The 143809-nt window shown below is 43.7% G+C and overlaps 1 protein-coding gene and 4 long non-coding RNA genes across 12 annotated transcripts; 3 read left to right on the top strand and 2 right to left on the bottom strand.

Annotated features, from left to right (window-relative positions):
- The first annotated feature begins 12712 nt into the window (after positions 1-12712).
- On the top strand, positions 12713-44435 carry FAM204A (family with sequence similarity 204 member A). Of its 3 annotated transcripts, none has more exons than XM_047073507.1 (8): positions 12713-12781; positions 17562-17803; positions 18349-18436; positions 18577-18607; positions 18769-18868; positions 29443-29532; positions 43805-43911; positions 44207-44435. In XM_047073507.1, exons 1-8 carry the CDS (start codon positions 12721-12723, stop codon positions 44256-44258), a joined length of 771 nt encoding a protein of 256 aa, XP_046929463.1. In that variant the 5' UTR covers positions 12713-12720; the 3' UTR covers positions 44259-44435. The 3 variants fall into 3 exon arrangements, with proteins under 3 accessions (XP_046929463.1, XP_046929464.1, XP_046929465.1); XM_047073508.1 differs by lacking the exon at positions 12713-12781 and adding an exon at positions 13210-13302; XM_047073509.1 differs by lacking the exons at positions 12713-12781; positions 43805-43911; positions 44207-44435 and adding an exon at positions 35817-36377.
- A 23663-nt stretch (positions 44436-68098) lies between these two features.
- On the top strand, positions 68099-76156 carry LOC124507172 (uncharacterized). Of its 2 annotated transcripts, XR_006960951.1 has the most exons (4): positions 68099-70799; positions 73102-73373; positions 73734-73846; positions 75519-76156. It is a non-coding gene; the product is annotated as an uncharacterized LOC124507172 (long non-coding RNA). The 2 variants fall into 2 exon arrangements; XR_006960950.1 differs by lacking the exon at positions 75519-76156 and having other exon boundaries at positions 73734-73973.
- Positions 76157-77695: 1539 nt separating this feature from the next.
- Positions 77696-94452, top strand: LOC124507171 (uncharacterized). 2 transcript variants are annotated; one of them, XR_006960949.1, is made up of 7 exons: positions 77696-78729; positions 79209-81628; positions 82324-83618; positions 84560-84708; positions 84947-85455; positions 90493-90574; positions 93952-94452. It is a non-coding gene; the product is annotated as an uncharacterized LOC124507171 (long non-coding RNA). The 2 variants fall into 2 exon arrangements; XR_006960948.1 differs by having other exon boundaries at positions 84560-85455.
- Positions 94453-107427: 12975 nt separating this feature from the next.
- Positions 107428-108661, bottom strand: LOC124507170 (uncharacterized). Its single transcript, XR_006960947.1, has 2 exons — positions 108466-108661; positions 107428-108047 (listed from the first exon to the last, which is right to left on the bottom strand). It is a non-coding gene; the product is annotated as an uncharacterized LOC124507170 (long non-coding RNA).
- Positions 108662-109557: 896 nt separating this feature from the next.
- Positions 109558-138955, bottom strand: LOC124507169 (uncharacterized). Of its 4 annotated transcripts, none has more exons than XR_006960946.1 (3): positions 116605-118447; positions 112218-115768; positions 109558-111848 (listed from the first exon to the last, which is right to left on the bottom strand). It is a non-coding gene; the product is annotated as an uncharacterized LOC124507169 (long non-coding RNA). The 4 variants fall into 4 exon arrangements; XR_006960943.1 differs by lacking the exon at positions 109558-111848 and adding an exon at positions 138385-138955 and having other exon boundaries at positions 111855-115768; positions 116605-116722; XR_006960944.1 differs by lacking the exon at positions 109558-111848 and having other exon boundaries at positions 111855-112317; positions 113295-115768.
- Between the last annotated feature and the right edge of the window lie 4854 nt (positions 138956-143809).

The following is a 143809-nucleotide window of genomic DNA, read 5'->3' as shown; positions in this document are numbered from 1 at the left end:
ATGTAGGCAAAACAGAACCGAAAGCATAAACCAAACTCACATAATAACTGTCCTCTACAATCTGGTTCTAGCTGTTTCTATGAAACTCCTTGGGTTTCACTTCTTCCTTTCTTACATAAAATCTGGGGCCAAATCCTGTATGTTTATAACCTCTTTTTCTATTTTTCTGGAGTCTATAGCTGAAACAGAAAACACAGTTTTTTGTTTGTTTGTTTTCACATCTAGTGCTATTGCAAGTACTTGTCACATAGGTCACTGTGCAGCCTGGTCACCCGCGTCCCTGTGCCAGCCTGCTCAGTTCCATCAACCCGTCTTTAAGGCCCTCCACGGTTTGATCGCCTAACTTTCCCATTTTTTTCTGATGATGAAACTGAGGTTCAGGTTTAGGAAGTTAGGAAGTTGAACATAGTCACGTGTATCCTTGTGACTGCAAAGTCCAAAGTCTTACAGTTAAACCATATTACTCTTTCCTAAGCGTGACCTAAATTTCCCAAATTTCCCTAAAATGAATTTCCCTACCAGATATACCTATTAAGTTCTTTATACCCTCCCAAGGCCAGCCTATAGCCTTCCTTTAACAAGAAACTGTCCTGCAGTCCCTATGTGATTTCGTTGCCTCCTACTTATTGTACTCAAAACACTTTGTTCTAATCTCAAAATAGCACTTACCATTGTCTGCTTCGTATTAAGGTTATTTACATCTGTCCGTCTCCCCACTAGCTTTGGGATTCTTGGATGGCAGGGACCATGTCTTATCTGTCTTATGCAATTATCCTTCCCTTTCATCCTAAAACAGTCAGTATTTCCCACAGTGCTTTGCATCTAACAGATATTAAATCAGTGTTGGATAAATTAAATTAAAACTCCAGTTTAAAATAGAAGAAAGTGGGGCTCTGTGTTTTTGAAAGAAATTTCAGCATTTTTTTTCAGTTCCAAAGGCAATTTTCCAAAGGCAAATTGTAAAATAGCAATTATTAACTGAATGTTCCTGTGTGGAATAATTTTTCTCAACAAGAATATATTTTGTATACATTCTGAATGTATTCTGTATAGGTAAGGGAAAATGTATGCTATGTTTACTCATTATTCATCATTTAAATGTTTATGAAGGGCCCACTGTATACCACCTTAGGGCAATGCAAGGGCCTGTTGAGGCCGTGCCAAGTAAAAAGTATCAGCCCTTGATCTTAACGAGTATAACCTAAAATGAATAAAGTCTAACAACAGTAAGATTCCACGGAAAAACAAGGATGTTTAAGAACATATGTACCTATCTGAATTAGAAACGCTTCCACTCCCAGTCATAGCCAAGCAAGCTCTGTCTGACCAATCTTTCCACTGATAATACCTCTAGACTCTGGAAGAAGCAAGATAACTTCTTGAAGGCCCTAGAGAGTGAATGAAAGCAGTCAGATACTGGAGAGGTTGGTTACTTGGCAGAAAAACATTTCAAGGGATGAGTTTAGCATTGTCTTACTGCTCTGATTCTGAGGAAAGGCCATAGTTAGCACAGCGTAGAAAAGGGAGATATTGGACAGAAATCTGGTCTTACTGGGGAAACGGTTTAGGTCAATCATAGCTGCTAGAAAACAAAAGGGAATCTTGAAAACAAGAGTGATAGAGAGGGTGAGCCTAAATTCTACATTTAAACTATGCCCAAATCTCTGGATGACCCTTGAACTGTTCAGGTGAAGGACAGACTCCAAGCAGCCCAAGGCTAAAATAACTGAGCTTATATTTGGGCTTCCACCTACCTTGGGGAGACAGAGCTTGTACTCTGGGCTCAGCCAATTAACTGCCTGCTTTAAGAAAACGGTGTTCTTTGGGGGCACAGAATAGGATCTGGAGTTTCTACAACATATCATTCACAATTTCCAGGATGAAATCCAAAATTTCTTATATAGAGAAACAGGAAAGCACGAGCCATTTCAAGAGCAAGGAAACTCAGTGGAAACTAATCCTGAGATGACCCATGTTGGAATAAAGAAATAAGAATTTTAAAATAGTTATACTTAAGGGCTGAAAGGAAAATACAGCAAATGAAAACATGGGATACATCAGTCAGGAGATACAAACTCTAAAAAAGAACTAAATAAAAATTTTGGAACTGTAAAATAAAATACATAAAATAAAAATTTTGCTGCATGGCTTAACAACACCATGGGTATGACTTAAAAGAACATCAGACAACCTAAAGATACACCATTAAAAATGATATAATCTGAAGAATAGAGGGAAAAAATTATAGTAAATGATCAGAGCCTCAGGGTCCTGCAGAACAATAACAAAATGAGGAGTGGAATGAGAGGATGGGTGATAAAAAAGTATTTGAAGAAATAATGGCTAAAAACTCTCCAAATTTGATTAAAGACACGATTTTTCTAGTTCAAGAAGTTCAGCCAGCTCCAAGCAAAATATGCAAAATATAAACTGCACATTTAGAAACATTAATGTCAAACTGTTGAAAACTAAAGATAAAGAGGCAATCTTTCAAGCAGCTGAGAAAAGTGACACATTTCATACTGGGGAACAATAATTTGATGGACCTCTAACATCTCATCAGAAACAACAGAAACTAAAAGCAGCAGAGGCACAGCTTTAAAATGATGAAAGAAAAAATCTAGCAAAAAATATCCTTTAAAAATGAAAGTGGATTCTACTTCCACCCAGATTGCAGCAACTGGAAAGAACATCGTTTCTACTCTAAAAAATAAGAAAGTGCTCTGAAGACTAAGTTTTCAGGCAAACAAGTAGCTGGAAGTCGAAGGAATGACAGAGCCATTAGGGAGACATGAAATGGAATCACGGGCTTGCCTGAATAAAGAACAGAGAAAAGCACAGAAGGAACAAAGAAAATGTGGAACAAAGAGAACATAACTAGAAAGATAGCAGGTTTACATCTGACCATGTGACTATTACATTAAATGTAAACATTCCAATTATGATTAAAAGACAGAGATTGATAGGATAAAGAAGAAAAGACCCAAGTATAGATTGTCTATAAGAAACACACTTTAAATGTAAATGCATCAGTGTTTTAAGAATAAAATAATGGTAAAAGATGCCATGAGAATACTACTATAAAAAAAAACTAGAGTGGCTAAATAAATGTCAAGCAAAGTGGACTTTATGATGAAGAGTTTTGCTGAGAATAAAGATAGCTGTTACATAATGACAAAGAGGTCATAAAGAAGTCTTAAAAACTCAGATATATATGCACCTAAAACTAGCTTCAAATACCGGAAGCAAACTGGTATAAATGAAAGGAAAAATAGACATATCCACAATAACAGTTGGAGATTTCAGCTTTCCTCTTCAATAATTAATTGAACAAGTAGAAAATCAATAAGGAAGTAGAAAACGTAAACGGTATCCACCGACTTGATTTAATTGACACTTATGGGACACTTCACACAACAGAAAAATCCACATTCTTCTCAAGTGTGTGATCAAAATTTAAAAAATTGTTTTTAATGTTTATTTATTTTTAAGAGAGATAGAGAGTGACATAGAGTGTGAGTGGGGGAGGGACAGAGAGAGAGGGAGACAGAGAATCTGAAGTAGTCTCTGGGCTCTGAACTGTCAGCACAGAGCCTGAGGCAGGACTTGAACTCATCAACTGTGAGATCATGACCTGAGCCAAAGTCAGACGCTTACCTGACTAACCCACCCAGGCACCCTGCGTGATCAAAATTTTTAAACTGCATTTCTGTTTAATAGAAATGAACAGTTGGAAATTGAAATTGGAAACAGTCCCATGTACAATATAGCAGAAAAACCATGAAATACTTGGGCAAAATCTATAATATGTACATGACTTACAGGCTGAAAACCACAAAATATTCATGAGAGAAGTTAAAGAAAACCTAAATAAATCAGGAGATAAATTGCTCACAGGTTCGAAGACTCAATAACATTAGGGAGTCCGTTCCTTCCAACCTGATCTATGGATTCAATGCATTCTCAATCAAATCCTCAGCAGTATATACATATATCTCATAGAAGTTAAAAAACTAATTCTAAAATTTGTATGAAAAAGTGAACAACTAGATAGCCAAAACAATTTTGGGGAAAAAAAAGAATATGGTTGGGAGACTTGCATTACCCAGTTACAAAACTCACTGTAAAGCCACTGTTATTAAGACAGTGTGTTATTAGAGAAAGTATATATGTGTAGACCAATGGGACAGAATTGAGTACAGTACATAAATACGATCAATTTGATTTTCAGAAAAAGTGCAGAGGCAATTCAGTGGATGAAATAGTTTCAACAAATTGCCAAAATATTAACCTTGATTTATATTTTGGACCATATGCATAATTAACTTAAACTGGATCACAGATCTAAAGTCTAAAACTGTAAACGTATCTAGAATAGAATAGAATAGAGGAAAATATCTTTGCGACCTTGGGTAAGGCAAATATTTCTTAGACACAACACAAAAAAAGCACAAGCTTTTTGTTTTTAAAGAAACGTAATTCCTTTATGTAATCAATGAAGTAAACTATATTAAAATGGAAAACTTTTGCTCTTTAAAAGACACTGTTAAGAAAATCAAAAGACAAGTCACAGACATCACTAGTCATTAGGAAAATTAAAATTAATACCGCAATGAGATATCACTATACACCTGTTAGAGTGGCTACATGTTTTTATTGTCCCTGACAAGAATGTGGAGCAATTGGGACTTCCATACATTGCTGATGGGAATGAACAATGGCATAACCACTTTGGAAAACAATTGGCAGTTTCTTATGTATGTAGTTAAACTTACCATGCAACCCAGCAATCCCCCTCCTCACAGTATGGGCTCAAGAAAAATGAAACTCTTTCTTCACACAGGAACCTACATGAGAGTATTTTTAGCATCTTTGTTTATAATTTATAATTGCTAAATACGGAAAATAATCAAAGAACCCCCAACGGGTGAATGAATAAACTGTTATAGCTCCTAAATGGAATACTACCCAACAATGAAAAGGAACAAACTGGGGGCGCCTAGGTGGCTCAGTTGGTTAAGCTCCTGACTCTTGATTTCAGCTCAGGTCATGATCTCATGGCTTGTGAGCTCGAGCCCTGCATTCGGCTCTGCCCTATCAGTGGGATATTCTCTCTCTCTCTCTCTCTCTCCCCCCGCCCCTCCCCCACTTGCGCAGACACACACACTCTCTCTCAGAATAAATAAGCAAACATTAAAAGCAAAAAGGAACAAACTGCTGATACATTCAAAATGAATGATCCTCAAATGCGTGATGGTATGTGAAATGGGCCATGCTCAAAGGGCTACATGCTATTTGATTTCACTTGCGTGGCTTCGCTCTGGAAAAGGCCAAACTGTGAGGACAGAAAACATCTCAGTGTTTTTCAGGACTGCGAGTGGGAGGATGGTCCACTGCAAAGGGGCATAGAGGAACTTGGGTGATGGCAGTATTCTGTATATTGACTGTGGCAGATTATATGCATCTTAGGTAATCTTATATATTGTGCACCGTATGGGTGAATCTTATTGTAGGTAAATGCGACTTCAATGAACCTGACCTGGAAAAAAAGAATGAAGGCAAAACAAAGTTATTTTCAGATAAAAGAAAACTAATAAAATCCAGTGCCAGCAAAACTGTACTACAAGGCATATTGAAGGAAATTCTTTAGAATAAAGGCAAACGAAACTGGATTAAACTCAGGTCCACAGAATGAGATGAAGAACACTGGAAACAGTAAATATGTGAAGACCATTCTTTCCCTCTTTATTCCCTTAAAATACATACATGCTTTAAAGCAAAACACAACACTGTATTTGGGATTTATAATATATGTAGATTTAATGCATATGACAACATCAAAGATGGGTCAAGAACAGTATATGGGCATGTATGGTTTCCAGGTTTCTACATGTTATAAGAACTGTTAAAATATCAACCTTAAGTAGTCTGTGAAATATTAAAGATGCAAATGGTAATCCTCATAGTGATCACTAAAATATCAGACAAAGAGGTAAATGTAAAAAGCCAATATGTAAATTAAAATGACATTCTAGAAGGGATGTAGGAAGTGAGCTTGGGGGGAGGGAAGACATTGCTCTAGGGACAGGCAAGGCTGGGAGGGCAGTGTGACAAGGTCTGTGTGGCTGAGTACTAGATGCACTCGGACCCACTGAGAACATGTCTACAATTCAAGACCACAGAGTGGAATGTGCTTTTCTTAACTCAAATAAAATAGGTAACTTAGCCAAAGTTTAAAAATAGAAAGCAACTCAAGACAATTTCCAAGACAGAACCTTGCAAGGGTAAGATTGTAAGGGGCAGATCATTCAGGATGTCCTCAGTTTAGCAAATACACTGTTTCAAGTATTTACTTCCAAAGAGTTGCAGGAAATTCAGAATCATTTCACCGGAGACAGTATCCTAAATGCCGATTAGATTCCCAGGCCATAGAAGATAATGCCACATTGCAATAAAATAAGACAAAATAATTAAATAATAATACTGAATAAGAAATGACTCCCCCCGACTCTAATTGGTGGAAGCTTTGGAAGACATTCTAAAGAGTTCTTCTGGACACATTCAGGTGAGATGCCAAGTTCTTTAATTAGTTATTTCACTTCAAAGTTAACAGCTTTCTTTTTCTTTGCAAGCGCATCATCATCTTGTGCTTGGCAGTCGGGATTAGTGTGGCGGGTAGTGGTGTTTTATAGGTCACAAAAAAAGATGAGGGAAAACAAGACACCGAAGGTACTAGGCTAAAACTGGAAAGAGGTTTCTAGGTGGTGTACCTGTATCTGTGAGGAAGAGGTTAGCTGATGTGAAATTTCAATACTCTAAACTGTTCAGAATCAAAGGAGAAGCAGAGAGCACTTTTTATGTTCTTTCTGCACCAAGAGGAAAATGTGTTGGGTCATTCTGGAAGCAGACCAGGAGGAGACTACCTATCACCAGTACTCTCCTGGAAGAGCTTTGTTATTCTTCGGAGTCAATGGAGGATATGTGGCGCTGAAGGTGGAAAGGAGGCGAGGTGGCATGACAGCCTACTTGTGTGTGTGTGTGGGGGGGGGGGGGTTGGTATTTGAAAGACAGATTTAACTGAAAATGTTTTATGGGAGTTCAGAGTTCATGGCAAAGGAAGCACCCCTGAAGGTTGGGTTGAATTTATAAAGCTGGAATGCAAAATATGAATTGATGGAAGCAGGGAGCAAAAATAAGTCAAAGGCATGCAAGCAAGAATGAAAGGAAATGAATGAATGAATGAATGAATGAGGAAAATATTAGATTTGCTGCTCGATTTGCCTCCATCCTCCATGACCACTGCTTTTGTCCAGATGCTGACCACTCATGCCATCATGGTCTGCCAGCCATGTGCTTTTCATGTTGGCTCAACTACCTCCATATCCATCTTTCATATTCACAAGACTGTAACATTAATTTCCCTTGAAAATCTGCGTCATCGCTCCCTTGATCAGAATTCTCTAATTCCCTCACTGAATCCAGGCGGAACTTGTCTATTTGCCTGAGGAAAGGATCCCATAGTCTGACCCAATGTTTTTTCTTACATTTCAACCTAAACCACAGCATTCTTGCCTCTCTGCGATTGTTCACGTGATGTTCTGTGTCACCTTCCCCTTTTCTCTTCATTCCATGCATTGACATCTTCTCTTTTGTCATTCATCCATTCTCTCCACAAACATTTGCTGAACACTATATGGCAAGGACTGTGCCTTCAAATGGGTTCACAATCTATTCAGGTAGACTGACCTATGACAACTAATTGTTTCTCAATGGAATAAAGCCCTAGTTGTGCTATTTTTCAAGTATTATGAAGGCCTAGGACTATGGAGGCATGAACTGCATAAGTCAGAGAAGGTTTAACTTAGAAGGCAATATTTGACCTAGGTTTTGAAGGATGAAAAGAAGGTCAGCAGGTATAAAAGAGAAAGGTATTTGAGGCAAAGGAAATAGCATGTGCCTAATTACACCTCACTTACTTTTCTGTTCTTAGAACTTCTATAGTTTCTACTTACATCATGGACCTCACAATTTCAGTACTTATGGTGTAAAATGATTAATTTTCAAAAAATGTCTTAATGTTCTTATTTATTTTGAGACAGAGCATGAGCAGGGGAGGGGCACAGAGAAAGGGAGACCCAGAATCCAAAGCAGGCTCCAGGCTCTGAGGTGTCAGCACAGAGCCCGATGCGGGGCTCGAACTCACGGACCGTGAGATCATGACCTGAGCTGAAGTTGGATGCTTAACTGACTGAGCCACCCAGGCGCCCCTAAAATTATAAGCACATTAGCCATCTCAACAAACTTCTTGACAAGCCAGTTCATATGCTCCGTTTGTATTCTCCTTAAACCTTAGCAAAGTGCTGATCATTGGGCACATAGTTAGGACGACAGAGATGTTGACAGATTAATCCAATAATCTGTCAGTGTTTGTGTACTCATTTGTTCGTGCCTGTGTCCCAACAGAACTTTATTTAGGACACTAAAATTTGGATTTCATAAACTTTTCACAAGTAATGAATTATTGTTCTTCTTTTGATATTTCAAAGACTTAATATTTTAGAGCAGTTTTAGGTACACAGCAAAATCGAGGGGAAAGTACAGAGAATATTCCACATATTCATTGTCCCCGCACATGCATAGCCTCCCCTACAATCCATTTTCCCCACTGAGTGGTACATTTGTTACAATTGCTAAACCCACATTGACACATCATAATCACTTAAAGTCTGCATTTTACATTAGAGCTCACTCTTGGTGTTGTATACTCTGTGAGTTTGGGCAAATGTATAGTGACATGTGTCTATTATTATGCATCATATAGCATATTTTCATTGCCCTAAAAATCCCCTGTGTTCTGCCTGTCCAGTCCTCCTCCCTCCAACACACACACACACACACACACACACACACACACCCCTTAGTTTTTATGTATAAGGGAAGGAAGCTAATGCTTACTGACCACTGACTGCATGCTAGGTTCTGTGTTAAAAGATTTACACGTGTTCCTTCTTGTAGAGAGATTAACCAGGCAGTGGGCTATTTTGGAGGATGAAGGACTTAAGAAAAGGGAGACTAATATAGACTTCAATGTAGCAAACCCAGAATGATCGAAGAAGATGCCTCTAATGGCATTTAATCAGTCACTATGTACCAAGGGGAATGGAAAGAGAAGACACATTTCGCTCCTGAAGCCCCTCTTTTCATAAGCTCCCACCAGGTACACTTTTCATAAGCTCCCATGAAAAGGATGGGAGCTTCCCATCCCACCTGGTAGCAGTGATGTCTATGATTTGCTACTGACTGTACTAAGCTGGAATTCTTCAGGGACTTCACCTTAAAAGGGGGAGTGTGTGACAATGAAGAAAGCATGAGCTTCAGAGTCCAGTGAAACCCTGGTTTTCCATGTTACTAGCTGTGTCACATTAAGGAAGTTTCTTAAACTCTTGAAGCCTTAATTTCCTTGTCTGTAAAATGGATTCAATAGGAACTACCTCATAAAATTGTGTATTAGTTGCATAATATCTAGCATACAGAAATGCTCTGTAAGCCTTCCTCTCCTGCCATCCCTCCCTTCCTATGTACAATCTATTGGAACTGAAGAGTTTGAAAGTACCAGACATGACCAATAAAGCAAAAGTGCTTTTCTTTGGCAACATTCTTTATTACAGACATTTTGCTCCCTCAAATGTCGACTCTTGCTGATGTCATGGTGTTAGCTGGTCGACATATTCTTGGAAGGCTAACCTTGTTTATGGATGCTTCAGTTTGCCAACAAATCCACATAGAGAAATTGTCACACATTTCCTAGAATTCAGAACTCCCTTGTTTCTATTTTTTTGCATAAGTCACTAGACTACTTTTTCTTCGGTGCAGAAAATGAAGCATTTTGTACAGACGGAAATTAACTATTCTCTTTCTCAGTTTCAGCAAGAAGGACATTTATTCTATGTTCAACAAAGTCATATTCAGTTTTCCAAACTGAGAAATATTTAAGGGATTTCATTATATTTGGGGAAATTTTCATCAATCAGAGATTTAACAGCTACCAAAAAAGACCTCCACAATTAATCTTTTATAACATGAGTGTGACTTGTAATCTCCACACTAAGAAAAAAAATAACTAAATATAGGGGAAACCCTTCATAAACTATAATATTTCTTGGCAAAGAAAAACTGCTTTATGATTTTAAAGATATGTTTGAGAATTTAAATGAAACGTACATGTTTGAAATTAGTGCCAGATGCAGCCCAATTCAAGCCCAATTCACTGGCTGCATCACATCACTATGATTTAGTAAAAGGTATTCAACGATTCTATGTTTCATAGAAATCTCACAAATACAAGTATTTCATTCACAAAATGCATGGTTTGGCAGGTTTCCAGGGCAGGAATTTTCTGGAGGCAAGGTAAATTTATTGATTAAAATAAATCAAATGACTGACATTTCCCCCAGAAAACTGGCAAAACAATGATATTCATAGACTGGAAGTCTTACAGCCAGAGCCAGAAGAAAAGTCTGAGCTATTTACATTTATTATAGGAATCCAATAATGTGATAAACAGATGATTGAGAATTCTCAAATTTTAAATTTTAAAATACATTTTTTTGGAGTAGGACTCTCTGAGTCTTTTTTTGTTTTAATGTTTATTTATTTTTGAGAGAGACAGAGAGACAGAGCACGAGTGGGGGAGGGGCAGAGAGGGAGACACACACAGAGAATCCAAAGCAGGCTCCAGGCTCTGAGCTGTCAGCACAGAGCCCGACGCGGGGCTCGAACTCACGGACTGCGAGATCACGACCCGAGCCAAAGTTGGATGCTTAACTGACTGAGCCACCCAGGTGCTCCAACTGTCTAAATATTTTCATATGAGGTCTGCTGTTTGTAGGCCTTTAGAATAATTATATTCCTCCTCTACCCTTTGCACATTTATATGCACTGAATAATGAGGACTCTTTGATGGAATATATATAGAAGCAATCCAGATAGTTCTTGAACAGGTCAACATCACTTGCCGCCTACCCTGTGTCTCAGTTCTTCGCCCTCTGTGCTCTCTTTCTCCATGCTGGTCACATTTCCACCAACAGCATTGGCTATGAACTGAATGTTTATGTACCTGCAAATTCCTGTGTTAAAACTCTAACCCCCAGGGTGGCTACGTTTGGACATGGGGCCCTCAAAGGAATTAAGGTTAAATGAGGTCATAAGGGCGACGCCCTGATCCCCTAGGATTAGTGTCCTTGAAAGAAGACACACCAGATAGCTTTTACCTGCGCACACGTGTTCTTTCTCTCTACAAACACCAAACGAAGAGATACCGTGAGCACGCCGCAAGATGGCCGCTGCCCACAAGCCAAGAGAAGAGGCTTCCAAATGAAATCTGCCTGCCGGCACCTTGATCGTATACTTCCCAGCCCTTATGAGAAATTAATTTTTGTTGTTTAAGCCCCCACCACCTCGTGGTATTTTGTTATGGTAGCCTGAGCAGACTAAGACCCACCATTAAGAGGCTCAAATGCAACAGCTACAGCAACGTTTTCATACATAACAGTTCTTTGCCTGACTTGTTAAAGATTTGGATTGGGGGGAAATGCTATTGGGAAGCTGGGCACAATTGACCAGGAGAGTTTCACACAGATCCTGAAATCACTCAGACCTGCTTCCGTTCTAGATTCAGAGGTCAGCATGAGAAAGGACTTTAGGGACCTGAGCTTGTCAATTCAGGTTTTACTATGATTCTGGGGTTACAGAAAACTCCATAAACCTGGCATATCCTTCTGGGACCTGAGGGTGAGGTAATGGGTAGCTAACTAATAAGCTTAAACATCTGTTTATACTAAATCATGATATATTAGAGTGCGATGAAAAATTCTTACACATTTTTAGAATGTTTCAAAGAAAAGCTTTATTGATCATGTTACCAACAGTGACAACAGGTAGCTAAGACTTAATATTACTGTGGGCCAGGCAATGTGTTATGGACTATGCGTATTTTCTTTTATCGTCCTCACGACACTGGAAAATAGGAAAATATTCTTAGTCTTATTACAGAACACTATTTCAAAAAATGGAAGCATTTCTAAAATATCGCGCACTCCCATCACTATCACATTATACTGCTTTATATCCTTCATAGCGCTTTTTTGGGTTTCTTTTTTCTTAGGTTCTACGCTACCCCAAGCCCCTCCCTGGGGCCCGAACCAGTGGCGGTCACGGAAAAGGGGCTCAAGGTTTTAGCCAATGTCACACATCTGGTCAGTGAAGCAGATGGTAAGCACCAGGAGAGCAGGAGTCGGGACTGTTTTCCGCTAAACAAGGCTGGCACGGTGCCTGCTCAATAAATACGTACAGAAGGAAAAAAAAAAAAAAAAGGAAGGCAGGGAAGAAAGAGGGAGCGAGGGGTAAAAGGATGAATGAATGGAAACGTTCCCAGGAGAGCCTAGAGAGCACCTCCCTCCTTGGGGAATGAACTCAGTTCAAAGTCTAAGCCAATACTTTCCTCACCCCCAACACCAGTGAGCAGCAGGGAATGGGGAAGAAAAAAAAACAAAGCCTTTAAAAACGTTTAGAAGAAAGGGGGGAAACGGTAAGAGAAAAGAAGTAGAAAGAGACGAATCCATTGCTGCAAATAGATTTCGAAACGGAGCTAAACGCGGCCGGTTGCCATGACGACCCCGAGGCCAGAACGGCCCCAGCCCATTGGCCGAGATGCCGGAGCCAATGAGAAGGCGCGGTGTTGGCGGGGTCATAAGATGGCTGCCGGGCGGCCGGCTCCTGACGGGTGAGTACCGCTGATCTCCGGGCCGCCTTTCCGCCGGCCGGGGCTCCGACGAGACGGGTCCGGGAGGGCCGCGTGCGGGGAGCGGGCGAGCCAGTATGGGCGGCCTCACAGCCTCACGGCCGAGCCAGCAAAGCCCCCGCCGGGGCCCACGGGAGCGTTGGTGGGGCTGGCCTCTGCTTTGCTCGGAAGGGGCGTCGCAGCGCCTTCCCGAGCTTGTTGGTGGCAGAGGGGTTCTCCGTCCCACCCCAAAGTGAGGGGGCGGGGGGGGGAAAGAGGCTTTCCTTCGGGGAAGCAGGCTCCTGTTTACAACTGCTGTATCCCGGGGAAAGAGCTGCTGTTAGTGCCAGTGTCAGCAGGCTAGACGTCCTGCCCCCGATTGTGCGGCGCTTAGTTCTGTGCCCGGGATGGGATTCTTCCCGTTTGGGGATCCGAGCGTGGCCCTGCCGCCGGAGAGCCTGCCGAGCTCAGGGTGGTGCCGCCCTGCAGGAAGAGGTGTACCTTTCTAGAGCCACCCTCTTGCAGTAAGTATTCTCACGGCGGCATCCGACTTAAAAACGAGCCGCCAAATGTTATTGGTTAACTGTCAGTCTTTTCCATGCAGGGTCTTGGGACGTGTTTTCCAGGCCTGGATTAAACAAATAACCGCCTCGCATTGAAACATACGCATACGTACAAAGTCCTGCTAAATAGTTTGGGTAATCGGATTGGGACCTTAAATTGGAAGTCAGGCCTCTGATTCAGTTGAACCTGAATGTTGATGCATACTTAAAAGTGTTGTTGTTAAGTAACTAATTCCAAGTCACAGAAACCGATTATCGTGCAAATTGTTTTAACATTGATGGTGGATGGTGGTTTATGAGTGTTACACAAAAGTCAAGATTAGATTCAGATCAGACAAAATTCAGATTTCTGTGGTTATGTCTAATTGAATATAAAATACGGGAAATAAGACAGCTTCATATAGTGGCAGTGGAATTGAAATTCTGGAATATCAGAGACGGGAGACCTTTACCCATTAAACTGCTCAGATTGGGTTTTGGTGACAGGCAATTGCCTGATCTTCCAGAAAATTTGACATTATTACCCACACCTCTGACTGTGAGTTTTATGTATACAAGTTAGTATAGCATCTTAGATAACTTTCTGCACTTAAAGAGTGAGAAAAAATTTTTTCTTGATCAAATGATAACAGAATTACAGGCTAAGGTCATTCTTCATATCCACTCTCAAATCTTTGTCTCCAAGAATATATTACTGCTCAAACTCTGCCCCCTAAAAGCTTTTGAGTTGAAGCCATCCAGTTCTGTTTTTCTAAAACAAACAGGTCACAATGCATCAGGCAAGTCAGTTACTTCACCTTAAAAGGGATTTAGATAGTAATTCCTAGTGGAACGGTTGCTGTAGGGATTAACGGGAAAAGAGTTTCTGTCACATTGTTTATGTGCCATATATAGCATTGACTTGATTTGTTTTTCTTTCTAGTTGTTTCTTGTGTTGTAACTGGAGTCCCTTTTGCTTTCTCCAGAGCATCTTTTAGGTGTTTTGTCTGACATGCAGTCTTACTGAAAACTAGAAATCTTGGCTATGGTGGCTGGGTTGAAGAGAGAAACCTTATCTACTGGGGTATTGGGGTTTAATCGGTATTGCCTCTGACTCGTATATCACGTCTCTTGAGAATGGCTGAGTAGATTTCACATTGAAAGGGTAATTTGGAATGACTTGCTTTAAAATAAGGCACGGGGTGAGGGACGCTTCAACGAACTAGAGAGTCACTTTTCGGAGCAGCCAAAACAGGGGTAACAGGAGGCCGAACGTGGTACAATTGGAAGCGTGTGAATGACATATAGATACTACGAGTTTAAAGACTGTTTTCAAACGTGAACCCAAAGCAAGTCGCAAAGCAGCCCCTTCATATTGGCTGATTTACACTTCGGCTGCTGCTCAGGTGGACAGCTCAACCTTGCAGGCTCCTCAGTGACTTATCTGTGCTTGTCGGTGGTCGGTGGTCGTCGAGTTGCCTTTGTCTGTCCCTCTATCTATTTTTTTTTTTTTTTTTTTTTTATGTTTTAAACAGTCACAGGAGAATGGCACAGGCACATCCCTTTAAAGATGTTCGGGAATCGAGTTCAGAAACGTGCGTTATTTGAATTTTGTCTCATTTTATGGATTTGGATGTCGAATCTGGTATTTAAAGTTTATTTTGATTTTTCTTTTTTCTCTGTGGGCACACACAAGGAATTATCACACCAGCCAGTGTCCTCCTGAAGACAACCCTTAATGCCACATCAACAAGCGCTAAAAACAGATGATTGTGAGGAAGCCTAAAAGTGATCAAAAAATGCTGGAGAGCCGGCGGGGAAAGGCAACTCCAGGGCAACTGACAGTGCTCCCCAGCGTGAGGCACGTTTGGATGCCCAAGGCATAGACCCACCCTGTAGGGACACCGAAGTAGTGCTCTAGTGGGAAAACTGTGCCCGTCAGAGAGGCACCTGCCTTTCCTTAGCAGCCACAGCTGACGGCGTGGGCCAAGTCGTACTTGGCTGCTGACGGACAGAGTCTTGCTGTGTGTGTAGAGTGTCGGCTCCACGAAGTTAGGTATTTTTGCCCGTTTTGTACACTGCTGTCCCCGTGTGTTAAAGAGTGCCCGGCACACAGTGGCCATGCACAAGACGCTGTGGACAGGGGAGAGAAACAGTGGCTTCAAACATAGAGCCCCAGTTGTGCTAAGAAAGCTAAATCTGAAATTTGTTACTGTCCTTAAGTTCTGAAATGGATAATGAGCCTAAAGGTATATTATAGGTCAGCGGCAAAGTCATGTTGGTCCTTTTTATCATTCCCCCCCTCCGTCTGCTCCTCAGAACGCTAGAAATATTTTTGTTGATAGCATAACGTCCATTTTTCAATAGTGGCATATTTCACGTGACGTCTTTTGTGCTACCAAAGCATCTATTACCCATTCCAAGTATTAAAACCCCCAGGTCAGGTTTAGGATGGATCCAGGCCTTACGGGGCTTGGAGCTTATGTAATTTTGGGTCTCCTCCTTAAGAAAAGGAATACAGATTCTAAATAGAAAATTAGGTATAATGCTTTGGAACGAACGACCTGTGCAAAAGAGGAGCCTTGAAACCTGGGTTCCATTATCTTCCTGCTTCTGATTTTATTGTTCCATTCAGGAAACCAGACACCAGTATTTTTTATAGAAATTTCTGTTAGATCGTGGAAATCCGGGAAGTAAATGACTTGTATCAATGCAGCGAATGCACCTCCACCTTAGAAACCTCAAAACTACCTACCTTGTGAATGTCGCCACCCACAATAGAAATTATGAAAATGTAATGTGTGGTCACAGGAATACTAATAGCAAGAAGAGCTTAGCATTGATCCAGCCCCTAGAACCTCCCAAACTGTGGTGAGCGTTTTCATAGCTTATCTCATTTAATTCTCAGAATAACCCTGTACCCAATATAATTATCCTCGTATCACAGAAGAAAAAAACTGCGGGTCAAAGGTGGTGAAAATGATTTGCTGGTATGTGGTGGGGTGAGGATTACAATTGGAGCAGTTAGCTATCAGAGCCCTTCTTAAAAAGCCCAAAGAGTATTTTGGTGAGGCTATTTCAGAGGGCTAACAACTGATGAGGCTGCACCCAAACTGCCAGAAATAAGATCTGATTCTTTTGACCTGGGAGGAGGTCCTTAAAGGTTATCAAGAATCCGTTATTCAGATTAATGCGAAATCCGTAATGCTTTTTTTTGTCTCAGAGACAATGGTGATGGTTTTCTCATTAGGTTGATCACAATAGGAGGCAGAAAACTCAGCAAAAAATATTTCGATCCTTGCATTTTATTTATTCCTTGAAGTTGATAGTAAACCATGAGCAGTACAACCAACTTCTCTTTTTTAAGGCATCTTTTGAACCAAGTGGCTTTGACTGAATATGTATGCTAGAATAGACTGTGCCAGGAGATTAGTAGTGAAAATGTACTCAATTATCATAATTTTAGCAAATGCTTGTAACTCCAATTTTTAAAAATCACTTTTGATAAACTTAACAGCGGTTAATATTCTCTCTACAATGGGCCATAGAGCTAATGATAAATATTATCCTGAACTTTCACCCTAGTTTCCTAAATACAGTATTTTTATTCAAAAAAGCTATATGTTTTTATTAAATGGTTAGGATTATACTCCATTTGGTATTATTTTAGCAAACAGTGTAAAAATAAAAACTAGGACATTCTTTTTACCACCATGCTTTCCTCAAACTACCTGCACAGCCTAAAAATTTTCCTTTGAAAATTGTTCTTCTACTCCTTAGACAATAAGTCCCCTGAAAGTTCCAATTTCAAATACTGGTGAAAATCTGACTTTAGTTTCTCTCTTTAATTGTGTTAGCTTGAAATACAATATTATAAATCTTAAATTGTGTGAGTGTATGTTTTTAGACCCTTAACATTCTTGAACAATGAATGCTTTTACTGAATTTATTTTTTTTTAGACAAAATTATCCATATATTAGAGATCCAGGTCCTATTTTCTTTAAGTCATTCATCTGTAGGTGTGTCTTATAACAGATTTAAACAAGACAAAAAAAAATTTATCCAAGCAAAGATTTCAATTATTTTAATACGGAAGGTGCATCCCATCCCATTTTAGATTAAAAGAAGGAAAGCATATGTGGACTGTTCCCAAACCATTGGGATAATTGCTAGACTCTTGGGGTTTTAAATTTCTTTCCATTTCTACTTTGTACGTCTACATTCATCTTTTTCCCTTTAGAAGAAAAGATGTGGAGTGGGCTGCTACCTCCTGGCCTAAATGAAAGTGATATTGAGTTGAATTCTGAAGATGAAGCCCCATTAAAGAACTCTGGACTTAACTCACAGGAAGATAACGAAGATGGGGCCATTACAAAAACAGAGATCTCAGATTTCCCTGCAGATGGACCAAAACCCGACGTGGAGGCAAATGTAAATACCTATGAAGAGTGCCCCTCTGGAGTTCCCTTCAATATGTGGAATGTAGGTTCTCTGTGATGTGTTCTTATTGAAGCCAGTGCCTGTGTGTTTGTGTGTGCTCCTGTGTGTGTTTCTGCCGTGGTCAGAACGCCTGTGTTCTGGGGAGATGAGAGATAGGGAAGATTGACTCAGAGTACTCTGTGGGTCTGCGGTCAACCCGTTGGCCACTCAGGTACTTGCTTTCATTTTTATTTTGTTTTTTATAAAAAGAGGAAGAAAAAAACTGGTAGGATTAGCTACTTTGCCTAACATAATACATGAGTTTCTATCCTAATTTGATCTCTTTGTCATCTGTATGAGTCATTGAATTTTACTCTCAGATAATCAGATTGACTTAGGTAGAAATAGATGAAGATAAAAACTCAGATTGTGAAGGAGTCTTAGAGAATAGAGTATCTCAAGAAGAACTGAACTACTTTTGTTAAATTTGTATTTTTATAAATGCTAGAATATATTTTTAATCCGTAACATGTTTGTAATTTTTTGAATATGTGCCTTGCCTCAAAATGTATTTGTTTCTTGTTTTTCTTTTTTTAACTTTTATATAGAAATTTCAAGAATTGCATAAAAAACATTCTGAACAGAAAAGCTCAGCATCAGGATTCAGAAGAAGGAAAAGAAAACGCTCCAGGAAAGGTGCTTTGTTTTAATTCAAGTTAGTTGTCAGTAGTGCTAATGTTAAGTTGTGACTAATTGAGCTCAGCAATTTTTAATAAACATAATTTTGAAATAACAAATGAATACTCAGGTATTGACACTTTGTGAATTCTTTTCAGGTAAATTGAAGAATGAAGAAGAGTCTCAAAGGTGGGTAGAATTTAAAATGTTCGCCTATTCTGGACAGTATTGTGAAACTTATAGCAATAGTTGAACTACTTACCTCTGAAACATAGGAACTAGTTTCTGTAGTTCGTAACTGTGGTGACCAATTAAAAACACTAAAAATGAGTTCTTGTCTCTTCTTTCAGTGCCCAGACCTCAAGTGAAGCCCAGTGGAAGGAGCTTACTCAGTATTTTGGAATCAATGATAGGTTTGACCCCCCTGTTAAAAAGAAAAAAATTGACAAGGTAAGATATCTTTTTATGGCCTCTTACATTAGTCAGTAGAAAATGTTTGAAAATTGTAATGCTTGTAATTTGAAAATGTTTGTAATGAATTCAGTGAAAAAGTTAAAACACTTCCTGTGTGCCAACCAAGATGCTAGGTAAACATGTAAATATGTAGTTATAAATAATTTAAAAAAAAAAAAAGGCTGTTAAGAAGGAAGTAAACAGGATTGTTGTAAAGAAATTTAAAATGGATACCCCACTTTAGGTGGTCAGGGAGGGCGTTTCTTGGAAGATGCCATTCCATTGAGACCCGAAGGATAGGAAGGAACCATCCATGCACAGAATGCTCGTGAAGAAGTAATAACCTGCGTAAAGGTCCTGGGGAAGAAAGAGTCATCATGGGACATTTGAGTAACTGTAAGAAGGTCAGCCTGGCTGGAATGGAGTCAGTGAGAGGAGAGTGGCCCAGGATAGGATTGGAGAGGGAGGCAGCCAGGAACCAAAGCATGAAGCACCTTAAGGGCCCTGGTAAGGAATTGGGTTTCAGTTACAGTGCAGTTGAGAGTCATTCAAGGGTTTTAAGTTAAGAGACTGATATGATCGAAGTTGTGTTTAAAAAGATTGCTCTTGTGTGGAGAATAGACTGTGGATCAGCAAAAGTAGGCAAGAAGAGAACAGGTAAGAGTCTCTTCTAGGCGCAAGAGGACGGTGACTTGAACAAGAATGGTGCTACAGAAGATGGAGAAGAGTGGACAGATTTGAGGTCTACTGTAGAAGGAGAGTTGGCAGTATTTGTTATTTGCCTCTGATGCTTGTGAAGTGATAGAGAGGATTTGGGGCGTGAGGAGGGAAAGAGAGCCATTCAAGTGTTACCTTCAGCAGCGGTATGAACAGTGATGCTAGTTACGAATGTGGGAAGGCTGGGGAGGGGAGAAGATTTAGGGTGGCCTCTGTCCAAAGTTCAGTTCAGGGCATGGGTGGTGTGAGCAGGCAGGAATAGAGAGACGGTTGGTAAAATGAGGCAAGAACTCAGGACAATCTGAGCTGGAGATACACAGTTGAACGTCCTCAGTCTATAGATGATGTGAATCCTTAGTAGAGTCTTGAATGAGTGAGTAACTTACATATTCACATCCTGGACTCCAGGAGCATGAAAACTGAGCACTGAATGGTAGGGCTAGAGGCTCAGGGGCCTGCCTGGTTGAAGCCCAGGTATATTGTATCCTGCCTGTGTAGACAGATTCCTCCTTCGTGAATCATTTCTGTAGATCACTGTGTGTACACAGAGACCATTACCATTTACTGACTAATCAATATTTCTTGTCAAATAGACCTCAGACTGTAAACCCATCGTTGGGGGGTATTGCATCATTGAGGGCACGTGCATTAAGGAACTGACAGCAGAACTTTGCATGTAAACCTTTTGATTCCAGCTTTGCTAAGAATTCTTGTCGTCAAGTTCTAGAGCACTGGGGACTTGAAACTAGGATCACTTTCTCCTACATCATTGCTGCTTCTGAGCAATCTCTTTTTCACAAATGTTCAAGCAGGTGCAGAAGTGCTTAAATGCCTACAAAGAAAGATCACATGAAAACCCAGGCTTTATGACCCCATCCTCAGTCCTCTGGCTTCACCGCAGAAGCGCTGGTCGGCACTTTAAAGTGTCGTTGTCCTGTTCTGGACCCCTGTGATTGTGGTGGGCCGGGAGGACTGGTTTTGTGAGAAGGATGCTCGCGATTGCATAAGCTTGTTCTACAGCACGAGGGAGGAGGGTCATGCTGTGGTGGTGGGCCGGGCTCTGGCCGACCTGCAGAGTCCCCACCGCTGGTTGTTCTTTCGAGGGAAGGAATGGTTCAGTATTGCTTCTCATAGGAAATTGTTTTGAAGTTTTACTCCTGAATTAGGTGGTCTTTGATCTTCAATTAATTATAGCACTTGTTATGTTTTTTCATAACTGTTGACTTTAGAGTGTCTAAACGAGTTTCATAGTTGAAGTTAGGGCTCTGAAGTTAAATTTTAAATTTAAATTTTTAACTGTTCTGAAGAGTAGAAAATTTGAGAGATTTTTTTTTAAAAGTCTCTCTGTATCAGATTGTTATTATTACCCTATATACGAAATTGTCCCTTCTCGATATGGGCCAGATACGGCTGTCATTCATTGTGAAAAATTTGAGGTTTGTGTAGAGGAGCCTTATGAATACTAGGATTCCTTGTGCAAAATCTTTTAAACGACTCAGTTTTATGAACTAGTCTTCTCTTTCACATTATACATTAGATGTGTTCTAGGAAAAGAAGTTTTAAGTCAAGCATCATTTTAAAAACAGTGATCTATTTTATGAGTTTGGGTTTTGTTAATGGAATACACCCTCTATATGAGTGACATCTGACTAAGAAAGTTATGGCGTTTTTCTAAACAAGGAAACCGGTGCTGGCCAGACTTGCATCTGGCCAGGATTTTGCCAGCACTCAATATTCTATAAATAAATGTAAGCCTAAAAGGAAAAGATTTAGTGAGGCCAGATTTCGTATTCTCTTGGTAGTTTAGCATCATTGCACACCAGCAGGTTTGCACTTCGGTTTGGGATCCTGTTTCACTGTTTTACATGCACCCCTTTTGCTCATGCTTAAGTCTACTGTGAATCCAACAGAAGAAATAGACATTGAAGAAATGTCCACGCTGGAGGTGCCAAGATAAAAGCTAAGAAGAAATGTAAGGCTAGAAATCTAGAGAGGCTCATGAAAATCTGTGATGCAGTTTGGAGAAAACTAGCATGAATTTCTAGTCCATTATTTTATTTCTCTGGAGCAAAGGCTGATCTTTTGCCATATGTGAGAGAGCCCTTTTATTCTGTATTCGGTCCATCCTCAAGAATGTAAAACAGAACAGACTTCTTAATCTTGTGTCTACTGTGCAGTCCTTCTCCGTACCCGCCCCCCCCCCACAACCAACCCCCAGTTTTCTCTCTTTCTCCTCCTCCCTTCCTACCTTCTTTTTTCGAACACTGTCAAGCTAAAGCTGTGGCTCAACCGATTATATGTATTTATGACACTGCCATCACCTGTTTTCTTAACATTGCAGAAAGGGTTGTATTTTTAAAATGTAGTATTCCCAATATCCAAAGCTGTTTTAAAATGTAGTTTGTATTAAATGCAGCTATAATTGTGTTTCTGGAAGTAGTTCTGGGACTTACTAACCATTCTGTAATCAGAACGTAATTATTTTGAATCTATATAGAAATTTCTTTAGAGCAAATTTCACTCATTAATTGCATTATAAAAATCTCAAATATTCCTTAGTTGAATCAATTTGATGAGTCACCAGTCATTATTGAAGTAGTTTTATATGTATTTCATGGATACTTTTTGGCATGAAAAATCCGTTAAATTTTAATAATTTTAAGAATAATTGCACAATGTCTGATTTTTTTTTTTTAGTTGTTTATGAGAGGAAACAGTTCCTGTATAGTGTATCTTTTTTCAAATTTATTTATTTATTTATTTTTAGCAGAATGCTTTTCCCAATCAGAATCGTACATGGAACTCCAATACACAAATCATATAAAAAGCCAGCTTCCCTGAGGGAGTGGGAGGGAGGGAGGAAGAAGGGTAGTGGTGCGGAGGGGGCAGAAGTGGTAGCAGTGGAGGGGAGAGGTGTAGAGGCGCCACGCGCGACTGTTCCACTGGCATTAATTACAGAGCATTATCTTTTGATCCCCAGGTGATCCCTGTGGGGGTGTGTAGGTGGGGCCAGTATTCTCATAATGTAGATTGACTAAAGCCTAGCACGATTTTCTGTAAGAAAACAAACAGCAGGTAAGACGTGAAATGAGACTTTAACCAAAGTCATTTGGTCTCAAATCTAGATGTTTCCTAAGTAATAGCCCAACTTTGTTTTTATTTATCTGATTTAAATAATTTAAGTAGGTATGATTTATACATAAAGGTAATACCACTAATTCTTAGTTCTGCCTTAACCCCCCCCCCCCCACTTCTTTTTGGAGAGATCACCTATTTTTTTTCCCTTAGATATTTGGGTCTAATTAGAGTACAGCAAACTGTAGCAGACAATTCATTTATATTCAGCTTTAAAAATTAAATATATTATCTAAATAAATGAATATTTAACAGTAACATTTCTATAGAAATATATTGTGCAGTTTGACTGAAGGAGCCTTAATCACATGTTAAAGAGATTGTGCATATGCACATATGGAGGATTGGTCCTTAATGTTAAACCTAGTACCCAGAAGTTTCTTTGATGTTTGTCATCCTGCCTTCTTGGCATCAGCAGCAAAACTGTTAGTTAGAGGTGACTTATTGCCTCGTTGGGGACCTGTTAGATACCGGCCTTCGATGATTTTCCATCTGTGGCCAAATTGGCACCCTAACTGGTCTGTACTGAGGTATAGATAGCTTCAGCTAAATTCTGATTCCCGCCGGAAGGCATCTTAGAAGCACACCTAGGCCCTGCTGAGTCATCAGTGCTTCTGTGCCTCCTCGCACTTCTGTGGTGTGAGAGACATCATGGACGATTCCAGGAAAGGTACTCTCGGGTCCAACTTAAGACTGTAAAAGCCTTAATACTCAAATCTTACTTCATGAGACTACCTACTGACTCTACGTTGAATTCTTGGGTCTTATGCTTGGGGCTGAGCCCTTGATGATTTGTGATGAGGTCTGTAGCCATACAGAGCTAAGCCTTATCTTGGTTTTAATAATGGTACCCTGATTTAGATAAAATAATATGACCAACTTCTTTATCGAATGATGCTACATTCTAAATTTTTGCTAGGTATTTTACATATATTTCCTTTGACCCTTACCATAAACTTGTGGCGACTCCGGTATCACGTTTTTTGTGAGGGTGAGGTGACTGTAACCTGTAGAGGTTTAGGAATCACCCAGAGTTTCTTGGCTGTAAGTAGAGGAGCTCAAATTTGAACTCTGGGTCTGACCTCACCAGCCATGTTCTTTGTAAACCATTATTAACTTATGGTCTTAACATAGTGGAAATATTTTACCTTAGGATGCTTTTCCACAAGTGAAGCATTTCGAGTGTATTTGGAATGTTAATGTCTTCTTATAGAAGCAGAAAGTTTGGGTGTGCATACAGAATCAGAGATTTTTCAGAGCCAAATGGCACTATTATATTTTATTTAAATAAACTGTCAAAAAGAAAAGAAAGAAAAAGGAAAAAAGAAAAGGGAGGAAAAAATCCCAGTTCTGTCTAGTGAAATATGTTGAATAAAAAAAAAAACAAAACCTTAAAAGAGCTAAAAACAAAGTTGAACATGTAAGTGGAATTTTATTTCTAGGAGAGAATTTGGGTTATCAAGCCAGTCGTCTCTTTTTCTTTAAGGAAACCAAGGCTTTGCCCTTCCTTTAGGGAAATCTCATTTGCCCGGAGCCGTGGCCACCTCTCCTGGTTTCTGTTCCAGTCTGTGTCTACTGTATTACACCAGTGCTGGGAATGGCTGGGGAAATGGGAGTGGGTTGATGGCGAAGTGATAGATTTGTAATTTTAGCTGACTTATTTTTAAGTGAAAATTATACTTACAAGCTCAGCAGTTGATGTAAGTTTCTAGAGGAGGGGAATATCCTTGTTTTCTGCCCTTGTGATGTTAACTGGAAATGGTGGTTCTGTAAAAACCAAAAGGACGTAAGTTAGCAAGTTGATGCAGCGAAATGACTTGACAAGCAGATCATTGGTTTATTCAAGGTATTGGTGGTAAGAAGTAGAATGGATTCCTTTTTATTCACAGATGTATGGTTACTCAGGTTCTGGAGGAAAAGAGTGCAGCAGCCAGGACTTACCTAATCTTAGGAAGCCTACGGAATCGGAGGGAAATACATAGAGCTAATAAGTGGAATAAGCCAGACAGGCCCAAGAATGGATGCTATTAGTGACCAGGTTGTTGAAATAAAAGGTTGAGATTACTGGCTCCCCCAGAATTTGTGGAACAGGGAAAACTGGAGTTTGCTGTTAGTATTTTCTTTTCTTACTTGTTTGAGGAGATACTTAATATTCTGTTCAGGAAGGAGTCCCCATTAGGCCATTGTGTTAGCATTTCTTAAATAAAATGCTTTACTTATACTGTAAAAATAGTAAACAAAAAGGTCCAGAGGCAGGTACTGTGCTAAGCTCTGGGAGTCCAAGATGGAGAAGGTATTCTCCACGCCCTAAAGGAACGAATATTCTAGTAATGGAAAGATTTATATATAAATAAGTACAATAAAATATGGCTCTTTTTTAAACCATTGGGGTATTAATACCCCAATATTACTGTTGTGGAATTTTCTTGTCCAAGTGGTGGATAAATGTTCCTCCTTTGGGTGGGCGTCCTTTCAGTATTAATGCAACCGTGGATTATTGCACTGTGATCACTAACCCAGTAACATGTAAGAAGACCAGGCCGGGTGCTGGGACACACCACGCCAGTGACACACATGTCTGTCCTTAGTCAGCCTGGAACCCAGCTGGGGAGACAGACCCACAACTCACTGTAGTGTGTTGGACCCACAAGTGCTGAAGAGAGTGGCGAGAGCAGTGTGGAAGGCAGTTAGGTACTGGGCACGGGGCAGAGTGAAGCAGAATCGGTGGGTGTGTACTGGTGAGGGAACCTGCAAAGGTGGAGACGATAACATTCGCCATGAGCTGTACAAGGACGGTTAAGATTTTTCCAGTAGAAACACATCAGAGGCACAGGGGACATATAAGAATAGTAAATGTGACCAGAGATTGGGAAGTATAGCATTGCCCGAGATGGGGTTAAGAAAGCATTTGGGGACCCTATTGTGAAGGGATTTCAGTGCAATAAAGAGGAATAAAGAAGTTATCATGTTTTCAAGCTGACTAATGACATGGTATCTCTACTTTAGAAAAATAGAAGACTAGATTGGAGAGGGTTCTCATCTTCCAAACGGGAGATGACGAGGCCCTGAAGAAGCCCAGGAAGGTGGCATGAGATACCCTACAAGAAGAGTTAAGAGAAGGATTGGAGGCACTGAAGACTAGCGAGGATTCTAGTAGGGGTGACTCAGTGGGTGGTCATCTCTAAGGGGGAAGCAGGGAAGGAAGTGATGAACTTGGTTTTAGGCATAACAAAAAGTTGGAGACCCTACCTTTGCAAGGCTTCAATATGAAGGTAACTAGGAAGTAGCTGGAGGTGTAGATCTTGGTATAGCTGAGAGCTCAGATGGTTTGAGTTACATAGAGATACAGAGAGCAGCTTATAAGATGTAATTGAAGCCCTGGGACTGAGTACGTTACTGAGAAGAGGGAAGAGTAAGAAGAAAAGGGGGCCAATCACAGAACCTTGAGGACCGTTATAATTAGAGTTATAATTCAACAAGAGAAGATGAAGGGCCTCCAAGGAAATTGAAGGTCGGTATTTGGGGAGATATTTTAAGAATAAGGATATAGTTGACATAGTAGATGATCAAATAGGAGGAGGACAAAGTGCCATTTGTGACTGTAGAGGGAGCAAGTTTCAGGGAAGGATGTGGACCAGACGAATGGAGGATGGAATTTGGGGGAGGGGGTGACAGGAGGCAACCGATACATTGTTTTACAAGAGAGAAATGAAGTACCAGCCTAAGAAGAAATCAGTTTAAGGAAAGCAAGCTGTGTCATGCCATCCACCCCCAGGTCCAGAATGGGGTGGACAGGTGTGTTTGTAGGGTGAGAAAGATGAACAAAAGAGAGAGGAGAACATTTAAACACAGGCTTCTGAATGACAGGTAAGCAGGTAGGACTGTGATGAGCGCAGGTGGTGGGGTTAGTTTTGGAAAGAGATGATTCTTTCTTAGAGGCCGTAGGGGCAGAGGGACAGTGCGGGTGAAGATTCACCTTGTGAGGTTGGATGAGGGGAAGGTTGTAGAAAGGACACAGAACATCCAGTACCTTTGGTTCTTCTCTTCCCCTTCTCTCCTTGCCTCAGCCTCCCATGAAGTAGAGGGTGGGGTTGTAATCTGAGAAGGAAGGAGGTAGGGTTGAGGGGATTTGAAAAAATAAGAAAAGTAACAATTTCTTAGAGGAATGTGGGAATTCTCAAGGGCAGAATTCAGCGCCCACTCAGCTAAGTTTGAAAAACAACTTTTAGGGGCGCCTGGGTGGCGCAGTCGGTTAAGCGTCCGACTTCAGCCAGGTCACGATCTCGCGGTCCGTGAGTTCGAGCCCCGCGTCGGGCTCTGGGCTGATGGCTCAGAGCCTGGAGCCTGTTTCCGATTCTGTGTCTCCCTCTCTCTCTGCCCCTCCCCCGTTCATGCTCTGTCTCTCTCTGTCTCAAAAATAAATAAAACGTTAAAAAAAAAAAAAAAAAAAAAGAAAAACAACTTTTAGTAGAAGCCAGTGAATTGAGTTACTGGGTTTTCTCTGCCACTGCTGAGACACCTAGGTGTTAAAGTGGTAGAAACAAGTGCTTGGGAATGGCCAAAACAAAGTAAGATGTTGGAGGAAATTAAAAATATTGCTTAGGTCGGTGGTTCTCAAACTTGGGCCTAGTTAGCATCAGTGGACTTCTGGGTCCCGATCCCAGTTTCTGATTCAGAGCATTTGTATTTCTAACAGGTTCCTGGGTAATACTGATGCTGTTGGTCCAGACTTAGACTTTGACAACCGCTGGCTTAGAGTTTGAAAAGGTTAATCATGGGTTGTAGGTCAGAGAGGGAGGATAGGAGAATCCAGAAAGGGGCTGGAGGACGGCCGGAATAAATACAGTGGTGCCAGGATTAGGGTTACAAACGAAGACAAGGCAGGTTCACTGGCTGCAAAGACTTGGGATAAGTGGAAGGACAGAATCTTGAGTTCAGAGAGAATTCCAGATTGTAAAGCTTTGGAACTGGAGCTTTCAGATGATGTGTAGTACGTGGCCCAGAGCAAACCTATTCAGAGTATTGGTCTTCCAGGAGATACAGAGCTTGTGTCTGAATATAACTCCGTGTACTGCTTTCTTTTTTGAGAAAGTCCTGCTGTCCTCCTCCCTTACCCCTTTCCCCTAAAAAAAAAAAAAAAAAAAAAAAAAGTCAGAACTGTGTAGGCATGTAGTTGATTTGCACCTGGCACAAGCTCAGTTCATGGCCTGGCACCATTCACAGACCTGAACTGGTGCACAGACCACACTTGAAGTGTCCCCGGCCTAGAGTATGGACTCTGGGGTGGACATTAGTTAGAGGTCCCTGAGGATGAAGGACGTTGGAAAAGTGAGTCCAGCATGTTTTTTGGACTATGAGGAGAAGGACTATGGGAGACTATTTCTGCAGAAATACAAAAAAGAGTAGTTGGCGACCGATCAGTGATCGTAGGACCCGCATGGGAAAAGGACAGGAGAGCCACCTGGCCTGGGTTCAGGGACTAGGGCTATTGAATGATGGTCTCGAGCTGCAGTTGGGAGCAAGGAAGAGAAAAGGCTGTCATCCTCTCAGGTCCTTCCTTAGGTGGGATGAGGGATTGTGTGGAAGAACGATCCTCACCCTGCAGGGACCCTGGTGATAACCTCCCGGTCTGTGTTCTGTAATCTTTTTACGCAGATTATGTGTGGGCATTTTTAATTTTTGTTTCAGCAGAGGCTGCCCAGGAACGAAATTTCTCCTCGTTGATGGGTATAATCAAGCAGTTGGCTGACGGGAGGAGGCATTCCTGGGTCCCCTTTACGAGATGAGGGAGAAGTCGGGAACTGAAAATGTGGAAGACACATGCGCTAAGCCATTGTTAGGGCAAAACGTTCTTGTGAGAAACGTCTTAGACCATTTAAAAATTTTTTAATTTTCCGTAGTAACTATTTCCACGAGCTAAAACTCAATTATGTCAGTCTAAGCGTCTTTCCATAAATGTGTGATGAATCCTACCTCGTCTGTTTGGTAATCCCATGAAAATTTTAATTATCGTTTCCTAAAGCATCTTCAGCTGGTAAATAAATACGTTTCCATAGGAAAGTAAAATCATTCTGGTATGTAACTTTCCTCCTGTATTTAATATCCAGCTTAATCCCTCTAGTCAGAGACTAGATGGGCTGTTGAAGGAGGGCCTTAGGCTACAGGAGGGGGCAGTAGAGAAAAGAGGCAGAGGAAAGGGGTGGTTGAGAACACAGGCTCTGGGCACACCCAGGTTCAAGTGATAGCCTTACTACTTACAGACTCTGTGACCTTGGCCTACTTAGTCTGAGGCCTCTCTGTTTCCTCGTGTTCAAAACAGGATAGCAGTGTTGTTTTGTGGAGTTGTTATGAGGGTAAATGAGCTTTCTTATAGTACTAAGCCAGTAATAATAATAAGCATGCCATCGATTTAACCATTATTATCATTAACATTGTATGGTTAGTAAGGGAAAGCGTAGTCCTTGAAGTCACAGAAGTCTGGATTGGCATCTCCTCTTTCTTAGTTCAAGAAGTTATCGGACCTCGAAAAAGCCCTATGATCTCTCTGCGTGGCCTTCTCCTCAGTAAATGGGAGTGGTACAGACTGCCACAGGGCTCATTGTGAAAATTAAATGACCTAAGTATGCAACGTGTTCGGCGTAGTCCTGTGACATAGTCTTTGCTGGCAAATGTTTGCCTTTCATTCCTGCCTTTAAGTTTTAGGTTTCTTTACTTTCTAGTCCGGCCTTGAAAAGAGCATCGACCAGGCTGTGGAAGAGTGGGACATCGAGAAGGCGGAGGAACTCAGCAACCAGCTGGCCACGCGAGAGGTGAGTCAAACTGGTATTTGCAGATTTTCTAAAATAAATGTGCATTCTTTTTGTGATCATGAGTAAGTTCAGTATTCAAATATTTGATCTTAGATTTTCTTTTCCGCCCATTTTCTTCCCTCTTATTCTGCCACTTATGCTGAAATGCTGGGTTTTACTTTTGTCTTTAATGTTTTTAAATCATTCTGGTTTGAAACTTGTGGTGGAAATAATCCATGATTGATATTCAACCCTAGATTTCACCTAGGTTTCAGAGAGCTTTTTGCCAGTTATGATGAAAAGACTGGCTTTCTTTTTCCATTTGCATCTTTAATTCAGTTTAACTCTCCCTGAGGGCAGCTGTGCGCCACATCTCTCAACGTTCTCCTGGCCCTCGCTCCCCCACACGCTTTCTTACTGCATATTCTGAACTTCTCCCTCAGCCCTAAATAATTTTCAGCTTTTTAAAACTTATAGTCTATAGTATAAAACTAGTAGATATATCGCATATTCTTTTTCCAAGTACACAAGGCTTCCAGAAGATTCCGGCCTGCACCTTTTGGGGGGAATATTTCTCCAATTGGGAATTGCTGTCAGGTGTCACTAAGCAAGAGCTAAGAGCTCATACTGGCGTATGTTTTATTGTTGTTAGTGTTGTTTTGTGGTTCTTTTTTGTCCTCTTTGGGAAAAAAGATCGACCATAGCTTTCCCATTTTGGGTAAGCTGCCTACTTACTTCACCTCATTCTTTTTTGTTTTTGTTTTTCTTTGCTTTTGCCTTTTTTTTTTTTTTTTTTAGGGTTTATTTATTTTGAGAGAGCGAGCGCATGAGCAGGGGAGGGGAAGAGGGAGAGAGAGACTCTCAAGTAGGTTCGACGCTCAGCACAGAACCCGACTCAGGGCTCGATCAGACGAACCATGAGATCACGACCTGAGCTGAAATCAAGAATTGGATACTTAGCTGACTGAGTTGCCCAGGCGTCCCAACTTCACCTTATTCTTAAACTCTACTCCCTGGTGTTTAATTACATAGGCAGCATCATAGGTCATCTGTGTAAACTGTTGGCCACATGTGCTATTCTTTCTTACTTGCCTGCAGGTGAACATTTGTTCTACACTGAGATTAACGATGGAATTACTATTTCGGTAAATTCTTCTATGGAAACACCATCTCACCCTTCTGTCTTCCAGTGTCAGACAATCTGTTGATGGCTGTTTGCTGGTTTGTTTTCTGTTCTTGGCTACAGGCCATAAGTATCTGGGTTTTTTATGTAGGGAAATGAACAAGTTCAGAAGTGAGGCTTAGGGATTCAGAAGTTACCTTTTTTTCTCATAGGCCTTTAAAATCAGTTGTCACGTTAAATACTTCTGTTTATAATGTGTCTGTGTATTTATTTATTAACGGCTAATCTAAAGGAAATTATGAAGTTCTGAGCTTGAGTTTGGGACATAGGTAAGAAGCAGCATAAATGGCAGTTATGCAGCCTTTCAAAAAGTGACATTTTGGGGCATCTGGGTGGCTCAGTCGATTGAATGGCCAGCTTTGGCCCAGGTCCTGATCTCAAAAATAAACAAACATTAAAAAAAGAAAGGAAGGAAGGAAGGAAGGAAGGAAGGAAGGAAGGAAGGAAGGAAAGAAAAGAAAGAAAGAGAAAGAAAGAAAGAAAGAAAGAAAGAAAGAAAGAAAGAAAGAAAGAAAGAAAGAAGAAAAACTTTAGGGAAAAAAAAGCGACATTTAAAAAAAATCAGTTTCCTTTTTTTCTGTTAAAATTCATTCTTCCCTTCCCAGCTTATATTTCTTGTGCTGTAAGTTTGACATTTGCTCTCTTTCATCTTTAGAGTAGCCGTGTTTTGATTTTATTGATTATAGCCTTCATTGGATAGAATAGCATTTTATCACTCTGTTTTCAAATAGAAAGATTCAGGGATAACCTTTTAACGAAATGAATTTGATAGTGTGTTGAATGGTCCTGCAACCTCAGTTGGACTTAAGTGTTAGCTGGCAGTTAGTAGAGTGGCTTCTTCAATTTGATAGGTACTTGGCACTTATCTGTACAATCAGCTGTGTGTCAAAAGACCATCTTTAAAATTCTGTTCAGCAGTAGAGCACTTAGTGTTTGTTGGTTCTGTTTTGGCACTTGGCACTTAGTTTTCCATAGAGCTGTTGTCAGAGGTAGTAGGTAAGTGTCTTGGGTAGCCTGCGAATATAGACAATGTAGCAAATTATATCAGTAGTTTATATCATCTCCAAATTTGGGGGAGTCCACCGTGAAATGTCAGAGGAGGGTGGGGAGGGACATGCTTATGGGGCTGGAAGAGAGTAAAGTAGTATGACTGTAAGGGTAGGGAGGGGTGGACAGAGTAGGAGGTAGGGACACATGATGGAGGTAGGGAGGAGTGGCTGAAGACATAAGTGGCAGAGACTTTCAGAGACTGAAGGTGTTTAGGGCGGCAACACCAATCACTGGTCTTGGTCACCTGTAAATAGGTAGGTGTGGAAGCTTTTGGCAGCTTTTTCTGAATCTCTCATTTGGGTCAGAAGCAAGGCTCCCTAGAGAACCGGTACTTAACATATACCACTAAAGTGCATTTTGTGACACGTGCTTGAGCACGTGTCTCTTGAAGCCCTTTAAAAATTGTGGGTGTTTGTTCCTGTTTGCTCTCCAGCGAATGCTATACCATCAGCGTGTGGCTGATCTCCGAGATGACTGTATAGTTCCAGTAAAGCCAAGGATAGAAGCCTAATAAAAACAAGCAGGGCCTTAGGGTGTGGCTTCCTGATTGTTCTCAGAAACGCTGCAGACTTCTTTATCTTTACCTCTGTCCCAAAGATCATGGGACGGACTGGTGTACCCTGGTTGGTGCTTGTCCATTCTTCCTTTCGGAAGACCCAGGAGTTGTTTATTTTGTGATCTCTACCAAATAACAAGTTGGCTGTGACTCATCCAGTGGCCCCAGGTCAGTAGGTTTTCTCAGGTCCTTGCTTATTAACAGAAGAAAGAAGAATGCAAGGCCTCGTCTACAGCATTAAAATGTGGGCTCCACGTGACCCATCTGTGGCTGGCTGTTTTTCTGGTTTTTGGCTTTTTCAGTTCATTAGCACCCCCACCTGAGGCAAGGGTGATTCGGAGAGAAGCATTCACTTTACTGCAGGCTCTATGTTTTTCATAGGTAAAGTTAGTAATGCTAAAATTTTAAGAGTTGAATACATTTGATTTTTTTTAAAAAAAAGTTTTATTTTGAAATAATTTTAGACTTTCAGAAAGTTGCGAAGTTTATGAAAAGATTTTCTATTTACCTTCACCCAGATACCCAAGATGTTAACGTTTAACATTTGCTTTGCCATTCATTCTAATTTATATACCTCATTTAGATTTGCCAAATGTCTCACAGATTTCCTTTATAGCTAAAAGAACAGTTTCTTTTTCCTGGTCTAGGACATTGCATTTTGTTGTCATGTCTCTTTATTCTTCTTTAATCTGGAAAGTTCCTCAGTCTGTATTTCTTGGGACATTAGCATTTTTGAGGAGTAGAGGCCAGTTATTTTCTAGGATGTCCTTCAATTTTGGTTTGTCTGATGTTTCCTCATGCATTTTTGGCAGGGGTGTTGCAGAAATGATTCTGTGTTCTTCTCAATGCAAGATATCAGGAGGCACATGATATCTGTCTGTCCCAATTTTTGATGTCACTTTGAGTTTTTGGTTAAGGTGGTGTCACCAGGTTTCTCCACATTATTGTAACGTGACTGTTGTCCCTTATGTAATTAATACATATCTCATGGAGAGATGGGAGAGAACTCGAGACTATGTAAATATTCTATTTCTCATTATACTTTACCCAGTAGGTTTAGCATCTACTGCTAATTCTTTTCATCTTTGGGACGGTTATTATTATGGTGGTTGCCAAACCAGATCTTTAAAACATTATGGGATTGAACTTTTCATCTTTACCTGGCAAACTAAACCCAAAATTTGTCTTGAATGAGATAGTGGATTATGTAATCTTCTATGTATACGTTAAATCTCGCAGAAAAACCTGGACAGTCGAGAATTGGATATAGTTTTTTTAAATGACGCACTTGGGAGGGATGCCTTCCCCGCTAGCAGTGATCGCTTGTGAGCTTCCCTTTCTCTGCCGTTTGAAGGCGCATGTCAGAAAGCACGGAAGATGTGCCTTCCCAGCTGCAGAGACGTGTGTTTTCTTTGAGGATATTAGGTTTCTTTTTTTTTGTGCTTTGTTTTGTTATGCTGCTGTTTTAGAAATGGGAATTGCATGGCACTGACTAGGTATTTTCCATTTTAAGGGTGTGATTTCCTATTACCTTTATGACAAGTGAGATTGCTTCAGAAATACAGGATATTTTCATCACTTGTAAAGATGAAATGTTTTCCTCAAGTGTTTTTTTTTCTTTTCTTGCTTCCATATAAATATAATGCCTTGTTTTAGTAAAATAAATTAACTTATTTAGTGTGGTGTTACAGAATTCTGATTACAAGAAAAAATAAAATTCTCTTCTTTTCCTTGTATAAGTGAGTGGCAAAACATCTGGAAAGTGTTTGCTGTTCAGGCACAGACATTGGAAAGATACTGATGTCGTGTTAATTAAACACCCGTGAAGAATGACTAAAGTAATCAAGATGGAATTCTTGAATAAATAGTTTAGTTTGAGATTTAATTTTTCATATTTATCCCCTTGGTGCTAATCACCATGGATATGAGAGATGGGATTTTGAGAAATAAGTAATTGTGAGTTTGGGGCAGAAACCCTTTATGAATTAAATGTATACGTGCATGGTAGGTGTCCTTTTGGAAATCAGGTATATTGGTTTTTAATCAGTCCCGTTTTCTTTTTTCAAGAAGCAGTGACTGGGACCTACTGATAAAGCCTTTGCTCAGAGGCACAGACCCCAGAGTTCTTAAAGCCTTTCCCAACCATAATAAGTGAAACTAATTTTTGATGTTTAACATTTATAAGCCTGTGAAACTAATAGGGCAGCATGAGTATTGAAAAAAAAAAAATGAAGCCCAAAGTAGAACCATGCCTGCGAATGGGCCTTGAACACAGTTCCCCAACAACAAAACGAAACAACGGTCTGCCAGTTGTCCGTGCGCTGTCCTTGTGACAAAGCAAATGCATACTTTTCCCAGAATCACATTCCCTTAAATTTATGATGACATCAAAGATATATATTATCTGGTTTTAGGGGAAGGCTCAAATTCACGTGTTTGAAGTCTTGACTGTGCTAACATCTTTGGTTTTGCCATGTTGTAATGTAGTTGCTTTGGGACTGTCCCTCCTGTTGATTAAATACTTGTTTTTCATTAACAATCTTGGAGGGGATAGAGAGGAGAAATATACTTGGGTTTGTGTCATACTGATGAAACTGTTCTAATTTGAAAAAAAAAAGTTTTTTTTTTACAAAAAGTATCATTTACACATACACACAAAGTATTTGAGCATATTTGTGACTTGTTAACCTCAGGCCTGAATTGGAAGTACATTCCATTCATTCATCGATAGTGATCCTGAACAAATTCCATCTTTTGGTACTGGTCTTTTCTGACACGTTATCTTTTTTACAATCCAAATGATACCAAATTTTATAGAAATCAGTAGAAACAAACAGGCTAAGATTAAATGCTAAAGCCTCGGTTTACTTAGGCAGTGCTTAGGTTGGATGTCACATTTTGGAAAGGGGATTTTTCTCTAGGCATCTTCCTGTTAGCCTGACACGGATAAATAAAAGCCCCTTGGTTTGGCACCAGTGGGTTCCTACCAGGGAACGAATGACATCTGCATGAACTGGATACATAGCTCAGGTTGGTTTCAGTTACAAGCGTGCAGTGTCCGAGTAGGAATGAATGGGGAGTAGAGGTTGCCTGTGAATTTCGTTTGAACTTTGTATAGCTTACGCTCTGAAAGAATACTTTTTCTGTAAATGACTCCCAATAGGATGGCCTTTGACAGCAACAACTAAACTCAATTCTTTGAAAACGTCAGTGCTTCGTGTTGTAAGATTGTAATTATTTTGTGTAACCTAGAAAGCGTATTACATTGGCAGTATGAATTAAACTGAGAATTAAATTTTAACTTTGTTAAATTAAGGCTACTTAAAGTTTTGGATTCCAAAACATAGGTAAAGTTAATAATGCTGAAATATAGATAGTTTGTTAATAAATAAAGGTAGGAATGGCCTTTTGAAAAACCTGATGTTTGAATTGATGGGGTTGTGTTCTTTCCTAGTTAAATAAATGCTCTCTTAATTTGGGGAGATTATTAATTTGTCGCCTATGCTTTATTTCTAGAGCAATTTCCTCAAAACTCTGGAGGCATTCTCATTGAAGAAGGGTATATATGCATTTGAGATAGTTTCTGCATTTTATGTTCACATCTAAGACGTCCTTTCTCAGAAATGCTCGGGTGCTACGGCGCTTGCTCCGGCATTCAGAATTTTTCCGGTGCACTTCATCGTTAGGCTTTGGTTTCTCTGAGGGGACTCTGGCTACAATTCAGTCTCTTCATTTTGGTTTTTAGTTGTCTGTTGACGTACATGCACTGTCATCTTAATGGAATAAGAGCTTCAGTGACCCCACCCTCCCCAGATAATACAATTTTGTCAGATTTACCTATCAGAATACCTGGAACATTATCTTCTATAGAGTTCAGAATTGAAATATTTGTTTAAATTTTTGAAATAGAGATTCTGTCAAACTTGGGAAGCTTCAAGTTACTCTTCAGCAGTGCTGTTTTCAAAGCCAATGTGTTTGCATTACATACCAAAAAATAAATAAATAAAAGCTGAATTGAAAGACCTATTACAGTGAAGCAAATCTTGTCGTTCTAAGCTCGTTTATTTTATAATCTGGAGGGCAAAATTATTTTCTTTTCATTTTTGTGGATACTTTTCTTGGGTAGAAATATCTTAACAACCGTGTTTCCAAAGGTAAAACGGTTCCTTCAGATACGAGGCTGAATGTATTTTCCCTTTAGCCGTTACAAGAATTCACCACTGGGATATGTGACCCTAAGAAGGATGGCAGGTACTTTGTATTTTCTTAATTACAGTGATCTCTTGCCACTGAAGATCGGGTAAACAAAGTAAAGTGCATTAAGTATTACAAATATATAGACTCTAAAATATCTTCATTTCAACATTTCATTTTTACAGCAGAGTTATTATTTTTGTTGCTAGGACCAGGAGGTGTGTATGAAGGATACGTTATTACATACAAGTCATCTAATGCCTGCGAACTCTCTGGCAAAGTGTGTTTTATGTCTGTCTTTGAAATTTTACTGCTCTGCTTTCTGTCCCTTATTTTTTCTTCCTTCTTTTTTGTTTTTTTTATTTTTATTTTTTATTTTTTCCTCTTTCCTGTCAGGAGAGTTTAGGACCATTTTCTTTGTGGTATATTTCTCTGATTGGCAGTGGAAAGGAACCTAGGACACTGGGGAGGGAAAAGCCCTCCCAGGGCAGCCTACTGCTGTCACAGCGTGCTCAGCCACCTGAGGAGGTTGGGTGTTCTCTGCTGTGGCGGGGCGACGTGTGTCTGCTAAGGCTCATCTAGAACTGACTTACTTTCATTAACTTTGGTCATTTCTCAGTGGTTTTGTAATTTAAATGTTCTTCTGTGTGTCATTTTGTAGTCTGAACGTAGTCCAGGGGACTTTTAAATGGTGATTTTAATTCTTTGAAGCCTTGTTCTCCTCAGTCCTTAGAAGTAATTTCAGTAGTCTCATACAGATGAACAGTTAGCACAATGTATGGAAAATAAGCCCTGCCTGTCCAGGTAAGGGAGGGTCCAGCTGTTCGAATTCCTTTACATTGAGGCTAAAGATCTATTCATCCCCATAAAAATTGTGTATAGGCTTGAAGTCGGAGCATTTTAATATGGGAAAAATAAAAATGGTACTGAGTGATGGGTTTTTCTCTCCGGTTTTTAGGGGTGCTTACTCATATCTCCTTGCATTGAGGATATTTTCTTTTAACCTTTGGGGTATGATTGGGTGATCACCTAGAATGGTGTTCTTATGCTCTCTTTTAATTATGTTTATCTGTGCTTTTAACAAACCTTAAGAAAAGATTTCAGATGTTACAAGTCTAATTAAAGAGACAGACAAAGCACAGTTTATACTGTAGATTTTTTCTGCAGTTCAATTAATCAGCATGTTTTCTCTTTTAATTAAAACCATTTTAGTAAATTAAAGCCCACAGCAAAACACATATATAATTTGTTTGTAATTAGCTCTTAATTGGTGGTAGTTGAAGCTTAGCACCCTTGGTTTCTTTCTTCATGATTGCCATTTTATTAGCAGCCAGTCATTAATTAATCTTTTTCTAATTAGCTTATAAAACTGTTGATGGCACATTATTGTAAATGTGATTTTAAGTTCAAAGCTTGTTAATAAGCTTTCTTACTTAGAAGAACAGAGATAAAGAAATTGCTGAAAACAGTACTACAGTTCTTTAAAAAAAAAACTGTCTTTCTTATGGGGACTGTGTAAAGCATCTAACAGCTTATGGTTAATTTTTTAATGCTTTTTTTCCCTTATGAATGGGATAAGTTGCTTGAATATAAATCATCTATATCCAGGAGTAATTTCAACAGTATAACGTCTTTTCACCCTCCTTTGGAATACAGTAATCTACATATAATTTGAAGCCTTAATAGTCATCATTAAAACAGGTGTTATATAAACTATTTCACTATGAAATCAAAGTTGAGTATATGAATCAAAGTATATCTTCTTACACTTTATAGACCGAATACATACTATTTTTATAAATTGCAGGGTGAATAATATATACGTATATATATGTATATGTATATACACACACATACACGCGCATGTGTATGTATATATATATATATATATATTTATATATACACATACGTGTTTTTTAAAACAGAACTTGTTGGGTTATGCTTTGAAAGTAAAAACTACTTGGCTTTAACTGATAGGCAGTCGTAGGTATAAAATAAATGATAGGTGCTTGTACCATCACACAGATGTGTAAGTGTGTGCGTGTGCTTTTGGAGATGACAGTGAGTGAGGTTAGGCCGTTTACTGTAACAGAGAGAGGACGACTGGAAGTCAGGTCGGAGTTTAAATGATTGGGCGGAGCATAGCCTGTTTGCAGCCGTCACAGCCTTGGCATCTCAGGTGGGGCCGCGGAGAGGTACCGGTCCAAACCCAGACACCCCAAGTGTACTTTATAGCACACACCACACTGAATTGTGGTTTGAGTGAAACACATTAGCCACATCATACTCTGTATCGAAATATGCTACAGATTCCACGAAACTCCTGAACTGCACGGTGTCCTGAGCTATTTATCCATATTAGTGCAAAGTTCTGAAAGTTGTAGAAAACACAAAGCATTATCAGTTCCTGGAAGAGCTTTTTCTTATTTGCTTTTTGAACTTCCCATGTTATTTCAACTTTGGCTATTTCTTTGCTTGTTTTTAAGAAGGCGTTTTATGATGCCATGCAAGAGACACTAGAAGGGGATAGCTGACGAGGAAAAAATTAAAAATTGGATAAAAAGTAAATGAATAATGTCATATTACCAAAAAGATGAGAGGCTAATTTGTGCCGACTTTTTGCTAATTTTGTTCAAGCCTCAAAATGAGGAGCTGTCACCCGTTCTGTGTAGCACTGATGACAGTGCCAATGATCCATGAAATAAGCTGCCGCTGGCTTTGTTCTGATAAGAATGAACAAATCTGCACAATGTTCGGCTCCCAGAATCTCATTTTCATACTTGCATGCAGGCTAAAAGAAATAAGCTGTTTGCAGGCTTGATTAATCAGACATTGGAGGGGTTTTTGTCTCTTTGATCTCTTTCGTCTCCTAGGTAACTCGCTTGACATTAATGTTGAGCTTGAGTAAAGACAATCAGGAATTGTCGACCAAACTGATATAAAAATTAAAGACCTTAACACTTTAAGTACTCCAGTAATGGTTCCGCTTTACTTCAGAAAACATCTGTTTTCATTTAATTAAAGAACAAAAGAGAATGGCATAAATATTTTTCATAGAGACCTATTATTCCATAAAAAGTTAAAGTATGATAATTGGTATTTTTAAATAAGTGCCTTGAAAGTGTTCAAAAGGGAGGAAAACTTCATAAATCTGCTACAAGCTAGTAATTTTGAGATGAGTAAAATATTTTATGAAATGGATAAGAAGTTTACAGTTATGCTAGATTAAGCTGTTTGAATCAGATGCTTCAGATGATTATCAGCAAACTTCAGAATGGCAAAGGCTTAGCAAGAAAAACCAACTTTATTTTGAAAGTTTGTCTTTTAAAAATCTCTACTGTGTTACAAGATGCGCCATTATATCTCTTTTACAACCCAATATGATTTACACATGCGAAACCTGTAAAATTGAAAGGAATTAAAAAAATGTCGCCGTGCATTTGCTTGAGGTTATGCAGACGCTTTTACAAATCTTCCAAGTGTCTGTAAAGATGAATGCCCCAAGGGTCCAGCCAGGGCCCTGCTTTTCCAACCAGCTAAAGCCCTTATCTTAAATCCAAGCAAAGTACCATTAATCTTTTTGAAAGACCTTTTATGGCTTTTAATATATCCCAAATTAGAACATTTTACACCCTTGGTTCCTGAAATATGGTGATAAAAAGCCTTTAGAGCTTAATTTTCCTTACCGCTTGCTCTGACCAATTTGCAGTTCTTTGTGATAATGTTTAGACACCTTAATTAAAATGCAGCAAAATATTGGATGTTCTATATGGAAAATGCTGATACTTTGGCTACACATACAAGAAATTCTGTATATATTTTTATTCATTTAAAAATTTTTCTTGCCACATTGTGTTGCTATAGTTATCTGATGACCCAAAACATTTTTCTTTTTTTTTTAAATATAAAAACCATCGGCCAAGCTTTTGTGATGTTTACTTTGGGCATGAGGATGCATTTTTCTTCTTACAGGAGTGAAAGGATTCTCGTTGGCCTGTGTTATTTGTAATACTGAAACATAGCACGATATTCTTTTATCTCCGGGAACTTGGCTTCGTCATCTCGCCTGGGAAAATGAGTTTCTTCTCAACTGTCTCTTCCATAGAAGATCTTATTATCCTTTCATATTTCCAAATACTTCCGTTCTTTTTTTCTTTCCCCACAGGAATAAGTGAGACACATTTTAAGCGTGTGAAGGACACAAAATTGATATGACTTTTCATCATCATTACAAGCTAAAAGATTCTTTCTGTAAATACATAGACCAGGCTTGTTGAATGTTTATCAGTCGAAGAACATTCCATTTAACCTAACCCAAGGCAAAATACAGTTAGAAAATACACTTTGTACCCGAAGAGGTCTGTTTGAAAGTATTGCCTACGTACCCAGTCATTTATTATATGTACTTAGTCCACAGAAATGCTGGAGCCCTCTCATGTAAATACATGTTTCATGCACTTTAATGAATTACTGCTAACAGATTCATACCATGTCTTGTGGAATGTATGCTCTAAATCCTTACTGTGGTGCTGAGTGCGCTGGCTTGGCCTGAACGTTGCCGGAAAATGAAAAGCGTTTACGTTCTTAGAGCGCATGACCGCGTTGAGATGAAGAGTCCCATTTAAGTCGAACACGCTGAGATACTCTTTGGTTTATCAATCCCCAATCCAGAAAACCCACGTTGGAAAATCTCAGTAAGTTAGGCATGTAAGCTACCTCTTAATTTACAACGGTTTTAGGGAATAATGTTTTCACGTGGTTGACGGTACATGGTGGATATGGTTCGGACCATTTTTGTTTTATCCTCCTTGCACAGGCTCGGTTTCAGTAGGAGATGAACTAGGCGACTGGGACTTCTGTTGGGAGGTGGGCTTGGCAAAACTCTCCCGTACCAAGTTGGCATTTGATACGTAACACATAGGAATATGGTGAAGTAGAAAACGCAGAGTTCCACGTTTTACCTTTTGGAGGGTGAGGGGCAGGGAAGATACTGAATGTTCTACGTGAATGTGGAGAGACCTAGCACACGTATCAGCACAGGTAGCCAGCTGGGTTTTACGACAGTAGGCCGTTCACTAGGTGCACTCGCTGCTCCCCTGCTCGCCCGCAGCACCCCACGTCCCCGGCTGCCCGGCTTCAGGGGGAACTGCGTGGGTAGTCGCGACCAGAGGGCAGTGCGCAGACATGACGTGTGTCACTTCCGTGCCAAAGCGTTTGAGAGCCAGTGTGAGACCCTCTGGCCGCCCCCATCCTCTGCCGCCGCGAACCCGAAAGTCACACGCTGAGAGGCCGGCACCACGAGACGGAGGAGAGCCCAGCCATGCCACAGCCGACCAGAAGCGGAACAAAAAGTCCAAGGGCAGCCAGTGGGATTCGGGGATTTGTCTGATAAGTGTAGTTGCGGCTGGCCTCACTCGACAGGTGCTGACCTGATTTTCACGTTTATGGCAGATGGGAAGGTTTTCAGGGAAATCCATCTTACTGATAAATAGGCCACACGGCGCCCTTCCCGTTTCATTTTCCCTGGAGATGATGATGCTGTAGCCCTTTGATTCTTAGCCCTTTCTTAGCTGACGTATCTGAACTTTTCTGTGATGAACAACCGGAAACAAAAAGACAACCAAGAGAAGGCCAGTTTTGAAGCAGCGCAACTGGCGACCCCTTCTTCCCAGCCCCCAGTGTGAAAAGAAGCCTGGTTTTGTTCAGTGCTGTGTCTCCGGTGCCTAGAACAGTGCCTGGCAAAGCCATGCGTTTGCGCCCTCCTGATATTTGTTGAGTGAATACTGTCCTGTGAAAAAAGATAAGTGCTGCTCGCGTTGGTACGAATTTTGAGACTCTGAGGTTGGTCTGCCTCCCCAGGTGGGCCCTCGAGTCACAGCTGATCATTCTTTCATCGGTGCCTGTGCTGTTGGTGTTGACCAGTTCAGCCCTCTGGCTTGATTGTTGGGTTGCTTCCATTCTTGGTGCGTATTCTTACCTGGACTGGAAACTCAAACCACTCTATGCTCTCATTTATAAGCCCCGAGCAGTGCTTGATTCCTGCATGTTCGTTTCATCCTAAAGGAAACTCTTCTCCGAAACGAGCTGAAAGAAATGTCAAGCATGTGAAACCTCATTTTCCTAAATCAACTTCTCATGCGTGTGGTCTTAGCCACCCATGATGCCTCACCGTTGGCCAGCAGATCCCTAAAACTCGGGCTTTAACACATTGATTTGACAGCGGCTTCCAGGTCCTTCCTTCTCTTCCGCAAGTCTGTTGTCCGGTAACGTTCATTAGGGTGAGTCCAGGGAAAGAAAGGGAAAGAGACCCCAGAAGGAGATGTATATTTAGCCTTTGCTGTTCAACCTGGGTTCTTCACAGATATCTCTGAGCTGTTCATATAGGCAGGTATTTTTAACATCAGAGCCGCCAGAACTAGAAGATGACCATCCTGTCCTGGAGATACTCTCTGAGGAACAGTTCTGCAGCCAGAGAGCCGTGTGTAGGCCTGTGTGTGGGAACCGAAGATGATGGCGTAGAGGCTGAAGGGCCGGAGAAATACAGACACAGAGACTGTTTTAGGTTGGCTTAGAGAAAACTTAGGAGGTAGAGGTGGGGTGGGGTGGGTAGGAGGCTTGGTTTTCATTGACCTTACTGGCCCGGGGCAGATAGGTGTCAGGTGGAGCAGGAGTAGAGGGGCCTGCAGAGGAAGCACTTAGGTACCGTGGTCCGCGTGCCCAGCCTTTTCACCTCTTAGCACCCCTTATATTCTCTTCTCTCTCGGTGAATTAAAAGCTGTTGCCCATCATGCAAAGTGCGTTTATGAAGCAGTAATTAGCTTTCCCATGTTTTATTAATCACATCTATGACTGCCAATCAGAGCTTCTGATCAGCAGGAGATAGCTGATGTGACCATACTGAGTTGCTGTAATTCTAGCCCAGAGCAAAGAAACTTGATGTCTCTGTCAGTCTGCACAGCCTTATCAGGGGTAAATTCCTGTTTGGCCTACTGAAATGCTGGAATAGCTTGAAGATCTTCATCATATCCTTGTGGACCCTCGAGGGGCTCTGTTTGGGAAGGATTTCCATCCAGGAGACTGGCACAACCGGGGTCTAGGGCCTGTGGGAGGTGAGGGAAGTATGGGCCACACGGAGTGCATTTGTTTACTTTGCTTGTTCACGGGGGCCTGAGCATAAGAATTTCTGATTTGCAGGTATGGCTGGCTTAGCCGCAAGTTCTCAAGTGTTTGTATTACTGTAATTCTTGTATCAGCTGGAATATTTATTTTCACCTTTTTGTTTGTTTGGTTTTCTCCTTTGTAATTCTTAGCTTGGTGTGAAAATTGCTAAAGCGGTTGCCTGCCACAACTTTGTAAAAGCCAAAAGGGACGCTGAAAATTCACAGGTTGCTCGAAAAAAGAAGAAGCTTGCCTGGGGGTGAGTTTAAGATTTTTACTAGTAATTCTAATAACTTCATAGGAATTACAGAAATCCTGGGATCCGTTGTGTGAATCCAGTTTGTGTGTGATTGTTCACTCATTTTAGTCCTTGTGTCTTTGCTGCACGTTTATCAGATTATAAACACGGGGGCATTTCTTCATCCCTTTTCATATTTAGTTTGTCATCAGTGGAGTATGTGAAAATGTTTCGGTTTATTTTACTTTGGCACCGAGTAAGCGTGTTTAGGAAAGTGTTTAGAAATAAATTGAGATTTTTATGTTTTCTATTTTAGGTTTGAAGCAAAGAAGAGATGGGAAACCAAGAGCAACATGGGATATATGTAGCTTGCCAGCGTTCCTCAAGGCATTTGAGTCTTCACTTGGGCTTTTCTTTGAGTCTTCAGCTGCTCAATTGGCTGAGAAGATACTCCTGCCGATGTTAACTGTGTCAGGGAACTGCCAGAAGCCAGAAACATAAGCGTAAAATGTGGGGTTTGGTTATTAAACCTTTTTAGTCTTTTTCTAGAGAGTTCATTCTGTTGACACGAATGAAGTGGAGCGTTCTGTTATTTGTGCACGAAATCGAAGTATACGTACCAGGAAGAAAGATAGGATTTTGTTAATTATTTATTTATGTAACCCTCCAGCATAAAGTCAGTTTTACTTTTCGACTGTTTGGTGTAGCATAGTCAGTGAGCTCCTCATACTTCCTTATCTGTCCCCAGCGTACCTGTACTTCGTCTGCAGTTGTGTTTGTAAGATTGGCGTTTGTTTACGAAGGATTAGTCGTAAGTGCGAGAACGTCTCAACCGATACTTTTACAGATGACTTGAATTATCTTAATATCCTAAAAGTAATTATTGGTTCTTTATTGGAGGGAATAGAGTTGATATTTCCCAATCAAATGATGAAGGCAATTGATTAATTTTTGTATACCTTGAGATAAAATACCATAATTTTAAGAAGGGCAGAAAGTAGTATTTGGAGGAGGATTTAACTTTAGCTCGGCCTGGAAATGTCTTCCTAAATATCTCTCTCAGCCTTGTTGTTCCTTAAATTGTGATACGGCTCTTAGGAGGGAAAATGGCACAACCGTACTAGCCAGTTACAACTACCTCCAGACAGTATAACTTGGAACCTTCCAGGAACATAGTTTGATTATTTTTACTCCTCTTCCCCATTGCTTCTTAAAAGGTTCAATGTGTTAATGAGGGTGAGGTGGATCGGTGCCTGGGGAAGTAGTTGTTCTTAGATGTGTGTTTCATAGGCCTTCCTAGAGGGGCTTTGAGAAATCCCGTAAGAAGCTGGCAAATAGGCCTGGACGTTGGCTGGTGTGGCCCCTCCCTGCCCAGCGCTTAGAAGAGGGAAGAATTGCCCATCACACCTTTCGGCCGTTCACCTGCCTTCCTCAGCCTCCGCCAGAGGGTTTCTAGCTGTCTGGTGTAAACTTCCTCGGGGTTGAGAATATAAATTCAGGAACACAGAAAATGAGTCATGATGATCGTTTCATTATTATTACTTTGTTATTTTTAGACTTACAGTAGCAACAAAATTTTCATAACTTATGGTAGCGTGTTTAATGTTTTTTCTGTGTTCTGAAATAAGTCAATAACCAGTTGGTATTTAAGAGAATAAAAATCCTATCTTGCTTCCGCTTCGGTGAGAAAAGCCAGTATAGAAAAAGCAAGATTTTAGGAGGTTGTGTTTCTGCTTACAGAATTCATCACGAAAAGGTGTCCAGGCCAAATACTGGAAAATCTCATGTTTTATGATTTAATATCTCCTGTTGCGTTTACCCACGACATTACATTTCAAACTCCTAATAGGTGAATACAGACTGACGGTATGGGAATCTTTTCCCTAAAAAAATGCATCGTGGGGGACGTGCCGTGACACGGTCCGGTGTTTTGTCTGAAACAGGAAGAAGCTGTTGGGCAGGCGGGTGGGGTAGACATTTGGGCACACCGGGCCCGGAGGCAGCATCTCCCTGCGGCCTCTGCCTCATTTTCCTTCTCCCGTGTCCCCTTCTTGAGAGCATTTAGTGACCCTTGCAGGCATGTTTTTACCTCTGCTCATGCTGAGGCCTTGCCGGAGTGGCCTCTCTGGGGGCCGATCAGGGAGCCTGTGGCCCGAAGTCCAGCCATTGAAGCCCTTCTTCAGCCTGTCCCTCGCTGACAATTGCCCTGCCCCGCCCTGCCCCGGGGCTCGGACACACACGGAGCATTTGAACCCGGTGAAGGCGCCTTGGTGGAATCGGATGTAGCAGCGACTCATTCGATGAGGGGAGCCGCATCTCATAAGTCTCCATTTTTGGGGGGACCTAGTTTGTGAAAAGCTCTAAAATGTGGTACAGCAGGTGGAGTGGGGGTAAGAGAGGGGTTCGGGGGAGAGGAAGGGGCTGGGTGTCTTTGATTGACCCTGCTGACATGTCATTTGGGACCAGTTTTATTTTACTAGCTTTAATTTGAATTAGACATTTTGCTCAGTAAAGCAATAAAATGGGAACATTATTCTTAGAGCACCCATGTTGCCCAAAAAGCATAGTCATTTGTCTTCTCCATCTGTCCACACTGAAATGAGGATTCTTTTTGGATCAGTAATAACTTCAGTTCCTGAAGCTTCAGCATGTGCGTTTACTACTGCTCGAGTGCCTGAATTAGATGAGGGGTGTAAACGTCAGTTATTGTTAACCGAGATTAATATGTTTCAAGTCGTTGGTATGGCATTAACGTAACTATGATTTACTGTTTAAGTACTTCAGGCTAAAACAACTTACTAAGGAACAGTAATTTTGAGTTTTATAGTGCTGGTTCTGAGAAGTAAAGTTGGTAGTGTGTTCTTGTTGGGAGCCCTCAGGATGTTTCTGATTTTCAGCAGAACATTCTATTTCTTTCACCAAAAGGAGAGTTTGGATGTATAATCTCAGGTTTGCTATAATTAGTTCTGATGACAGAGTTAAATACCTTGGCCAAAACTGTAAATCACTAGTTAAACAGGTTTCTGCAACTGATCATAAATCTCAAACTCCGTATTTTAAGCACACTTGTTTTTTTTTTTTTTGTTTTTTTTTTTAGAGAGACAGCTACGGGAGGGGCAGGCCAGGGGTGGGAATAAAATGTTATCTGAACTTTGAGTAAACAGCCTAGAACCTCACATTTAAAATCTACTGATTTCCCTGATACCTTTGGTCTAAAATGCTCTCTTTTCAGTATTTTAATAACATAGCTTATTGTTTACGCTAAGACAAGTTTGAGTTTAATTCTTAAAATATGAAAGTTAATTTTCAAAATGTCCAAATTTCTGTTTGTTAGGTAAAGATACCACTGTTTTAGAAATGTTATGTCCTGCTAACCTATAAAAAGTACCGTATGAGGTTGATATTTGAGTAAGATGCCAATTGTGTGTGTGTTTTTTTATGAGATAAGGCTTGGGGGAAACAAGGTAATGTTATGTCAGACCTCATTTTGGAAAATTAGCTTCGTGAAACCCAGTAGTCAAATTCAGAACCAACTGAAACAATTCAAGTTTTTCCATGTTGGCAGAAGTTGCTTTTATTTTTAGTATCTGGCAGAGCAACAAATGCTTTGCATGTCAATTTAATATTTTTTCAAGCCAACTGTTTATTCATTGGCTTAAAATTTACACTCTACTAAAAGTCTTAGTCCTGACTTTCATGAAACAAATAGTAATATTTGGACAAAATATGTACACGAAAATCTTTTTCCAAAACCAAATGTAGATTGGTATTTGTGGCATCAGGGCCTTTTAACATGGTAATGGATCTGAAAGCACTTTGAAAGTCTAAAGCATTAGAAACCCAGGGCAATGAATTTCAAGGAATTAATTTTTATTATGAAGTAATCAGAGCATCTTTCTAGGTTTTCAGATTTAAATTAGTGAGAGGCTTTCTGCCAGAAAGTGGAATATATGTTAGAGTAAATTTCAACGAACTATCAAACGATTGCTTTATCAGCATGTATCTATTCATGACCTCTGTAGCATACTGAGACAATAAGACCCATTTTCCATTTTTGAGGTTGGGATGTTCTCTATAGATTTTGATAAAATGAGCAGAACTGCATTCTTTAGTCTTTATTATTTTATCCTCCTTCCATACTACTCACGTTGAAAGACACACGCACGCACTCTCAGCGTTGAGCTGTCCTCCGCATCGAGACTCGGCGTGAAAGGGATTTGTGACTCCCGTCAAGAACGTGGCAGTCAGTATATAGCCAATCTAGACGGCCATGGAGAGACTGAGAAAGGAGCCCCCAACCCATTGTGCGCCAATGTTAAAACGAAGCGTGTTGCTTCTTCAACAGTTTCTCCTTCTGAGTAGAAGGAGATAAGTGTTCGTTTTGCTAGCGTTTCTTCAAATACAGTGGTGCCATCAGAGTAGCTTCCTGCCACACTGGCCCCTGCGGTCTTGATCCCCGGAACACAACTACAGGTCTTCCGGGAGACTCTCCGTTAAATGCCATGCAGTCTGCAGTGTTTTCAGACGTGCTTGTAAAATGAAGAATTAGCTGAGGGATACTTCTCTTTTTATTAGTGTTAGTAGCCGCTTTTTAGATCTGTTAGAAAAGGCATAAAAATGTTCCTTATTGAGATGACGTTTTTAAAGCATTGAATTTAGGTACCTGCCTTTTATATCCAGAACAGGTTTCTTAAGGAGGTGCAGAATGAAAGGGGATGGAAGGAGAGCAGAGGGTAGTGCCCAAGAAAAACCTTGGCTCCTGGGTGCTCCTAGGCCCGGTTTGCGTTGTGCCTACTCCCTGGCATTGCTCTAGAAGCCCCGGCCCAAACCTCCTCCAGGGGCCATGGGCTGCCTCTTGCTGAATTGCTGCAGGGGGCCTGCTGTGTGACAGGTATGGAATGAGGTAATCTTTTCCCACCTCTAATTTCTGAAGGGTGTGTCTGTCCAGTTATTACTTGTTCATTGAACTTAAAGGTTTAGAAACCAACAGCTACAGTACAAGCTGTAATTATTGATGTCTGTTTCATATTCATCTGTAAGCTCTGGCATCTGATCAAGAAGTTAATATATCACTTCATCTTCAGGCTGAATGTGCCTCAGCTATAAACATTTTATGGTTTGACGGATAGTGTATAATTATGACTGCCCAGAATACAAAGTTTTCATTTGTAATGTGGTAATACTAGAAGAAGTAATTATGAATGTCACAGGAGTAGTGAAACAATGAAGCCTTCCATTGCTGTGAATTCCTCCCTACATAATATCTAAGAAACATTTACTGAATACCTACCGTATGCCAGATAGCACGCTACCTCTTGTGGCTGCAAGGAGGAATAAGCAGCCTGATGGGAAATATTTGTAACCCATGCTTTAGACAACTTGATTTTTACCTGTCTGTGGCTTCTTCTTTGCCAAATGCAAAGGAATGATCTACATGTGATAAGTAACCTGAACTTAAAGGTTCGGTCCCATGGGTGGGCACGCTTTGTCTCTAGGAAGGAGTTTCCTGGAGGGCAGCTAGCTAGGGCTCTCTCGCCAGCCTAGTGACTGATCCACACGTGCCCACCTCACGGCGAGTGGTGTTGACCCCTGAGTTTCACTGTTTCCTAGACTCGCTACAAAGGTGAGGGTCATCGACGGAGTCAGGCTCGGGAACGCATGCAACTGTTTTTGCCCAGTACTTGGTAATTTTAAGCTTTATGTTTTTCTGAAATCGCATCAACACGTCCTTTATGTTAGAATGGCTGCGCCCTACTGTCTGCCCACGTTAGGGCGACGTCAACTACTGCAACGAATATGCCCCCCAAATAAGATGACTCAACACAGTAGAGGTTTATTTCTTGCTCGTGGGACAAAGGAGGCCTCTGCCCCACGTAGGCCTTGAGAGAGCCAGGCTGACGCCAGCTCTGCCACCTTCTCGACCTAGTAACCCTGGTGTCCCCGTCTCAAGCTGGAAGGGAAACGAGCGCGGGAGAGCGAGCACTCGCGGGGAGTTTGGGGCCCGGCCTGGAAGCGGAACACGTCACTTCTCCCTCTGCACTGGCTGCAGCTTCCTTAAGCCACCACGCCTAACTGCAAGGGAGGCAGTGACACGCAGACCGCCGTTTCTCAAGAAGAGGAAACCTCTTTTAGTAAATACTCAGCAGCGTCTGCCACGTTGCCTCAGTCACAAATGACCCCGACTTGGCGTGGTAACTAAGTTCCGCTGAGGCGTGACGTTGACTAGCACCAACTGCTCTTTGTGATTCCAGGTAGGCATTTTCACTTGGATGTGTTGACAGAGCTGATCAAAATAGCCAGTCAGCTACCAGGTGATGTGCGTGGCAGAGGTCCCAAGGATGGACCATGATGTAGAAGGGCTGGAGTAGAATTATGTGCTCAGCGAGGCTCACACGAGGATGTTGCCACCTGCGGAGAGTCAGTCGACTTCGTGGCCGAGGCGATGTGCGGCGGAAGTCGTGAAGGGTACCTGGGACCGTACCCGGGAGACACCGTTGAAGCGTGAGCACCCCGGGCAGGAGGAGCCTCGAGGCACACCGGAGGCTCCCCTGGGAGTTGAGCGGGGGGGGGGGGGGGGGGTAGCGTGGAGTTTGGAGGTCAAGCAGCTATGTGACGACACTAGAGAGGGTGGCTGGAACGCGCTTGCCCAGCTTGTGAGACACGCTAGAAAGTTTGGACTGAGTCTCAGGAGCGAGGGGACATGCACACGTACTAAGCGAGCGAGAAATAGGCCAACTCACCTATGAGGAAATGGTGGGTTGGAAGGTCAAACAAGGTAGGCCGGTTAGGTGGTCTCTGTAGCCCCGGGGAAGAGATGAGAACCTAACCCAGGGCTGTGGGAATGGACAGCGTGAATCCCGGAGGTGTTCGGGCAGCAGACTTGACAAGACAGGGTGACCACGTGGGGTGGGCGGGGCGTGGGGAGGGGTGGGTGCCTCTGGATAGCCGTGTGGCATGCAAAAGTAATGTAGGTCATTTTTAGCAACTTACTCCCATTTAGTCTTGCCAAATCTGACATCTGGTAGTAAGTCACCTTCAGCGGTGTAGGTGATGGAATTTCACTGTGTCGGGGTGCCTGTGGATACCTCTGAGCCATCAGCAAGGACCCAGTGCGGGGAGGGCTGTTAGAGTCAACATCAGAGGGCCCCGGGTATCGTGGCCAAATCCAAGATCAAGGCATGATCACAATAGACGGTGACTTTGCTCCAGTTTTCCTAGCAGTGATGTCTCCTATGTCTTATGGAAGTTCTTTTTAAAGGTGTGTGCTTCTGGAAAAAACCTGTAAGGGAGGGAGTGACATTGGCATGGAAGGGAAAGAGCCAGTAGAGCCTTGGCTCTGTGAACCACCCCCACCCCGCCCTTGCAGCAAAGGAGCCGGCCTCTCCTGCCCTCATGTCGGTCAATCAGGCTCTATGGGGCAGAGGGGCATTACTTCCTGGGGCAAGGTGGCCTCCCTCAGTGGTGGGCAATTCTCCAGAAAGGGGGACCTGTTAGCAGCCTAAACAGCAGCTGGGGATGGACACACTGACCCAGTAAAGGGGAGATACGAGGAATGTGAATGTGTGTGTGGGTATGTGCACAGACCATCGTGGGCGGGGCTTTCAGCCCAGGTCTGTCCAAGGGAGACTCTTCGGACAAGCAGTGTGGGGTGTTGGACTTGAGGTCAGAGGATGTTAATAATCCACACCTTGCCCGTGACCTGAGTAAATGAGAATTGATGGTGCTGATAGGCCTGATAGGATTTCAAATCCAGCAGGCTTCCATGTAGCACTAAGTGTTGGGAGTATTGATTCCAAGAATAAGTTAAACCCTTTAATAACCGTCTCTGAGATACTATGTAAATTAGTGAGCTGTTTAAAGATTAAAAAAAAAAACAAAAAAACACCACCTCATGATCACCCACAACCGTGCATAGAGCAGGGGTTTGGACAGTGGAAGAGGAGTAAAAATGGAAACCACCTACTACTATATGTGCTTAAATGTGTAGATAAATCGATAACTACAGATAAATAAATACAGATAAAAACCGAGAGAGGAGTAACTTCCAAAACAAGTTCTCTGGAACCTCAACCGATTAAAAAAACAGATTTCTGTGGTCCAATAGGGGTTTCTGTGGTCAAATATGTTTGGGAAACTTTGCATGCTATCACTGTGACCTTGAAAGTGCCCATCATCAGCATATCAAAGGCTCTTACCACAATGCTTATTAAATTTGTTTTAAAATACAGATTTTTTTTTTTTGTCAGTTACCATTTGTTAACAATTCACATATTTAGTTGCAACACTCTGGGAGACATAATCTAACTGTACAATAACTATGGAATAGTAACATTTTAGACCCACAGGTCTCTTGCTCTGGAAACTTTGCGAAGAGGCTGTATGTATTTTCCATTCTGTGTTTGTACTGAACTCCTGTCCCCATCTAGTAGGACCCATCCTTTATTTGAGGCTCACCTTAAATTCTCATACTCCCAAGTTTTCCTTGACATCTCCCTCCAAGGCATGGAAATCACATCCTTGGAACCCTCGTGTAGATTTCTGAGTCCAATCCAGACCTACCGAATGAGCGTGTGGTTTGGATCTTTTGTTTTAAAGCTCTCAGGTGATTCTCATGCAGCTAGCTGGGTACAGGACTGCAGGCCAACATTTTATGTGGATGAAAGGATGGGTGGTTGGGTGAATATATACATACCTGGTCCTTCCAGTTGAACCATTCGAAATCCTGTCTCCTTAAATATTCATGACTGATTGAGAACGTAAACCTTGGAACCGTTGTTCCAAGGAACTCATCTACTGACTGTTTTTAAAAACTCTTTGAGAATGCAGGGTTGTATTGCTCTGCCTTAGAGAAATGCCTTAATCATATATCACAGGCAAGTCTAGCAGGTTGAGAAGCTAATATGTTCTCATTACATACAGTGCTGTTGGAAACCAAACACACATTATACTTGTGTTATAGACAAGGAAATTGAGATGCCGGGAGCTTTAAGAGAGAACACTAAAACCATACCGGCAGCATAAAAAAAAAGGTCAGGATGAGACCCAAGCCAGGCCTTTGCTCTGTCTCCCTCTTCCAGTGTTTCTCAAAGTGTGAGCCATGCACCATCTGCAGGCAGAAGCATCGCTTGTTAAACATGCAAATTCCAAGGTCCCGCTCTGGGGTTGGGGCCTGAGATGCTGCATTTTAGTAAGCTGCCTGTGATTAATGCATACTAACACTGAAGGATCATCGTCTTGGAGTAGCACCTCCTTGCTCCACAGGGAAGCAGGAACGGGAAAGGAAAACAAGCCACTGAAACTTGCACACGCCTTATCACAAACCGTAGGGAGGGGAGGTGTACTATGTAGTTTAAATACTGAGTCTAATTCCATTAATATAAGTGGCCATATCCCCCCACTTGGCTGGCTCTACTCAGTAAACCACTTTCATTTTCAAAAAAAAAAAAAAAAAAAAAAAGTACTGGAAGAAAAGGTTCCGTGTCAAAGAACTCAATTGGAATCCTTGCTTGGTACTTGCCTCCTTGCCAACAATGCTCAAAAATAAAAAAGAAAACGAAAATCCAAAGTCCCTGAACATAAAAGTTCCATTCCCCATGGTGGAGGGCTTAATTAAAGTCCTCAGATGTTTCTCTGCACCTTGGAAGGCATTTTTATGAAATCCACAAATTACCAGAAGTGGCTCCAACAATTCTTGAGGTCGAAAGCTGTGCAAATTGGGCAGCTCCATCAGGAACAAGCTGCCTTCATCTGGATTCAGTGTCCTGGTTCCTTACCTCTAGCCTCGTGGCTGTAAGGACCACTCAGGGCTGGTGGCACTAGAGTGTTCTCCAAAGTTAAGGGCATGTAACAGAACCTGGAAGAAATAGATGCCCCCCCCCCATTTTCTTTCCCGATTCTTCCAATAAATATGTATTGAGGACTTGGGATGTTCCAGGCACTATCGTAAGCTCTGAGGCTATGGCCCTGAAACAAACAAACATACAAACAAACAATTCTGAAGTTCATGGATCTCACATTCTAGAGGGAAGGGCAGATAGTAATTTAATTGTATAACATCACAATGGTCCCCAGAGTGGGGTCCCTGACCAGGAGCACCTGGGAAATGTAGAAATGGCAAGTTCTCAAATCCCAGGTCAGACCCGAGCCAGAAACTGTTTTAACAAACCCTCCAGGTGATTCTGATGCACACTCACATCTGAGAGCCTCTGTGCTCTCAAATGGTGAGAAGCTATGGAGAGCGTCCATAAAAGAGCGTCCAGAGAGAGTCACGCTGATCCCCGCAAATGTTCAAAGAGTGAAGGAGTCACGCTGATCCCCGCAAATGTTCAAAGAGTGAAGGGGTCCTACACTGGGCTCTGGAGCAACCCAGATTCACATTCCAGTTCTGCCACGATGAATTGTGTAACCTCAAGCGGGTTACTTAATCTCTCTGCATCTTGGGTTCTCCTTCTGAAAAATGGAGATAATAGTACCCATCTGATAGGGCAGCGAGGATTAAAGGAATTAATGAATATGAAAGTACCGAGATCCCGACACATGGCAAATCATAGCCATGTGGGGGGACAGTTCTCCAGGGTCTCTTGCATTTCTGCACATCTTGCAAGCAAGGCAGTGGGCTGCCCTTTGTTCCAAACTATCTTTGCAAGGGTGTTTGTATATAAACAGCCTTGGAAGATTGAGATAGTGCCTCCCTCTGGGGCAAAGAGCAGCCGTGTTTACTGTCCAGTATAATAAAGCAAACATCTCCCTCTGGAGCTAAGGCAGCCATGCTTACTCCCATTGTAAGAGAGTCAGTTGCCTGAGCTCAGAGTTCCTCTCCTTTAGTGAGAGGCACGCGGCGAGCAGGTGGCATTTGGGCCTCTCAGCATCACATTGTGGAAATCGGGACAAACAATGCTGAGACCATGGCTGCTGCTCGTGAGAAACAAATTGTCCCTTTGTCTCTGAATCTAGCCACTTCTAATGTCCAGGAATGTAATGTCTCCCACCAGCAGCCACAAAACAGTGTCAGGCTAACTTGCTACCTTGAAGGAGGGTGAAATCTCTGCTCCCACACAGTTCTTGATGATGTTGTGTCCAGGCTTCTGTAAGTGTGTGTTGCTCTTACTGTTATTACTCCCCACTGTGTGCCAATTTTCTGGAAGAAATAGAAATGTGACTGGTGGCTCCAGACTTCAAAGAGCTTCCCAGTGACCCAAAGAGGTTAAATATTTACCTAGGGGCGCCTGGGTGGCTCAGTCGGTTGAGCGTCCGACTCTGGCTCAGGTCATGATTTCAGTTCGTGAGTTCGAGCCCCACGTTGGGCTCTGTGCTGACAGCTCGGAGCCTGCAGCCTGCTTTGGATTCTGTGCCTCCCACTCTCTGCCCCTCCCCTGCTCATGCTCTGTCTCTCTCGGTCTCTAAAAGATGAATAAACATTAAAAAAATTTTTTTTAATTTAAATATTTACATAAAGTTGACATGAAGGACAGTGAAGCTTGGGTTTGAATGTAGGCTCTGGATTCTGACTAGATATGGGAACTCTCTAAGCCTCGATATCTTATTTGGAAGGTGATGTTAATCAGAATGCTTACCTTGTGAAGCTGGGGACACTAAGATCATACATGTAGAGAATTTAGCAGAAGGCCTGGCATGCAGTAAACACTTACCATTAGCTGGTATTACTGTATTTATTTTGTGGATAGAATACGATCAGGGCATTTTCTGTGCTTTCCCTGGATCTTTAGGGAGATAAGACCCCTATTCTGTTCTGTAATGCAGGCAGAAGCTGCTTTATGTGGAACTAACCAAACCCCAACTCGGTGTATCTCTGGATTCTGTCCAAAGAAATCCCCAGAGCTAAGTTCCTATAGGTGAGTTGGACAAAGAACTGGCTTTGGAGTCAAAAGACTCTCAGTTTGTATTTATAATTTAAGACATAATATGATAATATAATAATTTGAAAGTTTGTATGGTTGGTTGTGAAGATTATATTAATGTGCAAAAATCTCTTAGCACATAATCCGTGTTCAACTAATGTTAGTCCCCTAGGCCTCAACACCGTGCTTTAATGGACTGTTCTCCTTTCATGACTGTATCCCTAGGACCTTTCACAACGCCAGGTACACAGCAGGTGTTCGATAAATATTTGTTGACTGAATTCATGAGCAAAACTACTAACGAGTTAACAAATTATTATTTTCTTTTATCTCCTTTGGAAACATTTCTTCTTTAATGGGCCATCGCTATATTTGTCTGAAACCACAGGATTCTTGACAAATCTCCTTATTCTCTCATTTTCTCCTCTGCCGCTGGTTTTTAACCTTCTAGACTTAGAGACAGACCCTCTCTCTGAACGGATATACATGGAAACATACACACTGCATTTTGACATGGTTCCAATGGTTCACGGCCCTCTTAAACTCTTCCCATCTAGAGGACCCTGCTTAAACACTCCTGTGCTAGGGTACCCAGCCCACTAAGGTGGCTATGAAATCACATCCTGTCCCAAATCAGCAAGCTATCATGGACAGTGCACATCACAGTGGCCATTTCCTCTCTCTTGTCAAGGCCACAGAAGACTGACTTCCAATCTACTTGTGATTTAGGGGTTGCAAAGAGTTAAAGCGATTCAGGTCATTTGGGTTTCTTACAATAGACTTGTGGTTTTTGAGCTAAGCTAATGGAAATGTTATTTTCTAAAAATAAGTAATTCAGTCTTACTGATCATGCTTATAATCCTGAAAATTCTAAACATACTTTCTATAACCATATTTCTTCTCCCCCTGCATTCTCAGTTGTGGATTCTCTGCATCCAATGGTCAAAGAATAACCAAGCTTCTCTTGGCCCTTAGGGAACTGAGCAGTCAAGACCCTTCTGGAAGCAGAAAGGAGGATAAGGCAAGACTTTCTCAAACTAAATCATGTCAAGTGCCTTGCTTGACCTCAGAAAAATACTTAACCAGGGTTGGTAATTGATTGACAGGGGAATTCAAAGGGGAAAATGGGGAATGTATGAAAACACTTAAGTAGAACTGCCCAAAGGAAGAACCTGAAAAGTTCAGCCATAGATTTTCTGAGAAGATGAAAGTATAGGTATTAACGTATTCAAGAATTAGGCAGAGAGTTTTCCCCATTTGGAAGCTAAAAAAGGAATGATCTGCTGCCCAAGACAAAGAAGAAAATGATTTGGGCCCAGAGGGAACTGTCACTCACATATACACTGTCCAGGGGGCTATAGAAGGATTATAGCCGCCATTTTGGCTTCTCTAGAGTGAAGCAGCAAAACAATGTCTAGTGGTTGCTAGGCAACCATTAGCCCATCGCTGCCCTTTTCCATTAAACATCATCTGCCTTCTTAAATTGTTTTAATTTATTTTTTTAAACAGAAAGGTAATGCAACAGAGAATTACCAGTGTGACCTAACAATAAAAGTGCCTTTGAGGTGAAGGCTTTGCAAAGATTAGATCACTCTTGGGTGAGATGTTAAAGATAGTGACAGTGGACTGAAATCTCTTTCCCCTCAAATTCCACTGTTTGACCTCATGTTTCCTGATGCCAAAATAGCAACACTGGAGACATAATGATAATCTCAGAACATTGTAAAACTGAAGACCAAAAATTTTTATATTGATCCAGTTTTTGACCTACCCCAAGCTAGTACTTGTCCTAAAGCAAGTCTCTCTATCAGCAAAGAATGGTTGTCAGAGGTGGTGAAATGAAGTTCTGGGTCTGAGCAGAGTTGCGGACAGCTAAAATCACATTATTCATAGTCCCTGAGCATAGATACATGGAAATAACACCTGTTTATGTAAGGGACACTTTCTGGGACATCAAAATAAGAAGTACCTAGAAGGAGAAAATATGAGTCTTTACTCAAAACCCATTTGCATGCAAGGTTTAGAGCTACATTAATGACTTTTACAAGAGGAGGAGGAGGTACCCAGCAAAAGGGTGTGAAATCAGGATTAGGAAAGAGTTACTGCTAACCTGTCGTGCACCATGAACACACATGTGTTTTTAAATTCCAGTGGGTCCACTGTCTGCCTCAGAGGACCTACCTAGGAAAGGATTCGGGGAAAGAGGATGGGTTGATTCCACGGACCGGGCTCAAATACTTAAAGGCACACAAATAGAGTTAGCTCTCTCAGTCCCACAAACACCCAAGATAAAGGAGATGGGAGCGCGTGTATGGCCTGGGAGAACCCGTTCCAAGCCTGTTTCTCCTGCTCACCAGTTGTATGGCCTTGGGCAACGTTCGTGTGTTCTTTATCTGTAAGTGAAGGTAGTAATATCCACTTCATCAGGGCTGTTACGAGAACCAAACAATATGGTGGATGGTGAATGACAGTTACCAGTGTTACCATTTATTGTTGCTATTACCATCCCCTGTGCTACTAATACGGTTCCTTTTTAGTGGAAAAAACAATGTTTCAGGTTGCCCCTTTCAGACAATTTTTTTCTTCCTCCAGGTTGCCTTGGGTATTCCAAATGCAGCTTCATCTGGGTAAGAAGAATATAGAAATATATATCCATAATATTGCTCGGGACCCTTTAACATTAAGGGATTCCATAGCCATCAGATACCTGGCCTGTGGAGTAATTGACTCCTTCAGACAAAGGCGCATGATGCCTGCCAAGCTGTGGGGCCCTGCATGACAGGTGTTGGTCTGACTGCCAGTGCTCACGCATGTGTGCTGAGATATAGCCACCACATTCTGACATGGAGCTAAGCACTTCCTATGCATTATCATTTAAGTGTACAACTCTGTAAAATAGAAACTATTATCCTTATTTTACACATATGGAAGCTTAAGTGAGGAGAAGTTATAGAACGTGCCAAGGCCAAACCATGGTAAATGGCAAAGCCAAAGCCCAAAGCCCTGCTGGTGCTGTATTGACACATGGCTATGGTCTTGACAAGGTGGGACATCTGGTGATAAGAGAAAAGAAGGCTTGTGCAAATCACACGCCCACACGGAATTTTTAAGTCTCCCATCTTCTTCTGAGAGGTCTATGAAGTACAGGACTGATGGCAGAATTGTAAGGATAACCTGAATTCCCATACGACCAACATGCCCCTCCTTGTTCAGGTATTGGCTCGGAAATAACAGCTGACAGGAGACATTTCCATGGGATGTGCATTTTAGATTTGTGGTTGGCTAGGGGTAAAAAAGGGAGGTAGATGAATGAATAGTGATTAGGAGAAGTAGGAAAACTGGACTCACAGGAATTTGGTGTCTAGATCCAGCAAAATGAAGATAAATTCATTTATTTCTTTATTCATTCAACATGTATTCACTATTACGCGCCAGTATATGCCAGGCACTGTATCATCCTAGCAAGTTAGTGGCTATCAACAGAAGATTCCAAAGTTCATATGGAGAGGCAAAAGGCCCAGAATGGCCAACACAATATTGAGGAAGAAGAACCAAGTTGGAGGACTGACATTGCCTGACTTCAAGACTTAACTATAAAGCTATAGTAATCAACACAGTGTGGTACTGGTGAAAGAATAGATCAATGGAACAGAATAGAGAACCCGGATAAAAGACCCACATGGATATAGTCTACTGATCTTTGACAAAGGAGCAAAAGCAATCCAATGGAGGCAGGATGGTCTCTTCAACAAGAGTGCTGGAATAACTGGATATCCATTTGGGAAAAAGAAAAAAGGTAATCCAAGCACAGACCTTACACCCTTCACAAAAATTAACTCAAAATGATCATAGACTTAAATTCAAAATGCAAAACTATAAAATTCCTAGACGATAACGCAGGAGAAAACCTAGGTGACCTTGGGTATGGCGACGCCATTGAAACATTTTTTTTCAGTGTTTATTTATTTTTGAGAGACAGAGACAGACCATGAGCTGGGGAGAGGAAGAGAGAGAGAGAGAGGCACAGAATCTGAAGCAGGCTCCAGGCTCTGAGCTGTCAGCACAGAGCCCAATGCAGGGCTCGAACCCACGAACCAGGAGATCATGACCTGAGCTGAAGTCAGATGTTTAATTATTGAGCCACCCAGACGTGTCTCATGTGACACCATTTTAAATATAGCATCAGGCACGAACCACAAAAGAACTAATTGATAAGGTGGACTTTATTAAAATTAAAAACCTCTGTTCTGAGAAAGACAATATCAAGAGAATTAGAAAACAAGCCACAAGTTGGAAGAAAATATTTTCAAAAGAGACATCTAATGAAAGACTCTTAACCAAAATATACAAAGAACTCTTAAAATTCAATGAGAAAAGAAATGAACTGATTAAAAAATAGGCCAGCAACACGTGGGTGGCTCAGTCAGTTAAGCAGCCAACTTTGGCTCACTTCATGATTTGATCTCACAGTTCGTGGGTTCGAGCCCCGCATCGGGCTCTGTGCTGATAGCTCAGAACCTGGAGCCTGCTTTGGATTCTGTGTCTCCCTGTCTCTCTGCCCCTCCCCTGCTTGTGCTCTCTTTCTCAAAAATAAATAAACAACAACAAAAATTTTTTTAATAGGCCGAAATTCTCTTTCTTTCTTTCTTTCTTTCTTTCTTTCTTTCTTTCTTTCTTTTCTTCTTTCTTTCTTTCTTTTTTCTTTCTTTCTTTCTTTCTTTCTTTCTTTCTTTCCTTCTTCTTTCTTTTCTTTCTTTTTTTAATGTTTAGAGAGGGAGAGAGAGAGGGAGAGAGAGAATCCAAGGCAGGCTCCATGCCCCATATGGGGCTCAATCTCAGGAACTGAGAGATCATGACTTGAAGTGAAATCAAGAGTCAGATATTTAAATGACTGAGCTACCCAGGTGCCCTGGCCAAAATTCTTAACAGACATTTCATCAAAGGAGACAGACTGCTAGTGAGCATATGAAAACATGCTCCACATCATACGTCATCAGGGGAATGCAAATTAAAACAACAGTGAGGTACCAGTATATACCTATTAGAATGGCCAAAAACCAGAACATTGACACCACCAAATGCTCGTGGTTATATGGGGCAACAGAAACTCTCCTTCACTGCTGGTGGGAATGCAAAATGGCGCAGTCACTTTGGAAGAAAGTTTGGTGCTTTCTTACAAACTGAACATACTCTTTCCATATGATGCAGCAATTGAGCTCCAAACCGAAGGAGATGAAAACTTATGTCCCCTAAAACCTACACATGGATGTTTATTCATAATTGCCCAAACCTAGAAGCAACCAAGATGTCCTTCAGTAAGTGGATGGACAAATAAACTCTGGTACATGCAGACGATGGAATCTTTTTTAGCGCTAAAAAGAAATGACCTATCCAGCCACAAAAAGACATGGAAGAATGTTAAATGCATATTACTGAGTGAAAGAAGGCTACGAACTGTATGATTCCCATGGCTATATGACATTGTGAAAAACACAAAACTGTAGGGAGATTAAAATGATGAGTGGTTACCAGGGCGGGGGAGGAAAAAGGAGAGATGAATAGTCAGAGCACAGAGGACTTTTAGGGCAGCGAAACTATTCTCTAGGATACTATAATGGTGGATACATGCCATTGCACATCTGTCTAAACCCACAGGATGTACAGCACCGAGAGGGAACCCGAACGTAAACTAGGACTCTGGGTGGTGATGATGTGTCAGTGTAGGTCCATTAATTGTGACAAATACACCACTCTGGGGGTGGGGGTGTCGATAATGGGGGAGGTTATGCATGTGTGGGGGCAGGAAAATCTTTATGGAAAGAGATTTTGGAAAATCTCTGTAACTTCCTCTCAGTGTTGTTGTAAACTGAAAACTGCTCTATGAAATAAAGTCTTTATTAAAAAAAAAAAGAAAGAAAAGAAAAAAGAAAACAAAACAAAAGAATTCAGCCTTCCCTGTTGCAGATGGACACTTCCCTCTTGTAGCTTACAGTCCAGCACAGGAATAAGACTTTATTAGAGAGACACCTAACTACATAAAAACTATACCTCAGATAAGTGATTTATATATATATATATATATATATATATATGTATATATATACACACACATATATAATATAAATATAATATATATAATATATATTTGACAAGTATCACACATATATATTATATGTAATATAAATAATATATAAAAATTATATATATATATATATCAAGGAGTTTGAAACTCCAGGAGGGACTCTAATAAAGGGATTTGACCTGATTGAGGAGGACCAGGGAGGCTTTCTCTGAGGACATGAGAATAAAGTTCAGCTCTAAAGGCAGAGGGAGCTGGAACAAGGGGACTTGGAAGAGAACTCCAAGAGGGTACAGCCTCTGCTATGTTCACTTTGAGGCGTGAGAGAGAACTGTGGGTAGAAGAGAGAAAGCCAGGAGGGGTGAGGTCTGAGATGAGTCTGGAGGGTCAAGGTTAGAATAAATCAGGTCCAACAGGACAGCAGGATAGAGATCCAAGCACTTCCATAATCACTAACATCTGTGATGCCTGCCTACTCAGTGTCTGGGCTCTGAGGTCGCAGGGTCCACTGGCTGCCGTGGACTGACATCTGGACCTCCCTGCCCCTGCTTCCCCCAGCAGTGGGCTCTGCCATGTTCTCAGCCTCTGGGGGGCATTGCTGGTGGTCTGCCATTTGCACACCTGTCACCTACTCTTAGCAGCATCATTTTAATCACAGCCTGTGTTTCCCTTTGCGGTTGAAGAGGTTTTACTTGGGGCTCTTATGTCTGCTATGATCCCCTGCTGCTCCAAAGGGGACTATGGTTCCAGAAGTGGCTACACTGTGGGGGGAATACGATCCCCAGGAATGCAACAACTTGACCACTGGCCATCCAAAGCACTTGCCCTTCAAGTCCCAGAATGAGTAGGCTCCCCGTGGCCTCCCCCTACACTCTGAGAGGAGGATAGTTCACTGGCCTTCGGCATCAAGCAGACACGTGACACCGTAGAACATCAACAGAGCTTGGTGGAACCCCATGCTGGAGAGTAACTCCAACACCATCATTTCTATGTTTTTCTTATCGTCAGTTATTGAAAAGGATTTAAGAAACTCCTGAGTAGTTATTTTATCAGCACGGTTCAGTTGGTGATCCATTAGCAAAATTAGTTTAGAATTCTGTGCCACTTGTCGGCAAATATAAAAACTATCAAGGTGGCTGTTGGACTTACTATTACAAGCCACCCAGACCGCGGATATCGAGCCGTTTCTTTAGAATTGGCCTTTTCCTCTAGTTTCGATTTTTAACCCAAAAGTCATTGCTACGGGTAACATCTAAACACACATCCCCTTCATGTTTTGGTTTACTGGAACTTTGAGATTGGCCCATTGTCGTAAATAGCGCGTTAAATAGTACTTTGTTAGGAGAGGATAAAGCGTTTTTGATCACAACGGTTTTAAGGGAATTGAAGCCGAGGTTTTAAATTGCACGAAGTTCATCTTGAGGTTGGAGAATGTGGCCCTGAAGAGAAATATTTAGGGAGTTCCTGGAAATGGCCAATGATTGCAGCTGCCAGCAGCCAGCCTGCTTCCCCTGCCTGTATGCTATTTGCCTGCACAAAGCTGTTGGCAACTGCTTGGCCTGTGATCACACCCAGAAGGAGCACACGCTCCTCTGACGGCAGGACCTGGTTCTGCCGCTGTGTGGGCAAGGTCCACGGTGCATGACGCTGCAGGCTGAGGCCACCCGAAGACTGCCCAGGCCACCAAGAGTTTTCCTGCTGGGCCAGACTTGGGGTAAGTCTCCAGAGTCCTGGTCTGGCCCTCACCGTGCAGATCCAGCTATCTGGACTTGCCAAAGTCTCAGAGGTATTCCTAGGTGGGGAAGTTGACTCATGGGGAGTAAACTTATAAAAGCCTGATTTGTGTAAACCAGATGCTAATGTATTAATTTACATTGAGAAATGAAACTACCCAGGGAACTAGACTCTTGCACCCATGAGTCTTTTCTTGAACTACTCAGCGAACTTGGGCCCTTGCAGAGTCTCTTCTTGTAAGAAAATGACACACAGGAAGCCAAAATCGCACCTGCCCTCTTTAGCCATGATGATATCCTCCGCTGGTCCCTACTCTCCACCCACCACCCTTCTGATGGGTACCATTTTCCTTCTGCTATGTCAATATCTTCCATCAGGCTACTGTCCCCCAGGCCTTTCTGAGGTGACTTTGTGTGTCTGTGTTCCAGTCTTTCAAGTACAGAGCTGTAATTCAGTCCTTTGAGATTAACCTATTTTCAGGTTCTTGGTGTTTGCGGTGAGGTGGGAACTCACTGAGGCCCTCTTGTACCTCTTCCAATGTACAAATTGTAATAAGATCTCTGGTCTTTTAAAGAAAACTAAAACCACTTTGGGAATCTCTAGCAAAAGAGTCTGTGACTGAAAAGGGAAAGAAAATTAGTTATCATCAGACTTTTTTAGGTGACACTTTAGGTCGTAAGAAAATGGGGTAACAAGGACGTATGTAAGATGCTCAAGTTAAGAAAAAGTGAGCCAAGGATTTTCATCCATCGAAACTGACCTTCGAGTATAAAGGTCATAAATGAACTATTATCGCCACGCAAAAACTCAGGGAATATTGTTCTCATGAGCTCTTCCTATGGAATTTAGTAAAAAATAAACTTTAGGCTGCAGAGACATGGACATAAGGCCTGGTGGTGAGCATTCTGTACACAGTGACTTACAGAATTGAAAATAAAGGGCATTAAGCAAGTGCTTGTCTTGTTGAAAGGGGCATCATGCAACCTGATCTGACAATGCATGTATGAGACAGACAGAAATTGGAAAGAAAGGAACAGGGGTTGCATAAGCGAGGGCAAATCCCAGCAAGGGATTAGGGAAAATCAAATCCCTAATCCCCAATTCACACCCAATAGGATGACCGTAATTAAAAAAAATAAAAAGGAAAATAGGTGTTGGTGACTATGTGAAATATTGAAATGCTCATACATTTCTGGGGCGGGGTATAAAATGGTGCAGCCACTATGGAAGAAAGTTCTGCAGTTCTCCAAAGAGTTAAACAGGGAGCTAGCATACGGCCCTGCGATTCTATGCCTTGGTGTAAAACCAAGAGAACCGAAAACAGATGTTCACACAATAAACCTGTACGTGACTGTTCATTGCAGCACTATTCATAACAGCCCCAAGTTGGAAACAACCCAAATGCCCACCAACTAAAGAGGTGACCTGCAAAATGTGGTATAACCATACCATGGAATATCATTTAGTCATAAAAAGGAACAAAGTGCTAATACACATGACAGTGGATGAACCTTGAAAACATATGGTAAGTGAAAAAGGCAAGATACAAAGGACCACGTATGATTCCACTGATATGGAATGTTCAGAATAGGCAAATCCATAGAGACGGAAAGCAAATTAGTAATTGCCAAGCAGGGGGTGGGATGGAAAATGGGGAGTAAATGCTACTATGTACAGAGTTTCTTTTGGGGGTGATGATAATGTTTTGGAATTAGATGGTGGTGATGGTTGAACTAAAACCCACTGGACGGTACACTTTTAAAAAGTGGTGCGTTTTATTTATGGGAGTGACATCTCGATGTAAAGAAAGGGTAAGTGCTGGCAGGTCATAAATATGGCAGCCGAGCTTACATTTACTCAGCTGGCGGTGCTGTTGTTCAGACAAACGTTTTGCCGATGTGATCTATGAGCCACCTGTACGGAATCACCTGAGGGAACTGGTCAACGTGCATTTTCCCTGGGGTCCCATTCTAGACCTCAAATAGAATCTCTTAGAATGGGTGCAACTGGGGCGCCCGTGGGGACGCTTAGTCGGTTAAGCATCCAACTCTCGATTTTGGCTCGGGTCATGATCTCAAGGTTCGTGAGTTAGAGCCCTGCATTGGGCTCTGCACTGACAGCTTGGGGCCTGCTTGGGATTCTTTCTTTTCCCCTGTTTCTACCCCTCCTTCTCCCTCTAGCTCTCTCTTTCTCAAATAAATAAACATTAAAAAAAAGAATGGGGGCAAAGAATTTGTATTTTTAATGAACCCTTGGGTAATTCTTTCACACAAAAATGTTTTAGGGGGCACCTGGGTGGCTCAGTCGGTTATGCGTCCGGCTTCGGCTCACGTCATGTTCTCATGGTTGGTGGGTTCGAGCCTTGTGTCAGGCTCTGTGCTGACAGCTCAGAGCCTAGAGCCTGCTTCGGATTCCGTGTCTCCCTCTCTCTCTGCCCCTTCCCCACTCACACTCAAAAATAAATAAACATTAAAAAAAAATTAAAAAATAAAACAAACCCCTCTACCTTATGGTTAGGGTTTTTGTTTTTTGGTGTGTGTGTGTGTGTGTGTGGAAATATTTTAATGCACAAGAGATGCTATTTGGGCTATAAGCCCCTAATGGAAAAACAACTATTAATTGAAGACCAACAGTATCATTTTGGGATCTCCCTAAGTCATTATTCACATCCATGAAACGTCCGTTTCTTTCCTCCTGTGTCGAGCCCTCGTTGTGGCGAAACACATCTTCCAGACATTCTTGAGAAAAAGTGCAGAGGAGATACAATTTATTGAGAGCTTGCCTGATTGAAAATGCCCTTTTCTACCCTGTAATTGATGAATAGGCTGAATTTGGAATTCTGGGTTGAAATTAATATTCCTTCTGAATTTTGAAGGTCTTGGTGCATTATTTTGTAGTTTCCAATACTGCTATTGAGAAATCTGAAGGCGTCAAGATTCCTGATTTGTGTGTGTGACCTGTTTCTCTTTTTCCTTCTTTCTGTCTTTTTAAAAATCTCTCTGGAAGCTTGTAATTTCTTCTCTTTGACTCCTGTGTTCTGAAAGCTCATGTTGATGTGCCTTTGCAAAGTCTTTTTCATATATTGTCCTGGGTAGTTAGTGGGCCCTTTTAATATACAGACTAATATTTGTCAATTATGGGAAAAGTTCTTGAAATATTTTATTGATTTTTCCCTTTTTCATAAAAAAATTCACTTATCTTTCCAGAATCCCTTGTTTTCTTAATCTATTTTTAAACATTTGTTTGTTTTTGAGGGAGAGAGAAAAAGAGAGAGCAGGGGAGGGGCAGAGAGGGAGGGAGACGGAGAACCTCAAGCAGGCTCTGTGCTGACAGCACAGAGGGCTTGAACTCACAAACTGTGAGATCATGACCTGAGCCCAAATTAAGAGTTGGATGCTTAACTGACTGAGCTACCCAGGTGCACCTTAAATCTATTTTTAAGGTAGTATTTTCAATTTCACCTAAGTTTTCAGTTGAGAGTTTCACTTCTATTTTTTAAATTCTTAGAGCTCTACTTATAATCCTCAGAATTGTCCTTTTTATACTCATCTGTTCTTGTTTCATGGTTGCAATATTTTATCTCTTGGAGGCTTGCTTCTAATTGCTATGGCTATCTCCACCAAATTACTTTTTTTTTTGTTTGTTTATTTGTTTAGTTTTCTATGCTTTGCATTGTAATCCTTGACTGTCTAGTTATGTTTCGGAATGGACGGATGAGATGCTTCCTCAACAGCAACAAGAGCACGAGAGGAGCTCAAACACCATGGCCTTATCCATGGTAGGATGGCTAACTGGGCTATAATTCAGTGGCAGTATTTTAGGTCTTTCCTCTCAGATTGGTCACATTATCCAAAGACCCTATTCTCTCCTTGGAGGTTGAAGGCTTGTCTATCAGCTTTCTGGGACTGAAATGAACAAATGGGTGGGGATCTCAACTTCAGCACGTCTACATCCTCCTATCTCCCCGGCTTTGGAATGTTTCTCCTCCCTCAACCGTGTCTCGTATCACGCTCTGTCTTCTCCAGAGACAGGGCAGGAAGGATATCAGTGAAAATGCTCAGTGCTTATAGACAGATTTTCAATTGGTCCTCATTTACCCAATCTCCTTTCACCTTCATATCCAGAGGTAACTGGGGCCATCGTAATTCCTTACCCTTTGTGCAGTGAGATGATCTTGGCTTTTCCCATTGGCCCCTTAGGATTTGATCATCTCAGATTTACTCCTTTCCAGTTTCTACTGATTCTGTTGCTAATGACTCATTTCTTCATGGTACTGTCCGTGTGTGTGTGTGTGTGTGTGTGTGTGTGTGTGTGTATGCCTTTTTAAAAAGTGATTTTAGGGGCACCTGGGTGGTTTAGTTGGTTGAGTGTCTGACTCTTGATTTTGGCTCAGGTCATGATCCCATGGTTGTGGGATCAAGCCCTGTGCCGGGCTCCACGCTGACAGTACAGAGCCTGCTTGGGATTCTCTCTCTCCCCTTCTCTCTGTGCCCCTCCCCCACTCATGCACACTGTCTCTCTCTTACAAAATAAACTTTAAAATAAAGCAAAATAGACTGGGCAATTCATTAGTTTTAATAGAAGTGTATACCTATAGAACTCTACCACAATTAAGATATAAAACATTTCCATCCCCCCCAAAATATTTCTTGTGCCCCCTTTGCCATCCATGCCCCCTTCCAGCGTGTCCCAGGGAACTACGGATTGGCTTTTCACACTCTAGGTTAACTTGCTTTTTCTGTAATTTTTTATAACTGGAATTGTATGTTATGTACTCTATTTTGGCGGGCGGGGGCTGTCTGCCTTCTTTCACTCAGCATAATGATTTTCAGATTTATCTATGTAGTTGCCTTTAACAGTAGTTCTTCCCAAGTAGCATCCCATTGTGTGGGTCTTTGTGTATCCACTTTGTGTATCACTTTGTGTGTACACACTTTTGTGTATCACTTTGTGTATCCATTCTCCTGCAGAAGGATGTTAGGTTGTTTCCAGTTTGGGGCAATTGTGGTTAAAGCTGCCATGACAACTCACGCACACGTCTTGAACCCCTGCATGGACTCTTCCATGAGTTTTTCACTGAACTATTTCAACTTCTTACTGAGTCGCCGTCTCTAGTCTTTCTCTGTGGCAATACAGCCTACACACTGCTCCCAGAACGTTCTTCCAAGGGCACAGTTCTGATGATATTACACCTTTACCGATGTCTCACAGTCTATAAGTGAATCCAAACTCTTAATTGCCACCAATATCCAAATATCTATCCCCATCCCTCATAACCTACCCTTGGCACTTTCCTGTGGCCACACCAAACCCTACTCCCCTCTGGAAGTGCCCTCCATGATCCCAGACACTTGGCCCTTCCCCCTCTCCTTCCCCCTTCCCCATCGCTGTCCCTCTGAGGCACTGCAACCATTTCAGGTGTGGAAGAAGGGCCTCCGCTTCCCTGAAATTCAAATTCACATTGGCTGTCGATCCCTCCTTTAAGTCTCCAACACTCTTTTGTGCTTCTCACGAAGCCACAGTTCTTCCAGGTGGCACCCTGCCTGTTGAGTAAACATGTGAGTAAATTTATCACCTGTGTGCAGGACGTAGCCAAATGTGGCTCATCCCACATCACTGGGAAACGAAACAAAACACTGAGTTATCCAGGTAACTGAAGTGCAATCCGCATTGAAAATACGAAACCTTTTATGGAAATATTTCCAGAATGAGTTACAAATGCCTCTACCTTCTGAACCAGATTTAGGTGAGCGTAATTGAGACATTGTAATGGGTCAGGGTAATCACTATAATCATCATTTATAGATTTGCGTTGTGGTACGGGGATGTCCACGGGGCAGCTGTGTGCGGAATTTTCGCCCCTTCACTAAATGACCCCATACGGCGATCCTTTTGTACTTTTATTTCCTTCCTCCATTAGGCTGTCATTTCTTACAGCACCGTGCCTCGTTACGGCCTTATGTTACTCATAATTACCAATGCGTGGCCTGCAGGGTAAAGAAATAGGTTTTGTTCAACTGCATAGACATCACATTCTTAAAGATAGAGATCATGTGGTTGCAATAAAATCATCCCAGGCACAATCTAGAGAACGGCTCATCCGTGAGAGCTGTTTGTTAGTTCATGCAGATTAGGTCCTGAGCAAAGGAAAGGCGGCCCAGAAAGAAGTGAATTGGTGATTTCTTGCTGTTTAGCTGCAGAACCGAGACCGGAAGCCAAGTTCGAGTGCTCACCACGGGACATACTCTTTCCCTCACAATTTGTTTTCAGAAAGTACGGATGCGGGATTCTTCTCTGGTTTACCCCACATTTTGGGTGGCTGAGTTTCTGGAAGCACAGCCATCAGATAAGTATGATTTGACCTTGTAAATATTTACACATGTGGACCTCCTGGTCTTCCAATGAACTTTTTTGGGCCAGTGAGATTGAGGATCATGCCAGCAGCTGGCAAAGGGAGAAAGGGGGAGTTCCTTGGTGTGTAGGTGTCCCCAAAGGGGTCAGCTACTCAATGTGCCAGAGCTTGGGCTATCAGATCGTATGTGCTCTGCCCCCAAAGCTCCCCATCATCATCTTCCACATCGGTGCTTGTCTCTGGACACGTTTTCAGGTAACGATGGTGAAGATTCCAGTGAGGCCAAACCTTATAAAGAGCTGTTCCCTACGTGCAGACACAGCCGGACTGCCTATCCAACGTCCATGGCCATTTCTTTCTTACTTCCGTAATCCTAATCTTATTCAGGATGCAGAGACAATTTAAAATATATAATCTCCCGGATTTCCTTGCATAATGTGGGCATGTGATACATTTCTGGCCAATGAATGGGCACGGCAAAACCTCGTGAACATGCCAAAAAGTATTTAGGGGGAAGTGTACCAATGTCCGCAATTTCCTTCGAAATGCCCCAGTTAATCAAGACTAGGAATTGATGGATGGACAGAGAGAGGCCAGCAGGATAGCTCACGACAAAGCAAGTATGGGAAAACGTTAATGACAGAATCTAGGTGTCTGGTATACAAACGCCTCCTGTAACATACTTTCCACTTCGCCATATGTTTAAAAACTTCTTTTCAGAATAAGATGTTGGGAAACAAACGTCCTGTGGAGAAGGCGTCTGGCTCTTAGCTTTTCATCTTTCTCCTTCTTTGTCCCGGACCAAATGCAAAAAGGGCCGAGTCGTCTTACGAAAGCTCTGGAGAGTGAGCGGCCCACAGGACCTGAGAGCAGGCCGACAGAGCAGGTGGGTCATCGATATATTCCTCCACCAGTCACACCAGCGATCCCCTTGCCGCATGAGGCAGGTGAACCCTCGTATGTTGAGACCGTGTAGGCTGGATTTTCTAACGGATGCATCTGGATAGTCTAGAAACAAATACTTGTTTGCAGTTTCAAAGGTAGAGTGCTTGGTCGAGGGAGACCACCCCTAACTGCTTTCCCTCCCGGGTGCTGTCTGCTGTGCCGCTGTTGGCACTTCTCTTGTTCTCAGGGCTTTGAGGGAGGGTCTCAACTCCCGGGCATGTGACAGCAGCACGGGACAGGCTGTGGGCTCCTCCTTTCCAAGAAGCAGCTTTAGCCAAGCAGCATCGGGGTCCTTCCTCTGGACACAGAGGTCACCTTCTAGAAGGGCAAAATGGAATGCAAAATCGAAGCTGGGATCCTCTGTCAAAGACTGCCCTGGAATCAGGGATTTCCCGCTCAGGGCGGGGGTCCGGGCGTATTGCCCGCACAGGCTGACATGTAACGGAAAAGCAAGATCGCGTAAGTATGGCCAACCACCGAACGCCAATCCGTCTCGTTAAAAAATAAACTGCAGGGACGCATCGATGGCTCGGTCAGTCACGTGTCTGACTCTTGATTTCCGCAGGTCATGATCTCATGGTGGGTGAGTTCGAGCCCCACATCCAGCTTTGCACTGACGGTGCATAGCCTGCTTGAGATTCTCTCTCTCTCTCTGGCCCTCCCCTTCTCTCTCTCTCTCTCAAAATGAATAAAATAAACGAAAAAAAAAAAGAATTTTAAGGAAAAAAATCAAAAATAAATTGCAGTAAGGGTTCTATTTTGGTTATAGATGGATTTTTAAAGATGTATACTTATTAGATTTCCTGCATATTTTGTAGAAATGGTCCAGCAGAGCATTCCCTCTCCCTTCTATTCCAAGTCAGTTTTTTGTCACCTGCCCTCATTTGGGTTCTGCGTCTCTTAGCATTCCCCCTCAGGGAAGAAACACCACCCGCCTTTGTTTCTTTTTTTTTTTTTTTTTTTTTTTTAAATTTTTTTTTTTCACCGTTTATTTATTTTTGGGACAGAGAGAGACAGAGCATGAACGGGGGAGGGGCAGAGAGAGAGGGAGACACAGAATCGGAAACAGGCTCCAGGCTCCGAGCCATCAGCCCAGAGCCTGACGCGGGGCTCGAACTCACGGACCGTGAGATCGTGACCTGGCTGAAGTCGGACGCTTAACCGACTGCGCCACCCAGGCGCCCCACCGCCTTTGTTTCCAAGCGGGTGTGGGCATCCTGCTTCCAGGTACGGCAGCTGGGGGAGGTTAATACCTCAGTCTCCGAATTACAGGAATGGTCCAGAACCCTCTCCACCCCCACTGCTCCCCACTCCCCCATACCCCGCCCACCCCATCCCTCCCTCCCCGGGACGAAAGCTCTTCACAGGACAAGATCGCAGAGCAAGAAAAGGGTCTCAGGATTCAAAGGGCTTCTAGAACAGGGTCAGATCTGACTCTGCTCTGTGCCTGTTGTTACAGTCAGAGAATGTATTTCCTCCACTCAGGCCTCTTGAGCTATTTATACCTCCGCCGACTTGGGCTTGCTGGGGTGTGGTCCAGGAGACAGCACAACGTCAAGGCCCTGTCGCCGTGGGAAGCACAGCATGACACAGGAGTGACTCTCCTTTCACTGAAGCTCCCTGGGCTTCTAGGCTATGGGACCTCCAGGGTGGCCGAGGGCCGGTGTGCCACATAGATTGGTACTGTTCACCAGTCACAAAGCTCCGGGATGCACCTCCTGGACACTGGTGGGCGTGGGGAGGGAGGTCGCCTTCAGATCCCGTCGGGTCAGGTGGGCAGGCAGTGGGGGCATGGGGGCAGCTTTCTGGGCCATGAGCCCGACCACCAAGCTTGGAGAGAGCAAACTTGGCCTCCAGACGAGCAACAACATCCCATCTGGGTTAGGGGAGGACTAGGCTGTGAGTCTCCCGTGGGAAAGTCTTCTTGCACAGGGAAAATTCCCTAACTTACCCATTACATGCTTCTGATGCCCATCTCGCTACCTCCGCGTAGACCTCACTCTTCTGAGCTCAGATAATAATGCAGTTGCCAGCTGAACATCTCTTTACTCCCCTCAATGAGAAGGCCTAAGAAATCACAGGGGACTGTCTACGGCCATACCACCCTGAACGCGCCGATCTCGTCTGATCCCGGAAGTTAAGCAGGGTCGGGCCTGGTTAGTACTCGGGTGGGAGAAATCACAGGGGACTTAGCTGCGTCCTACTCATTCTCCAGGACCCAGACTAGATGTCTCTCCTCCCAGGAGCCTGTATGTCCTCACTGGGTGCCCCTGTCCTGTGACCCACACGGTCCTGTACAGTCTCCATCAGAAGCCTTGGAATATTCTGCTGTGATTCCTTACCTGTGTCTGTCTCCCCCACTGGACTACAAGCTCTGTGGGGGCAGAACTGCACCTCTGTGTTGTCTGCGGCTGTATCTCCAGCTCCTGGTTCTGGGCAGGGCGCCCAGGCAGAGCTGCGTGGATGCGTGTTGAAAGCCAGCAGGAATTACTACGCCATCCAAACTTGCACACAGGTGAGTTTGAAGCATGCCTGTTAATGGCCGTGCCCATCTGCTGGGCACATCTAAGAAAGAAAAGAGGGGAGAGATAGAGAAAATGAAGAAATGTTTGCAAAATGCCTACTCTGTGCCAGGCTGGTGAAGCACCTACCATGTGCTGTTCTAGACAAAATATGGAATTTATTTAATGTTCACAACAGGTCCGCGAGCTAGGTATTTTCATTCCCATTTTGCAGATAGGTGAACTGAGACGCTGCAATGTTAAGGGGAAGGGGAGAGGTTTAGTGAGTTACAGAACAGCAGGGAGTAGGGCGCTGGGATCAGACCAGAGGCTGCTGGGGTTCCAAGTTCATTCTTTTCTCTACCGCTTTGCAGGAATGTTCAACCCTCATGACTGAAGCTGACGAGGGGTTTGCAAATCTGAGTTCAAACACCCAAGAGTTGATGAAACATAAGCAATGCTCAACCGGCCGTGAACGAAAAACGCTGTAAGAATAAGGGCTTCCCCCCCACCATCCCCACCTTGTAAGATTTATGCATTATTTCGTTGCCTATTGCTCTGGGGTTAAAACAGACCTCAGCCACACCAGTACAATAAAGCTAGGATATGAATCACAAGTCACCTTACCTATGGTTAAGGTTTTGGGCATCACGGATTCTTGTAATTATCTGAAAGATATCTATGCGCCTTCTTTTTAAAAAAATGCACACATATGTGTATATAATTTAAGGAAGATGCAGAAAGCCCCAGGTTGGGAAGGGGTTTTTCTAAAAGCTTCAGGTCCAGAAATCTGGTCTAGACATTAGACTCTTCAACGACAGTTTAGGCTCTGTGTGTGTGTGTGTGTGAGTGTGTGTGTGTGAGTGTGTGTGTGTGTGTGTGTGAGTGTGTGGGTGAGTGTGTAATTATACACGTAGTGGAGAGCCAAGCCAGGGAGAGATAGAAAATCAAAGTTAACCGGAGTCTTCCTGAATCTACCGGTAGGTAGAGATAAGCACCGGGTTTAGAGCTATTTTCGTGTGTATCTCCCTGCGGACCACAGCCTCCTTGAAGGTCGGCCCTCCCTGCCCGCAGCATTTTGCATAGGACTTTGCAACTTGCAGGGCTCTTAGTAGGTGCTTGCTGGCTTCACCAGGGTTCCTGTGATTCTCCAACCCCTTAGCCAGGCTTATATTTCACCAGTGGCAGATAACACTGTATTAACACAGAGCGATTGCAACGTCATGATATGGATCTGGTCCCTGCGCTGCTGTTATTAGACTATGTGACCTTGGTCAAGTCCTTTCTCTTTTGGATCTCTTTCATTCCTTCGATTTTTAAAAAACTTTTAATGCTTGTTTATTATCGAGAGACAGAGCCTGAGCAGGGGAGGGGCAGAGAGGGGGAGACACAGAAGCCAAAGCAGGCTCCAGGCTCTGAGCTGTCGGCACAGAGCCCGGTGCAGGGCTTGAACTTATGAACCGCGAGATCATGACCCGAGCCGGAGTCGGACGCTTAACCCACTGAGCCACCCAGGTGGTGCCCCTCTCTTTCATTCATTTAAATCGTGCTCTTCTGAGGCATCAGAGGCTGAGCTGCAAAGTCACTGGGGTTACGACATGGATGATGCAAGGTTCAACCTCAAAGAGCTCTCAGTCTTGCAGAAGTCTTGAATGTTAAAAAAAAAAAAAAAGGCGAGGGTGATATTTAAAATGTTTACCAGCCAGAGAGACATGGGTGCTAACCACTCAGCACACTCACACTTGGGGCGCCCCCGCTGAGTACATCCGGTTGAAGAAACACGGTACCGAAAGGCCATTGCCACGGTTAGATGTAGGATTCGGTGATGCGAGATTCAGTGATGGCAGGAGAAGGAGACCGAGGTCTCCGTTTCCACTTACACAAAAGGAAGGGTTAGATTAGAACAGAGGTCAGCCAGTCACGAGTGGCCCGTGGACCCAGTCTGATCTGCGAGCTGTTTCTGTAAAGAGAGTTTTGTCGGAGCACCTTGCTTACTTGTTCACGTGTTGTCTGTATCTGAGTTCGTGCTACAACGACAGAGTGAAGCAGTTGCCACAGAGACCGTATGGCCCACACAACCTAAAATAGGTACTATCTGGCCTTTGACAGAAAAGTCCGCCGACCCCACACTAGATAAGCTGTACTATTCCTTCTATCAGGAACCCTCCATGCTTTTCTGAGCAGGCAGAACACACAGTCTGCCTTAAACGTGGTCTCCTCTGAAGAACTCCCAAGCAGACAGTGAGTGTCATTGGAATCCGGAAGGTAGGCTGGGCTCTGTCCTTTGGGGGAGGCGAATTTTTATTCTGTAGAGAAAGTTCTGCTCCTTGTCATAATGAAGTCCACTGGGGAGCTGCCCATGTGTACCCGTTGGCAAGGCATGTACTTGCAATTGAAAACAATGAAGTTTCCAGGAAGCACTGTCCACAAATGTGCTCATTTGTGCAAGAGCTGATCCACATGAGGGCTAACGGATCTACGTGGTGTGGTTGGACCAGCTCGGAAATCATCAACCCTGTGTGGGTTTTCCTTGCACGACCGCAGGAGGAAGCAAGCATCGGGAGCTTGGCTCCATGAGAGGCTCTAATAGCAGGCTTGAACAGTTTCTGGGCGGGTCAAATAGACTTGAGCATATAGAGCGATAGGTGGAGATAGGCTGGGCTGCTTTGTGTTCAGGTTGTATACCCGTTCTTCCTGATTCCCTTCTCGATCTCAGACCATCCCTTTATCTATTTATTTTTAAATTTTTAAAATGTTTTTATTTATTTTTGAAGGAGAGAGAGAGACAGAGCATGAGTAGGGGAGGAGCAGAGAGAGAGAGAGAGAGACAGAATCCAAAGCAGGCTCCAGGCTCTGAGTGGTCAGCACAGAGCCCGATGCAGGGCTGGAACTCACGGACCGGGAGATCATGACCTGAGCTGAAGCCGGACGCTTAACCGACTGAGCCACCCAGGCGCCCCTCAGACCATCCCTTTGAAGTCTTTTCTCTTGGATCCTTAAAGGCAGATGCCAAGTCAAGAGATTTCTTTTTTTTTTTAATTTTTTTTTTAACATTTATTTATTTTTGAGACAGAGAGAGAGAGCATGAACAGGGGAGGGTCAGAAAAAGAAGGAGACACAGAATCTGAAACAGGCTCCAGGCTCTGAGTTGTCAGCACAGAGCCCGACACGGGGCTCAAACCCACAGACTGCGAGATCATGACCTGAGCCGAAGTCGGACGCTCAACCGACTGAGCCACCCGGGCGCCCCAAGACAACGGTATTTTTGAACCACTGTGGGGCATTACTGGCCTCAATTCTTTACACCTCCTGTATTCAACTTTTCCTAGTGACTTTCTATTCTTCCTCTATCTCCATGCAGAATGGCCGAATATAGTTGCATGCTCCTTGAACTTGGGCTTGGCCGTGTGACCTGTTTGGTTAATGATCCATAGGTGAAACGACAGCATGCCAGCTCTGATCCTGGGCTCATGTCTCCACTTGTCATTTGGTGCATCTACATCACTATAAGAAAAATATGCCCACATTAGGCGTACGAGGGCAAAGGAAGATGGTCAAAGGAGAGTGAAAGATACATGGAATGGGGACGCCCCAGTCAACCAACACACCTGCAGTGAGAGTTGCCAAGATGTCTACAGCAGAGCAGTTGGGCCCAGCCTAGGTCAGCTAAATCCTAGCAGGAGCACAGATGCGAATAATAATAAATCATTGAGATAGTAAGCCGCCGACATTTGGATAGTTTGTTACACAGCGAAGCTAACTGATACCAACCTCCCGCAAGCTCCGTAAGAGAGTTTTTATCAGAAAGCAAGAAAACTGTTAAATGAAGGGGCTAGAGAGAGTCCATCTACTATGTTTAGGAGCAAAGAGCAAACATAGGTAGAGACCTTCTTTATTCCTGGATTAGAAAGGAGGAGGAAGAAGGGGAGGATGAGAAAGAAGGAGGAAATAGGAGAGAGAATATGAGGCATCTGATTGAGAGAGAGAATAAAAAAAGAGATGGCCTATTGCTTAGGAAGAGGAGAACACAGCCTGGAGCATTAGCACAAGACCATTATTTTGGAAAATATGTACCTCAGGAAGCCACAAAGTTTTTGGATAGCTTCTGCTTCGTACTTGTAATAAAATTCAAGAAAATATGGACTATTTTCTTGAGAATAAGAAATTAAATGTAAGATAAGACAACAGTATTTAAAAAAATTTTTTTTGAATGTTTATTTTTGATATAGACAGAGAGAGAGACAGAGCATGAGCGGGGGAGGGGCAGAGAGAGAAGGAGATGCGGAATCCAAAGCAGGCTCCAGGCTCCGAGCCGTCAGCGCAGAGCCCGACGCGGGGCTCGAACCCGCGAGCCGTGAGATCGTGACCTGAGCCGAAGTCGGACGCTGAACCGACAGAGCCACCCGGGCCCCCCAAGACAACAGTATTAACAGTATGCACTCTCTTGGGTCACTTGCCAGCTGCCACGTGTGAAGGCAGTCAAACCGCCCTACGGGGAGGCCTGTGGGGGGAGGACATGAGACACCCAGCCAATGGCCAGCACTAATTTGCCAGCCATGTGAATAAGCCACCTTGGAAGTGGATCCTCCAGTCTTCGGATGGCAGCTGTTTGACAAGGTGACTTTCATGACCCACCCTAGACAGGTCCACCATTTCCTCCACCATTTCCTCAATGGCCTGTCGGTCGCAGTCAGCCCGATTCAATGCGGAAGGAACTTTGTGAGCCGATGAATGCCAGGGGACTGGAGTCACTGGGGCCCCTCTTGGAGTGGGATACTTGCTTTTTCTAGAAAACGATGGTTGCTGACATTTGCCCTGTCGTTGCTAGGTTACAGACGCTGTTGACAGTGCTTTATGTGTATCAGCCCATTGAATCTTCCCAACAACCCCTGTACGATTATCCTGGTTTTATAAACGAGGAAACCGAGGCACTAAGAGTTTAATAAATGTCGTTTGCTCCGGGTGCAGAAAACCCGGGATCAAAACTCAGGCCGTCTGGCTTCAGAAGCCACGCTCGGAAGCACTCTGTTATCTCACTCCCTGGTCGTACTAAATTCTGCCCCTAAGACTTGGTGTACCATTGTCCCATGGGAGTGGAAATGGAAATATCAAGGATGGGAGGGAGCTGGAGAAAGGGGGGCCGCTTGTTTGCCACGGTGCTAAGAACAGCAGGTCAAGAATCTGGAACCCCCTGCTTTGCTGGAAAGACTGTGATCTATACCATGACCCTCTCTGTACCCAGTGCCGGTGGCAGCCGGCTCCTTGTTTCTCATCACCGCACAGAAACGACCCAGGATGCCTTCTGATGCTGTGTATATACAGCGACCAAGCTACCTGGGCATCTTCACACCTCCTTGGAAAAGAATACAGGTAACATTTCCCTTTAAATAACTTTTCCAAGTCGGTCTCTTAGCCGTTACCTGTTCTCTGCCACCAGGGAGTGCAGGCCGGTGGGGAGCATCTCACGCACCTCTGTTTGATGAGTTGGGGGGGGGCAGTAAATCATAAGTGAAAATTCAGCCTGTTCAGAATGGCCCCGCTTGCACATTTGACCCCAGGAGAATGTTAACTTACACCAGAAGAAAGCGAGCGGGTATCCCACGGTCACCGGCAAAGTCCCTCACCCCCGGGGCCTCCGTCAGGTTTTGGGGTCTCAGAGGATGCTGTGCTGCCACTCTTGGTGGGGAAAACCAAGAGGGTTTGTCCCAGAGGATATCAAGCGGGACCCGAAGTGGGGGGGGGGGGGTGCCACGGAGGGAACCGCCTGGGGAGGACAGTGAATGGGAGCACTGCTATTTTCTCTGCTCTGACTTCATAATTCTTCTTTTCCTTTTTTCTTTCTGGCTCAGGAGATGATTTAACATGTGGCTCACAGCTGACTCTTGTAGGGGCTCGGAGAAGCGACGAGAAGACAAATACCACCTGGGCACTTTTACACCAATCTGTGTGGCTCAAGGATGGAGCCCCCCCCCCCCGCCCCTTCATTTAGGGAAGGCCTCCCTTTCCATCAGGAAGCGGGGGGAGGGGCACCGGGATTATATGTTCAGGGATCGAGACGGTGTGTATGAGCTGGTGGGATCCGGTAAACCGTTGAGTCTGGTCACGGGGACCCCGCTCTGCCTCCCAGAAGTCCTTGGCGTGTGTAGTCCAATCAAGTGGTAATAACAGGAAACACATACGGAGCCTTGAACTCTCGTAAGTGTAATATGTAGCAATCTTTTGAGGTGGGCGTGCTACCCTTCCCATTTTGCAGATAAGGAAAGTGAGGCACAGCGAGACTAAGTAACCTGCCCAGATCTATGCAGGGGTGAGTGGCAGGGCCAGGACTGTGGATACAGTCTGGCTCCAGAACCCAGATTCATAACTACCATTCTCCACTGATTTTCCAAGCAGGGGGATCCTTGAGGCCATCGGGCCCGGCCTTTCCGTCAGTCACTCATTCCTGAGCCAGTTTTAGGACCTTTGCGATATCTGTGTCCCACCTCTAATGCCACTAACGTAACTTTTTCATTCTCGTAATTCACTCTGTCTACTTGAATACGTTTGTCTGAAATGAAACCTTGATATTCACACGAGGGGTGAAAACTCAGCATCGTTTGCCATAAAAATAGAGAGGAAATGTACAAATAGGTCCCGCGAAAGCAGTGTGACTAACTTTGAGCTGAGTTCTGCCCTCCCCAGAGTCCCAGAGCCCCCGGTGCCTGAGTTGAGGGATGAAAAGAGGAGAGGAAGAGGTGTCACCTTTACGGGACCTGCCCCCGGAGTACGCCGTGTGCCCTCAGGGTTTAGACGGAGGCCCAGGGAACTGCCGCACCCGCGACCAGCAGGACCCCTGACTCCTGAGCACGGGGCCCTCCGCGCTCATTAGGCACATTTTCACATGCGCTGCCCCCGCCAGGTTAATTCCCGAGTTAATTCGTGTAACATACCTGTTGATGGTGGCTCCGTCTCCTGCCCTCGCCCTCCAGTTCTCACGTTCCTGAAGCAATTCCTAACCTCCACTGGCCCCCGCTGTCATCGGCCACTCCGGAGGTAGCCCCCGGCCGCGTGGGAACTTGGATTCAGGGCCCCTAGATCTAGGGGTTTGCTGTCACTGTGGAGGCTCATTTAACTTCTTTCCATCTGCTGGCGCTATCTCCAAGTGGAGGCTAACAGCACTTTCTCTAAGGACCTCAAAGGGCTGTTGTCAGGACGCAAGGGAGGTCAAGGATTTGGAAACGCTCTGGTAGAAAACACGGCTCCGAATGTGCGAGTGTTCACGCCAACCCTCACTTATCCGGCATCCGCAAGCGATGAGAACCGTGAAGGAGGGGAGAGGCATTTGCACACAAAAGAGAGAACTCACAGCCGGCTCCTGCCGCACGACGGGCCAGGTGCTAGCGAGTATTAACGAATTCGGACGTGACACCACGTGGCCCCGACGTGAAGAGAGTCGTGGTGTAAAAGGCAGGTAACACACAGTTACGTGTGTGATGGGATTCCTCGTGGTGCAGACCCTCAGCCTTCTCGAGACCCGAGTCCCGCGGGTTGGGTGATCTGTTTCCCCCAATCACATGACTTCAGAGCTAACAGATGAGAAATGGGCAGGGCTCTTTCTGGGGCAAGGCAAACTTCCTTGATGAAGAAGAGGGGCTGACTTGGAGGGAAGGGGTAAGAGAATGAAGCAATTTGTGCTTTGAAGTCTGAGGTCACTATCTATCTATCATCTATGTATCTATCATCGTCATCTATCTATTATCTATCATCCATCTATCATCATCTATTATCTATCATCTATCATTTATCGACCCGACTTATCACTTTATCTATCATCTTTCTCCCTGTCACCTATCACCCATCTATCTTTCATTTATTACATTTTTTGTTCGACCCCCATCTCTGGAATAAAACTTCCACAAGTGCAAGGGTGTTTTGTTTTGTTTTTTCTCCCCAGACAGAGTATGTGGCCTGAGCACGCATTTAGGCACCTCGTACATGTCTGTTGGTTAACCTCCAACTCTGGGTTATCAAGGAAAGGTCAAGTTGTAGTTCATAGATTTTGAAAATAGAGCCCTTGATTTGTGCTTTTACCCTCATCCCCTGAGACCTTATAAGGTGTCGGCAGGTACACAATTTCTGGTCCTGGAGAGCAGGGCCCCACCCACTGACCTTTATATCCCGCAGCAAGCCCGGGGCGGACACCCAGAAGCCACAGCCCTTCTCCACCTGGCCTCCTCTCGTGGACTTCCCTTGAGGGACTTCCCATGGAAGAGCTTCTACAGAGAAACAGGTTTTCTTTATTTCTATTTTTTTGCCATTTGCCCAATTTTCTTCATAATTTCCGTATTTCTTACTACTCTTTCAAAGTCATTTAGAGGATAGGTAACCAGGATCCCTGTGATAGGACCGACGTCAAGAGCAAGGACAAGACAGTGACTATTGCAATTTACTTGTCCACACTCCTCCACTTAAAAAAAAAAAAAAAACTATAACGGCAAAAGTTTCAAATTAGCAACCCCCAAATGCCTTGCTTAACGTGAGTACTTTTTAGGACTACCGTTGCCATAGCAACCTGAAGCCTCTCTTGATGGTCACTGTACCCGATTCTATTGAAGCTAAAAATTACCTTAGCCTCGTGTATATGCTTGGCCAGCACAGTAAAGACTGGGTTCCAGAAAATTAAAACTTTTTTTAACCGGTTTGAAATTACTTCTACTGGAGCAAAAGAAACCTCTCAAATCTAAGTGTTTTTCTTCTTCTTCTTCTTCTTCTTCTTCTTCTTCTTCTTCTTTTAAAGGCATAATTTGTTGGACATTAAAATAACAAAAGGGCTTTGAGAAAGGATTATGTGTTTCTGATGTTTCACCACTAGAATAGATTTACCTTATATCTGACTGATGTAATCTTGCGTTCTGAGGTAATGTTTTAGCTCTTTTTCTTCCCATCAATAAAGATCTCAACGATAGCACTTCGTTCTTTCTCTAGAACATTCCTTCAGATTTTTTGCTCTCCGTCTTGTAAACCATTTCAACCAGGATGGCGTACAAATTGGATGCAGGACTTCTGTCGGGGCAGGGAACTCATTACCAAGGGTTTTTATTGCTACAAGCTTAAAATGGAAAATGTTTCAAGTCTGGAGAGTTCCAGTGGAGATGTCCCGCATCAGCTGCTTTCCCTAGCTACGAGGAGAAGAGGAGAAGAAATTCAGTTCAGAGTTCTCTTCTTAACCCAAAAGGCGCCTGGCCCTGGGATCTCACTGAGCTCGGGGCCTGCAGAAGAATAGCCACTGGGGTAATTCTGATTTCAGAAAGAAAGCGCCTGTTTACAGCCCTGGCCTCCCTGGTAATCACGTGAGCCTCCTTTCCCCCCTTGCAACCTCGGCCGACTGGCCTACGACTCTCCAGGGCAAAATCTCTTTAAAAATTCACAGATATATCCCTCTCCATGCAAATCGACTGCAGAAACTACCCGGGCTTTGAATATCTTTTGAAACGGAAACAACTGTATGTAAATAAAGGGCTGTTATTTACCAACAAGAGGACAAAAGCCCCGGGCACCCCCTTCAGCTCAGGGCCCCCGCAGGACTTCTCTCCCCAGCAACTTCATACTTATTAGCTTGATTGCCAGCTTCGGTTTATTATTCACAAACTCACCCTGAGCCCTGCCTTTGAATGCGTAGAAAAAATGGTGTTTATGTTCCAGAATTTTTGCTTTATTCTCATGACTGAAGTAAACGATGAAGTATTTTCTGCCTCAGCAGAGCCAGCAGGGAAGAAACACACGTTGTAATTATCTTAAATAAGCAGGCAGGGGACTTGGCTTCTGGAGCCTTGCGGTAGGGGCCCCGGGAAAAAGTGGGGGACAGTGGGGTGTCCTGCCATCTACACTCAGCCTTCCTCGCATCTGCTCGCTTGGGACTAAAGAAAGGAACCGTCCCCCTTGCAAAGACGGCTTGTGTGTAATTTAGTGACAGAAATGTGCTGCTCTCCGGCCAATAAAACACATACTGGGGTGTTTTTTTTGAAAGATGAAAATTGACGAACATGTTTAAACGTTTTAAAGGAAAATCATCGTATTCGGGCAACAGAAAATGACAGGAGCAAACCTTAACTTTACTCAAAAAAAAAAATTCCATTAAAAAGTCATCACTTACAATAGCTTCTTAGGAATCTGAAACCAATACCTTCAGATCAAGATTCTGATCAGGACAAACCAATCGGGCGATTATCGGAGTACGGATAGCATTCAACGCTGGGCCTCAACAATAATCTCAAACTCTGGTGTGTATCTGATTTGGGATCCAGTTCCAAATGCAGTCAGCTTCTCCCATAATCGGTAAAATCAGCTATGTCTCCCTATGATTTTACTCTCGAAAGCATTTGTTACTGGGGGTTACTAGGCTTCAAAGAAATATTTTTGTTAAGCTATCTTCTCTATTGTCCTTTCTCCTTTCGGAGGCTGGGAGGGACGCTGGGAGGGACGCTGATGACTGCAGGCTTGAGTGGTGATCCCCGCGGGCCCTGCGCACCCCCTCCCCTCCCGGTTTCTCCCTCTTGAGAGGGGTGGCAGATTTATTTCTCCTCGTTTCTCCTCTACCCAGTGTGTTCCGTGTTCCTTCTACTACTAATTAATGTGAGAATAGAGAATCAAAGAGGGTATCCCTCCGAAGAGTTGTTTTTGAAGAGTGACAAATTAATCCCCTCGGATATGCCTGGAGGCAGGCAAGATATCTTCTGTTTTGTTTTGCAAAATTCTGCAATTAGACGTGCAAAAGTTCCATTTTTAGTAAAGATTTTGTTGACAAATTTCATCCACTTCAGAACACGCACACACACACACACACACACACCCCTCAGCTTGTTCCCGGGAAACTATTCCTCAGGGAAGATATTTTTGGACAATTGGAAAAAACTCCTGTGCCAAGGTCTGCTTTTTGCCCACACCTGGCACCTGGCAGAAGGTTCTGGGCTCTGAAATGGGGAGTGGGCTCAGAACTCCTCAGGGTGGACCCTGCTTTAAGCACAGAACTTGGACATCCCTGCCCTCATTTGTGCCCTAAAATAACCCCGGGAGGTATCATTATTACCGCCATTTTACAGATGAAGAAACTAAGGCTCAGAGCAGTTAAGTGACTTGCTCAGGTCACACAGAGAGTCAGTGTTGGAGTCCAGCTGCAAAAGCTCAGATGGCTTTAATCTAAGTCCCAACCTCTTCCTTCCAGGTTCTCCCGACTTCCTGCAGGCTTCATGGAAATGAGAATGTTAGCGGGACCCGTGGAGAACTCCCAGCTTCACTGCAACCCCAGTGAAATGAAATCTGTGTCTCTCTTGCAACTCGGAGATCCACCTATGAGCTGGCAGATAATTACAGGTCATGATCTAAAGTTCCGTGTTTCATTTTCGCCTGATGCCCGCAGAATTAGGACATTAGTTTCTCATAAATCAGTGCCCTTCAATCAATTACGCTTAGTCACCAAGAACCCGTGAGCTGAGCCATCATCAGATGGGCTGCCTCCTATCCGCTCGAGGCTTTTGTCTTCCACTTAGAGCAGGTGATTTATTTATTGAAACATCGCTGAAACGGGAACGTCTTTCTCCCTTTCTTTCAGCTGTCCTTGGAGCCGATCCAGCCTTCCTCCGCTCCCAGTTCAGGAATCGGTGATCATGGAACAGAATTAGTTTTTGTCTCGTTCGGTGTTTCGGGGCTCCAGTCTTTAAATCCCGGGGCCCGGCTGAGTAAAATAACACCAAGATGTTGTTGTTGTTTTTTTTATCCCCAAGGTGGAAGGAGAACTGACGTTTCTCGAACCCCCTGCTTCACACCCGCACACTGGGTGCTAAGTGACGGCATCCGATCTTCCCTGCCGCGCTGTCTGGGGAGAATCCTGATTCTTGTTTCATTGTCCTGGGCCCCCAGGAGGTGGAGAACCTCATCGTTGAGAAAGTGCGTCCAGGACTGCTTTGCCCTCCCAGCCCTCCTTGCCCTGACAGCAAATCACGAAATTCACCCGTGCGGCGCTTGAACAGAATGGCCTTCTAGAAGCTTGGCTCTTCCAGCTGTGGACGATCGGGCCCGCGAACGGTCGCCAGTTCCTTCCTCTCAAGGCCCATGCCGAAGGTGGGGTGTTAGGAAGGGAAATGATTTACCCCAGGTCTCCCTACACTTATTTACTTAGCAGTGGGGCCTGGTTTCAGAGTCCTGTTCTTCCTAATTCCACGCTCCTGCCACTTAATACCACCTTCCGGTCAATATCATTTACACCAGTTACAGTTGGGAGGTTGAAGAAGAGCGAGACGATGTCTGAAGACGAGCTCTGTCTCCTCAGCTTCCAGGAGCAGCGTACGAAAGGGGAGACGTTTGCCGATGTTCACCTGCTGCGAAACAGCATCAGTTTCTTTACGCGGCCGGCCTGGCAAACGTCAGCTGAGTCCCCGCTTGTCCCTGGGGCTCCCGCCACTGTTGGGTGTTGTGTGTGTCTTCAAGTCGCGTAGTTAGGCTCTAGTCTTCAGGTTTGTACTGTGTGTGTTTGTGCAGCGTGTGAGAGGAGGCTGATGGGATGTGTAGCCAAAGAGAGACCACTTTTCCAGGACCGAAAAAGGATCAGAGCGTTTCAGTCGTCCCACGGCCACTCCGCCATGCCTGGTTCAGGAAGAGGGCAGCCAAGTGCAAGGCTCTGGGCTGGGGTGGAGCCTGCAAGTCCCAGGGACTGTTCCCCGGGGGCGCTTGTGGCCCAGTTGGGCTCTCGGAGGCCTGTTGCTGCCAGCCAGGATGGCCTTTGCAAGACAGAGAGGGGAGCCAAGTTTCTGTTCGAGGCTTCCCTCTGTGGGCTTCCTCAGGGCTCCCTGGGGTCCCCATAACTGGCTGCCTGGCCGTACTTGGGCTCTTTGTGACCTGGCCCTCTTGGGCTGTGCAAATACCAACCACGATGATTGAAAGAAAGAGCTCTGGAATATGACAAACCCAGGTTTGATTCCTAGTCCTTAAGTGCTAGGAAGTGCTAGGAAGTGCTAGGAAGTCCTTAAGTGCTAGTCCTTAAGTGCTGTGTGACCTCGGACAAGTTACTTAACCTTTCTGCGTCTTAGCTTTCTCACCTGTAAAATGCTGCTGATCTGGTAAGGACTGTGTGAGATCATGTATGGAAAGTGCTCAGTGCCTGGCACGTAATAGGTGCTCAATAAATGGTAGATCATTATTTTTATCAACTGGGCATGCTGAATACGTAGCTTAGAGAATATTGGGTTTACTGTTGCATAAAGAGCACAGACACTTGCTACAACAGGGATGAACTTTGAAAACGTTACGTTAAGTGAAGGATGCCAGACACAAAAGGCCACACCTTGTATGATTCTATTAATATAAATAAAACGTCCAGAATCTCCAGACGCAGAAAGTAGATTCGAGGTTTCCAGAGGGTAGGGGGAGAGGTGAATGGGGAGGGACTGCTTAACGGAAAGGGGTTTTCCTTTTGGGGGGATGAAAGTGTTCTGGAACTAGACAATGGCGGTGGTTGTGTTACGTTTTGAATGTACTAAATGCCACTCAAGTCTATATTTTTGAGAGAGAGACAGAGAGACAGAGAGACAGAGAGAGACAGAGAGAGAGAGAGAGAGAGTGCGAGCAGGGGAGGGGCAGAGAGAGAGAGAGGGAGATACAGAATCCCAAGCAGGCTCCAGGCTTTGAGCTGTCAGCACAGAGCCCGACGCGGGGCTTGAACCCACGAACTGCGAGATCACGACCTGAGCCAGAGTCAGGTGCTTCACTGACTGAGCCACCCAAGCGCCCCCAGTTCTATACTTTAAAATGGTTAAAATGGGTGGCTCTGTCGGGGAAGCGTCTGACTTGGGCTCAGGTCGCGATCTCACACTTCGCGGGTTCGAGCCCCGCGTCGGGCTCCCTGCTCTCAGTGCAGAGCCCGCTTCAAATCTTCTGCCTGCCTCTCCCTTGCTCGCTCGCTCTCAAAAATAAATAAAGATATTAAAAACAAAATAGTGGTGACATTTTCTGAGTTCACAGAGGGAACCGGTGTCAGAGGCCGGACTCCTGTCCTTGTTTTCTGGTTCCTGGCTCTGGGCTTTGTACATTACACGCAGTTGTTGACCGTACATTTTATGTTACACGCATTACTTTAGGTTTATGTTACTCATTCATAAATGGTACTGGGTGAATGTTTACTCCTGGCTGACTCACAGGCAAGGACAGATTGCGTCTTTGTGGAGAGTTTGCATTTGGACCCGTGGCTTGCTTGATTTAACTGAAAATTACTGCCTTTACCAGGGGCCATTAACACATCGGAATGGGTGTTTGTCGAGCCTGGAAAAGTGATACGTGATGCGTGATGCTTGCGTTATTCTTTGGTCCCCAAAGACTGTTGGTGTGTGTGTTTAAACACCTCTCAAGTGCTAAGAGCCCCTAATGAGTTAAATTAACACACCATTAGGGTTAAGAATAGTGGTGTATGTGGGTACAGTGTTCCAATTATGGAGCTGGACTGGAGGTTGAGGCACGTATATACAACCACTACAAACCCCTCCGAGTCTGACGCTGTTTGACCCTTGACAAAGTGTTTCCTTTTTGTTAGTCAACCACATATCACTCCTTCGACCCGGGGAGCTAATATTGCCATTTTACAGATGAGGACCTGGAGGATGGAGAGAAGTGTCGAGGGGTGCCAACTCAGAGCTCGCGAGGAGCGTTTGGATGTGGGTTTCGGCACCACACCAGAGAGCTTTGCTGGTGAACTCACACACTTGGGTTGGGTTGGGGCCATACACAGCCCTTGTCACATTATTACCAACTGCCCAGAGCCCACCTCAGTACTGGCTTGCAGGTGACCTCCCATGATTCCCCTTAAAGGTCTGACTTCCCTGCAGAGGCGAATCTCTTCTTTCTGTATTTGTGAGGCTGCGTTGTCTCAACTGTCTTATGAGTCCGTACTGTTACTTTCTTGTCTTGCAAAACATACCGGGTGGGGGGGGGGCAGGGGTTTCCACCGCATTTAGCAAAATAAACCACCTGGTGGAGGTTTTCTAACCAAAGCCTAGCTCCCTGGGTTCAATGTCAACATCGCCTCTCTGCTATTTTGAGCAGTACGGTATTAGTGGGGGCTGCTGGGTGCTAGGGGAATTTGTCTTCTTCTTAATATGTAATAATTGTCATTATCTTTCAATTACTTAACAAACAGTGAAGCATGGGGCCATGGTATCTCAAAAGAGTCTCCTGGGAGTAGGACTGGAGATTTCCAAATGTTACCCAGAATTAGCTGGGAGAGGGCAGCCCTCTTAGGACATTCCCAGGGGAAAATGCATATATTATGTACTAATCACTCGGGTGGAGTCATGCTTATTTGCCCTTTCACCTTAAGCTCCGACTTCCTGCTAAGAGAGATATAGTTAACCCAGAAAAGGATTTAGTCAGGTCCCTTTTGCTGTTCTCCACCTAGCAGATCTACCAAATAGTTTGGCAAAGATGAAAAACAAAAAAAAAGTGAGAAGAAAAACAAAATCAATAAAGGAAGTAGAGAGGCACCTGGCTGGCTCAGTTGGTAGAACGAGTGACTCTTGATCTTGGGGTTGTGAGTTCAAGTCCCACGTTGGATGCAGAGATTACTTAAAAATAAAATCTTTAAAAAGCAAATAAGTATCGGGGGGAGAGAAGTTAAATCATTCGGTGTTGTGCAAACCCAAACAAAAGAAGAAAACTGGATTGGATCCCCTTGGACTCATGGTAGCTACATTCTGTTTTGGGTTTGTCAATAAGCAGGTGTTGTTAGAATATTATGAAGAAGATGCTTGGGGCAAATTAAGCAGAGCTTATTTTTGTTGAGAAATACATTCTTTCCCGGTGCAATTGTTAATGTCTTAAACAAGCACTGCTTCCTATGAGAAAGTGGGACCAAAAAAAAAAAAAAAAGACCTTTTAGTTTTATATACAAGATTTGATTTAGATTTAATGTAGGATTGCAACGTTGAAAGGAGCTTTGGTTTTTCCGGTGGCATAAGAGCTAAAATTAAATTTGGGTTTAACTAAAAATCCTCAATGCATAATGAGGATTAAATGGTAGGGATCTCTCTGCCCATGCAACTTTTGATTTCATTTTGATTGGCGTTTTGAACACTCAGGGACACAGTTAATTTTCAGGAGCAGAGACCTCAGGTACTCAGCTTACTAGCTTTGCGTGGGTCTTTATGCCAAGTGAATAACCGTGCACTTCTCGTAGAATCAAGGACTAAAGAAGTAAAGGGGAGAGGAGATTACCCTTTCAGAACCCCGATTCCCACTAAACCAAAGGCAAACCCTTTGTAACTATTGATCAGAAAATAAATCCTCTTTATTATTCTACAGGGAAACCTCTTCTCCCTCTGCTTTTCTTCAACTCTTCCTGCAGATACGTGGTTTATACAGACGTGGCATTGCTTCTCACAGACCTTGTCAGTGTGGAACTCTCTGACCCTCATTGCTCAATGTTTTCCCCCTCCTCAAAACAGGAAGTGAAAATATCCCAGCTGACAAGTTAAACATTTCTGTGAAAAAAAAAAAAGTTCCAAACCCTTTATCCCTTTCAGTTCACCCAGGAAGAAAGAGTGAGTTATGGCAAGATCGGTCAACTCATTGACCGATAGCTCACGTGCAGTATCTTAGAACAATGTTTTCAATTCTATTCAAGAGGCAATGATGTCAGGTACTTCAGGTTTTTTCAATGAGACACTAGAGATCATGACTGTGGATGGGTTCTGAACGCTTTTTGAGGGAACATAATTTTCCTTATTCACTCAACTTTGCTCAACTCACAAGTCTTTGCCCGTGTTTACTGGTGGTGGGGGGAGGGAGTGATGATGGGCGCATATGTTTATGTTATTTTAGTCGAAAATCCATGTGCCATTGGTAATGAATTGAAGGTTAAGTGACAATTTTTCTTTACAGCCACTCTTGTCGAATAGTCTGTGAACTGAAAACTGGATTAACCTTTAATTACCCTCGACGATCTCTCAACCCCAGGACAACATTACCACTCCTACCAGTAGTATTTGCATATACAATTTAATGAAGGAAACATCTGTTTGCATATTCGCTATCATTAATACTATGCAGATGAACAGATATTCACAATGTGATAGGCATTCGTGCTAACGTCTCATTTTCTTTCTTCATTTCTAGTCTTTCTTCCTCCACCCACGGCTGCAGCTGGATTTGGATTAATTAGAATTAAGGGCTGTCTAGAGCCAACAGCCTTGTGTAGGTAGGTGCACAAATGTCATGTGGTCGGAATGCCTGCAAAGCCACATTTTATTCAACTGGGGGAAAACACTGCTGCGTCCCACAAAATGTATACTGTATAGGCCTGTGTGTGTGTGTGTGTGTGTGTGTGTGTGTATGTACTTGAAACAAAACTATGTTTTTCCCTCTTTAATCGAAGTTAAAAAAAATGCTTTGTATGTCTATTTTTGGAAATACTTGCTTTCATACACAGCTTTCCTCTCTGATGGCTATATCGAATGCTTCCTGTATGAAGTTTCACGATTTTACCGCTGACAAAGCCCTTGGAGGCCAAGCCAATCAAACCTTTATTTTCTAGTCAGGCTACAGAGATTTGTCTGCAGTCCCCTTAGTGGCTAGGGAGAGAGAGCTGAGTCTGGGGGGCCCGATCCTCCAGACTTCAAGCCTAGTGCTTTTATGACTAAATTGTGTTGCCTTTCTGTACGAATGAAGTTTCGAGACACAACAGGCAGTGATTCCTATGTGGTTACCACTTGAAGCCACTTTAAAGGTATCCAGATAGGTATTACATATATAAAATGCATGGTATAAACACAAGCTTTATCAACAAACATTATATTTTGTACACATATCTTGTGATTCTTGCCGATGCAAGGCTTCGATTTTTGCACTGGTCCTAAGATAATGAAAGATTCCTTAAAGATTTTCAGGGCTTTAATTTCACGGTACATTTTTCAATATGTTTTTCAATCTGAAAAAAACCCGTGCTGCTCCTTTATGCTTTTTAAAGTAAAAAACTCTCAGTTCTAACTTAATTTCACCGCCTTCTGATCATAAGCCTTGAGCCAGGCACTGCTACCTTTAGAACTTCTAGCTTCTCAGCATATGCCGTGGAAATGATTTTACAGAGCTCTTCTCCATGACTGTCTTGTCTCATAGGAATGGAGACAATTCTTGGCTTTCATTAGTGAATCTATCCTCATTAATTCAAACTAAATGATGGTGGTGGCGAGGGGGCAGCCAGATTAACTAGTAAGTACTTTGAACCATAGAAATTTTTTATGGGAATGTCCTATTCTTACGTCGATGGATGTTCTGCAATTAACGCGGGGCTGTGTCTCTAAAGGTCTTTAGGGCATTTGATTAAATCAATTGGTTTGTGATTTCATATCCATTATTTGCATGCAAAGGTGTATTATGAAACTATAGGAAGTGATTTGTTCTCTCAGCATTTCACGTTCCCCTGAAACCTTACCTCCTTATTTATACACTATTCACCTACACTATCTATAAACATAGAACACACTATTCAGCTACACTATCTATAAAAAAAAAAAAAAAGGTAGAGCTAGTTCAGAGAGCATCTGGGTTATCATTTCCAAATAAATAAGATTTTTTTTAAAACCATATTCTCCAAGTAGAAATGGACACGATGACGGACATAATGTGACTATTTAATTTAAAAAGGCATTTTGGGGCACCTGGGTGGCGCCGTCGGTTATAAGCATCCGACCCTTGATCTCAGCTCACGTCATGATCTCTCGGTTCGTGGGACGGAGCCCCACATGGAGCTTTGCGCTGACAGAGACTGCTTGGAATTCTGGCTCTCCTTCTGTCCGCCCCTCCCCCGTTTGCGTGCGCGATCTCTCAGAATAAACATGAAAAAAGCAAAGGCATTTTGAACACCCGATGTGAAGAGAGCACTGATGGGAGATGAGGTTTCTATTGAAGTACAGTCATTCTGTACGGTCATTCTAGAAGCTCCAACTCCTGTTGTCTGGCCCAGTACCATTTAAACACCAGGTGATTACACCAATAGACATTTGTTGGGTGGATGGATGGATGGATGGATGTGGCAGCATGAGACATCCTGACTGTTAGCCATTTCTAGAGTCTGAAGGAGCACACGATTTCCAATGACCTGAGTACCAATACGAGTTCCAGGGCAAAGTTTTGCAAAGAGCCTTGTCACTATGATTCAAGGCTCCTAGCAGTAACTGTTTTATCACGCTTCTCGTGGGCATCCAATGTGGGTTCCTAACCACTCTAGAACCGCTTGGGTCACAGCGACAATTAAGGTGTGTGTACTGGGGGGATTTGTAAAGAACCTATGCAAAACTGCATTTAACAGATCATTCAAATTCAGAAATTAGTTCCCAGCTCGATGGGGGCCTATATATTTTTTAATTGATGCTGAAACTTGTTTCTGTTGTGATTTTATGTTAGATTTGACCCATGGGTGCCCTCGTGTGTTTCTGGTCGTGTTCTAGACCCTAGGGTCTATGATACATGCTCTCAGGTGTGCTGATTTATGGGTCAGGAAGGCAGTAGGAGGCGCAGGGCTCCGTTTCCCTCGTGGGATGCTAAGAGCACATCTGTCCATCCAGCGGTTATACAGGCTTCTGCTGTAACTGCACTTCACCTGCTTCTGACCTAGTTAGGTCAGAACTCCTGGCAAGCGATCAAGCTTCTGGTTGCATTAGGAAAGTGGACGCACGTACGCCTTACTGAGATGGACAGGAGGTTCTCTGGGGCAGGCCTTGGGTTTCCCTGGGCCCATCAACACTGGGGCGACACCGTCAACATTACATGGAGATGAGGAAAGAAAATGCTAGAGTAACATGTTTCGATCAAAAAGACAAGAAACAGAATAAGCATGACTAGTACTTATTATAATAGATTGAAATCAGTACATGTGTATAATCATAAATATACATACACCGGGGATGATCAAATCTCTTCTTAGGGGTGGGGATACCTGACTGGGAAAGTCTGGAGACCTGTTGTCTATGAGAAGATGCACCATATTTCCCAGGACAGTTGAATTGGGTGGGGGGGGGGGGATGCCTTGCCCACCTCATTGTCAGTCTTGTCTCCTACTCCTTTCCTCCATTTCCCCACCCAACTTTGAGGTCCCTGAATATGCTGTGCCGTGTGTCCCTCAGGGCCTCCTATCTTTTCAGTTTGGGGTTCTCTTTCCTTCTGCTTAGGTCATCTTTATTTTACTTTTTTGTAAGCAGTCTCCCGTATTTGTTAGGCAGCTTGGATCTTTCCTTCGGTGGGTGCTACCCACACCCTTCTCATGTCTCTGTTACAGCCCCTCAAGTGTATATTGCCCTTATTGTCTTCTGAGCCCCGGGAGGGCACAGATTGTTTCTCATGCATTTGTATATGAATGCTTGCTGAACGAATGAAGGAAAGAAGGAGGACGGGGGAAAAATCTTCCCGGACAACTAGCTGCACCCTGTGACTCGTTTAGGTCACCGGGAGGGGTCGCTGTTGGCGCTTCCTGTAATGGAAAGAGCCCAGCTGTTGGGACTTTCCTGACACGTTTTCTCCCAATCGTGCAATCTAACTTCAGAACCTCCTCCCCCTCCCCCTTCTCTCACCCACTCACAGGGGAAGGGGAGAGAGCTGGAGCCAGAAGACAAGCCAGAGCCTCTGACTGTGACAAGATGTTTTTGTGCCTGGGATACGCCGGAAGATAAAGACTGGGAGCCTCTGGCATAGTCTGTCCTTGCTGGATGGATTCGCAAATGCTCCGGGAGAAGTTGTCGCTGCCTTGCTTCTTCTTCCAGACCAGAGAGGCTGTTCTGGAACAGGCGGTGGAACATGCAAGAGGCTATTGAAAACGTCAATGACTGGGAAACAGCAACCAACACCCACGAGCAGATTTTGTGAGGCGTAAAATCACATCGCTGCTTCTGAACGCGGCCTGGCCAGGGACTCACTTGGCTTCCCTTGGAAAACTGGATAGAAAAACTGCACCGAACGAGGCTAGAGCTTTGTATTAACCATAACGTCAGAGAACGCATTGCCATTTGCCTTGACAACTTGAGTTTTTATTTATTTATTTTTTTTAATATATGAAATTTATTGTCAAATTGGTTTCCATACAACACCCAGTGCTCATCCCAAAAGGTGCCCTCTTCGATGCCCACCACCTACCCTTCCCTCCCTCCCCCCCATCAACCCTCAGTTTGTTCTCAGTTTTTAACAACTCGACTTTTTAAAAGACAAGTAATTACGTAGGAGTTGGTGAAAATAAAAAAAGGGGGGGGTATAGACTGTCTCAGTCTCATCCTTTAAAATGGCTATTTTTTTTTTTTTTTTACTTTAAGTCAAGGATTTTTTTTTTTATACCTTGGTAATAAATTAACATTTCAAAAGTACTTTTACCTGCTGAGATGGTTCATTCCGCTAATATGGGTAGCTCTGTGGACTCGAATAATTAGTGTAAATTGCCTTTGAATAACACAGAGCTGGGAACAACTCTAACTTGCTAAGGCTTAATGCCCCTTCCCTACAGGATGAAGAGTCCTTAATGGGGCCTGGAAAAACAACTAATACCTACAAATCAAAGGAGAAAAGCCGTTTTTGATGCATTTGTCTGAGAGCGTGAGTTTTAAACTAAATTGTTAACACTTCCTCCCTGCTGAGGGTCATGGATTAGCTAGGCTGGGAGATTCTTTGAGAATCTTTCACACTGACCAGGGGAGGTAGGGGGGTTCCAAATACAAGTGTTTTCTTAACCCTAATCCCTACCTCCCTGACCAGGACGGCTCTGCATTTCCCTCTAATTAGGTGAAGAATTAGGAGGTGGGATAAATGTGTTCAGGGTTGAGGATGAAGTGATTAGTTCACTCCAGACCATGATAGCGATTTCTAGGCGCTGCTTAGTTCCTTTCAAGATAACAACTTTTCTCTTTTTCACAAAAACGTATTCAAGCAAACCTCCAACATGTATGGATGAGCAGTGATAATTATCTCTGGGCAAGTAGATTGACAAACTATTTTTACTCTCCTCCGTATTTATTTAATTTTCATAACGTTTTTATCCCGTCGAGGAATGTCTAGAAGTAGCTTTTAATCGGACCAAGTATTATAATTATTTATGCAATCTGAACAAGATCTAATAACCTAACCCCCCCCCAAAATGTATTCACATTTAAATGATCCTTTCAGTAAAAGGGGGGGAGAGGGACATGTTGCTTTAGGACCTGTCTGCAGTAAAACCATTTGGACGCTTTTTCTGCATATGAATAGATACTACCTTGTATGCCTTTTTTTTTTTCCTCCCCGAAGATCTTGTAGATATTCTTTACTGTAGTGTAATTCTAAACTTCGGGCTGATTAAAGCAGTTACTGAATAACTCTGAACTCTGGGGGTGTTAGCAAGCTTCATCCATGATGAATATCGCAGGGCTACCTAGACCTCTAAATCAGTTTCTACATGCGAAACACCCGGTCAGGGACCGAAAAGAACACATCATCTTTTACACGCAGGCCGTCAGTTCCAGAATCGCACCCACCAAGTTTCCCCTCTGCTTTTGCCCTTTTCAGCTCTCGCTTGGAGACTGAACATCTTGCCCTTTTGTCTTACCTGGTCTGAATCTTGTGGGCCATAAACAGAACCTCAGGGTAAAGAAAAGCGATAGCAACAAATGACAAAACATAGCGTTCTACCTCCTTTCCGACGGCGTTGGAAGGCCCGAGGCATGATTCCCCTTGGTTCCGTTCGGAGGCTGGTGAAAGGCAACGATCTAATGGTGACCTTTGGGAACAACTTCTCCCTATTTTGTCCCCTTTGGACGTCCATCTCTGAGGATTAGAAATGAGCCAGAGCAAGATAGAAGGGAAAAGTGAAACTGTATAGATGCCTGCGTCCCCACCTCCGGGTTTGAATTCCGAGTTAGCCTCAGGAAGGCCCGTCAGATTATTATTATCACTATTATTTCAAACCAAGCTTCTTTTAAACTGCATATGTTTTCCTTTCCAATAGTACAAGTAAAATATCATGGCTGGTTCAAGGTATGATGTCTGCATAATGCCCAATTGCGCTATATAAGACAGATCACACTACATTAGCCAGGATTATGTTGCCTCTTGATCTTATCAGCTTTGTTTCCTACACTACGAAAAGATCTAACACACTGCCGGTTAGCAGTTTGGCTTAGACAATCTCCACAGTCATCCATCACTGTCCCTGGTTAGCAGGAGGCATTAGGCACAAAGCTAGGGGACATGACACAGCTGACACGCTCTTCCCAAGCCAACTCTCTAATTTCACATTTACAAGGCTCTTCTTATGCTTGTCCTTCCTTCCTCGTGAAGCTTTCTTTTCCTTCGTAAGAGGAAATCTATACCCTTCGCCTTCTGAAATCTGATGCAGACTGTTGGACGTCTCAATCGTTTGTTTGCTTGTTTTTAAGTCCTTAACAACTGTAGATAAGAGACGGAGCAAATGTATAAGGTAAAATATAGTCCTGAGCTAAAAAGAGGGTAGTAAGTCAGATGCCCGAGGGAGAAGAAACTAATTAGTAGATTAAATCTGACCAATCCCATCTTCTGGATAAACTCCGGGCCCACAGTGGGAATCCTCCGCAGAAAGAATACAGCCAGTGGAGCAGTTGGGATTTGGCGTTTTGGTTTTTCATCGAATTTGGGATTTATTCCCAACTTCTCCATTTCTGCTTTAAAGTGGCTCTTTTGAACAGCCCCGGGAGTCAGCGAGGACATCTGGATTCCAATCCACTCTAAATCGGAACAGAGGGCACCAGTCCACCTGTGAAGCGGGCATCATGGGCAGCCTCATCCGGAGACGGGAAACAGCACGAGATCGGAAAACAGAATCCATTACCCTATTTGTGGTCACAACCTGATAGGATCAAGCATTACTAGGGCTCCCAGTAGAAATATCTATGTGTCAAGCAGTAAACTCGATAATTGTAAGAATACATTTAATGCCGCAGGAGAGAATGCCAAACCAGAAGATTAACATTTCTGTTACATAATTACGAGTTCAAGGAGTTCAGCCTCTTATCACTCTACGGTGAGTATAGAAAAGTAGGAGTGATCCTCTTTAAGTTGTAATTATTTAAGTGAGATGTGAGGTCCGGCGGCCTTATTCTTACCCTTCCGGGCTGGCAGATGTTGGTATGCAGAATCTGTGCGAGAAGGCACAGCACACTATCACAGGGAGACATGTTTGATGATTCTTTAAAACCAACTAAGAGAAGTTAATCTCATTGAACTTCTTTTTATTCAACAAAAGAGTTGGATGTTTCCAAGTCTAATGTGACTATAATGTTCATTAAATGGACTTCTTTACACCTTTAAATGGATTAACGGCACACCTTCACAGTCTAATTATTATACATGTCATTCAAAAAAATCACAGATCTAATTCAGGGGATGATAAAGGCCTTTCTTTTACAACTCTCGGAAAGACAGTGCAGTAAATGGATTTGATTTTTATCTGTGTCACTTTTTTTTTTTTTTTTTTTTAAAGGGCACACGTTGCTTCTAGGAGGTAGGAGGGAAGGACGGCACTGAATGTGCGGAGTTTTTCTGCCCTAGTGATTTTAGTTTGGAGATTTAGGAGCCCCCCATGCCGGACTCGCTTGCCCTTCCGGACTCGCTGTGCCAGGTACCTTAGGGGTTCCTCCCGCCTAAGCCTGCTCAGCTAATGACTTCAGTCTGTCCAGGACAGCTCGTAGTCAGATAAGCGATAAATTATGCACGGCCCCCTTTTAGTCTTAGGCCTTTGGGGCTTCTCGGAGTTCCTTTACCAGGACCTTTCTTGAAAGCAAGAGAAACGCTCTCACCAGGCCCCTAGAAACAGCAGTTCGGTTAACACGTACACATCCTATATCAACTATCTTTGGACCTCTACTTGTCTCTTTTTTTTTTTTTTTTTTTTTTTTTAATCGGGGGAACATTAAACTTGTTGCACTCTGGCAGTTCGTTGGTGTCCCAAGGATGTCACAGGCTTTGCTTGGCTCAGGTGGGTACAGAATGTTCTAGATGCTATCAGAAATAGGCAGGGACATTTCTTTCCTTGGGGACAGGATCTATAGGGGTGGGCCCTGGAAAACCCACAGTGAGTGATTTCAGGTTTTTTTGGCTTAAGGCTGAAAAAGGTACAGGTTTGTCTTCATTCACTCATTTTACCAACATTTATTGGGAAATCAGTATAGGCCAGGTGCTAAGCGTGACCTTATCACATGCAACACAAAGTTGAGCAGACACAATTGTTATCCTCAGGGAGCATTCAGCCTAAGAGAGATTAACGTGTAATTCTGTAAGTCGAGAAAGTCTCTAAATTGTCCATAGGAGAGGGGTTAGAGCTGGTAATCTGGTTAGACGTTGATTCTAGAGGTCTTGCTTTGAGGTTGTGCTTGCTTAGTGAGCTCTCACACTATTTTTTACTCATGTCGTATCTTATATGGAGTTGTTTTGGAGTGGTAGACGGAGACGTGGGGGGAGAAATGAAGCACCTGTCTTTCTCTTGGGGTCATCGCTGGACATCTCCCAGTCCGGGCTCCTCCAAAGGAGGCTGGAAGGGGGAGGGGGACCCAGGCTGGGTCACAGGTGGTAATGTAAAGTGTGTCTTTGGAGCATCCTTATGGCGCAGCGGAAGGAACATACACTGTGCCCATACTATCAGGTGGGAAGGCCAGCGCTCCTGCTTCCAGAGATGTGAGTGGCAACAAATTACTCACCCTCTTTAAGCCTCAATTTCCTTATCTGTAAGCAGGGATAATTATACCCATCTTACCATGTTCTTGTGGGCATTTAGAAGCAGTAAATATTTGAAGGGTCTAGCACAGTGCCTGGCGCACAGTAGGTGTTCAATAAATACAGGTCGCTGTGTCCTTCCCTATCCTCCCCCTCTCCCTTGCTCCGTGCCGCATATTAACCCTCATAATCAGTCTTAGCTCGGTCTTACCTCATAAAGTATAACAGCTCAAAGCCTACCTGTGTTAGAGGTCTTTGCGTTTTGAAAGGAAAATCCTCAACGATTCATTCTAAATCCCCAGGAGCAGTGGAGCGATCGCCAGCCTGGGTGGTCTTTGGGCGGATGGAGGCTGTGTTGGGATGGGCAGAACCACACCACCCTCGATTCTCACAGCCAGAAGCCCCACTTCTGGCTCCCTGGTCTCACTCACATCCGGTACCTGGAACTCCGTCTGGGGGCTGCCCCGTGTGTGACTTGGTCCGGATTGTGAGCGAGGCTGGTGTGGCCCCGGGCTCAGCACGTGCCGTCCGCAAGCCTGAGCTCACACATGGTGCTCCTGCCCCCATCTCTGCCAGCCCTCTGTTCTCCTTTGTATCTGGCATCCCCCAGGATTTGGCAGCAATGGGTGAGGATACTCTTAGAGATGCCTGTGCTGAGACAGAGAACTTAAAAACCATTTCAGTTCCGTGTTGTACCAACATCGACGATCGGAATTAATTACGCCCTAAACCAGAAGAAATTGTGTTGCAAAGAACCAACATTAGCTCGGAGACTGTAAGCCTCTCCTTCTTGTGTTCTGAAGCAGCACGAGCAGGTACCTTGATAAAGCAAACATCAGCCCTTTGTTTCATGTAGGTCCTGTGTCCTTGTTTCCAAACTAATAAATACTGAATGAGTAAATAATTTTGTTTTCTCTTTGCGTTCTAAAGACTGAGTTGTATTTGGCCAAGTAACTTAGGGAATATCATTAAATACTTTTCAAATCGTGCTTTCTCTAGGACATATTCTGCTCTTGGAAAACGTCTACATATCAGTCTAGAATGGGGAGATGGAAGGAAGTGGGGTGTGAACCTAACTCTCTGGAAAAGGCCCCTCGAAACTGAGACTGTCCACTCCCAGGAGAGTAATCAGCAGTGGGCAGCACCTATGGTCCATTCATTCATTCACTCGCTCATTTGTCTTCTCGTTAATTCCAGAGGGGCCGGGGATTCCAAGGTGTACAATGAAATATCAAATTATGGGAGTTAAAAATCTTACCCAGACAAACACATTTATACATGATAAAATGCCAGAAAATAATTTAATTATAAAAATCTGATGTCAGGATATTTAAGAATAGAATTCTAATATTTTATTTTATATATATATATATATATACATATATATATATGTATATATCTATGGATGTAATATCTAATAGCATGAATGCGTGATTTTATATATATAAATAATATGCAGGTTACATAGGAGATGATGTTAATTCCAAAGGTCTATACTCAGTAGCCAGAAAACATAGATTATTACTTCAAGATTTTCCTCTACGAGGGCATTCTGTGATGACTCTATTTCCATCTTAGATTTGCTTAATCAGTGAGATAAGAAAAGTTAAACAACCTCATTATATTTTATGTTAATTTTGTCCCCGGCTTATCAGGTAATAGAAAACATGCTTTGATTTGCACTTATTCAGAGGCCTGACGTCAGCTCCAGCGCTTGGGAGGGAAAGGATCTTTGTTCGGGAAGCTACTTATTGGACAATTAACATGTGGAAACTATACCAAACAGTATGTGAAAATGGTCAGTTCATGTTGAATTTCCAAAGGGTGGAGGCTCATTCGTCTTACGAGACCATGACAAGTCTTGCTGATGGAATAAATGGGATCATTGTATTTCAGTCTCCAGGTAATTATCAGAAATGAAGCTTCGCGAATTCTCCCCTAATGGGGCCACCTGTCACCCTTCAGTCTTCGTATATAATGGCATTTTGTTTCTGAAGACCCGGGCCCCAGTTTAGCTCTTCCAAATGTTAGGGACCGTGTCCTGATTTCCCCTTGTCTTGCTGTGACGAATAGATACATTTTCAGCTGGTTCCCCACCCTCCACCCAACACGTGACCCTGCGTGTCCAGAGTGCCTGTGGCAGGCGTGTAAAGCTATAGCAAAGCCAGGTGTTCCGCCGTCATCGCTTGCCCATCGGCGGACTGATCGCGGAGACATCCGGGGGGGGGGGTGTGGGGACCGTGGGTGTTGGGGGGGTGATTCACTCACCGCCACCACGCCCACTCCCTTCCCCTCCCGGTCACCTGCTGCCAGCTGCTCTGGGCTTGTGGTGGCTGCAGCAGGCTGTTGCGGAGACCCAGGGCAGGCAGGCGGTGGAGGTCAGGGCACGGGGGGCTTCTGGTACGTTGCTTAGGGCCTCAGCCAGAATGCCCCCGCCACATCTTTTCTACTGATAGGCCGGCAGCGTGTACCCAAGGCTTTTCCTCTGAGGCTGGACAGAGAAGGCAAAATGGCTCTGGGGTCCCTCGTGTGACCCACAGGCTCTCACACCTGCTGCTCTCTGTGGATCTCGGCTCGACGATTCAAGACTTATTGCGACCAGGGTATTCCGTGCCAGCCCTATTGTCATCACGGATTTGCGTGATGTGTCAGATACTGAGAGCTCAACGATCTCCCTAACTTTGTCCTGGGCTCATCAGGGAACAGAAAACACACTTTGATTTGCACTCCTGCAGAGACCTTTGTGCAGGACAGGACTCACTGGACAATTAACATCAGGAAACTATACCAACCAGTATGGGAAAATGTGCGGTTCGTGTTGAATTTCCAGAGGGCACAGGCTCGTTCTCCTCATTCTCGGGGTGAGGGGCTGGCATTGTTGGGTTCAGTAATAACTACCAAAGGTAGACCTTTTTCCGGAGCGTGGGGGCCTCCACGTACAAATGCAGTACTGGGAATGTATTTTCTCTTCCTTATGATTTCTTAATAACGTTTTCTTTTCTCTAGTTTACTTCATTGCAAGACGACAGTTGTAATGCATGTAACACGGAAAATACGTGTGAATTGGCTATTTATGTTATTTGTAAGGCTTCCGGTCAACAGTTGGCCTTAGTAGTTAAATTTGGGGGGAAGAAAAGTTATACACTGATTTTCACTGTGCAAGGGGTCGGGTCAGCGCCCCTAACCCCCACATTGCCCAAGGGTCAACTGTACTTTCAGTGGGTCATGCCTTGTGTTTAGTTGTCTAAAAGAAGGGGAAATAACCTTGAGAGTCTTTTACATTTGAGTGAGGATGCTTTCTCATGTGTTTTTGTTTAAATTTTTTTTTAACATTTATTCATTTTTGAGATACAGAATGTGAGTAGGGGAGGGGCAGAGAGAGAGGGAGACGCAGATCTGAAGCAGGCTCCAGGCTCCGAGCTGTCAGCACAGAGCCTGACGCGGGGCTCGAACTCACGAACCATGAGATCATGACCTGAGCCGAAGTCGGACACTTAACCGACCGAGCCACCCAGGCGCCCCGGATGCTGTCTCGTTTGAGTGAGAAGTACCCTTCAGGACTTGGGAGCAAGGGTGGGAAATATCACTTGAGTCCAGGGCTTGTAGGGAGTTACAGCCTTATAGGTCTGGTCTGTATGCATCGGGGACCACAACACTACAGGGAAGTATAATTTCACGCTAATTAGGACTTCTTACAAACCACTTCCAGATGAAAATTTTAATCAGTAATCAAAAGCATTCACTCCTAATGCAGGAAGGTCTTCAATACATTCTTCTATCACCCAGAGTTCCCTGCTGCAAGCTGAACCCAAATCGAGTGCGTGTCAAATTGACATCTTAACCTGAGTCTTAAATTCTCTTGCAAGTGATGGTTCTTCAGAAACATCTCCAACCTTCCCTTCCCTTCCCTTCCCTTCCCTTCCCTTCCCTTCCCTTCCCTCCCCTCCCCTCCCCTCCCTTCCCTTCCCCTCCCTTCCCCTCCCTTCCCTTCCCCTCCCTTCCCCTCCCTTTCCCCTCCCCTCCCCTCCTTTCCCTCCCCTCCTTTCCCTTCCCCTCCCCTCCTCTCCCCTCCTGTCCCCTCCCTTCCCTTCCCCTCCCTTCCCTTCCTTTCTCCTTCCCTTCCCCTCCCCTCCCCTCCCCTTCCCTTCCCTTCCCTTCCCTTCCCCTCCCCTCCCCTTCCCTTCCTTCCCTTCCCCTCCCCTCCCCTCCCTTCCCCTCCCTTCCCCTTCCCCTTCCCCTTTCCCTTCCCTTCCCTTTCCCTTCCCTCCCCTCCCCTTTCCCTTCCCTCCCCTCCCCTCCCTTCCCTTCCCCTCCCTTCCCCTCCCTTCCCCTCCCTTTCCCCTCCCCTCCCCTCCTTTCCCTTCCCCTCCCCTCCTCTCCCCTCCTGTCCCCTCCCTTCCCTTCCCCTCCCTTCCCTTCCTTTCTCCTTCCCTTCCCCTCCCCTCCCCTCCCCTTCCCTTCCTTCCCTTCCCCTCCCCTCCCCTCCCCTCCCCTTCCCTTCCTTCCCTTCCCCTCCCCTCCCCTCCCCTTCCCTTCCCCTCCCCTCCCCTCCCTTCCCCTCCCTTCCCCTCCCTTCCCCTTCCCCTTCCCCTTTCCCTTCCCTTCCCTTCCCTTCCCTTCCCTTCCCTTCCCTTCCCTTCCCCCGGCTGGACAAGACACAGTCATGCCAGCCCCTGCATGGCTGAACTGTCATTCTCTTTTAGCTGGTGGTGTGATTTTGGCCACAGCCCCCAAGTTGACACCTGTTGAAATAATATTGGAGCCACATTTGTAACTAATCGCAACCAACATGTCAACTCAATTAATCTGACAATAGAACAACCCAGGAGAGGAGACTCTATTCAGGCCCAGGCGGATGCTCCCAGTCAAGTCCAGGCTTGTCGTCTATTATCTGACAAGCCTAGGACAAAATTAACACTAAATACAAGGTAATTTAATTAACTCCTCCTATCCCAGCAGGCAGGTCCCAGCACCCCGGGTGCCCCAGGCCTTCTAGCAAGCTGAAGAGTGTTGCACCCCCAGCGAGTAAACACTTAGGTTGGGCTTTCATTATTTTAAGTGGGTGATTTGCAACCAAGGATCTCCATGAAATTCCTTAGAGAACTAATGCAAAAGTATAGTCTTTTCTTATCTTTGAGGACTTGGCAATAAATTATATGAAAATCATCCACAGGAAAACATTCCTTGTAAGAGTCAGGATTCTTCAAGGAATATGGCGCTTCCCAAAGAGAGGAAAGGAAGAGTCAGAGACAGAGAGAAGAGAGCCCAAGACCGTGTTTCCAAAGGAACGACAACAAGAAGATAGCCTGAAAGGTTAAAAAAAATAATAATAAAGAAGCCATTATAAATATAAGAAAAAAATACACTTTGCAAACTTGTTTTATTACAAAGACCTTCCTTAGGGGACACAAAGGCCTCTTTTCTTTCCCAGTTTCAACAAAGCTGACCCTTGACTTCATCCCCACTGAATTGAACACGATCTATTTAATTTTTCTTCCCATTTTCCTGCTCTCCAATACTAAGCCAACACAAGGGACCTGAATCAACAGGTTATGAGCATACGAAAGCAAATCACAACTCTTCAGTCTGTAGAGGTAAAGTAGACAAGTTGAAAAGTCTGGATGGGAAAAATGAGGCATCGGATGGCTGTAATTGTTAGAAACAATTAGCTAGCTGAGCCTATAACTCATAAACAGATTGCCACTGGAGGTCATGCAGAGAATGTGGGCCTTTCATGGATGTCTGCGGACTAGGGTAGTTTGCTGAAAACCAGGCCTGTGTTCTTACCTGGGCTTCCCGGTGACGGATGACAACCCACGCTGAAGGTGGCTAGGGCTCTGTTGTGTGGCTTTTCTCCACGTGAAGCCAATTAGATTAGGTACCAAAGCAATAGGGAGGTTGATGCCCACATTCAAATGTAGATGAAAAGAGTTATCTGGGTCAGGAATACCAGGTCAATAAAAGCCTGCAGACCTCATTAAAAGGCAGATCAGCAGGATGGACTGAGATCATTAAATATGTTAATTTGCAGCAAGGAAATGAAAACTTTGGGAGAGGCCAGTGGCTGATGGGAGCCTCAGCCAACTGTAGGTTTTCATCTCGGCTCCCTGGATTCTGTGCTTGGGCAATCAGTTACTGGTTTCCTGGTCTCTTTTGTCAGGGAGTTGGAGTGCATGATCTAAAGTTCACCTCGATTCCATTTACTCGGTACCTCAGGGCTCTGGACATGTTATAGCCGTTACTGCTTAGCCAGGGTTGCACATTAGAATGACCTAGGGACCTTCTAGATATCCTAATGCCCAGACCTGTCCCAGACCAATTCAATCAACATCTCTGGGGGAATCCAGGAATCAGTATTTGTCAAAGATCTCCAGGTGATTCCACTCTAGGTGGCCGAGACTGAGGACCACCAAAGTCTCCTTCTTTCTAACAAATAGGCACGAGAGACGCCTACCTAAACCACCCCCACCCCCCAGCCCCACCATCCTTGAGAAGAGCTGGCTTTTTTTTGATGGGAAGGGATCAAACTAGTTGTTCGACCTCACATCTCATATTCCATTCCCTGGCATACAGCTCAGGAAACATTGGAATCAGTGACAGATCACAGGTGTAGAGGACCACAAATTATCAAGACTCCAGAGCTGCTCCTGATGGACAGAGCTGGAGAAAGCAGCCTGGGCCATCCCAGCTAGTGGGTAAGGTATGGGCTGTTGGAGGACATAGTGTGACATTTCTGTACCTCTCAGACTGGTTCTCCCAGCCCTTGTTGACGCATGGGCTGTTCTTACTAGCCTCTTGTCCTTCGCAAAATCTCTAGCATGGTGTCCGTTGTCCCTTGGCCTCCCTCCAGGAGGAAGAGGAACGTGGTGGTCCCTAAAAAAGTAGTCATCACGAAAAGTGGGTTAAGGCAAGCTACTCTTTCAGGCAAAGTGCACTATATTGAATAGTGTTCTCCTCAAAGTTCATATCCTTCCAGGAACCTGTGAGCCTGACTTATTTGGAAGTAATGTTGTTACAAAGGTAAGTAGTTAAGATGAGGTCAAACTCATCATGGAGTAAGGAGGGCCCTTAATCCAGTGTAACTAGTGTCCTTATAGGAAGAGGTGCAGACAGGCAGACGAGGGAGGGCGAAGCCACGTGTATTACTCTGCCAGGGCTGCCTTGGCAAAATATCATAGATGAGGTGGCTTAAACAACAGAAGTTTGTTTTCTCACAATTCTGGAAGCTGGAAGTCCAAGATCAAGGTGTCGGCAGATGCAGTTTCTTCTTTTTTTAAAAAAATTTTTTTTTTCAATGTTTATTTATTTTTGGGACAGAGAGAGACAGAGCATGAACGGGGGAGGGGCAGAGAGAGAGGGAGACACAGAATCGGAAACAGGCTCCAGGCTCTGAGCCATCAGCCCAGAGCCTGACGCGGGGCTCGAACTCACGGACCGCGAGATCGTGACCTGGCTGAAGTCGGACGCTTAACCGACTGCGCCACCCAGACGCCCCAGATGCAGTTTCTTCTGAGGCCTCCCTTCTCGGCTTGCAGATGGCTGCCCTCTTGCTGTGCCCTCGTATGGTCGTCTTTGGGTGATGTTTTTGGGGCTTAATCTCCTTTGCCAGTCATGTTGGGTCAGAGCTCACCCTAATGGCCCATTGTTACTTGATGGCCTTTTGACAGGCTCTGTCTCCGAGTATAATCACATTTTGAGGTACTGGGAGGTAGGGCTTCAACACATGAATTTTGAGGGGACACAACTCGGCCCGTAACTCCATGCGATGACAGAGGCAGAGAGTACAGTGACACGTCTAACAGCCAAGGAACTCTAAGGATTGCCAGCAACCACTAGAAGCTGGGAATGGGCGAGGGAGGATCCCCACCTAGAGCATTCAAAGGGCGCACGGACCCTCTGCCACATTAATTTTGGGTTTTCAGTCTCTGAACCCTGAGAGAATAAGTTTCTGGTGTTTCAAGACACCCGGTTTGTGAGAATTTGTTACAGCAGCCCCAGAAAATGTACACAGCTTGTCTTAGGCTTTTTCCGCTGTCTGCAACACAGTTTAAACGTGGAGGCACGGTGAAAACTCATGCCCTCCAAGTAAGCTTGTGCCATCCCTGCAGACCACAGCACAGGGCAGCAGAAGATCCCTAGGAGTGGACTCCTCACCTGGCGCTGGGCCACCGCAACTGCGACACCCTCCGCGACCCCGGGGTTACGGCGAGGAGCGACGTCTCCTATCAGTCCTCGCTTTTTCTTGAGGAGTGGTCCTCTGAGCACAGTTCTGGCTGCAAACCACCCATCAGAAGTTCTGCCTGGGATCCGCCTCCGTTCTGGGACCAGAGTGATGTAAAGGAGATCTGTTGCTTATTTACTGCCCTTAGCATCTAGCCCAACCCCAAGCTCCTGTCTGAGGAGGGACAACTGTTACCAGGGACCACACAGGGAAGATGTCTCGGGAAGGAGCTTTAGCTGCAAACCACAGAGTTCGGTCTCTCCTGTGGGTCTTTCAAGGAGCTGAAGCCTGTGCCTGTGGGTCCCTGGTTTTCTAAAATACATCTCTGTGGGTCTAGGGCTGGTCCCACTGTGGACCAGCTGCCCGTTACCTGCTGAATGAACAAATGAATGGATGGGTTTAAACACAGAGGTGTTTAACTCCGAAAAGCAGCTCCTGTGAGGCATTTTGCACATAGAGGTCGGCAGCCCCGGGTTCCATTCCTGGCTGTATCCGGCCACTGTGGGGCTTTCGAACGGTCACCTGTCCTCTGGGTCTGTGTGAAAGGAGGAATTCGGATGCACGCCCTCCAGTAGTCTAATGGCTCAGTCACTTTTCTTTGGCGTACGGCTTTTTTCTCCTGCTTGCTTTTGGCTCCTGACCTTGCAAATGAGCTGAGGTGTGTAAATCAGGTCCTTGAAGCCCCTTTGCAAGCAAGTGGGGCCCGAGAGGGGCGGGGAGACCAGCCAGTGTCGGCATTCCCTCCTCTAGATACCTGCAAATAACGAGAAAATAGAAAGTTGTACAGAGCCCAGGGCCTGGGGGCTGGGTTTAAGAATGATTTGTAAACGTAGGAGGAAGGGAAAGAGGGAACAGAGGAGGGAAAGGGCCCCAAAGTGAAGAACTGCACCAATTTGATCAACAACAGGCCGCCTTTATCCCCTGGCAGGAAGCACCCCAGCCCTGAGAGGTGCTCACTTTTTCAAAGAGAAAATGCAATTTGTAAACAATCAACATCGAAACAAGCTACAAACAGCCAGCCCTGACTTCCAGCAGATTTACTGATGCTTGAGTGACTACAATTCACAATGTTTTTCCACACCAACTTCTTTCATTTGTGGCCAGGTATTCGTTAGGACAGCAGGTACCCCCCCCCCAACCCCCACACCCCCCAGGACTTCTGGGCTTCTAACCTAAAGAAGAGGGGCCGGGGTCCAAGCACTTTTCCGTCCTCGTGGGTGCGGGCCCAGAGCTGCTCGTCACCACGGCTGGCCCTGAAACTCGCAGGCTAGGGTATGTTTGTTTTGTTTTAAAATTCTAGCGTTTCAAAAATCGCCCATCATTTATCACTCATCTGAGCTAAGCGATTGGAGGTGGGTGCTGGATGTTTTCCTCCAAACTCCTCCCCGCCCCCCCCCCGGCCCCGCCCCCCTCCCCCAACAGCTCCTCTCCTCCGGGGAAATCAAGAAAAACAAGATTCTACTTGTCCAGGCCCCTCAGAGACTCCTTGGAATTGCTGGAATCGGCACAATGAGTGGTAGTAATGGAACCGTGTGCAGGACGTAAATACAAACTGCCCGCCGGAGTGGCAAAAAATAATGAAGTAATTAGGTGAACTATTATCAGCACCTGTGACTGATGGGTACACGCACATTTTCTGCCTTAATTATATTATTATTTGTCGGGAACAACAAGCAGGTTCTGAAGTTGCGTCCCTTCTGGCCCCGCACCCAGCGTCTCTCTCCCAAGGGTCCCACTCACCCCAAGGTGCGAGCCCAGGATGGGGGAGACGCCCGGCCCAGCCTGCGCAAACCCACAGTGGGGAAATGAAGAGTCCTGCTCCCCAGCCCATTAGGGTTAATGCCACTTTAATTAGCCATCGATGTGACTCCTCACCGGGGCTATTTAGCGGGCCATTTCTAGGCTAAGCTTGTGTCCTGCGGACAGACCCGAACTGCTTCCGAGACGGTCAGGGAACAGAGGCTTTCTAAACAAGTCGCTGCGGATTCTATATGGAAGTGGCCATGCAAACGCCCCACCTGTCGTCTTGTACCCAGAAGACCGCCCTGCCTCCTCGCTGGGATTTCCACACGGAAGTGCCCACTTGCCAGTAATAATAATCATTTGATGATGATAACAAGACTTAACATTTTCGGGGCCTGGGTGGCTCAGCGGGTTGAGCGTCCAACTTCCGCTCAAGCCACCATCTCACGGCCCGTGAGTTCGGGCCCCGAGCTGGGCTCTGTGTTGACCGCTCAGAGCCTGGAGCCTGCTTCGACTCACGCTCTGTCTGTCTGTCTCTCCTTCAAGATGAATAAAAATTAAAAAAAAAAAAATAGTTAACATTTATAGTGTTACTGTGCACCAGGCCCTTTTGAGTCATTGTACGTATAGTCACTTATTCACTCCTCACAACAACCCAGTGAGATAGATATTGTTAACCCCCTCATTTTACAGATGGGGAAACTGGGGCATGGGGAAGTTCAGTGACTTATCTGCGATCACAGGAGCAAGACTCCAAGACCAGGAGTTAGGTGGCAAAGCGCACACACTTTATCTTCTGTCCACTGCACTTGCCCAGTGGATTTCTTATGGGATTGTGGGCCGACGGATACCCCCCGTGTGTCCGGCGCAGGCTGGGCTCAAAGGAGAGAGGGTGGAAACGCGGGAAAAGGTCATGTTAAAAAACAAGGCAAGAAAGCAGTGCCTCACAGACTTGCCGACAGACTGAGGAGAGTCCACCGCCTTCCGTTAGCGGGAGAAGGTAGACCTCCAGGTACAACCATCATGCATAGCAAGGCTCACATCAGCCTTCCCATCATCAGCTAGAGAAATGTGTGATGTCTGCAGGATAAATCCCCTCTCTGAGAGCCACAGAGGCACTCACCTTCTCCTGGGGTTTAATTTTGAAATCAGTTGAGTCTGTTGAATTGCTTAGCCAGGTGATTTTGTTTTGCAAGTTTTGCCCCAGTGGGAGGCGGAGTCATTGGTCCCCACCATCCATTTGCCATTTCTGGCAGAAGGAGGTTGAGCGGTGGACCTTGCTGGGTGACCCCAGACAAGTTACCTAACCTCCTTGGATCCCAGCTTGCTGATCTGTAAAATGGGAAGGATGACCTCATCTTCCTCATAGGCTGTGAGGATTAAGCGAGTTAATAAACATGAATCACTGATTACTATTATCATATGCAAAGGCAGATTGAACATGAAGCTAAATGAATCTTACCCTTTGGGCCCCTGGTCTTGCACATTCCCTCCCACACAGCATCGTATTTCGTATTCAGCGTTCTGTCTATTTTTCTTAGAGAGGGTCCCAGATTGTATAAGCTTCAAGCCCCTCAAAACTTGGATCCACCCCGTGATTATCTCGGAAAGGAAGCATCTGGCTTGGAAAACTGCAGTCCTGCCTAGCTGTATGCGAAGCTTCTATGTTTTGGACATGAAGACATGGGCGAAGGACCCTCCTTTGGGGGGACAGGGACATAAGCTTCTTTCTAAGACAAAGACCCACAGAAGACAGTAGATGCTGGGCTCTTTACTGAGTGAGCAACCCGGCCCGATTTGCCAGGGGCTATACCAGTTTTAATGCCTAAAGCACCGAGTCCCAGAACCCCCTCAGTTCTGGGCAAATTGGGATGCTTGGTGACCCTGCTTGCTGAGGACAGCATATCGCTGTCATTCACCGCAGAGCTCCCAGTCAGCTGAGTGCCTGGCGCCTGGTAGGTGCCCAGTAACTACGTGTTGGAAGATGGTGTGGAAACCAACTATGGTACCTGATGGGCCTGGGGAGGAAGAGCGCAGGGTGATCTGGGCGGGCGGGTGGATGTCACGGCAATCTGGTGTGAAACACCGGTCTGCCGTGGTGAAGCTGGATCAGGACATGGGGAGAGGGTCGTGGAATGTGACGTGCCCCCAGACCTCGGGGAGTTTCTGGCAACCTCTGTGTACCTGGTAACGAACAGCAGTTTTGGCATTTAAAATCCCCACCTCTTCGTTTTCTCAGCTCAGGATCGCTGCCCGTGTCCAGGCAGAAAACCGTGAATGCAGGCTGGATCTGGCCGGGGGTAAATGGTGCCCCAGGCGGGTCTGCGGCGGGCTTTGGGCAGGCGGGCGAGCCGCTCAGGCCCCGATTCCACATGCTGTGTAGACTCCAATTACCCGAGGACTTAAGAGATCAAACAGCCCAACTGTGCTTCACAATGAAAGAGGAGGTCTTGATTTTACTTTGTGCTACACCCTCCAGCCAGACCGCGCAAAAACAATGCGTTGCATTGATGTCCTCCTGAGCCCCAAACCTTCCTGAAATTGTCTCCGTCTATCCCAGCAACATCTCCGTAAAGGGGACGGGGGAGAGAGCCAGATGTTTTAAAGACGGGCGCGATTCTCATCGGACTGCTGAGGACATCATGGCAACCCCAGATGTCTTTCACCACGTACTCCTACCTTGCCATGGACAGGGAATTTTCAAAGCCTTCTCTATTTTTATTTTCAGGTATACTTCGAGGTGTCGCGTTGGCATGTGAAGAAAATTGTGTGCATCAGCCCTTGGCTGAGCTGTGGCATAAACACAGGAGACCTGATAGAAAACAGGGAAGTCAGCAAGGCACCAAAGGGCAGAGACTAGAATTTTGCCAATTTTATTTTTCTGCTCCCTCCTAACACAGTTAGGATTTACGGTGAGCAACAGCACAGCCCCAAAGTAGTCTGATTTCCTTTTAAGTGAGGATGTCAGTGATTAGATGAATATTCCAGAAAATGCAAATCACTTTGAACATTTAAGAATAAGGAAAGCAGAAAGGTTTGGGGGGAAAAAACTTTTTTGTAGACGTCTCAATAGGTAGGCAACAATAGAGACCTAAGCCCGCAAATCTGTTTTCACATGTCGGTATTTTTTCCTAATACTTCTAGCTTTCAGACAATGGATTTTTAATTAAGGATAGTGTACCAAAGCAATGAGCCATTTCAGGATTTTTTTTTTTTTTGATTGGTGACTTCATCTGTGTAACAATCCGGTTTTTCAGGTTGCTCCTCGTTCACCGTCTTTTCTAAAAACAAATGATACGTACCTTAAATCATTCAATGTTTCCCTTAAAATAAATAGCCCCTTGACAAAGTGAAAATAAATGTTTGAGCTGTGGCTGAAGCTTTATCACAACGTAGAGATCGGGATGACAGTTCAAAAGGCAAATGCAAATACATTTTAGGCTGAGCCTTGTACACCGAAAGCATGTATTTATGGTGGAAATTGACCTTAACATGCAGGGGAAATGATCCTGTAGTATTTTCGATTTTGGAACTGATAGGCTAAATCATTTTGTATTTGATGGTCTTAAAAAGCCGTTCACATTGCTTTGAAAGCAGCGTTTTTCAAGCCCTGTAAACTTGCTAAGGTGGAAATCTAGACAAGCAAAATTACTTGCTCTGGGAGATTCCTAAACACTTTGTCTTGATTTTACTCTCAAATATTGAATTCTCTGCCAACCATTCCACTATACACATACACTGCTTATTTAGTTAATTTTTTTTTTTTTTGCACAATTTACACCTAAATGACTTATTGTCTCACTCTGACTTGTCTTGGGGACATTTAATACTGGAAGAAGAATAATACTGGAAGAAGAACTCAAAGTGTTCACTGTACTTTAGACTAATTGACAATGCAAACTGCAAGCTGGAGACATTTATTTTCCACTACTGACTTGGATTTCTTACCTCTTTTACTGTAACAGACCTACCTTAGACCGTTGAATATCAGATTGTTGGTAACTGTGAAATGTGACATTGTAACCCGGTGCAAAACGTCGCGATTGTGCACATGTGTAAGAATTAAGACGTCTTATGAAGTAGCATCAAATGCTGGATAAAACTAGGCACCTGCCACAGACTCTCCCCCCGCCCCGTGCAAATTCGGCAGTGGTAAGCAAGTCCTGTGGGTTGTAGAAGTCATGGCCAGATCATGGATTTCTGTACGCAGTGAAAGGTCCCGTGGGGAAAATGTAGCGGGGAATGTCATGCTACTCACCTTGGTTTACACCACGTTTGTTGCAGGCAAAGTTTTCTCCAAATTGCTTTCCACTTTTGCTTGTCAGCATCCAGAAAGAAACAGTTTCCCCCACTAGTTACTTCTTAGTTATCCCCAAGGACACAGAGATCTTGGAAGATAATTTGGCATGCTTTCTTCAGTGTTTCCCCTTAGCTGAAAGCCTTAAAGATGGACAGATGTACATTGGTGGCCCGATAGGCGCTGAAATTTAGAGCCGACGAGCTTGCTCCAAAAGCCTTTCCTATGGAATGAGCACAGTTTCACATATCGCCACTAGATGGCGTCTGACAACCATTTGTATCAGCCACACTTGGCTTCCCATCTGTCAATAACTCGCCAACGTGTCCTAAAACAACTCCTCTAAGACAACTTCACTCCTGGATTCTTATTATCATTTCAACCTTTATGTAGAAATTTAAATGGTTCTGACTTCTGTTTTGGAAGTAGAAGAAATCCCCACCGGAAGAGACTGTATCAGAAAGCACACGGTTGTATTTGTTATACAGCAACGTTAATAAACATTGGCACTCACAGCTGAATTAAGACATAAATGTTAAATGTCGATGTGTATCCTACCCATTTATCTCCCGATGCTTCAACACACGTTTATTAAATGCCTGTTGGATGCAAAATGTTACTTGCGCTTCTGAAATGTTGAAAGAACATTTTATTGCCAGATATTAATACGAGTATCAGCAAAGAAAGACACCAATTCCATGTTGTACAGTTGGGCCATTGATATAATATGAAATTATAATATGAATTATATTTAAAGGGAAATATATGCCGGAATTCCGGCAACTCCATTTCTTGATGGATTGATTCAACATCTTGATGATGTTGAATAAATCTGCATGTCAGGGACAGAAACAAAAACAAAAACAAAAACATACGAAGAAGCACTTTGTAAATTCACTTCCCCCTGCTAGCAAAACATAATCCCCCTTGCCTTAATAAATTGTAAACTCCTGTAAAGAAAATACATTAATAAAATATACAAGCTGTACAGTGGGGTCAGTTCTCTCTTTTGTGTCCTTTGTCACCAAGTATAGGAATGAGATATCTCAAGGCATAATTTTTTTTTTTTTTGGTCTGTTTGCTGACGGGCTTTAATAATAATACTGGCTTCATCACAAAGTGTTCAGGAGGATGTGAGAAGACTCCTTCAAAAATTAGCTCCACACCTGTGGAGATACTAAAAGAATCTCTGAGATTCTCTCCACTTTTAAGAAACAATGGTTTTTTAAGAATGAGCATTTGAGTCTTTTCAAACCATCTCAAAATAGGTGTGATATTGCTTCTAAGCCAGCCTCTAACCAAAAGAAAAGAATGGTCTCATTTTAGAGTTACTGGCTGTTTGTTTGAACTGAGGAATTAGTTGCATTTCAAAATAAAGACATGCCTAATGAAATGATTAAAACATACAGAGCATTAAATTATAAGCAGATGGGAGTTGGGGGGGGGTGAGTTTGCTAGAGAGCTGAGTCCGGGAAAGCTGACAGCTTTGGGTTTTTCTCAACAATACAGAAGATGATTGTTTAAGCAACAGAAGATAAGAAAACAACCCCCGAAAGATAAATCTTTTTTTTTTTTTTTGATAGACAAGAGCCAGAAAGTAAAGTCCATGTGTATCATAAGTGTTCAAAGAGACAGAGAGTCCTGTTGAAGGACGGTGGATATTCACAATGAGGCCTGGAAAAGCAACCAGGAAATCTGCAAGGGTATCAGAGTAGTGAGAGGTCCTAGGAGAACGAGGAGGATCAGACAGACCCAGGATAAGTCACGGTTCAGGGTTTGGATTCTTCATAAGAAAGTCAGACGCCTCCCCGGCTGTTGTCTGGTCCCAGTTATTCATGAAACGCCTTCTCTCTTCCCTCCTCCCTGAAATTTATCATTTTAAATGCTGCTCTGTAGAGTTAAAAAATACTAGTTTGATGAGATGGAGTTTAGAATGGTGAAAAAAGAAGTTCAGCAAATCCCAGCAGTTCATAGACTGTGCAAATCGTCTGTTAAGTGGCACTTTATGGTTCAGCCGAATCCATGAGAGTTTTATCTTGAATTTCTATCAGGCTGCATTCAGCAGTAGCTGGTTCCCTGGAAACGGGCATTAAAAAAAAAAAAAAAAAAAAAAAAAAAACAACCTGTGCTGTGTCTCTATCTTTCCTGGATATACAATGGCAGTTTCGACCCATTTGAGCTGCCTTCCCAGACAGTAGCACTGATTGTCTTCGACTGTGGGTTAATGGATGTAGGTCTAGAGATCAAGGAAATAAACCCTCTAAGATTTTGTCTAAATTTTAAAAGGCATCTCACCTTCCTAAGTTGTGTGTCTTCTTTGTCCTGGATGTCTGCAGGGGAGAAGACAGCACCGCCATGGTGACCGTGGCTTTCACCCAGGGCCACGGCCAGGTTCACAGTGGGGGCTCGGGTCGTTTTCAGAATTGAAATCACCTCTTGTTTTAATCACAGAAAAAAAACACGCTGAAGAGGAGTGCGGCGCATGCACACGCACACACAGACACTCTCTCCAGGGAGGAATCTGCTGTCCTCGTTCTATTTCGGGTGAGACCTTGTCCCCCGTCCACGCAAGCTGCCCGTGTGTGTCTACAGCACTTTCCTGTCCGGCCTCATGGCAGAGAGCACGGCTCCGAAAACAGACGGATTCCAGGGGAATCCTGTTTCTCCAGCACCATCTGCCGACACCGAGCAGGGCTCGAGCCTAAACTCGGAGGTGCAAGCTATCGATTTCACCCTGCCTCCTGCCTTATTAAAACTCTCCACGCCACCTCTGCCGGGAGACAATGGCTATGTGTTCGGGAATCGAGGGAGTAGGTCTCCTTCCCAAATAAGTTGTTCCATTTACTGGGAAGGGTGGGGTTCAGTGGAACGCTTAGCTACACCGACCACGTGGCCCCGGCAAGGGAGGAGTCGCATCCCTTCCCACATTCCCTCCCCGGCTCCCGACCACCGTAAGTTCTTACTCTTTTGCCTTTGATTCTGTTGTGGGTGTCCTACAGTAAGCCTCATCCAGTACTTGGAAAGTGATGTACAAAGTTAACATTTATATTTAAAAAATATAAGGGCATACCTACTGGAATTCTACCTAGAGAGATGCACTCTTTGGAACTTTGACACTGTTTGCATGCCTCTGTGAGAAAATGACATTCTAGAGGAGATTCACAACCTTTGCCTTCATTAGCTACCGGCCAGTGGAGGGCGGGGGCCCAGGAGCTGGGACCGGGGTGCGGAACCAGTTGGCAGCTTGGTGAGGAAATGAGACGGTACCCACCGATGTGGGGACAGGTGTGGGGAGAGTGGTGTTCCTGGTAGGGACAGACGTGACGTCGGTCGTCTTTCCATCTGTGGGTGCGTGGCCCTGCACGCCCCTTCCTGGTCCCTCCGAGGTCCTACAGGAGCAAAGGGATAAGACAGCACCTCTGAAGGAGGCCGAGTCCTGATTAGAGGCTCCGGCTCCATCTGGCAGGCACGCCCGCGTGAAGACCTCGAATTATGTTCTCTAAACACTCTGTTGAGGGGTGCTCCCCACTGTCCTCCTCCTCCTCCTCCCCATCACCATCTTCACGGTCCCAGCAGCAGCAGAGGCTAACATAGGGAGAGCGTTCCACAGTCAAGGTGCCTTTCTGAGCACTTCACGCGCACCATGCCGTGTAAGCCTTCCCGGTCACCCCGTGCAGCGAGGGCCGTGCCCACCCCAAGTCCTGGGCAGAACAGCGCTGGCCCATAATGAGAGCTCCGGGACGGAGAGTCGTGGCCACTCTTCTGTGTGATGTGCTTGCGCGGCAGCTGTCCTTTGAAAGCGGATGGACCTACCGGAAGCTGATTCATCAACACTAGTTCACCGAGCACCTGAGCGACGTCCCTGTGGAAAGTGCTAGGCTGCTTGCGCCGCAGGCCTCACTGTGCCCGGCGTGCTACATCGGGGTGACTCAGTCGGTAGGGGATTCCGAGACATGGGCGGGCTACCCCTTGTCCTGGAGACTCACCTTATGGGGGGTGGGGAGGAGACACAGAGTGACAGACAAGTAGAAGGAAGAGTAGCATGAGGGAAATGCCCAAGACCCCCCCACACTCTCAGCTCCGAGCGGTGGTTCTGGGCCAAAGAGCACCTCAGGAGGTGGTTAAAGATGCCGATACCGGGCCCCAGCCCCAGAGATGCTGATTTGCCGAGTCTGGAGTGGGCCAGAGAATTTGCATTTTTACCAAGTTTCCAGGTGCTGGGGGTCCACAGACCTCACACTGAGAAACAAAGGCCCTGAGGAGACAGGTCAGAGTGGATGAGGGTTGTGTTGGGGTGGGGGGCAGTCTTCCCAAAGGAAGGGGAGGTTTTGAATGGGCCCTGACCTTTATCACAACTAAGATCATTGATCTCAACTCCTCACCTTATAAAAATGGGACTGCGATCAGTTGAAATCAGTCTATGAAATCAGTTGAAATGCGATCAGTTGAAATCACCCCTTCCCCACATTTTCTGGGAACAAAAAACCCAGCTCTTCAGGACCGGGTGCCTGGAAGGGGCAGCAGAGGCAAGGCGAAGTCACGCCTCCTGCCTCGGGAGCTGATGCTGGCGAAGATGGGACGAGGCTCAGATTAGCTCTGAGGTCCCCCGAGTGCACGTCGGGGCTCTGACCGGCCAGGAGGGGGCTGAGGGGGACGCCTCCCTCAGCCTGTCCTCCAGCTGCCTGGATGGAAACAGCTGAACTTCAAAAGAAGCCTGGGGTTTACCCAAGGGCAGCTGTGGATGTGTGGGTGGGTGGGGCACCCAGGGGAGCTGAGAGGAGGGCTGCAGAACAGGAAGGGGGAGCAAAGGAGAGAGCTGCAGGGAGGAAATGAGCAGCCTCGGGGTTGGGCCCTCTTTCCGAAGCAAGTGGGAACACTTGGCAGTGTCTTCCACATTTGTGTTTTGATCGATACTGAATCGTGAAATCGTCTTGAGAATCCCTTGACTATCCACACAGAGAAATTGTTTTCGTGAGAATTCCACCTGAAACCCTTCCCTGCACTTACACTTTCAAGGCTTGCACGAAAACGTCCTGAGGGTCGAAGGCCAAGAATCTGAAGCATCCCTGGGCCCCCACCCCCACCCCAGCAAATGCTTTTGTCAGCTGTTTTTTTAAAAAGATGCAGCAGCTTTAGAGGGGCGCCTGGGGGGCTCCGTCAGCTCAGCTGCCGACTCCTGATTTCAGCTCAGGTCACGACCTCACGGTTTGTGGGTTCGAACCCCGCATCGGGCTCTGCGCTGGCAGGGTGGAGTCTGCTTGAGATTCTCTCTCTCTCTTTCTCTCTCCTGCTCCTCCCCAACTTGCTCTCTATCTCTCAAAAATAAATCAATGCACATTAAAAAAAAAAAATGCAGCAGCTTTGGAGAGTTTGGCTAAGGGGCGGAGAAAACCCCCAACCAACAAAAGAAAGCCACTCGGATTTGGAAGACAGAACTGTGGCGAGCCTGAGCGGGTGTTGCATCTTAGGAAGACAACAGGAGACAGGGCCCCCAGCCCTCTCCCAACGGGTGAGAAGGTGTTATCGGAGGAATCGCTTCCCGTGGCTTGAGTTACAGGAGGGAAAACATGGGCTCAGAGCTTGAAGAAGTAAAAAAAAACAAAACAAAACAAAACAAAAAAAACAAGAAAACAAAACCACAGGGATTGTAGAGAACAAGAGAACAAGTTAAACAGCGAATGAACTGCCAAAGAAAGTGGAATTTCCATCCCTGGAGCTATTCTGGGCGAGAGGAGGGACCTCTTTATTACAGGTTGTTTAGAGTAATGAACGGGATCCCACCGCGGTGCATGGGAACGGGCCTGGTGACCCCGGCGAAGTTCCTTCCAGTCAGCAACTCCATAATTATTGACCCAGGTGGCCAGGGTTCGTCTCCGAGGAGGAAGAGTCCGTTTCCAGCGGACTTGCAAGGGCTCCGTTTGCCAACAGTGCTTTGTCATTGACTGGATCATTTTCAAGTCATTTTGTTCGGCAGAAACTCCAACGGGAATCCCCACTCAGCGACCGGGTAAGCATTTGCCGAGGGTCTTTCTGGCCAAATTGCATTCCTGATCGCCTGTGCAGGTTTAGGAAAGGGCCCGGGGTCCCCTGAAGAATCCGGGGGCTCCCAGGAGAAAGGGAGGCAGCAAATACCCTCCGTGTTTTCTCTTGCTAGAAAGTTCCTTTGAATGGCTTCTAAGGCTGGTGGATGGAGTTTCTCCCTCGTGGACTTGAGCAGAATCTACCTCCGTCCTGTTTTCAATCACTTCGATGTAAGGTTGAAATTACTCTGGCTTTCTTGTCTACACGTTTGCTGTGTTTTCTCATGAGGGTGTCCCACAACCCCTGCCCCCCCCCGCCAAAAAAAAAGTCAAAAGAGGTTCCCAATTGGTTTTAACTCTCCGTGTCTCCCTTCCTCTGCCCGTCTCAGGGAGACCGTTTTAAAAGGAGTTTTAGGAAACCAGTTTCCACATTTCACAATACACATTACATTACCCAATTTTACAATACACATTGTACAATGAATATCTGGTGATGATAATTTAATAAAAGAAAAGCATCAGCCCTGATTTTCTCAGGCTTCACCAGCTTGGGAGGGTACATGACTCTACGTTAATGAATAAACCACACATCCCTGGCTCCGTGAGGCCGTCATCCCCAGAAGGTTCTCGAATGACCACATTCACAAACAGTCACAGATAGTTCTTCCTGCCTCTTCCCCAGGAAGTCACACAGAAGGGACGGTTCACCACCACCCCCGCTGCCAAGACCCACGGTGAGCGACAAAATGCATCCCTCGACAAGAGTGCTGGTTCCACATGGCCGCAAAGTGGCAAGGCCAGCGGCCGCCATTATGTTCCCCACGATGCTCCGCACGCTGCAGACACGAGTTCAAATCCTGCCAAAGCACAACTCCCAGCCCTGTCTCTAGGTTTCTGTACGTGAGGCTCAGACACTAGCTGTCCAGCACGGACGAAGTATTAATACTCAAGCCCTGCTTGTCTTTCTCCCTGACCAAGAAGCAAGAGTGAAATTCCCTGCTGTCTTGGGCTCTCAGGGCCTCCACACACAATCACATACAGCTAGTTGGGTCCGAATTCAGCTGTGGTTCTTAACGGCATTTTCCAATGCCAAGATTGTCACACTTTTTTTTTTTATAATTGTTTTTAATGTTTATTTATTTTTGAGAGAAAGGGAAGGACAGAGTGTGAACAGGGGAGGGGCAGAAAGAGAGAGAGGCACAGAATTCAAAGCAGGCTCCGGGCTCTGAGCTGTCAGCACAGAGCCCGATGCGGGGCTTGAACTCACAAACCGGGAGATCATGACCTGAGCTGACGTTGGACGCCTAGCCAACTGAGCCACCCAGGCCCCCCACACTTTTTCTTAAATTATACCCTTCGATTCAGTAATTACTGCCGAGTCACTTTTCTTTTTTTTTTTTTTCTTTTTTTTTTAGGGAAACAATTGAGTACAGAAAAGCTGTTAGGCACAGGATGTATATTGAAGCATATACTGGAACGAGGAAGCAGGTATCACCGAATGCTCTATCATTAGAGCATGGTCAGGTGAATAGTGCATAGACAATAAAAACTGTGCTTATGGAGGGAAGATGTTTGTCACATAGGATAAAGTGAAAAAAACCAATCAGAACATTAAGTTTTGTACTTACATGGCTATAATGGTATAACATTAATACAAAGTATGCATAAAAAGTCAGGAAGACTATAGAAATAATCATTACCAAAATTTGTCTTTCAGTAGTAGAATACTGGGTGGTTTCAAAAATATATTTCTTGGGGCACCTGGGTGGCTCAGTCGGTCAAGCGTCCGACTTCGGCTCAGGTCATGATCTTGCAGTTTGTGGGTTCGAGCCCCAGGTCGGGCTTTGTGCTGCCAGTTCGGAGCCTGGAGCCTGCTTCTGATTCTGTGTCTCCCTCTCTCTCTGCCCCTCCCCTGTTCGTGCTCTGTCTCCCTCAAAAATAAATAAACATTAAAAATATATATATATTTCTTTCGGGGCATCTGGGTGGCTCAGTGAGTTAAACATCTGACTCTTGATTTTGGCTCGGGCCGTGATCTCATGGTTTTTCGTATTGGGCTCTGTGCTGACAGTGCGAACCCTGCTTGGGATTCTCTCTCTCTCCCTCTCTCTCTGTTCCTCCCCCGCTTGTGTCCTCTCTCTACCTCTCTGAATAAATAAATACACTTAAAACGTTTTTTAAAAATATATTTCTTTCTACTTTGCTGAATACATCAAATTTCATCCGATGGGGATAGCTCTCAAGTTAATATTTAAAAAAAGCATTAAGAAAAAGAAAAGACCCCTCCCAGCCCCATCTCCATACAGGTGAAAATGAAGTGGGGGATCAGTTAGTGAGGACCACACGTTTGGCATCCCCACTGGGCATCTGGCTCCCTCCTAAGTCAGCATGGCAGGGTCTAAACGCCGGAAGGTTTGTCTTCAGAAATGGGGTCCCCCTGTCAACTCCGTGCCTGTTTATTGAGCACCTATCGTATGCCCAGCATGATCTCACTGACAAGGCAGAAAACGGACATAAATTAAAGCCCATCTAGGAACTCCTTGGAATTCCAGAACTCTCAGCTCTGCGTCTCCTCTTTGATACTCAAGGTGGGACCCTGGGCTGGGTTCGGCCCAGCCCATTCCTGAACTTGTCAGCGGCTCCTTCTGAAGCTCTGCCAGCAGGGCTGGCTCGAGGGGGGAGGAGGCGGAAGGACAGACGTGGTCCTGACTCCGGCTTCCTGCTTCCGTCAGCCTCGCCAGACCTCACTGCTCTCCTCTGCAGCTCCCCCGAAGTTCCTCTCTGAGGCAGTGGCTGAATCGAGTTCACCATTTTCCTAACCCTGGCAGTGCTAGGCTCACGGTGCCCCTTAGGGACACGCATTTTGCCCAGGGCTTCCTCCTCAGAGGCCTGCGTCCCACCCCACCTGTCCTCTCTTGGAAGCATCCAAATTTTCCTGTTCGAACCTCTTCCCTTTGTCCCACCAGCCCTGGGATGGGGGTGGGGGTGATTGCCTTCTGCAGCAGCTTCCTCCGTGATGTCTTAAAGTTGTCTTTTTAAACCTTTCATTTACTGAATTAATACCGTTTTTGTGTTATTAACACTTCTTTGCGTTAAATCTGCCCCGTTTGAAGAGCTGGGGTGGCTTCTGTGTCCCGACAGTAGCTGAAGGGGGAAGTCGCTTGGGTGGGATTGCAAATTCCCCGACAGCAAATACCCCTCAGCCCTCCGTGCCACACTTCCTCCTGCTTCACAGAAAATTTGGACACCTTCAGCTGAGAATCCCCCACTTCTCACCCTCTGGATGTACAACCTGTTCTCTATTCTCGCCTCCTCTCTTGTTCAAGACCAACTCGTAGGGGAGCCGGGTGGTTCAGTGGGACAAATGTCCAACTCTTGATTTCGGCTCTGGTCATGATCTCACGATTCATGAGTTCGAGCCTCCTGTCGGGCTCCGTGTTGACAGCATGGAGCCTGATTGGGATTCTCTCTCTCTCCCCCCGCCTCTCTCTCTGCCCCCCACCCCCACAAGACCAAATCCTACACGTGTGTTTCCCATCCCACCCCCTCCTGGCCTCTCCAGGAACCTCCACTGTTAACTGACTGCCCCATCCCCCCCACAAACTTGACATTTCTCAAATGGATCCTTCCTATTGGCTTTCAAATCTGCTCAAATCTCACAGAAGATAAAGAATCTTTCCTTGGTCCTCAATCTCCCCTCCCCCAGCGGCCACACTCCTGTCTTTCTCATGATCTCAGTAACCAACTTCTCGAAATTAATTCATCTCTGGGTCCTCCACTTGAACTTGCTCCTTGTTTCCTCCAATCTGGCTTCTGGTCCCACCAGTCTGCTTTGCTGAAGTCACCAGTGAGTGTTAGGTTTATAATTAAGGGGACTTCTTTTCAGTCCTCATTTTATGGGACCAGTGGGTCACACGCCTTTTGCACACTGTTCCTTCGTCCTCTGGGAGGGCACCTTTCCTAGTGTTCTTCCTGTCTCTACAACCACTCTTCTCACTGCCCAGGCCCCTCCTTTTCCAGAATGTTAAATGCTGACGTTGCCTAGGGCTCAGGCTGAGGTCTTCTCCCTTCTCACCGCTGCTCGGATCATCTCATCCACACCAAGCCCCGCCGCAGGCCATTTGCACACTATATCTTCGGTCGGGAGTTCCCTTCCACTCCGAGCTGCTCCTTGACCTCTGTGCTTGCCGTCTCCCAGGAGACCTTCAACTCAACAGGAATAAGACAAAACTCAGGCTCTTTCCCCCAAAGTGGGCCATCTTCCAGGGTCCCCTATCTTAGTCAAAAATACAATCTTCTATCTTACGGCACAACCCAAAAACCCAAGAGTCGCCTTCCATGATTCCCTCTGCTTGTATTTCCAGCATGCTATACCAAACTTGTCTGCTTTCCTTGACACGTATTTCTTAAAAACATCTCCAATTGTTGCCTTACTACCGTATTCTTTATCTGCTGCAGTGGCCTCCCAACTGATCTCCCCTTTCCACTTTTCCTTCTCCCAGGGTATGCTCTATATTACAGCCAGGGCATTCATCTTACAGTGACGATCTGAGCATGTCACCCCTCTACATAGAACACGTCGGTGGCTTCTTATTGCTCTTAGAAAAGACTGAAGTCCTTCCGGAGGCATCCCAGTGGCTTTGCCTTTCACCCTTCTCTTTCCCATTTTCTGCTCTCTGGCTGCCCCAAGTTGCCCTGCTTCCCCCTGTCCCAGGACCTTTGCACAGGTTGGTCTCATCGTCTGGAATGTGTATTCATTCTTCATGCCTCAGTATGATGGCCATGCCTGAGGGAGGCTTTCTCTAAATCCCCCTCCCACCGCCCCAGACTTGGGGCATAGCGCACAGTGCATGGCGTGGTGTGCCTTTCTTTGGAGGCCTTTCTACAGTTGTGATTTTACATTTACCCATGTGATTGACTGGTTGATGTTGGTCTCCCCACCAGTTGTATGCTCCAGGAGATTGGGGACCGTATCTGCCTTGCTATGCTCTTGAGTTCTCAGAGTCTCGTCCAGGATCTGGCCCCTTGTCACATAGATGAGAATTTGTTGAATTAATCAATGAGTTTTGACTGAGGACTGCTGATCTCAGGACATTGTTTTCTCAGCGCCTTTATGCCATGGGATCTTTCCATGTGTTTGAATGGAAAATGTTGCCTGAATGTTATGACGTGCCCTTTCGCACTGAAAGATTACAGGGTAAACTGCTATAGCCTGAAAAGGAAAATCCATGATAGAAGTTAATATTTTTCTGATTTAAAACCAAAAGAAATCTCTTAGTTCATATTGTTTCACCAAAAATATGTCTCCAGACAGGAAGAAGACAGATCGGTGTTTGACTTGCTGTCTAAAGCAGAAAAGTTAGACATGTTATGGTAACGGAAGTGAAACCTTGTTGAGAAAAAACTCTAAAATTTGCTCCCTAAATCCAGGAGAGACAACTGGCTGATATGCATGGGGAACAATTTCTATTAATAAACAGTAAGAGTAAAAGTGGTTTTTTTTAAAGTTTATGTATTTTGAGGGGCGCCTGGGTGGCGCAGTCAGTTAAGCGTCCGACTTCAGCCAGGTCACGATCTCACGGTCCGGGAGTTCGAGCCCCGCGTCAGGCTCTGGGCTGATGGCTCAGAGCCTGGAGCCTGTTTCCGATTCTGTGTCTCCCTCTCCCTCTGCCCCTCCCCCGTTCATGCTCTGTCTTTCTCTGTCCCAAAAATAAATAAATGTTGAAAAAAAAAATTTTAAGTTTATGTATTTTGAAAGAGAGAGAGCCTGCACATATGTGAGTGGGGGAGGGGCAGAGAGAGAGAGAGAGAGAGAGAGAGAATCACAAGCAGGTTCCTCACCGTCAGTGTAGAGTCCGATGTAGGGCTTGATTTCACGAACTGCAAGATCTTGACCTGAGCTGAAATCCAGTCAGATTTTTTTATGGATTTTTAAAAAAAAATTAAACTTTTTATTTTGAGAAATTATAGATTCAAAGAGTTGCAAAACATAGCACAGATTTCTTGTATCCATTACCCTGTTTCTCCCAATGACAGCATCTTGTAAAACTGTAGTACAATATCATAAACAGGAGACATCGATAAAGTCAAGACACAGGACATTTCTCTCACTGCAAGGATGCCTCACGTTGCCTTTTTATAACTATATCCACTTTCCCTGTCATCCCGATCCTCCTTAATCCATGGCAACCACTAATCTGTTCTCCATATTTGTTATTTTGTCATTCAGGAATGTAACATAAATGGAAAGATGTACGTATGTAATCTTTTGGGACTGGATCTTTTTAATTTAGCATAATTCTCAAAATATTTATTCAGATAGTTATTTTTATTAGGAGTTCCTTCCTTTTTATTCCTGAGTAATATCCCATAGTATGGGTGGACCAGAGTTTAATCGTTCACCTGTGGGAAACGCCTGGGCTGTTTCCAGTTTAGGTTATTACAAATACAGCTACTATAAACCTGAGCTCATAGGTTGTGTGTCAACATAAGTTTTCATTTCTCCAAGATAAATGCCCAGGAGCACAACTGCTGGGTGGTATAGTAATTGCGTGTTTAATTTTTTAAGAAACTGACAAGCAATGTTTTGGAGTCGCTATACCATTTTACATTCTCATTAGCAATACACGTGTGACCCAGTTTTTTCTACATCATCTCCAGCATTTGCTGTTCTTATTATTTTAATTTTACTGTTTGGGTGGGTATGTAGTAACAGTGCATGGTTTTAGTTGGAGTTTCTCCAACGGTTAATGATGTTGAACATCTTTTCACGTACTTATTTGCCATCTGTGTATTTTTTTTTAGAGAGAGAGAAAGCATGAGTGGGGGAGGGGGCAGAGAGGCAGAGGAAGAGAGCACAAATCTTAGGCAGGTTTCACTCTCAGTGCAGAGCCTGACCTGGATGGAGTTCGGTTCCACGACGCTGGGATTATGACCGGAGCTGAAATCCAAAGTTGGATGGTCAACTGACTGAGCCACCCAGCTGCCCCTGACATCTGTGTATTCTTTCAGTGAAATTTTTATGTCTTTTGCACATTTTTTTTAAAAAAAGATTTTACTTTTAAATAATCTCTATGCCCAACCTGGGACTTGAACTCACAGCCCCAAGATCGAGAGTCATATGCTCCATCGACAGAGCCAGCCAAGTGCCCCTTGCCAATTTTTAAATTGGATTCTTTGCTTTCCCACTCTTGAGTTTTGAGAGTCTTGTATATCCTAGATACTAGTCCTTTGTGAGTTGTGTGGTTTGCAAATAATTTCTCCCATTCTGCAGCTTGTCTGTTCATTCTCTTAATGGAGTTGGTTCTACAGCAAAAGTTTTAAACCTTTGTAAAGTGCAATTTATCAGATTTTCCTTTGTGGTATGTGATTTTTGTCATCAAATCTAACTCTTTGACTAGCCCCTAGTTTCTCTATTTTTTTCTCTATTTTTCTCCTGAAAGTTTTAGTTGTACCTTTTACATTTAAGTTAGTGATCTCTTTTGAGTTCATTATTAGGAAAAGTATAAGACTTAGGTCAAGATTTACTTTCCTCACTATGGATGCTCAATTGCTATAGCACCAATTTGTTGAAATGGCTATCTTTCACCCATTGAATTGCTTTTGCAAAACATCAGTTGGGTATATTTGTGTGGGTCTGTTTCTGGGTTTTCTATTCTGTTCTACTGGTCTATCACTGTGCCACTGCCACATAGTCTTGATTATTATAGCTATATAATAAATCTTGAAGTAGACTGATCCTTCCTATTCTTTTTTCTTTTTAAAATTTGTTTGAACTATCAAAGTCTCTTTGTCAATAAATTTTAGGATGATCTTGCCTATATCTACACAAAAATTTGCTGAAATTTTGATGTGAATTATGTTAAATCTGCCCATAAATTTGGGTAGAATTTGCATCCTTGAGATTGTGGGTCTTGCAATTTATGAATAAAGTATGTCTCTCCATTTATTTAGACCTTAGTTGGTTTCTTTCACCAGTGTCGTATAATTTTCAGCTTACAAGTCCTGTACATATTTTGTTAGCTTTCCACTTAAGGATTTTATTTTTTGAAACAGTAATAAATAAATAAATGGTATTGTATCGTTAATTTTATTGTTGTGTTCATTGCTAGTGTATAGAAATACGGTTGATGTTTGCATATGTATCTTATATCCTGTAACTGTACTGAACTCACTTATCAGTCCTAGGAGGGTTTGTGTGTTATGTGTGTGTGTGTGTGTGTGTTTGTTTTGTTTTGTTATTTTAGATTTCTTGGAACTTTCTACATAGACCATCATATCATCGGTAAATAGGGGCAGTTTTATTTTTCCTTCTGATCTGTATGCTTTTTATTTCTTTTTCTTGCCTTATCACACTGGCTAGAAATTCCAGTATTATGTTGCAAAGAGCAGTAAGAGTGGATATCTTAGGGGGAAAGCATTCAGTTCTTCACCATTAAATAGAATATTAGTTGTAGGTTTTTGGTAGATGCTCTTTATCAAATTGAGAAAATTCTCTTTATTCTTATTTTTATAAGAGTTTTTTTTTTTTTATCATGAGTGGGTGTTGAATTCAGTCAAATGCTTTTTCTGCATCAGTTGATGCGGTCAAGTGATTTTTCTTGTTTAACCTGTCATTATCACAGATTACAGTGAATTTTCAAATACTGACTCAGACTTGCATCCCTAAAATAAGTTCCACTTAATCATGATATATAATTATTTTTATATATTGCTAAACTCTACATGCCAATATTTTGTTAAGGACCTTTGAATCTCTACTCATAAAGAGTATCGGGGGGCGCCTGGGTGGCGCAGGCGGTTAAGCGTCCGGCTTCAGCCAGGTCACGATCTCGCGGTCCCTGAGTTCGAGCCCCGCGTCGGGCTCTGGGCTGATGGCTCAGAGCCTGGAGCCTGTTTCTGATTCTGTGTCTCCCTCTCTCTCTGCCCCTCGCCCGTTCATGCTCTGTCTCTCTCTGTCCCAAAAATAAATAAACGTTGAAAAAAAAAAATTAAAAAAAAAAAAAAAGAGTATCGGTCTATAGTTTTCTATTTTTGGTACTATATTTCTCTGGTTTTGGTTTCAAGGTAATTATATTAAGTTTATAAAATAAATTGGGACATGTTCCCTCCTCTTCTATTATTTGTCTATTACAATTTTATTGTGTAGAATTCATGTTAATTTTGAAACTTTTGGTAGAATTCTCCAGAAAAACCATCTGGGCCTGGACATTTCTTTTTGGATTTTTAAAAAATTATAAACTCAATTTTCTTAATTCTTATAGGGCTATTTAAATTATCTATTTTATATTGGGTTAGTTGTGGTAGTTTCTTTTTTTCCCCCCGTTAATTGCTACATTTCATCAAAATTGTTAAATTTATGTATACAGGTTTTTTTTGTTGTTGTTTCGTTTGTTTTTTGTACAGTAAAACCTTGGTTTACAGTCACAATTCATTCTGGGGGAACATGCTTGTAATCCAAAGCACTTGTATATCAAAGCAAATTTCAAGAACCGTTGGCTAGGTTGTGATCACGTGACATTCGGTGTTACTTACTACTTGTATTGCAAGACATCACTCGTTTATCAAGTTAAAATTTATTAGAAATGTTTGCTTGTCTTGAAGAACATTCGCAGAACAGGTTACTTGCAATCCAAGATTTTACTGTATTGCTTTATTATTTTTTTTGATGTTTTTGGTGTCTATATTGATATTCCAGTCTTGATATTGGTCATTTTTGTTTTTCTCTTTTTTTCAGTCTTCGTACAGGTTTGCCAACTTTAATTTTTTAAACAACCAGATCTTAGTTTCATTGATTTTGTCTATCATTTTTCTGTTTCAGTTTCACTGATTTCTGGTCATGTTTTTATTATTTGCTTTCTTTTAGTTTATTTTATCCTTCTAGGGTCTTGAGGTGGGGGCTTAGATTATTGATATGAAACTTTTCTCTTTTCTAATATATGCATTTAGTACTATAAATTTCCCTCTCGGACTACTTCCTTTGTGTCCCACAAATTTTGATATGCTGTATTTTCATTTTATTTAATTCAATGTGTTTATTGATTTCCCATAAGACTTTTCCCTTGACCCATGGGTTATTTAGAAGTATGTTGTTTGGTTTCTCAGTGTTTGAAGATTTTTTTTCTTATCTTTCTGTTATTGATTTCTAGTTTGAATTCATTGTGGTCACAGAACACCCTTTGTCTGATTTAAGTTCTTTTAAATTTGTTGAGGTTTGTTTTGGCCCAGGATATGATCTATCTTGGTATATGTTCCATGGGCACTTGAAAAGAATGGGTTTTCTACTATTGTTGAGTAGAAATTTTCTAAATATTGATTAGATCTTAATGGTTGAAATGTTGTTGAGTTATTCTATAGACTTGCTGGTTTTTTGTCCAGATGTTTTATCAATTATTGACAGAGATGCTTGTATCCAACTATTATTGTGGACTTGTCTATTTATTTTTTCAGTTCTACCAGTTTTTGCTTCATATATTTTATAGCTCTGTTATGAGGTGCATACATGGTTAGCACTTGTGGATTGACCCTTTCATCACTACATAATGTCTGTCTTTGTCACTGGTCACTTTTTTCTTTGTGAAGTCTTGTTTGTCTTTGACTAATATTTGCATCTTTTTCAATCTTTTTATTTTCACCTAGCCTATCATTTTAAATTTGAAGTGAGTTTCTTGTAGACAGACTATACTCGGATCATATTTTCCAATCCACTTTTTCATTCTCTGTGTTGTAATTGATGTACTTAAATCATTTGCATTTAAAATTATCATTGATATGTTAGGTCTTCAGCTTGTCATTTTCTTTTGTTTGTGCTTTCTATTTTCATTTCTTGTTTTATTTTTCCTGACCTCCTGTGATCCCCATAAACATTTTTAAGAATTCAATTTTGATTTATTTGTGGTGTCTTCTCTTTCTAGAGCTTTTAAAGTGGTTGCTCCGGTATTACATTATATATACATAATCTATCAGTCTACCAGTATCATCATTTTGCCAGTTTGAGTGAAGTTTTCTTTCTTGCTAGACTGCCCCTTCTTTGACCTTTGACTAGAGAGAGCAAGCTTTTTGTTGGGGCTCTTTGGTCTGCATGTTGGCATTTCCAGGTTACCAGCTTCCCCAGCACCTCATTTAGGGTATATGAAGCAAAAAGGAAATTCAGGGGACTCATCGCTGTGCTGTTCTTTACGTCCTGTGGTTCCCAGTGCATCTGCCTTATTCTCTCTGCCATTCAGAGTTGCCTTACGCTTGTTTTATATGTCATATCCAAGATCTTTAGCTATATTCAGAGGGAAGGATGGGGAAAAGTACCTCTACTTCATCTTCCCAGAAGCTGAAGTTCTCACTTACTGTATTTTTAAAGAAAATAAATATTTTTATTAAAAAATAATAATTTCAAAAGTATATACTGCAGAGTAGGTAAACAAAGCAAACTTAGATGTAAAACCTAGAGATAAGTAGTCAACAAGTTCTTCTAAAGAAATATTCAATCATTAAGACTATCCAAAACCTTCACTGAATAAAAACAACGCTCCCTTATATTTAGACTTCTTTATACACTCTCAGTACTTTCTTATCTTTTATCCTATTTGATCCTGCTGGGAACCCTATAAAAGGGGTAAGGCAAATACTATTATCCCAGTTTTATAGAAAGGGAAATGGTAGTATAAAAATCAGAAAACACCCAGGACTCACCAAAGATTTATAAGATTTATATGAACCAATTGGATTGTTTGTTTCCTTTTGTGAGATAAATAATTCTTTTATAGAAAATTATGTGAACTAATCTTTTCGGAAGGCTTTCTTCCCTATCATCTAAATGGAGAATATTTTACCTGCTCTAATGCTTCCAGGTTCCAGCCATGAGAAGACTTGTTTGGAATCAGTGAGAGAATGGGAATTTACTACTTCTCCACCCCCTTCAAAAATCCCACACCATAACTCCTCCAACTCATGAATCATCTTTTGAAAGTCTTGAGTTATATTCTGAATCCTCATCTGGACCCAAGCTGGAGAAATGGCATCTTCTTTGAATTTCAGATTCCTTCTGTGCAATGGAGGCCCAATCCTGCAGTGTTTCTTCTACCTGCCTTTGCGTGTGCCGCACTCTGAAACATGGAACCCTTTGGAGGAATGTGTAATGATGAAATGAGATGGTACCCGTTCTGATCCCGGATTACAAAGCACACTGCAGCTGAGAATTTGGGGGGGGGGCACCAAAGAATCTCACATGATGGAAACATTTCGCGAGTTTGAATCTGTACCATCTGCCTACATAGTTCTGCAAGAGGCAGAGAGCAAGGAGGAAGTGGCCATGGAGCTTTCTCTTGGGGATACGGCGTAGGGAATGTCTCTGTTTAATCAGATTGCTGCGTGTAGATTTAAGAGAATCAAATGTGGAACTACTGAAGACGAGGGTGAAATAAGGCAATACAATGAAGGACGAGATACCTTTTATAAAACCATAATAAAAAAGGAAGTGTTTGAGAACAAGGAACTGAGATCTGGCAGATGATAACACCGACTCTACTGAGATCATCAACAACGGTTCACTAACAGATCCAAGGCAGTATAATGAGGAGAGGCCATTTTCCCAAGTAGGTCAGGGTCTGGCTGACCTGTCCTGTTTCTTGTCAGGGTTTATCTGTTGCCTATTACTTCTGTCCGAGGCAATCTCTGGGGACAAGAAGACTCAGTCTCTGTCCTCAGGGAGTTTCCTATCTGACTGAGGAGACCAGCCCTGGAGATGAGAAAATGAGAAGGTGCTAAGTGAATGGTACAGACAGGTAACTGCTTCTGTTATTTTTGGGCTGGGTTGGCCTGGGAAATAAGTTTAAGATGTAGAGGGAGAAGAGATTTCAGCCAAAGAAGAGAAGGAAGGAAAGGCCCTAGGGTGGGTCTCCACCTTTTTTTTTTTTTGAAGGACAATGAATAGACATGCCTTCAGCACCCTCTGCCAAGGAATGCTTATAAAGGGACATAGGGGGAAGGGGGACCCAAGAGGTAGGACAGGTGAGACTGGGACTTTCTTTGGCCAGGAAGGAGAGCTCATAAATGTCATGGGGGGGGGGGGAAGAGTAACACGAGGAAGGAAAGGCATTAGAAAGACGGATCCAGCACTGGAGCCCAAGATGGATTGCGAAGGAGAGACCCGGGTAAAGTGGCGACAGGTCATTTATTGAGAAAGAACTATTCCTTTTTGGTTTAAACAACAAACCTCTGCGAGGGAATAATTAATTTGCATCCTCTTGATCTGTTTACAATTAATATGGGCAAGTAAATGTCTAAAATCCAAATTCGGCCAAGTTGAAGTTTCGTCAACCCTGGGGACTCCCTAATACAATCACAGAGCCATTAGTTAACATCCTCTGACCATGCTCTGTGTCCCTGTGCTGAATCATGCTCCTACATCCAATTTATGAAGCAGAACCGAAACGATCATTTTCGTCAACTCACACACAAGAAAGAAATATCTCACAATTTGAATGCTACGTTCACTCAAAACTATAAAATTTTGTTGCACGTGTGTGTTTGGTACATTAGCTGCCTGTTCTTGAGGGAGAAAAAGGAAGAAATTCACATGGTTAAAAACAAACTAAAACACCCAAGTGCAAAATCTACACAGGATGAGAAAGAGGCTGGTGGGGTTGGCCTCAGCATTCAGAACGAGGAACACGCTGTGAGACCAGATGTTGCAAATCTTTCACTTTACGGGTCCGGCTGTGGAGACCAGAGGGGTTTTGGGGCCTGCCACCTGTCTGGTTAGTGTTCTGAATCCACTCCACAACTCCACCTTCTGATGCTTCATGGTATGTGAGCTCACATCCTTGGTTGTCCTGGTCCTCGCCGGACCTATCAGACCATAGGTTTAAAGCGTCAGATTCCTGTTCTGGGGTCTAATGGACAGTGACTAAGGTAATTTCCGGAGTGAAGCCCCGTGAGGAGTCTATTCCCCGACTCTAGGACAAGTTCATTTGCTCTTTCTGGCTCTGTTTTTTCTTCTTTAGAATGGACTAATAGCCACTTCACTTACTTTACAGAGCTTTGGTTCAGATCAGAGGAGACTGTGCATGTGAACTTGCTTGAAAAATAGTAATTCATGATATGAATATTTCCATATCAACTGATTTATCCTCCAGTCAATAGTGGATAGGTTTGATATAAAAAAATTCAAAGTAATTTTATCCAATTTCTTTGGGGGAAAAAACCCCAAAATTGTGGATTGGTTTGATATAAGCAGTTGGGTGATAACATTTTTAAAAAATGTTTATTTATATATTCTGAGAGAGCCTGTGAACAGGCACGAGTGGCAAAGGGGCAGAGAGAGAGAGAGAGAGACAGAGACAGAGACAGAGAGAGACAGAGAGACAGAATCCCAAGCAGACTGTGCACTGATGTGGGGCTCGATCTCATGAACGGTGAATCATGACCTGAGCCGAAATCAAGAGTTGGATGTTTAACCCACTGAGCCACCCAGGCATCCTGGGTAATAACATTTTTAAAGCGCGTGGTTAGGTGTTAGCATTCGTACTGAAATCTTTGATCAGACTCACAGCCCCGGCCCAGAGGTATTAGGAGACCATGATAACTATCCTAAATGTCCTCCATCTTAAATACATTAAGTATTTCTCGGGACAGAGAGGAGCGTCTTTCTTTTTTTACTCTCAGATATTTGATTCAACCAACTTTACTCATGGGGAGAATAGGAGGAATCACGCTAAGTGCCAAAGAGGTAAGTGACAAAGGCACGTTGCCCAGGGAAAACTCACAGCCCACCAAGGGGAGGAGACGAGAATGGAGTTTACAAATCTCAGGCTGAGTCAAACGAGAGCTACCCCCTAACCCTGGCGGGCACACCCACAGGAGAGCCCCGTGTGGGGTTGCCCTTCTGAGAGGCGACTGGTTGACAGATCAGTCTGGATCTGGGGGCAACTGTGCCTGTAACTTTCAGGTTAGGGCTACTTGAAACCATTGTCTGTGTGCTCTTCAAATGCACGTCTCACCCCTCCGCATCAGCCGTCATGTTGGCCTCTTGCGGCACCCAGTTTTGGCGACCACGTCCCACCCTAGCCTTTTCTAGAGTGGTTTTTCACATAGGCCACACGCTCCGTGTTTTAAGCCAGAACTTCCTACGTTGAGGGAAAGGTATCTTTAGCCACTTTCTTCTAAAACCGTCAAAGAAATTTAATTTTACTTATATACATTTTTGTCTCATCTCTTTGGGGGAAAAACAAAAAGAAACAAAGATTAAGGCACCTAACCATGATCCAATGGGATAACAGAGTTAAAAAGCGAGAGTGCTGATTTCCCAGAACTGCCATAACCAAATGCCACAAGCAACAGAAATTTATTCCCTCACCGTTGAAGAGGCCAGAAGTCAGAGACCAGGGGGCAACCGAGCTGCCCTTGCTCTCAAGGCTCTAGAAGGAACCATTTCCTGTCCCCCACTAGCTTCCAGTGGCTCCCTACAGTCGTTGGCTTTCACCAGATTGTAGCCGCATCAAGTCTTTGCCTCCACTGTCATGTGGAATTTTCCCTGGGTCTCACCTTACTCTTTTTGCAAAGACATCAGTCATTGGATTCAAGGACTGATCCCTGATCGAATATGACTTCATCTTAGTTTACCTAATTATATCTGCAAAGATCTTTTTCCTAAATAAGATCACATTCCAAGGTTCCAGATGGGACATGAATATCACGGGGGAACACTATTTGGCCCACTACAGCAAGCAAGAGAGAAAATTAGCAATGGGACAGAGGAAACAGCTCGCCAACTAAAAGGAAAGGTAAGGTCGATATCCAGATATTGGCCCGGAGTATCTCACCCTCTGTTAGAAGACAGGTTGAAAACGTTTCATTGAAATTTCTTACATGGTAAAGTTGCTTTGACTAGAGCTTGAGCTCTAGAATCTGACCGGCGGGGTTTGAATTCTGGCTGATTTCACTGACGTGATTTGGGAGAAATGATTTAATATCCCTGTGCTTTACTATCTTTATCTCTAAAATGAGATGAATGGCTGCCACGGAATATACTAAATAAATGCATGGAAAGGATTTGTACATTTGGAGACGGGTGAACAGGTGCTCTATCTAGCCAGTTAGAAAACATAGGATTTGGGGAGAGACAGGGACCAATCCAGGTCGGCTGGAGCATCGAAACTAAGAGAGGAGGCGCGTGGGACTGACTGGAAAGAGAGGCTGGGCCCACCCGGGACGTCAGGGTGAAGAAACTGACCCGACTGGCCCCAGTGGTCATCGAGCCATCTGCCCAAGTTCTGACACCATGCTGGCATAGGCTCCCCTGTACGGAGCCAGGCTGCACGGCTTGCCGTGGTCTGCAGGAGCCTAAATCGGCCAGTCCCCTGTATCTCTGTATCCCCACTGCTGTTCCTCCTCGTGTCTGTGGGTTTCCAACCCTATCGTAAATTTTGTGGCTCTGCTTGGATATACCGCAAACCTTGCCCCATCTCTCTTTTTTTGGTAGAAACAGAACTGCCCACCGGTGTTTTCTCCCCAACTCGCAGTTTTACAGCCTTGTATCTTCTGTCAGTCCACCCCCTCACTTCTTTATCTACAAGCAGGGTTATATATGTGACTCTATGTCTGGTCCACTGTGACCCCTGGATCATTCCCAGCCTGTCTCTGTGATCTTCAGGCATTCTAAATCTTATGGTGGCCTCATTTGCCTCTTCCTTCTCTGTAGGGCATGTGATGCGCTCGCGTAGGGCTGCTCTCTATCAGCACCATGGCAAGCTGCTCTTCCCCCAGCAACAAACCATAAAATTAAGAATGGCAAGACTCTCTTGATTAATTTCGTTTGCCTGTCTTCAAATCCATTAAAGAAAATGCCTCTTTAAATCATGCCTTTGCCAGCATATTTGTAAATAATACTTAAAAAACACTTCGTCTAATTATTCTCGCCACAGCTGAATGTTAACAGATTGAAGATGAGATTTATGTTTAGACAGCGTTAAAGGTACTAATTTTTTCTCAACAATGGGCGCCGCAACTGACAAAATTAAAACGGAAAACGTGGACTCACAAAAATTAATTCGCACCAGGCTTAATAGTTTCTCTAAGTAAAGCCAGTCTCTCCTCAGCTGCCCAAGAAAAGCCGTAAAAATTTCTGAGAAGAATCTGGAGTTTAGGATTCCACACTAATTGCTTCCCCTCCTCTTTCAGCTCATCCCCTTTTCTTGTTCATCTCGACTGCAAAGGGATATGCAGTCTCCATATCCAAAAATGCCTTCGGCTCTGCTGGGGTAAGGAAGTCAGGGGGAGGAGGGGGGCAGGCCAGGGAACCACATAAATAAATGGGAATTTCTACATGGACGTGAGGATTTTCTTTTTCATTTTTTTCAAAATGAGAATAAGGCACGAGTATAAATTCCAAAAAGAGCAATTTATTTAAGTCTATCATTTTCTGGCAACACAAGAGAACGCACATTGGGGTGAACAGTCACAAATCACGTCCCTTCCCACTGTCTGTTTTCTCCACCATATGTTGTGGAGAATACAATTCACATGCTGAAGTTCTGCCTCGTTTCAATGTGAGAAAGCATATTGTGATATCAGCAGCCTGGTCACCGAGCCAATGTTTTTTGGAGCAGTGGGGGTGGGAAGAAAGAGGCGGCAGGAAACACAACTAACCCTTCAGGGAATATTTTTTAAAGCTTGGAGAGCCTTCTCAATAGTTTACTCCCCAGTGTGTGGGTTGAAGGGAGCTTGCCTGGGCATTTCCTGTGGTGTCTTTCACGGACTCCCGGAACTTCCAGGCAGGAGAGAACTTGAGATGCCACCAGGGCGGACATGTGGCATCGATGTTCTATCAGTGTTTCTGCTTTTCAAGTTGCCATTTTACACACAGGGGTAACTCTCCTTCACCCATACCCAGTGACATGTGTGAGTTCAAGTATTCACTTAGTAGGCAGGTTATGATATTCTCCCCCCGCCCCCCACCCCGGCCCCCATGGACTCATCTAGTCCTCCGTGACTGATAAAAAACGGGACGGCATGTGTTGGTGAAACAGAGCAGAGGTGATCCTGTGGTACACTCACTTACAGCCCCAACCTCATCGGTACTCAGTTGTAACCCAATGAGCTGACATACCCACGATGCATCTGCACACCCAGAGCCAGACCAAAGCTGTGGCTCATCCTTCAATGCCAATCTCCACTCATCACAAAAATGAGGGTTGGATTTTCTTTGTATCATAACTTTCGTGGTCTCCCTTCCTTCCGTGTACAGGACACAGATGGCCCTGTTGCAACGAGGCTTTCTGGAGACATTCTAAGCCGACTCAGTATGAGGTCAAATATTTTATTAAGCCCTGCTCTTTCCACTGTTAAAGAAAGAAAAGAAAAGAAAAGAAAAGAAAAGAAAAGAAAAGAAAAGCTTGTGTTTTCATTTACAGCACGACAGCGTTCGAAACAGTGTTCGAAAAGGCTTTTAATCAGTGGCAAAGTGCAAGTTAACCTGTATGAAACTTCATGAAGAACAGGAAAAAATCTTCTTTTGGCTCCTGAGAATTATAAGAATCGCAGGTAAAAAGTGAGTTTGATCCCCTAAATTGTGCATCAAACTCCCTGTCTAAATTCAACTGAACAGATGTGGAAAAATGAGTCAGGGGCTCCCCATATAATTCGAAATGAGCTTTCAGGTTCCGCTTCCTATGGCTGATTTCAGCCTAAGCCGCCTTATTGCCTAAAATCTGCAACTTGATACTAAAAGCTTGTCAAAATTAAGTGCATGCTTTATAAGTTTACATTTTTACAGTCTAACTGTTTTTCTTTGATATTTGACAGGGACACAGGTTCCCATGTCATCTGGCCTTGAAGTACTTTCAGAACTTTCTCCCGGACCAATTTGAGGGAGCTCAAGGTTGCGGTGAATTATGGGCCTTGAAGCCTCCTGCCCAGCAGCCAGCCGCTGGGCCCGCACTTGAGGGCTAACACCTGTTGGCTGGACAGAGCAATTAATTTTTTTAAAAATGCGGTAAGCCGCCAAAAATCAAAGCGAAAGGATAAAAATATAATTTTACCTCTTGAGCTTCCAGGGATGACCTTTGATCTCATCCAATGTCTGTGTGGCAGGAGGCGCCGATCGCGCATTTTCTTCCCCAAGAAGCACTTTTGAAAGACCCAGGCTCTGAGTGCTGACTGAACATTTCTATCTTGTGTCGTATCACTGGTGCGTGATGACTCACCCGGAGACCTGCCTGAGATAGTCGCTCGCGACAAAAAGGCAAATCTTCCGAACGTCCCCTTCTTCAAGAAAATCGTAATTGGGAGCTTTTGAATTATACCGCAGTCTATACCGCAGGAGAGATCAAATGTTATTTCTTTAAGAGGCGACAGTTGGGTTTTCCTGTTGACGACTGTAGTGTGGTATTTGTTTCGGAATATGTCTGTACATTAAAGAGATAACTGTGAACTTCAAAGCACTAAATACCAATCATGGGCTGGGGCATGGCCACACGTACAGCCTCCCTCCTTCTCCGAACCCTTTGGTAGCCAAGACAAGGTCACTGATCAGGGTAATTTGCAGGAAAAGTCAATTTCTCAAGTCCCGAAGCAGGTGTTGTGGCACTCTATGACAATTTACTGAATCTAAATTGAGGAAGTTGAAAAAAGCAAAGGTCATGATCCACAGGAAGAAAGGAGGAAAGGAAATCTCTTTGACTGTATTTTTAACTCCTTTTCAACCAAGACGTACTCACCAACTGAGACGATTAACGCTAAAAATAAATAAATGGAAATCAGAATATCTCGCTCCAATCAGTAACTTATCTGATTTCTTTAGCTATGGGGAGAGCAATTCAATTTCGCTTGCATTCACAAGGAAATAAGCCCAATTTATAGGAGCTAAAGAGCAGCGGTTCCTTTTGCACATGAGTGTTTGGAAGCAAAAATCAAACCAAGATGTCAGGACTCTCCGTCTTTAAAAACCTCAAATATATAACATATACTTCTTAGCATAAAGTGTAGTTTAGAGTATAAAGAAACATAAAATATATAACCCTGGATATTTTCTTCTAAATCAGCACATTACCCCCTTCCCCAGCCCTAGGGAAAGAGAACACAGCCGAAATGGAACGGGCGTTTAGGAAGAGAAATGAATCGTGAGCCTCAGAGTCTGTGATGTTGTTGGGGTAGCAAGGAGACAGGGGATAAGGAGTTAGAAGATTTGAACTTGAATTTTAGTCATTCACGAATTATCTGTGTAATTACAGCAAATCGTTTACCATTTTTTAGGCTTCTATTTTTTCATCTGTAAAATTGGGGGTTGTTGTAAGGATTAAATGAGCTAATGTGGGAACACTTGGCGAACCATAAATAGTAACTATCATCACTAACCTTTAGGGCATCGTTACCCCCAAAGGATGATACGCATACCCCTGGTATGCGTGAGGCTGTTGCAAGCATTTAAGGTTCAGAAGATGAATCAGAGGAAAAAAATGTTAAGTAAATAATAGTACCGGTGGAAAAATATTGAAGGTGGCATGTGAAAGACTGGCATTTGGGTGACTTTTCACGATTTAGTTAAATTCTTCTTGGGAGGGAGAGCAAAGAGATGGAACTAACCAAATCCTCCAATGATGTTTCCAGGATGAGACATTTCTTTCTCTGAATGTGGACAAAAAGCAGAAAGATGAGTTATTTTTAGTTAATCTAAACACGCAACCTAAGAAGAAACTACAGTTGCTTGCAGGTCAAGTTCTCTTATTATAAAGAAAATTGTCATTAAAACAACACTATTAACATAACCCAAAGACTTCTGAGTGCTAGCTGGTAGCTTAACATTTTCAAGCAATATTAAGTGCCATAAAATTCCCGTCCAGTGTAATCTGAATTCTCCCCTTGGATTTCTTGCCCTCTGTCTAACTAGATAAGCTCATAGATGTTGCAGGCCAGAGGGTGATAGCCACAAGTTATCATAAATGTCATGTACGCTAGCCTCCTCATTTTATAGATGGGGAAACTGAGGACTAGAGAAGGGTAGCAGTTTAGGGACTCTGCATATGTCCCAGACCCAGGCCTGGAACGGGGTTTGGATCCACTAAGTACAGAACTGTTCCTAGTCCCTAAATGTCAAGTACTTAATGCCCCAGCTAAGTCGGGAGGGACCGCGAGGATGCCAACAGTATTTGTAACACGTCGGCATTTGTGTCTTTTCCATTCATTTGGTTTTTTTTTTTTTGTTTTTTTTTGTTTTTTTATTTTTTTTATTTATCGGTGCTAGTGAAAATTCTCGATCAAACACAAAGGGCAACCTGAAAAAGCTTTAAGCACTCAATACATTAAGAATTGAAATATAGGTTGAGTATTACTTTTTCCAGACTCGTACTCTCACCTGCTCTTAAATTTTATAGTTCCTTTACATTCTCAGTTTAGTTCTGAAGTTACTTTCCATGTGCGTGTGTTACCTTCCCTTAAGTATAAAATACACATTCACAAAGATGCTTCTTACTCTTCACCCAGGTGTTAGTACTCGTCCTACATTTATTGGGATATTTTAATATTTGGCATTGAAAATTGAAAATTCAGCACACAGAAACATTTGTCTGTAAGGAAGACAATAATGTCATTGTTGATACATATTATGGTACTTGGAGCAGTTAATCTGAAAATAGCGTGCTTTTTTATGCTGGTATGCACTGGTGAGACATATTTTCTGGTGGCCAAAAAAATGGCTGGGAAGTGGATCTTCTTCCAGCTCTCAGGAGTCTATGGTCATTTTGGCTTCCAGGAACCAAGCGCCAGACACGTGGAGAAAAACCTTTCTCGCGGTGATCAGTCTCAGAACACTCCAGCATTTTCCTTACACCCCTGCCATTGTGCCCTCCGGAACCGATGTCTAGTCTAGAGGCTCGCTTACTTTACAGTTTCTATTTTTGTTACATTTTAAAGTTTGAAATAATTTCACATATATGGGAACGTGGCGAAAACAGGACAAAGAGTCCCCTATACCCTTCATCCAGACTGCCAAAATGTTCACACTTACCACAGTTGCTTCGTTGTTCTTGACGGATGGATGGCTAGATAGATGATAGAGATATGTTTATTTTTCCTGAACCATTTGAGAATAAATTGTAGACGTGATGTCCCTTTACTCCTAAATCCTTCAATGTTTATTTCCCCCATGGAAAGACATCTTCGGACATAGCCGCGGTACGATACTCAAAACCAGGAACTTCACAATGACACAGTACTATTCTATAATCTATAGACCTTATTCAAATTTCTCCCCACTGTTCCACGAATTCATCCTACAAGACCGTCAATATTTCACATCATCTTCTAAATGCTTTGCTGTGCTCTACATATGGTCGGTTCTATAGACAGAAGGTTCCTGAAAGAATTAGTTTATCTTTTTAAAGTAAATACAGTTACAATAAATTGTTTGGATTAAAGGGATACTCATATTTAAATTTGCACCCCAGGTCTGTAAGAGCCCAGTCTTGTGACTTGGTGGGAATCACATGATCTTGTCTCGAAAGTGTGTTTCCTGCTACCATGGTTGAACTTTACTGAGAGTTTATGCTTTGCAGGGGTGGGTTCCGTAAACGTGGAAAGTTAACCATGCACTCACAACTAAATGCTCTGGAGAAATATCGCCAGCTGCATTCTTGATGCCCAGCGCGCTCAGGCAAGTTGCTCTCAGAGCCTTGATTTCCTCCCCTGGTCAACATGACACACAAGATCTTGTTTCCGTCTTCATTATGTGAATTACACGAGATAAATAACGTATTAGGATGGAGCTAGCTCATTAGGTGACCAGTCGCCGATACACATAATTGATTTTATTATTTAAATTAACAGGCAAATACGCTTTGCTTCGCATGAAGCAGGAAGTAACTTATTTCCAATTCAATTTGAAAATTCGCAGTAATTGGCACATTCATTTCCCACAACTTTTCTAATCAAGCTGAAGGGATCCTAGGCCTCCTCATCAAAGAAAAAATAATCATCGTCTTGTCTCAGAACTTTTTGAGTGAAGTGAGTATATTAAAATAAGAGCACAGAACAGGGGCAGGGCTATTTCCAAACTGCCTATAACGTGTTAAACAATGCACCTATGTGCTTTCTAAGTGGTGGTCAAATCATGTTTTTATTCTTTGCCTAAGAGGCCTTAAAAGAAGATATTTTATCAGAGAAATTATGGAAAATTAGAAGTCTTTCTTTCCTTTTTCCCCCTCTTTCTTTCTTTCTTTTATGAGGGAACAAAGAAGGGACACATCTAGCTTGGGAATGTGATCCCGAGCTGATTAGCCAGGCAAATAAATAAATACAGCAGAATACACAAATAAAGGTGGCCACACCTGCAGGCATGCGAGTTTGGTGAGACGGGCTTGGTCCTGGGAGGACCACACTGGCCCCCTTTCTACCACCACTGACCATCCCATATGTGCAGCTGTGACACCACTTGGCCTCCAGCAAGGTCAGAGCGCAGGGAACAGGAACAGAGGCAGCATTGTCTCCATTCTCCCACAGAACACCGTCAAAAGTGCTCTGATCTGCAGCTGCAACATGGCCTCCCCCATGGCGGCTGCACCGGGGTCTCCCTCGAAAGCCATCTGCCTTCACCTATTAGCCACCTTTCCTCCATGGACTTGCCTTCCAGAAACTGCCTTATCTTGGCTTTTAAAACGCTTTTCAATCTTTGGTGAACGTGAGGATTCTAACCTTTCCTATTTGTACAAATTGCCTTTAAATGAGAAGTTATTTGGCTCGTGGCGGGCCCTGTCACCCGGAGCCGAAAGCTCAATGGAAGCTATGATGAATGAATTATAAAGCCAATTCATTGAGCCGTGACATTAGTACAGCACTGTCGTAAGCAGGAACTAATTATATATGGGAATAATCATTCAACCCGAGAAAGGCATTTCCTATCTATTAGAAAATACTATGAAGAGATAATACTTTAGAGAAAAAAAAAAAAGCTTCCTATACTATTGGCCAAAAGAAAGGATTATTCCATCTTTATAATGAATTTGTTGAAAAAACCTCAATTCTGAATTTTGGCTTGGGTATAGGTTTTGCTTTTTTGGTAAAAGGAGTGCTCCTTGATTACTTGATTATAAGCAATTTAGTACATGAGTAGTTCTTGAAAAAAAAACCAAGTTATATCTTTAAATTAAAAATTCTCAATTTGTATTTCATTACTGAAAGGCTCCATGGGAGGAAAAAACATTTTAAAGACTGTAATACAAGTTTAGGGGAAAATTTTGGTCATTATTGTTTATTTATTTTCCTTATTGAGCTAATTTAATTATCATAGAGACACAAACATCAGCTCCAATACTGGGCTTCTCACATCTGTTAGTAAAGATTTGATTAGGGCTACACAAATGTGCTAGGATAAACTATCTAGTTGGTGAAATTCAAGCCACCTGGATATTTTAGCAACATCAATAAGAATAATTCTCTTTTTCAAAATCAGTAAATCCAAGCTATATTAAAAAG

Source organism: Lynx rufus, unplaced genomic scaffold (genome assembly GCF_022079265.1).
Source record: "Lynx rufus isolate CCGP_SWC_20201006 ecotype Redwood Valley unplaced genomic scaffold, mLynRuf1.p SCAF_11, whole genome shotgun sequence".
Lineage (NCBI taxonomy): Eukaryota > Metazoa > Chordata > Mammalia > Carnivora > Felidae > Lynx > Lynx rufus.
The sequence above is the reverse complement of the archived record's forward strand: the minus strand, read 5'-3'. Positions and strand labels throughout refer to the sequence as shown.

Coding starts and splice junctions, on each gene's coding strand:
- FAM204A (XM_047073507.1), top strand. CDS start 12,721: ATGAGAAGGCGCGGTGTTGGCGGGGTCATAAGATGGCTGCCGGGCGGC. Junction 12,782..17,561: donor GGGCGGCCGGCTCCTGACGG/GTGAGTACCGCT, acceptor TTTTCCCTTTAG/AAGAAAAGATGTGGAGTGGG. Junction 18,869..29,442: donor AAAAGAAAAAAATTGACAAG/GTAAGATATCTT, acceptor TTTACTTTCTAG/TCCGGCCTTGAAAAGAGCAT.